Genomic DNA, 144179 nt, shown 5'->3' with positions numbered 1-144179 from the left:
GGCTCTCTTCCATGGGGTGGGTATTGGGTTGCGCCAGGCACTGGTTGGACATTCCTTCAATCTGTGTTCTATCTGCTCTATCTCTATCCCTACACATCTTGTAGGTAGAGTAATTTTGGTGTCAAAGTTTTTGCGGTGGATTGGTGTTCCCCTCCCTCCTGTAGGAGTCTTGTCTAGTTAGATGGTATGTTCTTCAGTCTCCATGCCCCCTGCTACTAGGAGACTCCGCAATCTGGCTACTTCGGCAAGGGATCATATCCAAAAGACCTAAGTCTGTGTGATTGGATGGAACATAGGCACACCTTTAGGGTACATCTTTAATCCCAACTGTGTGGGGCCAAGGAGCAATATGTCCAGCTTCGGTAGCTGGCAAGATTGAGGTCAAGACATGTCCAAACCCTGAACATCTTGTCTTGAGACTGGCAGAAGTAGGATTGTTCCCTGACTGCCCTGGGACTGCCGCATGCCCCAGTGCACACGGCCTTATATCCTCCACCTCCGCTGCCCTTGAGGTAGTTAAGTAGCCTGGCAGCCAGGTTACAGGTTAAACTTCCCCTCTTCTTATAAGGTCATGTCCAGGAAGCACCTGGAATTCTTCTTCATGTAAATAAGGCATTCCCAGTACCTTAGCCTTGACCAATGATGTACATTCATTTAGAAAGCCTCTACCCACTCCTCAAAGGATTAAATAGCCTTTGTCACCCCCAATTAAACGAGATGTCTCACTAAAGCCTGTCTCTCAAGAAGTCTGTTCCTCACAAACAATGACTTCTAACTGAGTAACAGACAAAGTTGCCACGGACCGTCTCAGTCGGGGATAGGTCCTTGGGAACAGGCATTCTTCAAGCATCGGTGGACAAAGATAAGCGAGTGACAGAGATGAACCCAGGGGAGCGTTTCAATATGAGTGCATTTTGCAGGCAAGCAAGCTAGATTTTTGTACACAACTTTTGAAACAGGGAGTGTTTTTGTATTTACATTTTTTTTTCATTCAAGGAAGTCACAGTTCAAAATACAGGATGCAAAGTAATAATGTTGTCATCAATCCTGAGTCACTATTCTTAAGTCATTAGCTTGGCATCAGTACTCATGTGCCCTCTTCATCAAAGGTTAGAGTTCTCTCATTATGCCAAATCTGTGAGTCAAGACAGGTTTTTCTTATATCTGTGCTTTATATCTGAGCATCACTATCTGGAGCTTTCTTAAACACTTAATTTGTAAGTCATAATATAAACTATGATTAATCCTTAGCCATGTTTTTATTAACAAGTGGAGCGTAACTTGGTGGTGAACTAGCCTGAATGACCCTTGGCTGCAATCCCAAGTTAGGGCGTCTCATAGCAAATGAGTTATGTTTGAAAAGTTCTGATATTTAGTAGAGAAAAAACAAAGACAGAACATTCCCAAACAAGAAGGCTGCAATCAGTTACTCCTGGCAGGAGCATCAGACCCATTCCAGGAGGCTCTCCCTGGGGAGGGGTCATCGCCTCGGGCTGTGCAGTGTCATTTGTCACACAGACTCCACTGGAGGGGTCATGACACAAAGTGAAGAATCAGAAAAACAGAATGAATGAATCAGAGGTAGGATATGTCCAACTCTTACAAGAACAGACAGGAAAGAGAAGCTACTTAAGAACAGATCAGAGAGAGAGTATGAGAGTCAGTGGGGACAGTAAAGTAAAGTTCTGGAGTGCAGTACAGGAAGGTCCAGTTTGGTGCATTTCAGTTGAGAGCGGTTCAGTTTATGCAGTTCAGTGGAGTTCAGAAGCAGTCTTCCCAAGCAGAGCAATTCAAGGAGGAGCAGACAGAGGCTAGTTTGAATCAGTCAGCTCAGAGAGGAGTTTGACCAAAAACAGCTGAGTTGAGCCAGCCAGCCAAAGTTCAGAAAAAAACCTGGAAAGGGTGAGAATATTCAGCAGTAAGTCTCAGAAGCTGAACACGTTCTAGGCCTAGGTTAGCAGATGAAGGCTGGAACCTGAAGCCTTCAGGTCCAGGTAGATGATTAGATTGTTTGGAAGCTGAAAGCTTCCAGGCCTAGGTCTAGCGATAGTTAGAAATGTGAGGGCTCAGCCCAATCCCAAGCCATGTACTTGGGTTGAGCTCCCATCTCATCTCCTCATGTGAAGAAATAAAAACATTTACATATATATATATATATTCATAAAGATACACACACACACACACAAATATATATATATACATACATATATATATATATATATATATGAATTTAGGATACTTGTTCATGATTGGTAAGCACACTGAATTATCTCATGATACAGCAATTTCTCTTCTAGAAATATACTCCCAAATTGAAAAGCAAAAAGCAAGAACACGAATGTACATAAAAGCATTACTAAAAGCAAGCACAGGTAGGAGGAAATCAAATGCTCCCCAACAGATACAATGTAGTATATACAGCTTATGTATTATTACTCAGTCTTAAAAAGCACAAAAACTATTTGCTGTAACATGTGCAAACTTATTAACACAACAGCATGTAGTTACAAATAAGCCAGGTACTAAATGATACATATTACTATACCTATAACACATACCAAAGAGATGAATTCATAAAAAATAGATAAGTAGCATCAGTGTCTGGAAGCTGACGGAATGGGCAGGCATTATTCAGTGGCTGTATAGATCAAACTTCTGCCTGTAGATAATGAAGAAAGGTTCATAGAATTGTGACTGTACCTAGTACCTCTCAATTGTATACTGGAAGCATCTAGTTGACTGAACATATATGTATATATGGGGAGGTATGTACAGACATATATATATGGGGATTGTGTGTGTATATGTGTGTGTGTGTTTGTGTGTTTGTATGTGAGTATAGATATATATATATGTATATAAAAAGTCTGCTCAGATTTTCTAAAAGGTATCTCTGGAAAGAATTGCACTAGCTATTTCCTAGATAAGCTCAATTATTTATTTAGAAATATGTTAGATTGTTACTTGGAAATGTCTCATATATTATGGTTGTTATTCCAAGGATTGTGTGCCAGTCATGTGGTTGGAGAGAGGGATAAGATGTTTATATTTTCCTAGTTCCTGGTTTATTTTTAGCTTTGCTGCATGAAATCTGTGCCTTAAGCAAATTTTCAGGCGTATCATAAAGGATTAAAGATTCACCTATCCTCAGAAAATGTGTCAGTGCTTCCGTAGTTTGTATTTAAAAATAGTCTTGGAGCCATTGGTTAAAAACATGGACAAAGAGGAGAGGCATGTGAGACAGTGAAAGGCACTGGTGCTTGCTTTCTCTTTGTTTACTATGCTAAATGCAGAGTGGCCCTGCTTATGCTCCTAGGCTTATTTAATCTGCACTTTGTAAGTCTCCTCAATAGCATTTGGAATAGGTAATGTCTCTCCCTATTCTCCTTTAGTGACAGCAAAGGAGTTACCAAAAGTCAAGGAGACAAATTGTCCCCAGTCTGAGACCATGCTCCTTTTGGTCAGGTGGGAAAGAACTTGGTAGCTGTGGTTATTTTAATCCTACCTCTCTGAACACTAAGTACAGGTTTGTATTCTTTCTCCTCCCTTCTATCGGTTCTTCATTATATGTTTGTCAAAAGTGAAACGGAAATTAAAAGAAGCCAAGTTGGGAACAGATAGCTGTGGTGGATATAGCCATGTTAAAAAAAATAAAACTTGTTTAACTGACTGTTTGGTTTTCATAAGGCATAATACACAAAGGTCACTTTAGCTTTTGTTAAGGGGATGCTTTCAAGTGCAAGGGAAAGTGTAAATTAGATTTTAGGAAGTATAGTTGTTTTTGTAAAAAGCATGGGCATAAGATTTTATTGAAAAAGCTACAAAACAGCAAATTTAATAGTTTAAATCTTAAGGTTTCAAAGCATTTGACCAGTCATCAGGAGGAGGGCACGACCTATGAACAACAAAGTGACATGACTCACCAATCTGTAATAAATATGACTCTGGTGAGCCAGAAAAAGATGGACTCAAGGTGAGATAAAGGGTAGATTTATCAACATAAACCAACGAATGACTAGGAAGCAAACCTAGGAAAACTCTGGGAAGGTGTGGAACCTGGCCTTTGATAGGAATGTTGGAATGTTCGCTTTCATGAATGCCATGATCTAAAGCAATTTGACATTTCTCAGCTTATACTCCATCACTAAGGGCAGAAACTCAAGGCAGGAACCTGGAAGCAGGAACTGAAACAGAGCTCATGAAGGAACGCTGGCTTTTGGCTCACTCCATGGAGGTTGCATAACCTTTCTATGGTGCACCCACAACCAACTTCGCAGAGATGTCAATGCCAGAAGTGATCTAGGCCGTTGTCCAAAAATCATCAATTAAGAAAGCTTCCACAGCCCTGGCCCCAGACCAATCTGTTAAGGGTATTTTCTCAATTGAGGTACCCATTTTAAAAGTTATTCCAACATGTATCAAGTTGACTTAAAACTATTCAATACAATTTTTAGTATATCTCTGTGGCTCATGTCCTGCTTTCCTACAAGATTTTTACTGTCCTGAGAACACTTTTCAAAAGAGCATCACCTACCCACATATCTCTCAGAGATTCTACCTTTGCCTGGTTTCCCCACCTTTATAATGTATACGGTGGAACACAGTAGAGACGTTATTACCCAAGTCCTTTTATTTAAATAAAGAATTAAAAATGTCACGTCTGCACACTATTTGCTTAGGAAGAGACTGTCAATAAATATTTCTTGATTGAAGAAGGGGAAGAAAGGAAAATAAGGGAGAATGGAGGATGCAAAGCATCGCACTGGCGTGCAGACTAAGGGACAAAGGATATTCTTAACTCTACTAAATTATTGAAGGGCACAGATTGTGATAGGCATTAGATGGTTTAGATCCAGTCGTTCAAGGTTTCCAACCTATAATACTGTTTAGCAAAATGGGCTTTTTGTTTGTTTGTTTTTTAGAAGATGATTTGTGTAAGAGAGGGAAGCCACCATGTCTGGAAGAAAACTGAAGCGGCATGAGCTAAGAAAAGGAATGGAAAGAAAACCCCGGGAGAGGCCTGCCTCTGCGGAGATTGCTGGGTCCTGGCTACGTAAGCCTGGCACGGGGCGGTACAGACTCTCTCAATGCCTCGTTTAGACCATTTTCAGTAGAGACCCTTTCCAGCAGTAGAAGAGAGCTATATAATGCCTACTTGAGCACTCACAATAGAATCAGTTAGGCAGGCAGAAATGAGCACATAAAGATAGTTCCTAGATACGCGACCTCGCCCGCTCGCCCCAGCGCCTTCCTGTCAGGATGATGCTACGCTCCACGTGAGGCTAAGGGAAGAGCGTAGATCTTCACAGCACATTTCACAAGTCACACATGAAAGACCTAATTTTAAGTAGCTGTGTTGGCAGTGATGTAAAAATGTCCACTTTTTCTTCAAATTTCAAATGATGTTTCTAACAAAAAGCATATATTATTGAAAATAGAATTTTATACAATATATTCTCCTTATGGTTTCACCCCCGCTAGTCCCTCCAGACCCTCTCCACATCCCCACCCACCCAAGTCAACACCTTCTATTTCTCTGTCATTAGAACATAGTCATCTAAATAATAGCAGTAATATTATAAAATTAGATAAAATAAAAACAAACAAACCATATTAGAACAAAACAAACAAAAAGAAAGGCCAAAGGAAAAAAAAATCACAAGAAAAACATACATTGACACACACAGTTGCACACACAAAACATATCATACAAACAAAATCAGAAATGATAATATGTAAGTAAAATATCTATAGGGGGGAAAGTCCAGACAATGCATTATAGGATAAAACAAAAACAACAACAAAACCCACAAAATGCCATTGAGTTAATTATGGTATTGGTACCTACATGAAATTTATCTCCTCGCCTAGATTTTTTAACTAATGTAATATGTTATTATTTCAACATATTTGTGTACAATAATGAGGTACAATGTGGTGTTTGTGTGTGCATAGTCATGTGTATGCGAGTGCCTTTTTGGGGGAGGAGAGGGATGTATTCATACGCCTGTGGAGACCAGAGGTGAACCTCAGAAGTTGTTTCTCAGAGGAGCCTCACCTGTGTTTTTTGTTTTGTTCTGTTTTAAGACAGGGTTTGATTACTCTTCAGAGTCATCTGAATTTCTCTTTTTAAAAACTATTTATATACAAGTATTATTTAATTTCAAAATAAATGATGTATATAATATATATAATATAGTCATTGGTCTTTATGTATTTTACAGTATAGTAAACACTCTTTCAGGTACAGTCTTTTGAAAAAGAGTAGGAAATATTTACCGATCAGTAGATGTTTTACCTTTGAAATGATGATCACTTGGAAATAATACATTTCACAACTTGTAGAACAAAGTGCTCTGAATAACAATCCATCAAGAACAAAATTTTGTGCATTTTTCAATAATGTAACTAATTGTTCTAGCAAGTACTGATATAAAAGTGTTAGACTCCCCAATCAAATCCGTGTGTCAATTATTCCTATTAGCTCTGCTTATTCATGATGTATGTGACTTTCCCTTTATTATTAGGTATTATTGATATGTCTTCTTGCTTAATTTAACTTTTTATCTTGAGGAAATAACAAAAATGGCCCTATTTCTTTCAAGTAGTGCTAGTTGTCTTCAGATGCATTTTGTATTATTTTAAAATAGTCACATCAGCTACCAATTCTTGTCATTTGCATAGTGTAGATTTTTTGATCCTTGCCCTCACTTTAACCTACTGACATCACTTTATTTACAATAAGCAAATTCCTTATAAACAACATATTGTTGAGACTTGCTTTTATGTATTGCAAACCAGTAGCACAACCTCTACTTTTAAATCGAAGTTTTGGGCCGATTTTCTTTAAATAGCATAATTAACACTAAGCATATAATTATTCAAATTTGCTACCATTTGGTAGATACATGAGCAATTCCAAAGGTTAATTCTGATGATATCTTACTTATACTTAGTGTTTCTACTTTACGAAAAATTAGAGCTTTGCTGATACAGGACTCTGTCACCCTCCTCCTGATTATTTTACTACAAACCTATAATTTAAGGGTTTTACATTTATGTATGTCATAATCCTCACAATCCATGTATAGTTCACATAATATCTTCCTTAATTATGGTTTTAGTTTCTACAGTTACCTGCATATGACTGATATGTAATAACAGTAAGGTAAAAATATGTCTACAGATTGAGGTTTTGAATAAGTTTTACGTGAATTCAGTTACTTGTTGACAATCCTCTGGGGGACACAGCTTTCCCAAATGACTCTTGCTTGTGTCAAGTTGATGAGAAAACTAGCCAACACAATACTATTGGATTTTCTTCCTAGTTTCTTCATCTGTTCAGAATCATTTAACTTAAATCCTTCAACACATATTTGGGAGCCGATTTAAAACCAGTATTTGATACTAACATTTGAGTCATCTTAAAACTAGTTTCTGCAGATACAGAGATCCACAGCCAAAGAATAGGCCAAGGTCAGGTAGTTCTGGGGAAGAGCTAGGAGAGTGATAGAGGGAGCTGAAAGGTCAAGGACACCACAAGAAGACCTACAGAGTCAGACAATCTGGGCCCATGGGGCCTCACAGAGACTGAGCTACCAACCAAAGAGCATGCATGGACTGGGCCTAGACCCCCTACATACATGCTCAAGATGGAGTCCCCTAACAATGGGAGTCAGGACTGTCTCTCAGTCTGTTGACTGCCACTGAATCCTTTTTCCTGAGCTGGGCTGCCCTGTCAGGCCTCAGAGGAAGAGGATGTGCTTTGAGGTGCCTAGGTGGGTTGATACCCCTTGGAGGCTTCCCCTTCTCTCAGAAGAAGCCAGGAAGTTTGGACTCGGAGCACAGGAGGGAGATGGTCAGGGTCAGGCTGTAATATGAATTGTTTTTGTTGTCTATTTTTGCTATTGACTGTGGGTCCAGTTTTCATTTATTGTTTTCATACCTATAATAACTTTGGTTAACATTCACATACTGTCATTTATATACAATAAAACTATGGGCTATTGAAGAGTTTTGCATGTTAGTGTTATGTGGCCTTCCTGGGAGGATGTAAAAAAAAAAAAAATAACATGTCTATTCACCCCAGACAGCACACTGCATAGAAACTAAACCAAAAATTCTACCCAGGTCTAGATTAGTGAATCTATGAATTTATTTTAGCAACTGCATGCACTATTGTTGGATGGTTGCTTATAGAGATGTAGGCCACTTGAAGGCAACTGCCTCACCAAGTAGCCCATCCCAGTATAGGTGATGTTCATGTCTGCATCCTTAAGTCATCTGTACAGCTTTGGGACTGCTCTGCCATTCAGACTTTCATCTCAACAACTGAGTAGCCACTTGATTCTTTCATAACACTGAGGAGGAGCCTTAAGAGTCTTGTACTTTTCAGAATTTCCTGGCCTATACAAATTTTTGTAACTTCGGAAGACCTGTGTGCCTCCTTCTCTGTCCAGGAGAAATGGCTAAAGTCCGAGCAGTACACTACAAGGTAGTGATTTGGTTTAGCAATATATATGATGTATCCTGAACTTGCGTGGTTTTCATGTTGTAATTTTCTAGACAGGGATTCACTTTGCCCTTCATCTTAGCATGAATGCTTAGTCCTGAGGATATTTTCATTATTTCCATGCCAGAGCCCTTCTGACGTTTTCAATTAAGTGTCCTCATTAGAAAGATTTAAATGTCAATTCTGTCACCATTGTGGTGTGCAGGAAATCTTTACATCTTGCCGGTTTAGCGTACAGATTGAGTTAGTGTTCTACGTTGCTTAGCCTCTCTCCTTGGGCAAACACAGTTCCAATTTATCTATGGAAGTGCAAGATATTTTATGAAGCTTTTGGGCCTTGCCTCTTTTAAAAGGACAGCCCTCTTAATTTCTATTTGCCTGGGGGTCTTGAGCATTGAATTTAAAGTTTTAAATTGTTATATTTATGGGCAGCACAAAAAATCTGCTTAAATTTTTTAATGATAGATATGTGTTAAGATCACTCATCTGACATATTTATTTTAGTTCAGGGTGCCAAAACAATGCTGAATATGTGAGCAAAAGTCATCGTCTGTGAACGATTCTTACTTAGTTCAAAATTGGCTTATTTCAGAGAGCAGAATACAGGGGGAAATCATGATTGCTAAAACGATCCTAAATAATAAAATAACTGCTGGAGGTATAGCCATTCCACATTTCAAGTATTATTGCAGAGCTATTATAATAAACAGCATGGGACTAGCACTAAAAAGAGATATGTTGATCAATGGAATCAAACCGAAGACCTTGACAGAATTCCACACACCTACTGGTACCTGATTTTTTTTTAAAGAGTCACAAATAAAAAACTGAGGAAAAGACAGCATCTTCAGCCAATGCTTCTGGTCAACCTGGGTGGCCAAGCATAGAAGAATAAAGATAGGCCTTTGCCTATCAACTTTGTACAACTCTCAACTCCAAATGCCTCAAGGCCTCCAATGTAAAACAAGATATCCCAAATATAATAGACAGGTAAGTGAGGAGTAGGCCTGCACTTATTGGCACAGGAAAGGACTTTCCGAAGAAGACACTGAAAGCACAGGCCTTAAGATATGCAAAAACTAGGACCTCATGAAGCTGAAAAGCTTATGTACAGCAAAGGACACCATCATTTGACAAAGCTGCAGCCTACCAAATTGGAAAAAATCTTTACCAATTACACATCTGATATAAGGTTGGTATATAGAATGTATAAAGAACTAAAAATAGTGAATATCAAGAAAACAACTCAATTCAAAATTGGGTACAGATTAAAATGGTGTACTTAAAAAATGAAACATAAATGGCAGAAAAAACGTTAAAGAAATGATCCACTCCTCAGTCATCAGGGAAATGCAAATTAAAATTCCTTTGAGATTTCATCTTACTTGAGTCAAAATGGCAAAGAGAAATAAAATAAATGACAAAACATGCTGGTGAAGATGTGGGGAAATGAGAAAGCTTATTCATTGCTGGTGCAAGTGTAAGCTTGTTAGACATCATGGAAATCCATATGGTTATTCCTCTGGAAGCTGAGGGTTGATGATGTATTGTTCTTGGGCATATACACAAAGACCTCAATGTTTTACTAAAGAGATAATAGTACATCTCACTCTATGTTTGGCTTGAAGGGCATCCATCCCAAAGACCGCCTCAGATTAACAAAATTTACGAGGCCTCCGTGTGTACAAGAACATAGTCACTTCTTATTTATATCTGTAAAATTACTTAACTTGCAAGGAAGATATTTTACCCTTTAAGCACCTCTGTTAAGTTTAGCCTTTTACTGTAGCCATGTTTCTTTAATCCAGAAATCGCACATTACAAGTTATCCGATTACATCATCTTTATACAGCCACCTGGTAAAACATGGACCACTAGTGACCTCTAGTGTCACAGTCTGCTGGTAACCCTCAAACTGCAAAGACTAAAGTGAAATGCTGTCAAGGCAACGCATTGTCTAACAGGAAAATATTATTGAGTCATGAACACTTTGCTAAGATAAAAAGAAATAAGTGTAATGGCCTCCTTGTGTTTCCTATAAAATTTTTCCATAAACATATCATTTACAAAAATAAGAAGTGGAAATTGTCATCTCAGGTGCAGTTCAGTAGAATTGTTTAATTTTAAGTAGTGGTGTTTATCATGCCACTTTATAGTAAAATATAATTTTCAAAAACGATACCACTTATGAGCATAATTTAAAGAATGTTGTAACTGAGTCTTTATGTTAGTATCCTTAATCAATATTCAGAACTCAATTATTTGTGTAGGTTTTCAGATTGATTTGTGAATTTAATGAGCGATCAGAGCAGTGATTATTTGCTTCCTAAGTGTTTGCATTTCAGGAGGTTTATACCTGAAAGTGGGAAGCATCCACAATGCTATCTAGTATAATTTTGCACATAAGCACAATAACTTCAGGTTTTAAACTCTTGTTGGTTTTAGAAAATAGCTGCACATTTTGCACTTATAAACCTGCAAATGTTGACTCTTCTTAGAATTCCCACTGAAATAATTTTATGATGTATACTTTCACTTTTTTATAAAAACATGGGAGACTTATTCATGGCATAAGGCTACATCAGCTTATTTGAGAAAAAGAAAAGGGAAGTCGCAGCTTTGACAGAAGCTAAATGTCTGGAATTCCTCCTGCTCAGGAGCCATGGTGACTAAAGAGCACACTTTCTAACTGGAGTGAGGGAAACACCAACACACCCACAGAAGCGTCAGTGCAAATTTTATCCTGCCAACAAGATGTGCAGGGATAAAGATAGAGCAGACAGAGAAAAGATTGAGAGAATGTGCACCAAGTGCTTGGATCAACCCAAGGTGCACCCCACGGAAGAAAGCCAACTTCTGATTCTATTACGGATACTCTCCCAAACAGGAGCCTAGCAGAGTTGTCCTCTGACAAACTGCTCTACCCAGCCAGCAGTTTGAAACAGATGCTGAGATTCACAGCCAAACATTGGGTGACGAGTATGCTGTCTTGTAGAAAAGTGGGGCCGGAGGTGGGAGGGGGGCGGGGGTGGGGGTGGTGTGTGGAGAAAGGGACCTAGAGGTGATAGGAAGTCCACAAGAAGATTAACAGAGCCAACTAACCAGGGCCAGAGTGGGCCTGTGGAGACTGAAGCACCAAACAAGGACCATGCGTGGACTGGACCTAGGCCTCCTACACAGATGTAACAGATGGGCAGCTCAGGCTTCATGTGGGTCCTCTAATAAAAGGAGCAGGGGCTTTCTCTGACGTGGACTCTGTTGCCTGCTTTTTGATCACTTCTCCTGGGGAACTGCCTTGCCAAGCTGCAGAGGAAGAGGGTGTGCTCAATCCTGATGTGACTTGACGAGCTGGGGAGGGTAGACAGGGAGCACTCCCCTCTTCGGAGGAATAGGGGAGGAGGGAAGAGGGAAGGATGGTGGGACTGGGAGGTGAGGAGGGAGGTGGCTGCAATCAGGATGTAAAGTAAATAAATACATTAATAAAAAATGCTGCTACTGATGTTTTAAGACGTAAACTAACAGTACCTTTGATATTCGCTTGCTTACTCTGCCTAGGGGAAAAGGACTCTTTGGCTGCCTTGTTATTTTGCTTTATGGGAGCAGATAAAAACTATTTCCATGAGAAGCCTGTTTACAAATTGATAGAAAACACAAATAATGAATGCACTGTGCGATTATTTTTGTTCCTGGACTTGTTTCAAACTAAATGATTTACTTATCAAGTAAACCGTCCTTTAGATGCTTAGCTTTTCTGAGATGTTAGCATAACAAAGGCCATAAGAAATGAGCAAACTGAGCTTAAATCTAAGAATGTAGCCAGAACAAATTATTGCAATATTGATGTTCTAAATTTCCCCAAAGATGTGAAATTAGCAAATCATAGAACTACCAAACTGACAAATAGAACTAGAATAAGCAAATCTGTTAGTTTTCCATTTATTTTGAGATTATAACTGTTAGAGTGTTAAAGTGATTATATTAAATACTTATCTTGGTAATATGCTAACTTTTATTCACATAGATATATATGCTTAAAAATAAGAAAAGTTCATATAAGTAACCTGGAGTCCCTTAAACATCTTGTATATGTTAATGAAAGATTGGCTACAATGGCTAGAGGGGCTTCCTTTACCTAGATAATAAATTCAGTAATATGGGGAGCAGTGACAGAAACAGCAGCAGAGGCTCAAATTTATTAAGTACTGTCACTCATCATTTTAGTGCATTTATAGTAACCGTATTGGACTAGCTCATGAGGATGTAAACAGTTGAGAAAATGTATATGCAGGCAGGTTCTGTGGTCACAGTCATACAAGCGTTAGGTCATAGAGACAATAGACTGTAATTCGTAGATAACAAATGACAAACACTGTATCTCAACATCATTGAGCTGTGGCTTCCTGTGAATTCTGGAACAGATGGAACTGATGTGGCAGCTATTGATGTCCTCCTCCACACGTACACACAACAATCCTATAGTTTACTAAAGGGAAAACTCAGGCCGCAGAGGCTATTACCAACCAACTGTGTAACCTCGGATTCATAAATCCCAGCACATAATACCACTGTGGAATTAAATTTTTAGGTTACTTCACTTTCTCCTTCTCAACCACTCACCTATCTAACTTTGATCATGCAGTTTTGATACACTATTTCTTTGTCAACTGGGTGTTTAACGTTAGATGGTGACTAGTCGCATGTGAAAGAGGTTTTTTTGTTTGAGACTCAACAAAGATAGAAGCTTGGTTAGGTGAGTAGATACGTTAGTGTAGGTGATGTAAGGCCACAGAGTGCTCCGTGGTAGACTCTTGAAGCCTAGATTACTCAGGCGGTTATTTTTGTTATTGTTTTTGTTTGTTTGTTTCTAATAAATCTCTTTTACATATATGTTTATATTATTACACATATATGAAATAAACTACCTATAGCAAGAAGAACCACAAAACGATCAGGAATTATATAAATGTTACATTCATAGTGTTTTGGCTATTTGTATTTGGCAGCTTTGAAGAAAACATCTTTCCTATCTTGGTGCATCTAAAGTTCTGGATGTCCATCAGTATCTATCATACCTTGTCATTATCAACTTAAAACATCTATCTAGACCTAAAAACATCTTAACCCCTAAACAATTAAGCTTAATTGTAAGACTAAACTATCTGGCCTTCAACCCCATCAGAGACTTGAGAAGGAATAAAATTAATTACCGGAGTGAACAGGAAGTGCAGGTGAGCAGCTTCCAGAGTGGAGCAGGTGAGGTGACAGAGACGGTTTGCTGCCTGAACAGTCACCCAACACTCTCTATAACGTTGGAGCATCATCTTCAGCCTTCTGACCCAGTGTATCTGACAGACATATTTGTGAGGCAGGAAATATTGAGGACTTGCTTACCCTGTCTTGGCAGAGTGTAGTCATCAACTATGTCTGCATCCAAGCTTGCCATTTTTTAGGCAGAATTCTGTTTGTGGTAGAAATGAGGATATTGTGCCCAGTGGCCTGTTTGCCACATTTGAAGGCATCTTCATAAGGAGGTTCTTTGATGATCATCATCTTATTTGAGGTTGGCTAGGTGTTGTCAGGAGTTAACCTGTCTTATTGTCAATGAATCTTTGAAATAATAAAAACCTCTTTAAATGCCACATTCACACAGGTGGTTATTAATAGTCTCTGCATCCTCTGCTTTCTCTTTAGTAAATTGAAGGGTTGGTATGGATACACAAGAAGGACATTGATTGTTGTCCACAATTTCATCTTTTCCAGAATGTTCAGCGAGTTATAGCTGCTATAAGTGCCTAGCAAGCACTGGTATTTTCCAGTGTCACTTGTGAACTTGTGTCACTAATAAACTGAGTTCTTATCATTGGTGTCAGCAGAAGTGAAAGCACTTCAAGTTTTGGCTGCTCAAACCTTCACACAGCCTCGTATTTTAGTTCCCTTCTCAAATTCTGGAAGAAAGAAGTATCTGAGCTTTTCAGGAAAATGAGGACAACTCTCTAAGGTATAACCCAGAAAAAAAATCCAGGTCCTAAAGCATTGCCTGAAGCATAGCTGTCTGCCAGCCCAGAAGGCTTACCTCAGACTCTCATGTGAGGAAAAATATATACTTTCATTTACTCTAAGCTGTTAAAAATTGTTGTTTCAGAACAGCAGTTTCAGTAAGTACTGTATTGCAAAATTTATACTATGAAATATTTTATATTTTCTTATTGAAAATAGTTTTATGGAACTTCTTCCAGTTTGTGCAAGAAATTTGCAAATCGTCACAGTGTTGCACATTTTACAGCAATAGAAATCCTATCTTTCCTTATTTATCACTATTCCTAGTGCCTGCCAGTGCTAGAAATCACTCACAAGGCCGCACTAGTCAAATGCTATATTGTCAAGTTATACATCCAGACCCCAGGTCCATCTTTAAGTGTGCATGTTTCTAAGCATTCTTGAAGTGCCCCTGGATAAGGAAGATTCACAAAAATATGTCCAAAATAGTTCTTGTTCCACACATATTTCCAGTCTAATTGGAGAGACAAAATAGACGTAAGGTATGTTCACAGAAAGAAATGTACAGTATTTACTGTTCTGAATTTTTAAAACATATTGAAAATAGAAATATTTTAATTTGTATTTTGATTTCCAGTAGAAAAACTATATATCTAAGGTGACAACAAACAGATATGAACAAAGGTAATAAATATTGAGACATCTCAGACCAAAAGAAGTAGGACCTGGACATAACAAAAACAAAAATTAAATTTGGAATTATCAATGTTCCCAGAATATTCAAGGCCTTAAAATGTGCCCCCAACAGTTGTCACCATTGGTATTAATAATAAGTAACATTTCCAAAATCTTCCAAATTAAAAGAAACATCACTATGCCAAGTAAGTTGGTTTCATGGGAAATTTAAGATAAAAAGATATTAATTTTGCGGAAATCTGAAATATAAATACTTCTTGATAAGTTTTAACAAGGGTTGTACTGGTTAGTTTACTTTGACTTTTGTTTGTTTGTTTGTAATCAACTTGTCCCAAGCTAGAGTCATCTGGGAGCAGGGAACTTCAACTGAGAAAATATCATGAAGGAATAAGCATCCTTGGAGTAGTATACTTGAAGATGTAGCTATTGTACATCACAAGGGCATAGCCCCTGCAAATTTAATGTTTTATATTTGGGAAAATTTTATAAAAATAAAAATTATTTCTTTATATTTAATTCATTCCATTTGTTTTTATGATGTGCCATAGGTACCATGTTGAATGGAGAAGGAAATAAAGGCATGTACACAAACTCACGCAGACGTGTAGGGAAGGCATCACTGTCGTCATGCTCTTAAATGTGAGAAGAAATAAACACGAGTTATGGTGATTATTTGCCTGAAAATATGACTAGATGACGTCATCCACAGGTGCTGTTCAAAGCAGCAGTAGCTGATCAGGCCTTTTTATTTTCCAGAAAATAAGTCTGTTCTGTTCGCACTTCAGGCAGCCTGACGAGCAGGCTCACCCATAACACAGAGCAGACATGAACTGTCAGAACTTCAGGGCTCAGTTTCATTAAGTTGTTAATTAAAACCCATCTGGTGTTTGGTAAAGGAGCGTAATCTATTAAAATTTTTATAACAAATACTGTCAGAATGTTTGAAAATTATGCCCTGACTTCCTTGCGTTGATATCTGAAGCCCAATAAGGTCCATTTTCACACCGACAAACCCACTTTCTCATTAAAAAAAAACTCACCAAGATTAAACAATGGGTGAGGATGCTATAAAAATGTAATTTATTGGTTGTGGTCTGCTATATTTAAATCAAGGAAGTTCCCTAGGAACTGGAATTTTCCATGAGTGCTCTAATGGCAAAAAAGCAGGTTGATAACAAAAAATGGAAAATATAAAAAAATGGAGAATATGTGTTTGTAGAGGTGGACTATGACTGAGGGCATGAAAAGAGAACGGCTGGACTAGATTGCTGTATGATGGAATTGAAGACCAACTAGTTGAAGTTGATAAGCATTCCTTCTTTGCTTACAATAAAATATTCATATCATCCTTTAATTTCATATGTATGTTCTATTAGATATTTACTTTCCCATCTCTGTAACAAAAGGAGGGGGCTATTTGGGCTCATTGTTTGAAAGGACTCCAATCCATCATACTAGAGAGGCATGGTGGGACAGAGCCACTGCAACAGTCCCATTCATGGCAACAAGAACATGAAGCATTGTTGATAGGCATGCATTTAATCATTGTGTTGACATATAAAATTACCAAATGTTATAAAATAAAGTGAGAACTGGAAAAAAGAGCATGTGTGAGCATCTGTCCAGGCCATGGTGTGTCCATGTCCAGGAAACAAGAGAAGTTCCACCCTGGTGACAAACTCCACAGCTAGGCCTCACCTCCTAAAGGTTCCAAATCCTTCCAAAACAGTTCCTCCAACTGGAGATCAGGTGTTCAAGTAATTTGTAACTCAATCTAATGGGCTTCCAGTTTTTAATTGGACCTAGTTTTCATTTGTGGCTCCTGTGTTCAGTGCATGTTTTCCAAGTGAAATGAAGTCTGATATTTTATTGTGGTATTCACAGCTTCCTCGGCTGTCTCTAATTTAAACCTTAACCCATGTTTCTCAATTTTAACCGAATGGTAGTCTAAGCTTCCTGAAAGCAGGGCTCTTCTTTCCCATTCTTTCATTTGTTTGTTTGTTTGTTTGTTTGTTTTTCCAGACAGGGTGTCTCTGTGTATTCTTGGCTGTCCTGGACTCACTTTGTAGACCAGGCTGGCCTCGAACAGAAATCTGCCTGCCTCTGCCTCCCAAGTGCTGGGACTAAAGACAGGTGCCACCATGCCCGGCTCTCATTCTTTCTTTAGTCACACCCTGGCAGTCTCTCTGTTCCTTCATTCTGATCTCAAATACTCAAAAATCTTATGATTTCATTCTTTCTCTAGCTTTGTATCGTATTATTGTCACTCGTTTCTGTGTGTATTCCATCTTGCCATTTGTCCTTAGCGATTTCCTCAGGAAGTATGTGTCTACTCTTTTCACCACGAAGTTTCTAGAGTGAGAAGTGAGGCATGAGATTCAGATTCACCTGGTTGGTATACTAGTCTGCACACTTCCACAGAACGTCACTTCAAGAAACAGTTCTGTGGATTAAAAAAAAAATTAAGTCTATTGTGGGATGTAGATACAAGCCTTCTCTTATGGAGGCAGGCTACAATAGGAGATAAAATTAATTATCCTTTTTGTCTGAAGAAATGGTAAAGGAATATCAGGTATGAGAAATCATACAGTAAGACAATAGGCATATATTACTGATACCATAAGAGTCACTTTCAGACTGGGCGTGGTAGTTCATGCCTTTAATCCCAGCACTTGGGAGGCAGAGGTAGGCGGATCTTTGTGAGTTTGAGGCTTACCTGGTCTACAAAGAGTCCAGAACAGCAAGTGCTGTTACACCGAGAAACCCTGTCTGAAAAAAAAAAAAAAAAAAAGGAAGGAAGGAAGGAAGGAAGGAAGGAGGGGAGGAAGGAAGGAAGGAAGGAAGGAAGGGAGGGAGAGAGGAAGGAAGGGAGGGAGGGAGGGAGGAAGGAGGGGAGGAAGGAAGGAAGGAAGGAAGGGAGGAAGGGAGGGAGGGATGAAGGAAGGAAGGAAGGAAGGAGGGGAGGAAGGAAGGAAGAAAGGAAGGGAGGGAGGGAGGGATGAAGGAAGGAAGGAAGGGAGGGAGGGAGGGAGGGAGGAGGAAGGAAGGAAGGAGGGGGAGGAGGAAGGACGGAAGGGAGGAAGGAAGGAAGGAGGGGAGGAAGGGAGGAAGGAAGGGAGGGAGGGAGGGAGGGAGGGAAGGAAGGAAGGAAGGGAGGGAGGGAGAGAGGAAGGAAGGGAGGGAGGGAGGGAGGAAGGGAGGAAGACTCACTTTTTAAAAAATATGAATCGGAAAACAAGTACTGGGAAAGAAGATCCGGGTGGCTGACAGCCTTGGCCTGAGCCACACAGTCAACAGACAGACATGGCCAGAGCTGCCTAAGTGATTACATTTGTTAGGAGAGTGCTGAGCGTGAGCAAGTGTTACAACATAGTTCACATCCAACGCCGTCATGTCGATCTAAACATACAGCACAAGTATATCTTGTGCCATCTTTGACCCTTTATCCACTGTGGTTGCCAATATTGCCCCTTCCTCAAAATGTCACATATGAATACCTATGCCTTTAAATATGCTATACTACATGAAAAATAGAGAGTTAAGGTTATAGATGTAATTAAATCTGTTAACAGAAGTTTAAATAAGGAGCTATGTTGTCTCATCCAGGTAGCTCACTATAATCAAAAGGTCCTTTAATGTGAAAGAGAAAGGCATTGAGTCATAGTAGAGGCATGTGTTGTGAGAAGAGACTCAGTGACGGGCTAAGAATGCCGGGAACTGGAGCAGATGGCAAAGACACATACATGAATTACTTTCAGCCTTCAGGAGGGAGGACAGCTGAGTAAACACCTTGACTAGAGCCCAAAGAGAAGAGCTTAGACTCTTGACACTCACAGATGTAAGACAATAAATGTTTCATATTAACCTACCAGCTTCCTGGTAATTGTGTTTTACAGTAGCAATAGGAAGTCATTGCACTCACTAAAATTAATCTAACCTTCCACAGCAACCCAGAGACTACACCATCTATCTATAACAGCAAATCATTCATTTTCAGTCATGACACTAACTCCCAAACAATATTTATGTGTAAGATAAACATTGTAATATGATATAAGGGAAGTTTTTTAAATAGATTTCTTTGTCAAAACAATTACTAAGACGGATATTATTAGAGTTAATGAATATTTAAGTCATGATTACACAGTTATTTTAATTAATTCAGTTTAGACACCAATTTAGAAGCAAAATATAATATACAATCTTCAAATAGCACATGAGATTTATACAAGATTGATTTTTCAGTGTTAACGAGACAAACCTACTATTGGCCATGAGGCAATCTCTGTTTTAAAACAGGCTATGTCAGGAAATGAGAAAATGACTCTAATAAAGGTGTGTTAATAACAGTGGGGGAAGGGAAGTTGTATCTCACTTTCAGAAGGTTCATCAAGATCGTTGAAATGCCTTGATGCAAATGCAAGGAAGGCAAACTGAATTAGGAAAGAGGTTTGTCCACATATGGGAGTCTGCTAGTAGGGAAATCCAGTCTTACTACATCTCGACACAGGGTTAGTGCAGGTCGTACTGAGTGAAACATCTCGACACAGGGTTAGTGCAGGTCGTACTGAGTGAAAGGGTCAACTAAAGATGAGCTTGAGAGATCAGCAAGGAAAGAATTATGGAGCCCTTGGAACTCTGCTCTGAAGGAAGTTTATCTTTTTCCTGCAAATTAATAGAAGTTATTGCAAGTTTTGTAAGAATAGTGTGGGCATGCTATGACTTGAAATCCATAAAAAGAAAATCTCTCTGACGCCAATAGAAAGTTGAAAAGGAAGACTTGATGTGGAAATAAATAGAGCAATCGGGCTGTTGTTTGTTTGTCTATGCAGGAAACGATGCAGTCCAGGATAAATTTATTAACAATGGAGAGTGCAAAAAGGAGGCAGACTGAATAAATATTTAGGAGATAAAACTCAATTAGCTTTAAATGTCAATAAAATTTATAATGATAACTGTAAACAAAATAAGCTGTTGTTTCCTTTCTACAGTGAATAGGGAAACTGGGGTTCTTTAGAGAAGTAAAATCTCTGTGCGGTTTTAAAGATTAATTTTATGTTTAATTACATTTATCTATGTACATGGATTTCTTTTTCCAGGCTCCAGGAAGGAGCACATCTCAGTATGTGCATAAGAGTCCCAATACCTTCTGAATCTGGAAACGTTATGGGCACAGTTTTGATCCATAACTAACATCCTGGAAATCACAAGAACTGATTTAAGTCCCAACCTATGCCTAAAGGCTCATAAGCCAGGTGGGCAGAAGCGATCCAAGCATCTCAAGACTGGAGGACTAGGAGCACTTTGTCTGTCTTTTTATTCTATCCAGATCCACAGCAGAAAAGATTGTGCCCCTATACATTTGTGAGGTTGTCTCCATTCAATGTAAGACTGAAATGCTAACCTGCTTCAGAAATGTTCTCACAGCCATACTCAGAGTGTTTACAACCTCTACTGAAGCCCATGTCCATTTTAGCTGATGTAAAATTAGCCATCATAGCACAGCTGGTATTCTTCTCCGAACATTTTGTTTCCATCTCACGAAACTGCTGTCTTCCATTGAACGTTTTTTTTTCCTCTTTAAATATTTGAAAATGTACTTTTATTCATGAATACTTTTGTGATTCTTCCTTTTATTTTTAATTTATTCCCTTTACATCGCCATCACAGACCCCTCGCTCCTCTCTTCCTGGTCCTGCCCTCCTGCCATCTTCCCCCTTTCCTCCCTCCCCTTCTCACCACCACCAACACACCCCTGCACATCAAGCCGAATCAGGACAAAGAGAATCCTCTTCTGCTGAGGCCCAACAAGGCAGCCCAGCTAGGGCAAAGTGACCCAAAAGCCGCAACTGAGTCGGTGTCAGAGACAGGGCCCACTCTAATTACTAAAGTATCCTTATGAAGATCAAGCTGCCAATCAGCTACGTATGCGTAGGGGACCCCGTTCCAGCCAGTGCACGACCTTTGTTTAGGTGGTTCAGTCTGTGTGAGCCCCCATGGTCCTCGGTTAGTTGGCTCTATTGGTCTTCTTGTAGAGTTCTTGTTCCCTGCAGGTCCTTTTGTCCTTCCTCTAACACTTCCACTCCTGGGTGGAGCCTTTCAGAAGACAGATATGCTCGTCTCCTGTCTTCAAGCATAGCAGAGTATCATTAGTAACGTCAAAGGGTGGCTTCCTCCCATGGGATGGGTCTCAAGTAGTGCCAGTCATTGCTTGGCCCTTTCCCTCAATCTCTGCTCCATATTTTATCCCTGCACACCTTGTTGGCAGGGTAAGTTTTGGTTTGAAGGTTTTGTGGGTGGGTTGGTGTCCCACTCCCTCCACTGGAAGTCCTGCCTGTGTATAGAAGGCAGCCATTTCAGTATCCGTACCCCAGATGCTGAGAGTCTCAGCTAGAGTCACCTTCATATTATTCCAGGAGCCAACCCCTTCACAGGTCTCCAGCTTGTCCCAGAGATACTCCCCACTTTGGTTTCACTGTCTCTTCCACCCGCAGCCTCCCACCTGATCCCCACCTTCGTTTCCCACCTAAACTCTTCTCCAGTCACTTCTCTCTCTTCATCCACTTCCAATATCTATTTCACTTCCCCTTCTGGGAGAGATTCAAGCATCCTCCCTCCCCTGGGCCTTCCTTCTGACTCAGCTTCTTTGGGTCTGTGGGTTGTAGAATGGTTATCCTGTACTGTATGGCTAATATCCACTTATGAGTGAGTACACACCATGTGTGTCTTTCTGGATCTGGGTTACCTCACTCAGGATGATCTTTTCTAGTTCCATCCAGTTGCCTGCAAACTTCACGATGTCCTTGTTTTCATAGCTGAGTAGCATTCTGTTGTGTAAATGAGCCACATTTTCTTTACCCATTCTTCACTTGAGGGACATCTAGGTTGTTCCCAGGTTCTGGCTATTATGAATAAAGCTGCTATGAACATAGTTGAGCAAGTGTCCTTGTGGTACAGTGGAGCATCTTTTGGGTTTATGCCCAGGAGTGGTATAGCTTGGGCTTGAGGTAGAACTATTCCCAATTTTCTGAGAAACAGATTTTTTTTCTAAAGCGCTCGTACAAGTTTGCACTCCCAACAGCAATGGAGGAGTGTTCCCATTTCTCTACATCCTTGCCAGCTTGTGCTGTCACTTGAGTTTTTTATTTTAGCCATTCATATAGGTGTAAGATGGAATCTTGGAGTCATTTTGGTTTGCATTTCCCTGATGACTAAGAGCATTGAGTATTTAAGTGTCTCTCAGCCATTTGATATTCCTCTGTTGAGAATTCTCTGTTTAACTCTGTACTCCACTTTTAATTGGCTTATTTGGTTTGGTCATGTTTAATTTCTTGACTTCTTTATGTATTTTGGACATTAACCTTTGTCAAATGTAGGGTTGATGAAGATCTCTTCCCAGACTGTAGACTGTCATTTTGTTTAGTTGACAGTGTCCTTTGCCTCAGAGAAGTTTTATGAGGTACTGTTTATTAATTGTTGGTCTTAGAGCCTGAGCTATTGGTGTTCTGTTCAGGAAGTTGTCTCCTGTGCCAATGAGTTCCAGGCTCTTCCCCACTTTTTCTTCTAGCAGATTTAGTGCGTCTAGTTTTATGTTGAGGTCTTTAATCCACTTGGATTATAGTTTTGTGCAGGGTGATAAATATGGATCTACTTGCATTTTTCTATATGTAGACATCCAGGTAGACCAGCACCATTTGTTGAAGGTACTATCATTTTTCCATTGTATGGATTTGGTTTCTTTGTCAAAAATCAAGTGCTCACAGGTGTCTGGATGGAAGATGATCTGAACTCCCAGGGAAGGAATTGCAAGGCAGAAATAAAGGTAATTTAATTGACTACAAATTTTAACTTACAATGGTCAGAAAGCAGCTATGCTTTCCTTGAATATTAAAGAGGCAGAGGAGGCACCGCCTAGGGTCTAGGATGGTCAAGAAAGCTCTTACCTTCTCCCCAAATATAAAGCTGTAGATGACACTTCTCCACATCTGTCCTTTCCTTAGTCATTGTTTGCCACTCTGTAAAGAAGGCATTTTCTGTATCAAAGTTAACTTTCCGCTACTAATTCGTTTACTATTCATCAAAATAGGAAACAGAGAATGTAGGGAATATGCTACCTAAGAAGAAGTTCAATTCCTGAGCAAAGTGATCTGAGAGAGAGGGTCAATTTACGAGGATGCTACTGTTAAAGAAATTCATCCTAGTGGGGTAGAAATGTAGCTTAGTTGATAGAATGCTGGTATCCTTGCATGCGACCCTGGTTTGGTTCCCAGAACTGCCTCAAACACTGGGGCTGGTACCTGTAATCCAACACTGAGAAGATCCTCCAGACACAGGAGAATCAGAAGTTCAAGGTCAATCTTATCTACTTAGTGAGTTCAAGGCTAGCCTGGGAGGCATGGGACCCTGTATGAAAAACAAACAAACAAAACAAACTCAAAACCACACACTTCAGGAAAGGGAAAATATCTGCATTTTATGTTTTTCTCTTCATTCCCCCGATCTAATCCTTGAAATGTTACAAATGAAAATGGATGTAACATTTTCTGCTGTAGCAAAATTTCAGGGTATTATGTTTCCTATTGTCTTTGTTGAGTGGTAGTATTCGTGTACAGAGGTTCATCCAGGGTGACCCGATGTCCATAAAAACAAAGAAAAACAAGCTGAGGGTTTTTTTCTTTTCTTAATACTTTTTTTTTTTCGAGACAGGGTCTCTCTGTGTAGCTTTGGCTGTCCTAGACTTGCTTTGTAGTACAGGCTGGCCTCAAATTCACAGTGATCCACCTGCCTCTGCCTCCCGAGTGCTGGGATTAAAGGCATGCGCCACCATGCCTGGCCCATTTTTATTTTAATTAAAATATAGTTACATCAGCCAGGCGAGGTGACACATGACTATAATCCCAGCACTCAGGGAGGGAGAGGCAGGTGGATCTCTGTGACATCCTGGTGTGCCACGGCTACACAAGCACTCAGGGAGGGAGAGGCAGGTGGGTCTCTGTGACATCCTGGTGTACCAAGAGTTTCCAGAACTGCCAAGGCTACACAGAGAGACCCTGTCTGGAAAAATAAATAAGTGAATAATCAAAATATAATTGTGTCATTTTATCTTTCCTTTTTTTCCTCATAGCTCTCCCATGCACCATCCCTCCTTACTCTCTCGCAAATTTTGTACCCTTTTCTTGGATTATGTTAGATACGTAGGTTAGGTAGGTAGATAGGTAGAGAGACGCATGTAGATATATGTGTGTGTGTGTGTGTGTGTGTGTGTGTGTGTGTGTGTGTATAACTTTTGTGTGTATATTATATATACATATTCATAAATATACGAATACAACTTGTTGAGTCTGTTTCATGCTACTTAAAAGAAAAAAGAAAAAGCTGTCAGGCCAGTCTTCTGTCTGTCTCAATCCTGCCCTCTTGTGTGGAAGTGTAGCATAGCAACTCTCATTTTAATTTGAAATACTTTGCAAACAGAGCCATTTATAATTCTGGTTTTATTCAGGGTGACAAAGAAAACATGAAAAGACCTCCTTCTCATCATGAAGATTACTTAGAACTTTCTTTACTCATTCTAAAAGTTTAAATTCAGTTTCAAAACACCTCTGTAGAAAGACCTAGGGGTTCATTTTAAAGTACAAATAGTTGCATCAGTAAAAATAAATGTCTTCAATAATTTCTTTAGTGCACAATATTCAATTATTGATTCTGTTTGCCTGCCTCCAGCTTCTCCTTAGCATCTAGTGGTAAAATATTTAGGATGCACTGACTTGGTTTTATGGACATTATTTACAAAAGTACATTCCTTGCCATAAAACCCTGTGATGTCTCATTCCAAAGCTCTTATTTAATCTTAGTTGTCACTGAGAAACTTCAGGCTATAATTTCACATTTTATAACCCCAGGAAAACTCTCCTTATTAAATTACAGACAAGAGACAGTGTTTTATTCTGTTATTAAAATTGAAATTCCCCAAATCTCATTATATATTCTTACCATCTGCATTTTTATGATTGTTGTCTAAAGACATTTTCACAAAGTCTCAGAACTGGTGTAAATTCCCCAAATTTTACTACCTGGTTTTGTGGCTTTTCTGAACAAAGTTTTTGTCTTAATTTAAAGGAACAGTGGCTTAATCATGTTGCCTGAGTATAAATGCTTATCATTTGGCCGAGAAGACAGCTTCCTGTCATGAATATGAAAACAATAAAGTGTAAGCCACAGTACGAAGATTTGGTGGAATTAGATTTTAATGAAATACTTAAATCAATAGAAACTTATTGTAGTCTTTGATTATAAAACAAATGCTGCTTCTCGACTGAAAGTTAAATCATCATATCTCTGACACGGGACATTGTTCCTTCATTTATGAGTCTGAAGACTAGTGTGTGCTTCAGTTAATCAGTGATCTGTTCCTTCTGAGTGTTAATATGGGAGGTCTTTGTTGTATTTCAGTTTTTGCCTCTCTTTCCCATTGCTATAAACATTACCTTGTGCCATGTAATGTATAAAGAGCCCACGTGTTTTGGAGAGCAAGGGCCTAAAATCAGGGGGCCCCAATTGTTAGGGCCTTACTACACATGCAATCTCAGCACAGAAGCAAATGTCAGAAGTATCACTGCAGTAAGCAGAGGGCGGGAGCCTTCGCTTTCCCTCGTACATCAATCATTCTGCTCTCAAAGATATAACTCCCCCAGGAGACCCACCCTGCCTCCTTCTGAGGGGAGTATTCTCAGTGACCTCTTTTGAATAATCCTACCTTTCCACTGTACTTAATAGAGCAAATGCTGTAGACACAAACGTTCAAGGGACACAGTCAAACTTAGCTCCAAGAAGGACTAGAGATATGGTTAAGAGAGTGCCAGAGGTGGTAACTTATGACCTCCTCCAATCTGGTTAAACTACAAATGACCCTCCAGAATCTGAAATTTGGCTTAAAATAATGAACCTTCCATACAAAAAAATCATTCATATTAGATTTTTCTCATCTCTCATTATAAACGCATGGCTGATGAAAAATAAACTCGTGGAAAATTGTGCACAGCCAGCTGATTATTTGTTGGTGTTATCATTAGGTTTTTTTTTGCTTTTTTTGTGGGGTGTCGTTGTTGTTTGGGTTTTGTTGTTGTTGTGTTTTTGCTTTTGTTTTTTAGTCTGTTTTTTATTTTTGAGCTAGTGTTTTTTTCCCTGCAACCCAGGATGGCCTGGAACTCATTATGAGATGCAAGCTGTCCTCAATTCACCCCCCTACTTCAAGCATGTTATGTTATGGGATGACTGTTGTGAACTACCATGTCTGGCCTGAGTGCTTTTAAAAAGTGAGTCATGTTGCCTGTCCCCAGCCCCTACTGGCCACTGCACTAGCAGTCTCAGGATGTGGAGGAGCTGGGGAGCAGGGTCTCCAGCGGAGGTGAGCACAGTGGGTATGAACAATTTGGGAGACTGTTTCAGAGGACAGCTCCTTTATTAACACGGCCAGGCTAAGTTACAGAGGAAAGGGCAGGAAAAAGATCTAGGTAAGAAGCCTTGCAGGGACATTCCAAGCTTAGCAGAACAGCAGACTGCCTGTCACATGATTTCTGAGAAGCCAGTCTTTTGGTGGGGAAACAGAACCTTCACTAACTTAATGATGATATGACCTTTGTTTCTGTGGTATTTACTAGGCCCAAGCCTGATTTGGGTAGGGAACTGTCACACTCCTGCTGTGCTTTCTGAGAGAAATCTGGGGCATGGGAAAACTCTACTGTCTCTCCTCTAGCTTGGGAACCCACAGGATGTGAGCATATCATAGTTTATTGTACAATGGGTTTTCTCCCATCTGACTGTTCATTCAAATATCATTTCATGTGTGTGTGTGTGTGTGTGTGTGTGTGTGTGTGTGTGTGTAAACTTATGAAATCCTTAGGAAACATATGCTGCCTGTCTTGCATATGGAGTTCACTCATGAGCTAATAATGATCCTACTTTTCAATGATGTAAAACATAACCATCCCGTTGGATATGCCAAACATCTGTGAGAACCTCATCACCATTGTTGAATTGTTAAAAGTTTGGGAAGCCATACATGAATATGTTCCTTCTCCAATACATTACAAATGATGCAGAATTGCTATAGAAGTGTTACAAAACCATTCACTGAAAAGCTCAGTTACATCAGAAAGGGAGTGAATGTCAGGAAGGAGAGAGCTGTGGGTACTTTATAGTCAGTAAACCACAAGATATCTAAAAAGAATGTATATAAAATTAATCCCTGACAATTTGGGTTTCACTGTTGCTTGTGTGACATCCTCTTAAAAAAAGAAACTACACAATAATATAAACATGCTGGACATCTTGTCTGAGCATATATAACCTCTCTTATGCCAGTCCTAACTCTTGAAGCTTTATCATATAGATCCAGAGTTCTCTAAGACCTATTTTTCTTTGTACTTTATAAATGTTTTAATGTGTTGAGATACCCACGAAATGATCATATGTATAAAATTTATGGCACGTGCATATATTAGTAGGTGGATTAAAGGTATCTATAGTAGGTTGCTCAAAAATGTGTTACTTCTTCATATTACATAATTGACGACAAATTAAAGATAGTATTATTAAGAAAGATACTTCTAATTTATATGACTTCTAAGTAGCATAGTTTTGTTTTCCCTAAAGCTATTTTGACTTGATTGCTGACTCTTTAATGGTCTTAAAATGCTTTTTATGTTTGCTATGGCTACAAGTAGTTCCTAATGACTGTTTAATGAAACTCTCAAAATTCAATAGTAGTATTTGACAGAAGACAAAAAGTTACGACAAGCAGGAAAACATTTTTTTTTAACCAATTACAGTAACATTCTTAAAATCCAGCAGAGACAGACTCACAGACTTCCTCATTTACTTGCTGACTAAAATAACTGAAAAAGAAGGGGACCAGCGAGATGGCTCAGAGTCTGAGTGCTTGATGCAAAAGTATGAGCAATGTAGTTTAAATCCCAGACTCTATGTGAAATGCCTGTCCTGGCCACATGGACACGTGAAACCTCAGCACTATGGCGGAGCAGAGATAGGAGGATCACTGGGGCCTACTGGCTGCCAGCTCAACTTAAGGCTCAGTGAAAGACCCTGTCTCAGGGGAATACAAGGAAGTACCACACCCAACAGCCCTGTCCCTCCACACACACATTCACCAAAACCACACAAACGTGCCGCACGCTCTCATATATATGTGTCAGACTAAATTTAAAAATTAAGATGGATTACAGCACATCAAATATAAGTAGTCCGAAACTAGACCATACAGAAGAGCTCCAGCCCTGTGCTGTTCTTCTGTAGTTCAGTCTCTTATGTCACAGAGTTAAGAGATATTGGAGCCTTTCAGGGAGACTAGTGTTTCCCCCCATGGGTGTGGGTTCTTATCCTCATGGGATCTCACAATCTGCTCATTGTAGGAAAAGATTGTGATAAAGCAAGCTTGATACTTCTGTCTCTCTAGCACACATTACTTCCTGGACATGCCCTCTTCTCGCTTTCATTTCTCCGCCATGATGAGGTTCATTGTAAGCTCCTTAGTGGAAGATAGGCAGGTGATAGTGCTATGGTCATTTGTTTTTATCCTACAAATTGGTAGGCTGTGAGTTTTCCCTTAGACACTGCCTAGCAGCAGCCATATTGTGAGAGAAATAGCAAGAAAGTGGAATACAATATCAACTACATGCTGTTTCTGAGAAGGAATTCAAACACATACTCATGAATAGAGTATGAGAAAAAGAACAGAAATATTTATCATGTTAACACTAATCGAGAGAAAATTGGACTGCTTAAATCAATGGCAAACAAGATCTCAAAACAATGAATATCAGTATGAACTTAAAGAAGATCCTTCTCAATCCATCAAGACAACATAATTAACAAACATTTATGTACTTGATGACAGAACATTAGAGGGCAAGAAACAAATTGAAAAAATAAATGGATGATAAATGTAAACACTGTTTTCTTAAATGATTAAAAAACTGTATTAGTCAGGGTTCTCTAGACTCACAGAACTTATGGAATGAATATATGTGTGTGTGTGTGTGTGTGTGTGTGTATGTGTGTGTGTGTGTGTGTGTGTGTGTGTGTGTGTGTAATTTATTGGAATCACTTTCAGGTTGCAGTCCAACCAATCCATCAATGGATAGCTGTGAATGGAAAGTCCAAGAATATAGAAGCAGCTCACTCCCACAAGGCTGGGTGTCTCAGCTGGTCTTCTGTATATGCTGAAATCCCAAGGAAATAGGCTCCAATGTTAATAAAGAAATAAATGTGCTAGAAAGGTGAGGGTAAGCAGGCAAAGAACAAAACTTTCCTTTTTCCACTGTACTTATATCCAGCACAAACTGTAGCCCAAATTAAAGATGATCCGGATCAGAGTTGTGTCGTCTTCTGTGCTCCACATCTGGATCACAGGTGTGCTGTAGTCTTTGAGTTTTTTAAACCTACTTTATTTAGGGTTCCTTAATGCCTCTACCTCCCTTCCAACCCACCGACCCTGGGTAGGAGGGAAAGAAGGTTAGTAGGGACAGGGGATGTAGACATTTTCAGATTCAGTTCCTTGGGGAGGTTCTACTCTTTGTCATCATGAGTCCAGCAGTCAACATAAACAGTAAACAGCAACCGTGGAACAAGTCAGCAGCAGCTTTCTTCACATGTGCTATGAAGTATTTCTCTCTAGGAGTGCCATGAAGCGAGGCCACACAGGGAGGTTTTCCAGCTGGCAAAGACCATGCCCCCATGCCTGAGGCAGTTTCCAGCTGACAAAGATCACATTACCTCCCATAGAGGCTGTTATCAGCTGTGGATAAGCTAAAGGCAGTTTTACATTCCTACACTTGGGATAAAAACAAAAACATGTTTACATAACCCAACCAAAACTTTCACTACACTGTGCCCTCCATTTCTGGATCATAGACGGCTCCAGATATAGTCAAGTTGACAACCAAAAACAGACATCACAAAAACCACTAAGGCTTTGGAAATTCATACTCCATAACACGTAAATAATATGGAAATCTAATTAGCCACCCAAAACTCACAAAAATAATATATTTTACAAAGAATCAATTATAGTCCTTTCCAAAACCTTTTTCAAAAAATAGTCCTGGAAGAGGGGAATACACTTCGTAACTAATTCTATAAAGCCAACACCACACAGACGCATAGCAAGCCAAATATAGCACAATGATTACATGTATAATTACAAAATATCCTCCATAAATACTAAACTCACCTGCATATAAAAAGACACTTAATTACCAAACAATATTTATCCCAAATATACAATCAATAAAAACTGCATTTCATACTATACAACAAAAGATCATAAAGGTGACTAAATCAACCCAGTAAAAGCCAGAACTCCTCTACAGCAGGACCATGTGAAAAACTAAGATTACTGGGCATCGTGGGATACACAGCTAACACCAAACTCATCTGTGAAAGGCTGAGAGTTTTCTTACAAGACTAGGAACCAGATAAGGATGTATTTTCTTGTCAGTATTAAATAACATTGCCATGAATGTCTTGGAACAATTGTAAAAAGTATCTTTATTCAACTGATGCAAATAACATCTCAGTGGTTTGTTGCCTCCAGCTGCTAACCTAGGCCGAGTCCTGGAAAAGTCTAGCCTCCATACAACATAAAACTAGGCCTAGAACATGTTCAGCCTCTATCAAATAACAACAGAAATATAAAGTTAAAGACACAATTCCAGGAGTAATAGTAACATTAAAGTCGAGTCAAGAGCAAATTTAACCAAGAAAGTTTAGGACGTTTACACTGAGAAGCTAAGCAAGCAGAATGAATGCCCTATGTTTGTGGTTTGTGCATGCATTAGCTATTTGTCCCACTGCCATGACCAAAGTATCTGATAGAACAAACAAAACGATAAAAGGTTTATTTTGGTTCAGGACATCTGATACCATGACGGCAAGTAGGTGTGGAAAGGCTACTCGCTTCATTGCAGACAAGAAGAAAAACAGACATGAGAAAGGGACAAGATACCCCAAAGGAAATGCCCCTAGTGACATACTTCCCCCAGTGAAATCCCACCTCAGAAGCTTCCAGAACCTCACAAGGCAGGCCCACCCGCTAGAGAGAGACAGTTCATATCTAAGCCATAAAGACAGGCAGTGAGTGCAGTGACATGGCACTGTTTTCTGTAGTGATCCACACATTCAAAGCAATTACGGCAAAATCCTTACGACATTTTTTTCCCAAGAAAGGCTTACAGCTGCTTCTGAAATCCATATGGAAATACAAGTCATTCTAAATAGTCTAGTCAAAACAATCTTCTGAAAGAAAAAAAAAAAATGGAAGACTCACATTTGCATATTTTAATCCTTACTAGAAACTATCATAAACACTATATTGTCATTCAGATGTAAAAACAGACACACAACTTAATAGAATAGAATTTTGAGTCCAAGAATCCATAAGCAAGAGATTTTCAAGCAGTGTATCAAGAACATTTAACGGCGAAGGAACCATCTTTCCACACATGTGTGCAACAGCTGAACAGATAAAAGGAGGCGGCTAGTTGTGCCCCTGCTACATATTATAGTTAGCAATTAGCTCAAAGGTAGAAAATAAAGAGCTAAAACTATCATTTTCAGAATGAAAGACAAATGTAAATCTCCTTGTCCATGAATTAGCTAATCTTCTTAGACAGGACACTAAGATAGCCAGACAAGGAGAACCATAGATACATTTTATTCCATCTAATTTTAAAGTGCTTTCTGCTGCACGGGCTAATACCACGAAGCTGAAAAGGCATACTGTAGAGTGAAACGGTACTCATATACTCAGCACCTAAGAAGGATCTAGCACTGATGATGTGTTTTTAAAGCAGACCAATCAACCAACCAAACAAACCACTTACTGGGTGTGGCTGGCACAAACTTGGACTCTCAGCACTTGGATGGCAGAAGCACCTTACCTCTGTGATGCACTTTTATAAAGGAATACATAGTGCAGACCCATCTCAACAAACAAATAAAGCCTTCTTACAACCCACAAATAAAATACTACAATTTTAAGAGTAACATGAAATTTGAGGAGATAGTTCTTCAAAGCAGATATAGGCACAGCCAATAATGACAGAAAAATATGCTCAAACACCGTGAGTCTTCAGGGAAGCTTGGATCAAAACCACCACACCATCATGACCTGTGGCTGAAGTTTCATCCTAATATTGTGTGACAAGACTTTTCCGGGGGGAGGGGCTCAAACACACATGTACTCACTCCAGATAGGAAGGCAATGGAAGACCAAAGTACAGATACCACCAAAGTACAACTTGGTGATCCAATGAGTTTGATTGTTATTACTTACAGGAATATGGGCAAGGAGCAATTATAGGAGCAGAAATTACTCAGAGACAGCTGTATTACCAAAGCTAATCCCAGCATAAATGCCAGCCCATGATAGCTGGGAAGCTGGATCACATCGCGCAACCTTCAAGAGGCTCAACAGATTGGAGAGTGTCCTTTCCAAGTGACTCTGTTGGTCATCTTCAAGGCAGCTTCACTGTCTCCTGCTTCTTCCAGGCTTCTGGTCAGTTCTCAGTCTTCTTTGCAGTCCTTTGCCTCCTCTCTGAAAGTCTTCTTTGCACCAGGCTTATCTGAGAGTGACTCTCAGCACCCTTTAATATTTATTCTTAAGAGGGAGGGGCTTAGTGAATCTGGTTAGTTTTGGGGATTTCTTGTAGCTATTTTGAGTTGTTAACTTTCTTTCTTTTAAAAAAAAATAATTTATTCAGATTACATCCTAATTGTTATCCCCTCACTTGTATCTTCCCCTTTCTCCCTCCTTCCCCTAGACCTGTGACAAAAGAGGACTTCCTCCCTAACCAGGTCTCATCTGGGTAGCCTGCTTCCCCTTCCTCTGAGTGCCACCAGGGCTCCCCATCAAGGGGAAGTGGTCAAATAGGGGGCACCAGAGGTCATGTCAGAGTCAGTTCCTGTTTTCCCCACAACCATGGAGAATGTGCTGTCCATTGGTTAGATCTGAACAGGAAGTCTAGGTTTACTGTGTGCCTTGTTCTTAGTTGGTGCAACAGTTTATGCAGGTCGCCCTGAGTCCAGGTCTGTCAGCCTTGATGGTCCTCTTGTGGGGCTCCTGGACCCTCTGGGTCCTTCTATCTCCACATTCCTCTACACCACTTTCACCAAGGACCAATAGTGAGTCCCAGCATCTGTCCCCATCCCCTGCTGAGTGAAGACACTCAGAGGACATCCATGTTGGGCTAGTATCCAATTGTTAGTATATACAATGTCTGTCTTTCTGGGTCTGCGTCAGCTCACTCAGGATGATCTTTTCTAGTTCCTCTCATTTGCCTGCAAATTTCAAGGTTTCCTTGTTTTTAATAGCTGAGTAGTATTCCATAGTGTAGATGTACCACGGTTTCTTCATCCATTCTTCGATTGAGGACATCTAGATTGTTTCCAGATTCTGGCTATTATAAATAAGGCTGCTATAAAATAGTTGAGCAAATGTCCTTGTTGTGTGGTGAGGCATCTTTTGGGTATATTCCAAAGAGTGGAATAGCGGGGTCTTGTGTAGCCTTAAAAGGACATCTCCTAAAGATTGAGCATTTCAATCTTAGAAGACTGCCATATAACCCTATAAAAGCAGGACCCTTAGATTACCTTTTAATTAACTTAACTGTTTTGGTGGTTTACTAGACTAGACATTTCTACTCTGTAAATTCTGTCAACTCTATGTACCTTCCACTAAGGTAACAGTGAATGAGTCAGTGCACCTGCTCTGAGATCCTTCTCTTTTGCTTTGACATCTGCTTAGAATGGAATAGAAACTTGTTCCCTGTGATTTGGGTTGTCATTATGTATTCCCATTGTGATCTGGGGAAGCAGCTTCCATGGGCATGACGCAGATTGACTGGAACATACTTCAGGCTCTGCCTCAAGCTGTTTGCCAAGATAACTTTACACACTGTATCATCTACTGAGAAAATATGGTCTGACGTCACCCTGGTGTGTTTTTTTTTCCAGTCACCTCCAAAGGCATCGGCACTGTACTACTCCTATGCTGCTATAAATTATGTCACTCTCTATGAATAAATATAACCTGTTAAAACTGTTCTACCAAAAACTTCTCTACCTAAAACTTGACCCTGGGAACATTTCTACTCTTCTGTCACCTTCTCAAGACTTTATTTAGAGAAAGCACATCTTGTCTGTGTATAGTTTATCCCTAAACATAAAGACATGAAAAATGAAGTATCTTCACTGGGATTACTTTACATAGCAACCAGTTGAGGAAGTGGTGGTGGTGACTTACATCTGCAGTTCTGTAAGTCCTTCTCCTTACTGGTGACAGGAACTGTGTTTGCTCTACTCCTGGCATTCAATCAGTATTTACCAACACCAATGTGCTTTTAGTCAATATCAAAGAGGCAGTAATGATTTAGCTTTCATACCCTTGTCCTTGTCCAAAACATTTTTTCCCATGTAGTATTAAAAATTTTGCCTGGAACTGCAGTAAATTCTGCAAAGAAGATTGTGGTTGGGTTGCAAGTTTGAGAAATGAGAAGATAGCATATAACATTTTGCATCAAGATAGACACATCCATCGTTGGTATTTATAACATGGGTCGAATTAGTTTTATTTTTGAATGTCCAAAACACTTAGATAAAAACAGTGAAGAAAAAAAATCTAGTGATAAATGCTATTTGTGCAATAATGCACAATAAAACTCTTTTGACAGAAGCTGACAGTACTGATAAAAGCTAACAACTTGCTTTTTAAAATTAGCTTAAATCAAAAATCATAGGAAACATTGTTCCTTGTCAAAATATTAACTGTTCTATGAGTTCTCATAAATCAGGCCAGAACATCTTAATTTGCTGGAAGGATTTACCAAGACTGATACTTGAGCCAGCCTGGAATTACAATAAGGGTACCTTACTTCAGAAGTCTGAATAAATAAACAGTACACTGAGGTTATCTTAAATGTGTCGTATCTAGGGAAACAGCAGGCTGAATCATCTTGTCACTGAGTGCAAATGTTTTGTCTTTTTGGGACTGGTGCCAACTTAATAATCCTTTTCCTTTACAAAGAACTGTGACACACATTCAAAGTTCATGCTGGCTTCCTCTACCCCTTAGAAATATTTGGTACAAGTCACAAGGTGCTATAATCTAGGGGACCTTTTCTGACACCCTCCTGGGTCTCAGTTTTCCTCTCTGCAAACCTAACTTTGTAGTATTTGATTTTCCTCTCTGTAAACCTAACTTTGATGGGGTCTTAGGATTCAAAGTAGTCTCGTGCTTAGGATTCAAAGTATGAACTAAATTCCCAGAAAAGAGCACTGCTCCTATTATAACCTTCAGAGCTGACTATAGCTCAGTCGTTGTCAGAAGATGAAATGTTGCAGGTCTAGAGACAAATTATCTCACGACGCCTCAACGCTTTATACGAACAGGTATTGCCTACCTTGTGTATGGTCTAACATCCTGTGACTAGTAGGGAACTGCTGCACTTGGAACAAATGGAAAATTCTTAGATGCTAGGTTGTCACCAGGAAGGATCTGAAATATACAGCAGAGATTTCCCATTTCGTTGTAACTTTCTATCTGATGCGTCTCCCAACGTATTTGAAAAGCATAGTGAGTTATTAGCGCACTAACCAAGGACAATACAATAGTAAACATTGAACCCCTACTCAGATCTAGCCAATGGACAGGACATTCTCCACAGTTATGTGGAGAGCGGGGACTGACTCTGAAATGAACTCTGTATTTGACCACCTCCCCTGATGTTGGCCCTGGGAACATTTCTACGTTTCTGTCACCTTCTCAAGACTTTATTTAGAGAAGGCACATCTCCCCTGGAACTGCAGTAAATTCTGCAAAGAAGATTGTGGTTGGGTTGCAAGTTTGAGAAATTAGAAGATAGCATATAACATGGTGGGGAGGAGACCTGATGGCACTCAAAGAAAGAATAAGCAGGCTACCAAGATGAGACTTGACAGCCTATGACTGTATAGTGGGGGGAGGAGGTCCCTCTCGGTCTTAGACCTAGGGGACGGGAATAGGGTGAAAGCGGGAGGGAGGGAGGAACGGGAGGACACATGAGATGGGAAAACAATTGAGATGTAATCTGAATAAATTAATAAAATAAAACTTAAAAAGCATAGTGAGTTGTGATTGTAGTTTTGTTCTGTTGCGAAGGAAGGAAGGGAGGGAGGGAGGGAGGGAGGAAGGAAGGAAGGAAGGAAGGAAGGAAGGAAGGAAGGAAGGAAGGAAGGAAGGAAGGAAGAAACTTCAGGAAATTGTTGCCTGGTTGGAACACAGCATTTATGCTGCCCAGGATCTACTTCCCTAGTCATAGCCATCCCTGTTTTGCTCCAGAGTCAACTCTTTTTCGTTCCTTCTTATGTCGAGAGCGATTTTTACAACACTGAGAAAAGTAAGCAATAACTGGGGTGAACGGACAGATCCCGTAGTCCCCGGTATCATTCCTGGGCATTGCAAGCCTACAAGGAATCTACCACAATCCAACCTCTGGAAGACGTAACGAAAAAGAGTAGTGGCAGGGCAGGTGGCCATCCCCCAAAACTTAAGGCCCCCTCACAGGCCTCCACCCTCAGGTTTGTGGTCCTACCGGAGTTGAGAGAAATCTGCTCTTCCCTGCACCTCCCTTAGCAGGGCGCACACGCATGCGCAGCGTCCTGCAGGGGGGTCCCTTCCTGTGCTTGTGTTTGCATCCGGGTCCCCAGGCTTCATCGGATCCTCACCGGCTGGAGTCGCTGGCGGGTTGCAGGGTGTGTTGGTTCTTCCGGTGTTCGGGCGTCGGAAAGAGGCTGTGGGTGAGTTTAGGGGGACACAGCTCCGATGCGAGGCTTGCGCGGGGCTCGTGGTCGCTGACCCGCCCTGGGCACCCTGAGGCCCCTGAGCCTCCGGGTGCGCTCGGCCTCAGCGCGCACGTTGCCAGGGGTTGCTTAGGGGAGGACAAGCCTTCGCCCTGAGCAGCCCCTCCCCGCGCTGAGGAGTCACCCCTACCCCAGGTCAGGGGAGGGTGCTGCCTGCGGGAGCTGGGCACACCGAGTGCACAGTTTGTTTTCGGGTCGGCCCCAATAGTTAAAAGAGCTTTGAAAGTTCCACAATGTAGAAGTTCCCACCCCATAGAGAGCTCCAAGAAAAGCGCTTTTCCTGGGGATGCCCTGCCCAAATGAATCAGCACCTGCAGGAAGCCCTTTGAGCCAAATTGGCAGTTTGTTTTTGTTTTTGTTTTGTTTTGTTTTTTAAATGCTATCAGGTCACGATGCCAGAGCCACAGAGGATCCACGCTGTAGGTTTCTAATGACTGCGAAACCTGGAAAAGGAGCGTTTTAAACATCTGAATAAATGTAGAGGAGAATTTATATTGAGCGAGGGGGATTCAGCGAGCATTTTGAAGGTGAACTCTGCTCCCCAAGAGTAAAAACCACAAACTTGCCTGAGCTTTCGGGTTGAATGATGTGCTTGGAACTTTTCTCATTTTAGCTCAAGTCTAAGACTCACCCGTGACACTTAGAGGCTCTTGGACTCCATTTGAGATATGTTGGACCTAAGGAGTGGGTCCCCAGAAGGTTTTTTTAAAAACAATTATTATTTGTGAGTCCATACAGATACAACTTTTGAAACATGGGTATGTGTGTCAGATACATTTACCTTTAAGTCTAGCTCCATCCAAAACATAGTGGCTTTGTAACTTTTTTGGAGTATTTGAATTTAAGTTTCTACATCGAAAGTTGACAATAATTGCAAATTCAGAAGGTACCCTTTGATGGGGGCGGGGGAGGGGGTGCGAGGGGGGAGAAGGTACCCTTTGACGGGGGCAGGGGTGCGGGGGGGGGGTGGGGAGAAGGTACCCTTTGGCAAGGAGGTCCTCCCTCTCATCAGCTTTGTGTCTGTGGAGCCAGCGTAGTGTTTACCATAGCGTGAACCATGACAAGTCTGGTGACCAGGGCAGTGGGAAGATCTGTGCCTCTCCTTACAGTTCTGTTTTTTTTTTTTTTTTTTTTTTGCTTGTTGCTCATTAGCCATATTAGAAGTAAATATCTATCTTCTGACGGCTGTGACAGCCAGCAGTTATTTGGGGGTTTTGGTGTAACTCAGGTTATTTTTTGATGTTAGGTTATTGAAACACCTAAGCGAAGATGACGTTCACTTTTTAGGCTTTTTTTTTTTTTTTTTAACTTTGTGATTTCTTTTCTCTAGATGCTGTTTATCCCTTATTATTGTCCCTAGTGACCATACATTTGTTTGGTTTAAAATTCTAAGTTGTTCTTAGGAATATCATTTAGTTTCTATGTATTTGTCATGAGACCTTCTGTTTTGTTAGCTTAAACATTTGATTTAATATTCTGCGTGACGTGTGTGGCTACTGAACAAGGATCCTGAAGCCTCCACATTGTTAAAGGGTTGGCGTTAGTGGTTGACACATTTAAATGAGAAGCTAGGAATTTAAATTGGAGAATTGTGGTTATTTGGTATAGAATTACGTTATAAGGTTTTTTTATATAGTAAAAATTTAAAGTTAAGAAGAAGAGTAAGCACTTCAGAACTAAATTTGAATTTTTGTGGAGAATTTCTGTCCAAGAGGCCAGCACTTTCACTCAAGTATAATCTTATTAAAACCCTTTCTCTGCATACTGTGTGTGTGTGTGTGTGTGTGTGTGTGTGTGTGCGCGCACACACATATGTGTATTAAGTGTTTCAGTGGTGTATAAGTAATGCAAATTATCTCTGGTGGAATATAAGCATTATTTAACAGAAGGGAAATTTGATCATTATGGTATTTTTAAGAACAATTCTGTATTTTGGTAAGTAATTCAAAGGTGCTAAGTCATTACAGTAGTTAACATGTAGTTTGCGAGTGCTGCCTTCTTTCTTCGGGGATGGTTGCTTTGGTCAGAGTATAAATTAATACTCGTGTAGAGAGTAGACTGGTGTCTTCGTTTGAATTTGAATCTGCTGTGTCACTTCCTGCGTGACCACAGGCAAAGTGTGTGAGTCCATGTCTCCACAGGCAAGGTGTGTGAGTCCATGTTCTCCACAGGCAAGGTGTGTGAGTCCATGTTCTCCACAGGCAAGGTGTGTGAGTCCATGTTCTCCACAGGCAAGGTGTGTGAGTCCATGTTCTCCCCAGGAAAAATGTGTGAGTCCATGTCTCCACAGGCAAGGTGTGTGAGTCCATGTTCTCCACAGGCAAAGTGTGTGTGTGAGTCCATGTTCTCCACAGGCAAAGTGTGTGAGTCCGTGTTCTCCACAGGCAAAGTGTGTGAGTCCATGTTCTCCCCAGGCAAAGTGTGTGTGTGAGTCCATGTTCTCCACAGGCAAAGTGTGTGAGTCCATGTTCTCCACAGGCAAAGTGTGTGAGTCCATGTTCTCCACAGGCAAGGTGTGTGAGTCCATGTTCTCCACAGGCAACGTGTGTGAGTCCATGTTCTCCCCAGGAAAAGTGTGTGAGTCCATGTTCTCCCCAGGAAAAGTGTATGAGTCCATGTTCTCCACAGGCAAAGTGTGGGAGTCCATGTTCTCCACAGGCAAAGTGTGTGAGTCCATGTTCTCCACAGGCAAAGTGTGTGAGTCCATGTTCTCCACAGGCAAAGTGTGTGTGTGAGTCCATGTTCTCCACAGGCAAAGTGTGTGTGTGAGTCCATGTTCTCCACAGGCAAAGTGTGTGAGTCCATGTTCTCCACAGGCAAAGTGTGTGTGTGAGTCCATGTTCTCCACAGGCAAAATGTGTGAGTCCATGTTCTCAACAGGCAAAGTGTGTGTGTGAGTCCATGTTCTCCACAGGCAAAGTGTGTGAGTCCATGTTCTCCACAGGCAAAGTGTGTGTGTGAGTCCATGTTCTCCACAGGCAAGGTGTGTGAGTCCATGTTCTCCACAGGCAAGGTGTGTGAGTCCATGTTCTCCACAGGCAAAGTGTGTGAGTCCATGTTCTCCACAGGCAAAGTGTGTGAGTCCATGTTCTCCTCTGAAACTAATTTACTTCACAAGATTGTTATATGGACCTGATATGTGCATCTAAGTGACCTAAGCAGCTGCCGAAAGCTCGGGGCCTGCTTGACAAAAGAGAATGCTAATCCTACTGTTTCATAAGTATGGGTTGTGTATTTGTATGTGCATGTCCTCATTAAGTCCTGTCCTTTAGAAATCAATGTATTATGCTCTTGGTGTCTGACACATGTCTGAAAGAACTCTGTCCTGGGGTTTTCACAGGTGTGACCCGCTTGCGGTAAGAGCTGTGCGTCGCCAATAATGAGGCTTGTAATTCTTGATAACTACGACTTGGCCAGTGAGTGGGCAGCAAAGTACATCTGCAATCGGATCATTAAGTTCAAACCTGGACAGGACAGATACTTTACACTGGGCTTACCGACAGGTATGAACCGTGCTTTCTGTTTTATAAACTCACATTCTATAAGGCTGTCCAAGAAATAGGGCTTTTCTTAGCCAACTGCTTTTTATTCTTTCCTGTAGCTCTGAACATATTAGCATATAAAGCTGGAAATATACGCAGTCTATTGCAGTATCTACATATTGATTCTAATTGTGTTAAAATTCTGTTTTATCCACTACTCCAAAAATTGAAAATTTAGAAAGTATCCCGACTTAAACGATGATCATGATATTCCCGTACCCTTGTCTGGTGCTCTGGAGTTACTGGGGCACTGCCTTCATTACTCAGACACTTTTTTTTATAGCTTAGCTCTTTATTACTAACAGGTGATGACTAAAGTGTGTGCTGCTACTTAGAGATTCCATGTTCCCTTCATTATGAGCTCTTACTTGCTAGGCTTTTAATTTCTATTCTTCTGTTACAGAAATTTTTCAAGAGAAAATTGTAAAAGCTCTTGTTCGATAACAGAAATAAATTCAAATACAAATTATATCTTCTATTGGCTTTATTTTTCCATTAAGAGTTGCCAAAACAAAACAAAAACAAAAATAGGAGGCAAAGGCAGGTAGATCTCTGAGTTTGAGGCCAGCCTGGCCTACAAAGCAAGTTCCAGGACAGCTAGAGAAACCCTGTTTAAAAACAAAAATAACAGCAACAAATATTGCTTTTTAAAAATGCTCAGGTAGTACCTCTTGATTTTTCAGCACTTTTATATTGGTAACTTGTGGTTTGTTTATTTGTTTGTTTGTTTGTTTTTCAAAGAGCATTAGACCTAGATTTAGAACTAAATTTTAGTGGTAGCAAGGTATTTATTCCACATACCTTGAGCGTTGGATTCCTTACATTCACAAAGGATAAAATAGTAATAATTATAATAGCTGTTTTAGTGTTGTTTTGAAACTCAACTAAAACAGTGTTATGTGCAAATCTTTTCAGTGCAGTAGATGCTGAATAGCTTTAGGTTCTCATGAGTATTTTATTTAAATAGACTATTTTCTCCTGGTCCTCTCCGCATACTCTAAGTATATAAAAATCTATAGTCACAATTCATTTTACTTCGGTGATTTTTTATGAATTACATTTTTCTAGATGATTTGGTTGGCTGTTTTGTTTTCTGTCTTTTTGTCTAGGACAGAAGGTCGTGGCGAGAATGACAAAGAGGTATTTTTGTGAAGTGGGCATACTGGCACTGCACGTTCAAATGAGCATCCTCCTGTAGGCTTTGATGGTTCAGCAAACCTCTGCACCTGTTGGCACACTATGACTGGCTTATTCTTGGGCCACCCATGTTAGTCATTTTGTCTTAATTATGACACAGAAATAATAATTTGAGTTGGGGACAGAGAGGCTTCAAAGTCTTGCGTGTTAGCAGTCAGTGCTACCCATGTTTCTTAAGCATTTAAATTTACACCCAGCACACCTGCCAAGGCCAATCTGAGAAACCATGCTGGCATCTGTGCATTCTCTGTGTTGAGCGTTGATGCTGTTGGTTATTTCTTTCACTTCTTCTTCTTCTGAAACTGGAACACGCATGTCTGAGGTTAAAGACAACATCCTGTACATAAGCTATTCTCTCACCAAGCATAATTTCTGTGGCATGTGTATATTTAAAAGAAAAGATCTGCATATTATGGTCCTGACCTGTGTGGGAACCTTATTTTCACTGTCCTCCTCCCCTGAATTGGGCTGGAAGTAAATTGGACTGCTCGTGGTTCAAAGGATAAGTGAACTTTCTGGCTTACTGTCTCTTAAATCATATTGCTGCCTTGTTACATCTGTGTGTGTTTTGGAACTAACCCGCCCGGTTTTGGATCCCTGGCTTCATTGCCATTTGTTATTTAGCAAAATTCATTCATCTTTTCAAACCAGTTCTTATATTTCCAGTAAGAAAGACCCTGCCAGTTTTGCTAGATTTGGGTTTTCACAGTGTAACGTGTGGAGACACCCACGTAGCCATCCGCTGGGCACATGGACATCATCCTTGGTCCTTGTTCTCCATCTCGGTCTGTCTTACAGATCACTATGTGGTTGTCAGGACTCCAGCCCTTCGTGCCTTATGTGAAATGATCTGAGGACTAAGGAATGAATCTTTTCGGAGTCTTCTTGCTTCATTGCCGTGCCCTAGAATTCTCTGGGGTTGTTTCTCTCTACGTCATAATTTTGTGGTTGGTGTGTGTGTGGTATGTTCTCCACATAAAGAAAACCCTAGCTGTCTTTGAACCACGAAGGCACTGTTAAGGCTTATGCAGTTAAGTGACCACCCCAAAGCAAATCATAAGATGGCATTTATGCAGCAGGTTCACTGTTAGCATCTCCACCCTTCCCCCCCCCCCCCTTAACTACATCGATTGAATGTCGGAAAGTGAGTGTGTTCTTTTTCATCTTCTCACTGGATCAAAAGCAGATAACCTTAAATTAGCGACTCCTGGCTTTCTAACAGTGGATGATTCCTGTGCTTCTAGAAAGGAAAAGACAAGCATAGTTATCCATCTGTTTGTTCATAACTTATAAGTTAGCATATGCTTAGCCTTAAACTCTGTTACTCACCTGCTGTCTGCACCTATGTGGTATTTCTCATTTATAGCCGCTGGTTACTCTGTCTACTCAAGTGGGGAACCGTCTATATTCCTGAAGTCTTCAGCTGCTTTGTTGCTTTGTTCAGAGACCGTTTTTTAATCTAGCAGATGTCTAACCCTGCCTAAGTCTAGCTACTGCTCCAGAAAGCATCTCTGCAGGGGTTGGGTTTGTGATGATTCCTGGATTAGAAATCCATTGCCTCCAGGACGGAAACAGTCAGGTCATGTTTTAATAAAGGAGCCTTTGTTTTGGGGTTATAATGAAAAATAGAAAACAAATTTAATAAGCAAAAGGAAGCACCCCACGATAAGCTGATAAACTTATCTTTATTGTGTCATATCATGAAGTAAACAAACAAACACCCTTTGTGCTAAGTTAAATAATTTTATAGAACACGTAAAATAAAACAATCACCATATAAAACATGGCGGGTTTGCTCTGAGGATCTCCTAGAAATTCTCTCCGTGTTAAGGATAGAATGCTTTTCTTTTTCACCTAAGCCTTTTAATTTTAAGGAAGATAAACAAGAAGCCAAAAGCGGAGGCACGGGTCACAAAGGTTTCTCTCTGTACCGTCTGTGTCACGCATGCTCCAACTTGAATTGTTGTCAACAAGTGTGGGGTATTTTTTTTTTTTTCTTTTCACCCAGTGTTTACTCAGAAAGACTTTAGTCCTGTCATTTGCAAAGGCAATTCCAAATACTGGGGACAGTTCAGAATAGCTTTACAATGTCCATTTTTGTTGAGTTTCCAGCTTCACTAACCAAATTATGGCTTAATGAAATCCCAAGGCATCATGGGAAGAAACTTACTCACCATACCATGAGCAAGAAATCTGCATTTAAGTTCTTTGACTATTTTTTTGTTTGGTTGGTTTTTGGGTTTTGTTGTTGATGTTTGGTTTGGTTTAGTTTTTTTGTTTTGTTTTTTGTTTGGTTGGTTTTTTGAGACGGAGTTTCTCTCTGTAGACTTGGCTGCCTTGAACTTGCTTTGTAGACCAGGCTGGCCTAAAATTCACAGAGATCTGCCTGTGCCTGCCTCCCTGAACGCTGGAATTACAGGCATTTACCACCACTCCCCGCTTGTTTGCTTATTTTGAAATGTTGAATTACTCATAAAAATTTAAGTATATATATTTTAATAGATTTTCAAGTTATTTCAGAAAAACGAATACTTTATCTTTTTTAGGGAGCACACCATTAGGATGTTATAAAAAACTAATAGAGTACCACAAGAGTGGAAACCTTTCATTTAAATATGTGAAGACTTTTAACATGGACGAATACGTAGGTAAGATATATTTGAATATGGCATTTGAATATGTTATATGATACATTTTGGATATCATGTATCTTTAGAATTTGCGGACCCTTTGTGCACTGCTCTGTGGTGAAACTGATCATAGCACAGTATAATAGAGTGAAAACAAGACTTGAAAACTGAAAATATACATTCATTCTGACATTTACCTATGAGGTAACTTTTAACATCCGTCCATTTACAAGCCGTTCCCATCCCTCTCCTCCTCTCTTCCCCTCTCTCCCTCTTTCTCCGTATTCCACTCTCCTTCTCATTCTCTGTCCCTCTGCCTCTCTCTCCAACACCCCAACTCCTCTCCCCTCCCTCCCCGCTGGCTCCTCTCTCCCCTTCCACTCCCCTTCTCTGCTGGCTCCTCTCTCCCATTTTCCTTTTTCCCTCTCTTTCTCGCCAACTGCTGCTGGTTCTCTCCTTCTTTCCTTAAAATATATTTAAAATCATAGAAAATTAAGTGATACATATATAAAGGTAGTTTATATAACTTTTTTCCCTTCAAACTAACTTATTTCTGTTAGCACCCACAAAACTTGTGTAATTTGTTAACTTGCTTAACTGGAAGGACCTGTGACGGTCCTTAGAAATTCTATGATAAAGCATAAATATCAGAACACATTTTCAATGTCTGTAGAAGTTATAGCCAAATAACTATTATGATTCAACAACTTTGCATAAATGCAGGATGAATACAAGAGGAACGTGGCCAACAGTTAGTTCTCTAAAAATATATAAATGATGGTGGTAGCTGATACCCATGAAGTCTCACCAGCCTGTCTGCCTAAACATGACTTGAACAAAGATGTCACAATGTGGAAAGCGGGGTCTCAAGAGGCCTCGACCCTAGAAAAAGAACTGTAGGCAATTAAGGAGTGCGGAGAATGGGAGACATAGTCTTCCACAGGGAAGAGAAGAGCATATTGATTAGCTATTCAGTACCAAATGGCCAACCTTGAAAACATATATGTACAAGTAACATTATTATATGGACAGGGCAGATTGGCACATGCGCTCACATGCATGCGTGCGTGCGTGTGTGTGTGTGTGTGTGTGTGTGTGTGTGTGTTTGTGTGTATGTGTGTACAACAATTTTTTTAAAGACCATGAATTTAAAAGAGTGAGCCAGCGGGAGGGTACATAGAAGTTGTTGGAGGGAGGAAAGGAAAAAGGCAAATGATGTAATTGTAATCTCAAAAAGAAAAAACTATTACAAATGCGAAACTCAGCATCACTGGCTGACATTTTTTTGTTCATGTTCTATTGTTTGCATTGCAAACCCCTACCAGCCATATGATTTGGGGGACAGTTCTGTGTTTGTGCACTTATCTATAAAATGAAAATGATCATAGTATTTTCATATGTGTTGACAAATTGTTAGTGTAGATATTTAAAGTGACACACACCTATATATTAAACATATACTTTATGCCAAACATTTAAAAATTTAATATATAGAAGAAGATTTTTGGAAAATAGTTATAATTTTATTCTTAACTTCATATTTAGGACTTCCAAGAAGTCACCCTGAAAGCTACCATTCTTACATGTGGAATAACTTCTTCAAGCATATCGACATAGATCCTAACAACGCCCACATCCTTGATGGGAACGCTGCAGATTTGCAGGCAGAATGCGACGCATTTGAGGAGAAAATAAAAGAAGCTGGGGGAATAGATCTTTTTGTTGGAGGTATGTAAGACAACATTGTCATCAATCATTTGTCTGCTAATATTTGAAGTAACATTAATTTTTTAAAAAAGGACAGAAATGTCACCATTGCATAATGCAAAAAAAAAAAAACAAAGACAAAAAAACAAAACCACCTGTTACCACCTGTTAATATCCAGCTATAGAAGCTCAATAGTTTTTCATTTAAAATGTGCAAATAAAGAAGTGAAAATAAACTTAAAATTGCAACAGTTGGCATATTGTTTAAATTACGCCTTGAGAAGTAGGTCCCCATCCCTGTTCACCTCTTGTGATGACCTCATGAGGTCGCCCGTACCACGCATGTCCTGAAACTGTGCTGCTTGTCATGAATGAGAACCTATGTTTTATTATTTTGCTCTAGCACAGGCGGCTTAACAGACTAGAGCTGAGTGTATGGGAAATGGGTAGGTTTGTACCAGATAAATCCAGTTATGCTAGAATCATTCAAATCAGTTAGGAGTGATGTAAGATTTTATCACTAGCTTTTGGATGAGTTTATTTCTATAAATGCCTTGACAAATTCCCAAAGGAGTGAATGTTTAAATTAAAATTATGTATTTATGTGTGTGTGTGTGCATAAATGTACCGAAAATGGGAGTTTGTTCCGTAGTAGTGGTAGTGGATCTCTATTACCAATATGAAACAGCTTGAGAATGCTGCTACCCTCAGAAAAATATAAATAAGCTGCGCTAAAGCCAAAACCGTTTCATGCCAATCTCTAGTGTTAAACTAAAAACCAGTGCTCTAAACTACCTGTATATATTCTGTATCTGATTTATGAGAAAGTGTGCAGAACTGTGTACACCAGGGTTATACTGAGGTGGGCTCATGGTTGATGTGGCTGGGCACGACTGGGGTATTTGGGTGCTGGTGGCCTTCACAGTCAGACTTAGATTTGCATCGCCCATCTGTCTGTGCCTGGTGAGTTTACTTAACTTCAGTATAAATAGATCATGTGTAAGACGGGATTAATTCTCACGTTCTCAACACTTGTGAAAATTCAATGCATTATAGCATGTATAAACTGTCTTAGAATGTTGCTTGGCACTCAGCTGACTCAGGGCCACTTCAGTGTTGTCTTTTATGAGCTGTAGAGATGAATGGAGTTGTCCCTTGGTCCACTGAATTCCCCATGGATGTAGCTAAATTATTTGTGGATGACCAAGTGAGACTGAACTCTTCACTGAGGAAATTTTTATCTATGTGTAGCAGAGCCAGCGCCGTTAATTTTCTTGTATAGACAGAACTGGTATTTGTCTGTACAAAGCTGTATGTTTACTATTTTGCATTTTAAATAGAATGTCATCCATCTTAAATAAATTTTGCTAATACCACTTTTGTAATCCTATAGAGCACTTTCATATCCTACCATTTTAAATATAGTTCTTTTTTGAAATAATTACCATTTTTACCTGCCAATATTAAGACTGAGACACTAGATGTTGATAAATGTATAAACAACTTTAGTTTTGATATTTTCCATATATTAAAATTAATTTACTGGACCATACTGTTCCTAAACAGTTTATCTTACTTTTATTTTTTCAAAGAAATATTTTCACTGATTTACTCTTATATTGAAAACACGTGCTGGTTGTTAAAAATTAATGATTAGAATGGTTATTTAAAGATATTTGTAGACATTTATTTTCCCTCTTAATCTGTTGACTGTACAGAAGGGTCCATATGACAAATCCCTCCTAGATTTCAGTGCAAGGAAAAAGAACTTACTGGGTAGGGGATACCAGATGAAGCCTCATGTTCTTGTCTACCTTCTAGAAAGAGTTCAGCGTGTAGTATGTTTTTTTAAGGCTGCAACTCTCTCACCCAGCATTTCCAGTCGAAATTCATCATTACCCATTGCTTTAGGTCATTTCTCTCTCTTGTCTCTTTTCACTTATGTTTTTTGTCTGATACTGCAAAACAAACAAACATTTTCTCTCCCTTCTAAGTAACTGGAACACTGGTTATATGTAGGCTTGTCACTGACTCCTACTGTCGCTTTGTTTTCAAGAATTATTTATTATTTATACAGTATTCTGCTGGCATGTAGGCCTGCAGGCCAGCTGCAGGAACCAGATCTCGTCATAGATGGTTGTGAGCCACCATGTGGTTTCTGGGAATTGAACTCAGGACCTTTGGAAGAGCAGCCACTGCACTTGGCCACTGAGCCATCTCTCCAGCTCTGTCATTTTGTTTTTTAACCACATTCATCTTAAGCTTCCTAAAGTTGTTTCTTTACTACCCGCCAAACAGAAAACATTTTAAAGAAAATACTTTACCCTTTCATTAACACCCTGGCTGGAGTCTGAAGCCCCAGGGCCTGATATTTTTTATGTGCCATCCAGAGAGCATGATTTCTGTGCATGGAGAGGAGTTAGCTTATGCTTTGCCTTCCATTGGGGTCCAGTTGTTGGTGAAGGAGTCTCATTTGATTCTTTGCATTTCTTCATCTAAGTTACTATCTTTGGAATTTTAAAGATGAGGCTTGGTGTCTGGGTCTTACCACCTACCCTTCTTTTGTTCCAGGGTTTGGTTAATAAAAACACTAAGAACTGTGCCAAATGGGATCAAAATATCAGCTTTATTAAAGGTAAAGTTGGAAATGAGATTGTAGGTTGGGCTTGACACCAGTGTTGTTTTCCCCTTCCACTGTGGATCGGACTAGGACTAGAAGAGCCTAAGAATAAAAATCTGCTGCTGTTCACCCCAGGGCGTTAGAGCATGGCATCCCTTCCCCTGGTAGAAAAGAGAAAGGAGGAAATGTGCTTTGAGAGCTGTCATTTGTCCTCTGATGGCAGAAATGTTGAGAAAGGTAAGCTGTATCCCGAGTTTCTAAGGAGGACCCAGCAGTAAGGTACACAACCCTGGGAGTTTGTAAATAAAACTGAACTGTGATAACTTTTAAAAAATTTTTGTATTTTGTTTATATAAAATTTTAAGAAGACAACAGGGGAAACTTCCACATTTCTTTTAATTTTTGAGGTCTTGGTTTGGCAATAACAGGATAACTAGTGGAAAGGAGCTAGCAGTGTATTAATTGGAATGATTCTGGTTTAATTCACAAAACCTGGAGGAGGGCCCAAGCTCTCATGGTTCGGAAAGAACCACAGTGCCTCCGCTCTCGTGCACTGGGCCATGGACCAGCAGCTGTCATACAGGGCGTGTGTGTGTGTCCTCTGCTTGTGGTCACCGGGTGAAGATCAGCTCTAAAGAGTAATCTCCGTTGCTTTACCTGGGGTTCCTTTTCCATTACCATGCTCACTCTGCATGAATTACCTTTGAGAACCCCCCCGACACCTCCACAGTCCCCAACTCCTGCCCCGGCAATGGGCAGTGGAGCAGAAGAGGCGCAACTGGGAGAAACTGCTGAGCCAACCAAACAGAAGTCACATGCAGTGACTCATTCAGCTGTGGTTTATTGAATGTCTCATGTGTGTAATAGTTTGTTCTGGGTAGCAGTTAGAGACCCACAAAAGAGCTACTCACAAACTGCCCTCAGGGCCATAGACCAAAGGAAAGGTGTATAGTCAGATGAGTGAGCTCTTGAGATGATGCTGATATCTTAATTTAGGTGTGAAGGCCAAAGAGTTAGCTGAACATAAAGCCAGAAATCAGCCTCTGTTGTGACAAGAAGCAAGGGCAGTGCTTGCTTTCAGTAGCCCAGGTCACCACTAGGACAGGGCTTCTTAGGATACCTCGAATTTCTTGTCTGAAGTTTTCATATTCCAAGCTCTAACCTTTGTTCTGGGTGCCTGTAACGAGAATGCATGTGCGTGGTACGAGTCCATGCATGGTACAGCTATATACCACAGTGCAAAACAATTCTTTGGAAAGCATAGGAATTCTTAAGTATAATTAAAACATACTAGAAATAGCTCTATTCTTAGGAGTGGGAACAGTCATTGGATATTAAGCATATGTAAGTCGTTGTTAAAATGTACATCTCCACTTTAATCATTGCTAGACTGCTGTGCTTTAGAACATTTTGCCTCATATTGTTTTCATTTTTCTTAATTTTAAAACCAGATTATAGTTTGCTGTATTTTATCATAGCTTGAGAAACTTACGTATCAGTGAACTACAGTTGTTGTCTCCTTAAAGTAAACATGTAAAAAGTATTTTAATTACTTGAGAGAGTTAGTGGGTTTAGTGTTTTATTGAAGTTGCTGTGTAAGTCTGACAACTAGGATAAGTATATACATTTTTATTGTTAAAGATTCTTGACTTTATGAAGGGAGTTGTCTCCAGTTGTCTTCAAATAAAGAATACCATGTTCCTTTCTATATTTTAGAAGCCATCTTAGAATATAGCAGTTGAGTATAGGCCACATGCCCATATGTCATGAAATCTGTACATCCAGTGATATCCAGCATTCCCTTCTTATAATATGAAGGAAACGGAATATAGCAGAAAAAGTCTTGCATGGCTCCCAGTAAGGCTAAATTGCTTGCTTAATTTTATTTTAGAGGTGTGTGTGTGTGTGTGTGTGTGTGTGTGTGTGTGTGTGTGTGTGTGTGTGTGTTAGATTATAGTGAAAGATCAAAGCTGGTGTCTTATGTCTGATCTTATGCAATCTATATATTATGAGGAAACAAAACTAAAGGGGCACAGCAGTTAATTGGCTCCCCTAAACTGGAATAAAGTAAAGCTAAGTGAGAGTATGAGAGACCGCAGTCAGTAATCAGAAGGCTAAGACATGAGTGTGTTTTGGTGTTTCCTTCATGGTCGTCCTGAAGGAACATTTGTTTCATTCTACATCATTGTCTTTTGTGAAAAGGGTGGCGAAGTGGAAAGTAGCCACAAAGTTACCAGATATCTGTTGTAAAACTGCTTTGTAAGTGGACTATAATTATATATAACTGTAACACCTCCCTGATAATTTTAGAGCTATATGCCATTGCTTGCTGTGTATACAGTATATAATGGAAACACTAAGTGAAACAGAGAAACAAATATTTAATCTAATATTATGAATTCAGCTGTAAAACAAGGTAAGTGTGCTTATGGTTATTTCTTTGACTTTATAACTATGTTGAAATTTGAGAAAATATGCTTACCCTCTGTTGGAAATGTCTATTTCGTGTTTATATGAGTGTGCATATCTGTTTTGAAAGGAATAGGTCCAGATGGTCATATTGCTTTCAATGAGCCAGGATCCAGTTTGGTATCAAGAACAAGATTAAAGACTCTAGCAATGGACACCATTTTGGCAAATGCTAAATATTTTGATGGTGACTTATCAAAAGTGCCAACCATGGCTCTAACTGTTGGTGTGGGCACAGTGATGGATGCTAGGGAGGTAAGAAATGTTATTTGATCGTTTTTTTTTTTTTTTTCTTTCATGCTGAGTAATTATGATACTAAATATTTTAGATTCATCTAACTTTTTGATAAAGATGTTTAATTTTCAGTGACTAAGTCTTGTCTTTCTCATTGACTTGTTAAGAATCAACAAAATGTCAGCCTTGGTTATAAACCAGGCACCAGGAGCCTCCTGTTCAACTGTTCTTTTATCTGCCGGTTCACGCTTTGCAGCTTGAGGTCTTAAAAACCTTAGTAGCTCTGTGGCTTTTTTGTCATTTGGCTAGTCTTATGAAAGAACAGGTGCAACAGTGGTTCAGAGATAATGTCCTATGTAGTTTTGGAGCATGTGGCATTGAGTAACACAAAGTGCTTGGTGACTACACCGAGGAGGACTGCCTGTAGTGGTGTGCCACAGTTTGATGCCCAGTGCCCACGTGCTGGAAGGAGAGATCTGATGGCTGTACCCACACACAAAAGTAAAAAGCTCTTTAATATTTTTTTAGAGAAGCATTATAGAGAGTCTGTTGCCTTCATGTGAGATTTTTGGCATGCTAATGACCTAAGGAACCTTCATTCATGCACCAAAGCTCCAAATGTCATGATTGATTAGAGAAGACCTAAGTCAGCCATAATGTGTGTGTCCTTGTGTATGGAGCACACATGTACACATCTCATTTTAGTTGTTACTGTAACAAATATTTCATTCTTAAGATAATACTCTGACTAATAATGTACAGCAAGGAAAGTTAATTTGTAAAAATTTTTGCTTGCCTTATATCAAACTACTTATTTATTTAATAAGGACAGATGGTTTTAACTAAGTTGATTCATTCAGTCTCACAATGAAAATCAATTTGGATTAATATTTTATAAAGAAATACAATGCCTTGATCCATTCATCTTTCATGTCCTATACTTTAGAGTAGTACCTAGTCATAAAATATGCATACATAAAAATAACATTTTTACTAAACACTCTAGGACTAAAACCATCTTAATGTTTTAATAATTGTAATGAGAAAAAATAAAGAAGCTAATCCAAACTCAGAAAGATCAATAATTCACATTTGTTTTCACAGGATCAAGGGTTACAGAAGGGAGGTTCTTTGGGAAGAGGCAGGGGATCAGTTATGGGGAGTGGATAAAGAAAGGAAGCTGAGAGTGGATATGAGCTGGACAGTGGCACACCCTTGATCCCAGCACTTGGGAGGCAGAGGCAGGCTCATCTCTAAGTTTGAGGCCAGCCTGGTCCGAAGGCTACACAAAGAAACCTTGTCTCAAAAAATCAAAAAGAAAAAAAGTGGAACTGATTAGTGATTTGAGTATGTGCGTTTATAAGAAGGTCTTAGAGATTCCCGCCATGCTTTACTGTTAGCTGCGGAGGGAATTGCTGGCTGAAAGCCTTGAACATCCCTCCGACACACGCTCGCACGTGTCTTGAGTTACTTTGCAGGTGCTTAGGCATGTAAAACAAGGAACTTGCAATATCTGTGATTTCCAAGAGTTATCTCTTGTCCGTCAAAGGGAGGGCGCCTGTTTCAGGAGAGCTGAAGCTCTGAGTTCAGTGTGTTTGGAACAGCTTTAAAGATAATGGTACCCATCAGGTGAAGCAAAGTCAGGGCTCGTTCAGTGTCTTTCGAATCACTGTTCTTGTAGAGCACTTGCTTTTCTCATGTAAGACATATATATATATATATATTTTTTTTTTTTAGCTGAACTAGAGAGACTTGGGGTATGAGCCCAGATTATATAAATTCATTGAAGAAACATAGGCATGTACTTTTTTTTTTTTTTTTTTTTTTTTTTTTTTTGACACCGGAAATCCTACACTTTACTGTCCCAGGCAAGCATTTCACCCATCAGTACTAAAGTGCTCATCTGGTCCTCACTTAGATGTCATCACAGAGCTTCCCGCTCACCGTTAACAAGTGATGCCCATGATTCTGCAGGTGATGATCCTCATAACAGGTGCACACAAGGCATTTGCGCTGTACAAAGCAATCGAAGAAGGAGTCAATCACATGTGGACTGTTTCAGCTTTCCAGCAGCATCCCCGGACGATTTTTGTATGCGATGAAGACGCTACTTTAGAGTTAAGAGTCAAGACGGTGAAATACTTTAAAGGTGAGCATTGAGGTTTAGTTTGCATGTGAGATTTTTTCTTTTTTGTAACCTTTGAGTGCGAGCTCTACCTCATCCTTCTAACTGTAACCTAATCCACGGTTAATGTGCATCACCTACTCCTCCGTCTTCGCTTCCTCATGTCCATTCAGGCGTGCTAAAGTTGGTATCGCAGTGGGCATACTTTAAAACAGTATGATATAAACAGCTTAGACTTCTGAATATTGACACTTCTTTTCTTTTTTCCTGTTATCTAGTTATTATTTTTCAAATATTATTTGTACTGAGCTTTTTATAGAAAAATGTTTGACACAATGAACGCTTTAGGAGGCTTCTTTATTATGAGCAAGCTCTGTACTCAAGCTCAAAAGCATAAACTGCTGCGTAGAGTAGCTTTGTTTTACATGGAACATTAATTAGAAGTCAGTGCTTCACAAAATGCGTAATATGTATGACAATACTGGGACATGGATAAATTTTCATTTTTACTATAGTAACATTGATTAACAAGTGTTAAAATGTGATGACAAATTGAACCTACATTTTGTAACTATCACTGCAGAAGGAAAGCTGAACAAAGTTGCTGTGTGTTATTGACTCTAAGATTTGACTGAAATTGGACTGTGATGTCTCTAAAAATGAGTGTCATCTTGCTTATCTGGTATATTTTTTTCTTAGTGTCACTTAAAATATGCTTTCAGCATACAGCATTCATTTTAAGAAATAGATAAATATTATACATCAACTTAGCGGAAATCAGTAAGTCACAGTTCATGTGAATATTTGTACATGAGAAAACTCTTAAAGGCAGCGTGCAGGTGACTGAAGTTGAGTAGCAAATGACCCTGACTGTGTGTGTGGTTTTGTAAATAATCCTGACTGTGCGTGTGGTTTTGTAAATAATCCTGAGTGTGCATGAGGTTCTGTGTTGTGTTTCTGTTTACATTTTCTCTTGCTCTTTTTACTAAATATCTATGCAAAACATTTTAATGAGGATACATAGCTAAGTGCATTTCAAAATTTACTTAAATATTTCTTGTAAATCATTTTCTCATTTAAATTCACAGTTTACACCAAGCTACAAATATATTACATTTTAGTTTTTTTATTAGATTGCTTTCATAATTTGTTTTAATGAGAATTCTAAATGCATCTTCTTTATTGAACTATTTAATTCTCACAACTGTACTAGGCAGTGAATTCTCTTTACCTTGCATTTAAGAAAAAACAAAATCACTTAGCCAGTCATAGAGAGTAAATCACATTACATACATATTTCAAATATAGTTTTACCCATTGGGCATATGGCCACTTCAGTGTTGCACCAATGCTGATGTGCTGCAGGCTACACAGGGTAATCTGTGCAGTTATCTATAGTATTTGAAATCCTGTTTATAGGAGTACCATTCTTTTGGTCCCAGAAATCTTTTTTTTTTTAATTAAAATTTTTTTTACATATACATTTATATTATTGCACATATATACAATATGTTACCTGTAGCAAGAATAACCATGACACAATCAGGAATTATATAAATGTTAACAATCTTAGTGTTTCGGCTATTTGTGTTTGATAGCCTTGAAGAAAACCTCTTTCCTATCTTGGTGCATCCAAATTTCTGAATGTAAATGTAAATCAATCACATATTGTCATTAGATCTAGGTTAATAAGGTGTCTAATAGTAACAATGTTAGTAAATGGAAACTTGCTCACTAATTACCTATCAAAAGATAAAATTGAATATGTGAAAATGTATTTAATTCGCCTAAACTGTTCTTCCCTTTAAACTGGAATTTGTGTTTTTGTACCAGTGTTCTCTCAGAGCGCTGTTGTCATTGAAGCAAGATTTGTCCCATTGCTTAACCCCAGTAAGTTCACAGAGGGGGAGGGTCAGGTAGAACCACATCATAAGGCACGCTGTCATTAGGGACTGGTATTAGAGCCTGATTCATTGTATCATCTCTACAAGAAATGTCAGGAAATTGGTGCATTTTTATCAGAAGAGTTATTTTCTTATTTTTATTACTTATATACCAATTATGTACACTTTTTAAAGTAGCTTTTACCTGGCCTTATAGTCAAATATTACTAATACTACCTAAAATATTTTGTTTGCAAGCAAGATATCTTATGTGTAAAAGCTATTTACAATGTATAATTTTAAGCAACTTTGCTGCTATGTGTATTTTAAAGCTTTAACGTTGTTAGCAAAGGATAGGACTGTCCAAGCAGAACACTGTCCATATCAGTGGTTGTCAACCTGTGGATCACTGCCCTTTGTCAAAAACCTCTATCGCCAAAAACATTTACATTACAATTCATAACAGTAGCAAAATTGCAATTATGATATAGCAATGAAAATAACTTTATGGTGAGTGATCAGCACAGCATGAAAAGCTGAGGGTCGCAGCGTTAGGAAGGTTGACAGCCACCAGAGATGACGCACCACAAACTGTTACATGTAAATCCAGGGCTTGAGAGTACCTTTGCCTTTGATGTCCCCTCTGCCACTGGCCCTGTGATGGTGGCAGAGCTGACTTGAAGCAGGCTGTGAGAGAACTCGGCCTTCTCGTTTGTAGTTGCTCCAGAGAATGGAATGCCTCTTCTCCCTTCCCTGCTTTGCAGATGCTTCTTAGGGTTTTCCCTTATTGGAGCACTTCTCTGCCCTCCCCACCCCCCAGACAAGATCTTCTTCACTGTGTGTAACCAGTGAGAAACCTCTCCAAAAGTGAGGTACAGTGAAAAGAGGAGACACTTGACATTGGCTTTGGCATCCGTACACGTACGCACAAACATGTTAACACATGCAACCCCTCCTACAAAAGCTAGGCCCACAGGGTAATATGGTGGAAGACGACAGCTCTCATATTATGACAGTCCAGGCCCCTCATTGCTGTCTGCTACAGCAACAACCATAAAATCAAAACACAAACCTCCCGACAAACGTACGAGCCAGTCATGTTTGGATTCGCCAGCCTGCCTTTCTGATGCTCAAGACAGGAGCTGAGGCTGCGCTGGGACTCCTGAAGCATCTGGAATGTTCTGCATCTGCACTGATCAGTTGAATTGCTTAGTCTCAGTACACCTTGCAATCATACAGGAATGAAATATCGTGTCTTTTAGATCTTCTAAAATAGAGCTCAAAGTTAACAAAATTATAACTAGGATTTCGGGGCTTTTTTTCCCTTTAAGGTTTAATGCATGTCCACAACCAGCTTGTGGATCCACTACACAGTATGAAAGAAGGAGACTGAAGGAGACCTCAAGCAAAAGTCTGCTTGGAAAAAGAACCTTTTCTTACTAGATGAATTTTCAGCTTATGCAATATGATAAAAAATGGGGAATTATGAAGACTCATTTATGAAGAAAACATTCCATATTTAGAATGTGCCTGTTCTGCGCTAGTGCCTAGAAGTAATTGGATCCCAAGACTGGTTGGCTGTTAGAAGTGTAGAAGCTATTTAGCTGCCTGTAAGCAGCATAGCAGTGAAATGGCTGCATTTTAAGAGATCTGCTTATCAGGTACTATCAGTGACATAATCTCTTTGACTTATTAATATATAAGACACTCCAAGCCTTTCTGATATCATACTTCTGTCATTACAAACCTTCACTTTTGGAATGTATTTTTTTGTGCATCGCACACATGCTTTTTGCCTGTAGTTGCCTTGGTGATCTTTCTACAGTAGCACTGGATGTCAGAAGTCCCGCTGTTCGTTAACAAGGAAATCGGAAGAGGTGACAATGCCCCAAAGTAGTTTACATCCTTTCAGAAAGTATGTGTAAGTGCATGCTTCTATGCACCTTCTTATGTCATACTTTTTTACAGATATGCTTATTTTTATTTAATGATATGGATTAATGCCCTTAATAAAGAAATATATTGGCAATTATGAGCTTTATACATAGCTACAAATTTAAGAAATCCTTTTGCAGAACATTTTCTGATTATTGTTGAATTTTGTAAATCATCCTTATATATGTCTAAAGGGATATTAAGTATATACTAAATTAGTGTAAACATTTAAATTGTGATAACTTGCATAATTAAGTTTAAAATAAAAATATTGTTTTCTATATTTAATTCAAATAAAGTTTACAATAAAAACAATTATCTAATTTTCTTTCTATGAGTGAAATAACATTCATTTGGGAGCAGTTAATGGAAAATATGACACTGCATTTGTTACTATCAGGGAACTGAAAACAGTACCGAAAAGGACTGGGGGTGGGGGATGGAAGCTGGAGAGAAGGCTCAGCAGTTGAAAGCACTTGGTGCTTTTGCAGAGAGCAGGGCTCAGATCCAAGCACTTCGTGGTGGCACACAAACCCATTGTAGCTCTAGTTCCAAAAAACCCTCTAATGCCATCTTGTGGCCCCCAAGGGCACCAGGCACACAAGTACTACAGACATAGATGGAGTCAAAACATATTAATAGTAATGGTGCTTTAATTCGCAGTGATGCTTTAACAGCCTTGACTCTTATGTATGAAACTAAGCCAACTTAAAGAAAAACACATTTGGAAGATATTGAACCGTGGGAATATAAAGGTGCAATACAAATCGCTGAAACCTGGGAAGCCCTGTACAAGACTTTCACATGATCCCAGCACCTAATTAATATTCTGGAGCCTCTTAGGAATCCATAGCATTGTGATCTGTCTTCTGACCTTAAAGTTCATGTTTCAAATAGCCTTCTAAAAAGCACCAGACGAGTATTATGGACTACATTAAAATTAAGGTGAGTTCTGAATCCCTCATTGGCTACTCTGCCTCCCTACTTAACATTAAAACTATAGCACCAGATAGGCACTCCAGCAAGTAGAAGTTAGTGCATAATAGTGCTCTTTCTCTCCCCTCCACACATGTGTACATGTGTATCATGCTGTCTCAGCCTACACACTGTTATGCCCAGATTGTGAGAGACCCCCTCCTCCAACAGGCCACCCAAGGGCTGAGACCAAATGCAATCTCAAGGAAGTCTTTATTGCAGGCTGGAGCCAAGGCCCCACCTATGCACTGACACAGCAGATGCAGGGAAGTGACCCTGAGGCTCAATTGAGAGGGGGATTTATAGGTTTTAGACCAGAAATGGGTTTTGCAGTATATGGTTGGATGACATTTAGGCAGAAAAGCTGCAAGCAGGGAGGTACAAGCCTTGGCGTTTCGTGGTTGGGTAATAAGTGTAGGGGCCAGTTGGCCTATAGAAAAGATTGGTTGAAGCAGTCATGAGGGTATTAGGAATTTTGGCCTGGCTTCTCCTAATTGGTTGCACACCTTGACCAGCAGAGAGTATATTTGGACTTTCCTGGGGATGAGCTGATTGCGTTGCTAGGGGAATATTTTTTCTGTTTAGACTACTTTGTGGTTTTTCCTGGAATCTGGGTTCAGCCCCTGGCTGGAGTTTGTCTGGCCCTTACACCATAATACACTTCTTAGTCACACAATATCATTACCTTCTCACTGCTTGGACAAAATCCGTGGCAGAGACTTAATTTGCTCAAAGAGATCCCTATGTCCTTAATGTACTTTAGTTAACCAGTCAAAGGCTTCCATCCTGTACTAATGATTTTGGCGAAAACATAGTTCCTCAAGACTGTACTACCTTTGGCTGTGCAGCACCATAGTGAAAAGTTACTGGTCTCTTTTGATGTACCATTCATTACTTCTATGCTCCAAAGATCATTTTTCAAAATCTTTTTTTTTTTTTAATTATATCACGGATGTTGTCTAGAACAGCCACGTCCTCAAGATCCTTAGCCTTCTCCAACCACTGTAGCTTCCTTGCTAGAAGTGAGATGCTATTAAAGCAGTCAGAAGCCACTGAAGATATTTCACATGAAGCAATAGTCTTTGCCTTTGAAGCAAGAAACCATCATTTGAATTACACCTAGGCATATAAATGGCATCTTATCCTCTACTGTTAATGTAGATTGAAGGAAGTATATAGAACTCAGCCTGGACAACCTGTACCAAATTTAATAAAGTGTCACAGACCTGAGGACAAGTCATAGAGGCTTTGCTTGACAAGGTTCCAGAGACCTCCAGCTGATCACCACTGCCCTTAAATGTTATGTATGGTCCAGGAGTAATTTCGTCTAAAAATCTGCCTTTTTCCCCTAAAACTGTCTTTTTCTTTGTCTTTTTGAGCCCTAATGAAATTTACACAGGGTAACATTTTCCCACAGAGTATGTTGAAAGAAGGCATCTGGCCAAAGGCTTGAGTCAATGATAAGAGGTTTTTTTTCTCTGACCGTGAGCACCCAAGCAGAAACTGCAAGAAAGTTCGGACCTTGACATACCAGTACCTGACTAGATACAGTTAGCTGTAGAAAAGTTTCTTAAGAATCTGCTTTGAGAACAATAGAAGGTGGGCTTGGAACACCATGTCTTACACATATTTTATAATAGAGGGCCCTTTGGCAGTTAGCCTAGGCTTGGGTAGCACACCCGTTGGTTTGGGACTGGGAGTAAGTCAACTTTTACTTTGTTTTTGATTTTTTATTAGACAACATTTAGCTCAAGCTATGTTGCTGTGACAATCATGTAAACACAATGGCTTAAGCCTGGGAAAATTTATGATTAGGCTTTCCCGAGTATTGTTTAAGAAATAATAATCAGGTTATGCTGACCATTGCTTGGAAATTGATTGTTTTTGCTGTGTGCTTTATTATAGGTTATACAGAACTGTTTGCTTTCCTTGTTAGACTGCTTTCTTGCTTTGTTGATTTTTAAATGTTCTATTGAGTGTAACAGATGAAAAAAATCATGATGTAATCTGTAATGAAAAAATTTAGCTTCGCTTTAAGTAAAGTACTGGGGCTGGCCCTACTGGGGCTGGCCAGAGAACAGCTAGCAAGTGACAGACACAGCACGGCAAGGGTAACAAGAAGAAGGAACAAAGAGCAAGAGAGACAGACATACAGACAGTAAGCATGTGAGAGAGACAGACATACAGACAGTAAGCATGTGAGACAGACATACAGACAGTAAAGATGTGAGAGACATACAGACAGTAAGCATGTGAGAGAGACAGACATACAGACAGACAGTTAGCATGTGAGAGAGACAGACATACAGACAGTAAGCATGTGAGAGAGACAGAAAGTTCTCCTGGGCTTTAAGACCTTCAGTTTTGTACCTCAGATGCCTGGGTCTCTGGTACTTCTTTTTTCCTCCATTGTTCAACCTCTGCTCAACAACTGGTTCCTCTAGCTAGTTCTTCAACCAACAGTTGGTTTCCCTTAACCAGCTCTTCACTGCGTGCTCAGTTCTCCCTACCTTGGATCCACCAACACTTTCTCTTCTCTCTTCTTAAATTAACAACTATTTTTAGTCAACTAAACACATTTTTGTGATTATTAGAACCCGAAAGAATAAACTCAAGCCATGTAACTCAGAATTAACACTGGGAAATGGCCATGGGAGAGAAGTTAAGCTTATGCTGAAAACAAAGTCAGGCAAACTTTGTCTTTTTAATTTATACACTTTACATCCTGATTGTAGCGCCTCCCTCATTTCCTCTCAGCCTCACCTTCTCTCCCTCAGCCCCTCTCCCCCCTCCCCTAGTTCTCAGAAAGGGGAGCCCTCCTCCACTGTCATCTGACCTCAGCCTAATCTGGACTTCCAGCATCCTCTTTCTTTGTGGCCTGGCAAGGCTGCCCCGCTAGAGGAAGTGTTTAACAAGTGGGCACCAGAGTCCATGTCAAAGGTAGCCATTATTGCCCATATTACGGGACCCACAAGGAGACTGTGCTGCTATTGAGGAAATGTGAACAGGGGGTGTCTAGGTCCTAACCATGCATGGTCCTTGGTTTGTGTATGTCTCTACAGCCCAATCCCCATTTGTTGTTTCCACTGGTCTCCTTGTGGAGCTCCTGTCCCTTCCAGGTCATTTTTCCCCCAACTCTTCCATGGACTCCCTGAACTCCACTCCAAAGTTTGGCTGTGAGTGTCAGCATCTGCTTCAATCCCCCAATGGGTGGAGTCTTTCAGAGAACCTCTATGGTAGCTCCCTTCCTGTTCCTTCTCTTCCACTGCTTCTGGTGTCTATTCTACTTGTCCTTCTGAACGAGAATCAAGCATCCTCCCTGGGGTCCTCCTTGTTATTTAGCTTCTTTAGGTCTGTGGATGATTGCGTGGAATCTCAGAGTTGTTTTGATTGAGGAAATGTTTTCTACTGTCAGTACAAGGCTACTTCCTAAAGAGTTCTGGATTAAAGAAGAAAAAGCCAAAATCAGAAAAGCTCAAGAGTCACACTGCAGATATTGTATATTAGCATACAGGTCAGCACTGGACTTTCCCTTACTAATAATATAAGAACAGAACATTTTTTTATAAGAACTGTATCATCTTTGTTCTCAAGATACTGCCATTTTAAAAAGTACTGTTTAGGTTTTGTGGTATGTATATGGCAGTGCCACTGGGGTTGAAGGGAGTAAAAACTAAGAAGTAATTAAAACATGATGGAGAAAGGAAGAAAGGAAATAGGAATGATCAAGGTTAATGGCATTCTGAGTCCATTTCCCATGGTTCTCCAGGTCCTCAACAATCAGTATGCTCCAGGAATGCACCAGGAAACCTTGATAAAGGAATATAACAGACTTTGCTAAAAATATCATCCCTCCCTTGTCCTCTGCCTCCAAGTATACTCCCTAGAGAGGTACAGGCAGGGAAGACCTATCTGTTGGGAAGAGTCCCTAACACTTCAAGGGTAGAATCCTGGCTAGTCCAAAAAGGGCTCTTCTGTTAAGGGTTGCTGGAAACACTGCAATTTTAATAACGGTAGCATATATTTGGAGCAAATTCAACTCTTGGAGCTGCTCCAATGACCTAAGCCAAACCTCCGAGATGAGAATTCAGACAAATGTCCACAGGGGTCACAGACTACGCGCAGCACTGCTCTATCTCATATGTGACTCATGTCCTAAGGAAGACGTTTTCTCTTAGAAGTTTTCATTTTAGTGTAACTTAAAAAAAAAAAAATCTTAGGTTACCTTGCCTCCATCTTTTGCTTGGATGAGGACTACCCAAGAATGAGGGACGTTTTGTGTCTATGTTGCTTTTCTTGATAGGCCTGGTGCAATCTTGGGAACAGGATTGATGTATTAAAGGTCTGAGAGCAGCTCTTAGCCTTGCCTATTTTAGGTAGTTATGCTGTGCATTTTTTACTGGCGCACTGCACTTTGTTCTTGCTAACTTCAATTTGAGTTTTTCCTGAGAAATGGAGCAGTAATGCAGCATCACCTTATTATATTTGAAGCCTTTAAAAAATATATTGTAGACATTTGGTATTTTATACCTGACCTAGCTGGGAACATATTTATGTAATAGGATGAGCTAAGACTACCTATTAAATAATCACAACCAGAGACAGTAAATCAGTTAGAAGAGAAAGTGGGGAAGAGCCTGGAACACATTGGCACAGGAGACAACTTCCTGAACAGAACACCAACGGCCCAGGCCTTAAGGTCAACCATTAATAAATGGGACCTCATGAGGCTGAGAAGCTTCTGTAAGGCAGGAGACACTGTCAAGGGAACAAAGCGACAGCCTACAGACTGGGAAAAAATCTTCACCAACCCTACATCTGACAAAGGTCTCATATCCAAAATATGTAAAGAACTCAAGAAATTAAACACCACCAAACCGAATAACCCAATTGAGAAATGGGGCTTGGAACTAAACAGAGAATTCTCAACAGAGGAGTATCAAATGGCTGAGAAACACTTAAAGAAATGCTCAACCTCCTTAGTCATCAGGGAAATGCAAATCAAAACAACTCTGAGATTCCATCTTACACCCATCAGAATGGCTAAGATCAAAAATTCAAGTGACACCACATGCTGGCGAGGATGTGGGGAGAGAGTAACACTCCTTCATTGCTGGTGGGAATGCAAACTAGTACAGCCACTTTGGAAATCTATCTGGCACTTTCTCAGAAAACTGGGAATAGGGCTTCCTCAAGACCTAGCTATTCCATTCCTTGGAATATACCCAGAAAATGCTCCACCACAACAGGGACATATGCTCAACCATGTTCATGGCGGCCTTATTCAGAATAGCCAGAACATGGAAACAGCCTAAGTGTCCCTCAGTAGAAGAATGGATAAAGAAAATGTGGTACATTTACACTATGGAATACTACTCAGCTATTAGAAACAAGGAATTCCCAAAACTTGTGGACAAATGAATTGAGCCAGGAATTATCATGAGTGAGTTCACCCAGAAGCAAAAAGACTCAAATGGTGTGTGTCTGTGTGTGTGTGTGTGTGTATTTACTTATATCGAGACACTAGCCCAAGGGGCATGTCCCATGAAAGTCTTCACTTACCAGGAAAGTGGGTCAGAGGGGAGGACATCCTATTGGGACTTTAGGTGAGAGAAGCATGGGAGGATGCGGAAATAGAAGGATCCAGAGGGTCCTAGAAATCTACAAGAAGAATATTATGATGCGCGGATCTCGGCCCAGGGGTTCTGCTCAAACTACAGCACCAACCAAGGACAATACATGAAGTGAACTTCGAACCCCTACCCAGATCTAGCCAATGGATAGGACATTCTCCACGGTTGAGTGGAGAGTGGGGTCTGACTTTCATGCGAACTCTGGTGCCCCATATTTGACCACATCCCCTGGAGGGGGAGGCCTGGTGGCACTCAGAGGAAGGATAGCAGGTTACCAAGAAGAGACTTGATACCCTATGAGCATATACAGGGGGAGGAGGTCCCCCTCAGTCACAGTCATAGGGGAGGGGAGTAAGGGGAAAATGGGGGAGAGAGAGGAATGGGAGGATACAAGGGTGGGCTAACAACTGAGATGTAATATGAATAAATTAATAAAATATTTTTAAAAATTCATCAAAATGCAAAGATTCATCAATAACCTTTTGTGCTACAAGATTATGTACCATGCTCAAGATAGAAAACAGAAAATAAGATTAAACATGAAGTCTGTTTCTTACAGTAATGTATTCATTTCTGTTATGAGTGAACATGAAACTAAGCCATTTATTAGCTGTGCCGCTTATGTATAACATTTAGGTCAAAATGACTCATTTATTTACAGTTGGTGCTAATAAAAAATTTGTTTTTGCATCTATGCACTTTGAATGTCAGAAACAAGACAGGTCCTATCCCTAAACTTAACTTAGATGTGTAATAAACCAGTTTTAGAAATGCTTGATTAAATGTATAAGCATGAAAAACCAGAACAAATGTTTGGTAGCATGGTTTTTTAGCCTATTTCTTAACAACAGACTTATATATACTGGTGTTTGAGCTAAACACTGTGATACAAAGTGACTTTTGAAAGCTATTAACTAGATGTAATTAAGGGTCCTTTTAGTATCTGTAAGAAAAACCATGCACGAGCTGAACATGGTAGCACATGCCTATAATCCCAACATGGGAAGGCTAAGGTGGGAGGATGGTCAGGAGTTTGAAGTTAACCTGACTACATAATGAGTGCTGGATGTGGTGACTTGAATAGAAATGGCCCCTAGGTTCATGTGTGTAAATGCTGGGCCCATAGCGAGTGGCACTACTAGGAGGTGTGGCTTGGTTGGAGGAAATGTTACTGTGGACCTGGGCACTGAGGTGACATATGGTCAATGTAGGCAGTCAAGTGAGGCAGTCCCTTGCTGCGACTTGCAGGCTGCCATGCTTCTCTCCATGACAGCAATGGACTAAACCTCTGAAACTCTAAGCCAGACCCAACTGAATGTTTTCTGTTATAAGAGGTCATGGTGTCTTCACAGCAATAAAAGCCTAACTAAGAAACTGGGCTAGCCAGGGCCACATGGTAACACTCTGTCTCAAAATACTTAAAAGTAATAAATGAAATAAAATTTACAGTGACTAAATGGCTAACATGCCCTCTTTAATATTTAAAATGTATTAACCCCTCTTAAGTTTTCAAAACTACCTGTGGGGAGTGTAGTAACATAATCCCTATTTTATAGTAAAGATAAGTCAAAAAATTTTGTCAAGATTACTAGTAAGTAGTGAGCATAAAACAGGCAATGTAGCAAATATATAACCTTTTCTCTACCAGTGTGCCAGCAGTTCTCACCTGGGGAGTCCAATGACCCTTTCACACGGGCCGCAGATCAGATAGCCTGCATTTCAAATATTTACTTTATGACTCATAGAAGTAACAACAAAAATAATTGTATGGCTAGGGATCACCACAACATGAGGAAGTGAATTAGAGGGTGGCAGAATTAGGAAAGTTGAGAACTACTCTAGTAGGTTAAAGTTGAAGATCCTGAAATAATAGGCATTTCATAGTTTTCATTCTGTTGTCAACGTAAGTAGAAAGAAAAAGATAGAGACCCTGCTTTCCATGAATTATTTATTAGGCTGGGCTTGCAGAACTTTTATAAAAGCGTCTTTTGGAATTTCAATGTTGCCAACCTTCCTCAGCTTTTTCTTCCCTTCTGCTTGTCTCTTCAAAAGTTTCATTTTTCGGGTAATGTCACCACCATACTAAAAAATAAGGAATCTTTATTGGTTCAGAGGAAATGGCTTTATAGTTACACCAAGAAAACACCAAAGCCACAACCATAGCATTATGACCCATAGGCCCTCATTTGACCCCCTCCTCATAAATCAATGTTTTTATTTATTTAGGACAAACACACTGCATAGCTACACCCTAATACAGAGACTTTCAGAGGCAGACTTGTACCAGAAATTGTTCCAGGCACTTGAAAAGGTGTACTACTTTTACAATAATGGATGAAAAAAAAACATCAATGTAGCAAGGTAGACTTCAATCCCCACTCTCTTCCAACTGTAAGAAACAGTCAGTATAAGTCTTTCATTATGTATAAAATTATGGTATTCTCTCTTAGATGGTATTACATAAAAGAGAAAATGAAAAAGTTTTAAATGTAGTTAAAAAGAAGAGTCTAAAATGCAGTTAAAATATGGTTAAGCAGAAATTTACCCATTTATAATTAAATTTGGGATGATATATATGGTTCATGAAACTGAAAGTAGAAATCAATTTTCTTATCATGACTTTGATTTTAAAGTCATTAAGCATAGTAAAGTAGAAAAAAAAATACAGCTAGATACATACACATTTTGCCAAAACATTTTTTCTATAGGCTTTCACACTGTAAAAGAAGAAATTTTGTTTAGGTTCAAAATTTCATTACATAGTTTAAAGGTATGATTTCTATACACAGACAAAAAATATCATTTTAATGTCACCATATACTTTAGTAAGAAAGGTCAGTGCTTATGATATTCATGAATAGGAATATGAGTATTTATGACTTTAATAAAAGAATGACATTATTCTAAGTTCAACCTTACAATACTTCGTGTAGCACTTTAAAAAAAATTAAATCATCACATTCTGGCCTGACTGCAAATGGAGTGTGATTAATATTTATTACTACACTTAGGATTTTATAATACTATTCTCAAGACAAACAAACTGTTCATATATGCAACCATCAGTTATATTTCTATCTTACTATGACATTTCCAGATCATCTCTAATTTCAAAAGGTATCTCGTTTTAAGGGATTCTTTTAATGTTTTTTTAAAAATCTACTTTTCTTTTTAATGTATTTTCAATATAATTTATGTGAAAATGGCCATGTGCTAACTGTGCTACTTTCTGGGAGGTTCTCTGGTATTCATACAAATGTCTGGATTTTCTGGGACACCAAATAACTGAAACAAAACAGTGTTCAAAATAAAATTATTCCCGTAATGCGAAGTATTCCCACTTAATATAATCTATATAAAAATGGTATTTAACCAGTATTGGTGAATTAGGTTTAGGTTAAGCTATAACTAAGCAGCAATTCTCAATTTATCCTTACTGAGGAGGTATTTCTAACATCCAGGGTCTTAAGATCCCCAAAAGCTGGGCAAGGAGAAATGCCACCGGAGATGACACCTGCTGCAACCGAAATCCGACTTTATCAAGAAAGCTCGCTTCCTTCAGACACTAACTAACTATCCATATCCACTATAGGCCACATGAGGGACCTAATGTGCATGATATTTATAATCGTTTCTGATTTAGTGCTTTAGAGAAAACATTTTATTACTACATTTAGGTTCTGTTCCTATCACAATCTACCTGAACAAATTATCAATTATAATCCATTGAATGGAACCTTACAGAAATCCCTTAGTCTGGAAATTCAATGCAAATACGCAGAAATTCCTAAACCTTCATAAATTATATCAACTATAAGCAGCACCACGCAATACATGTAGGCCAAAGTGTATGCCATCAGTGGAAGAGTCAGAGCTCTCTATAAGAAGGAAGCATAGGCCAAGGGTAAGCTAAGAGTTTGGTCTTTTTCTGGGTATGCTGTTTCTAAAGCCAGCCTCAAACAGAAATGAATTTCAACTCACGTTTCTCTTGCGATTACTTTGCTTCCAATAGCAGCTTGAATTGCTATTTCAAATAGCTGTCTGGGAAGAGAATCCTTTAGACGTTCACATATGTTTTTGCCAACAGTGTATGCTTTCTCTCTGAGACAGGAAAAATAAAGATATCCTAAATATAAATATTTAAATTATGTTTATAGTCCACGTGCAGTATTAACAGTAAGGTTGATTTTAAGAGATTCAAATAGTATTCAACACATTTTACTTAATAGGCATTTTTCTGTAGCTATATATAATCTGTATTATGACTTAAAATAGCATGGATATGGCATATTATCAGCCTGCCAGTTTGTATACTTGACTTTTCATTATCATAATCATAAATGATTTCCTGTTCTCAATCCTAAAACTATCATTATACAAAGTTAAAAAACATTTTCGTGTAGTTCAACACAGTAAAGGAAAAATTATTTCCTTGATACTACTCCTTTGACTACGATAATTCTATAGTTAGTAATAAGGAAAGAATGAAATAAACGCAGAAGAAAAAATTAGTAGACTAAAATCTATTTTAATTATCTTTCAAAGTTTAAAAAAGTGTATCTGTTCCAGTAAACGTGGGGACATTAACTCCAGAAGAACACCCACAGTGACTGTCCCCAGCTGATCTCCTCCGGTCTCCTTACACATGGACCACAGTAACCAGCTCTTCCACCACGTTTCCATTCAGTAGAATGTCCATTTTTATTAGGTCTGCAGTCTGGTAACCTGCATCTTCATAATCAAAACTAACAAGGGCAACAGAACATTGATAAGCATGATATAATTAGATTACACTCAACAAATTCCTTTTTCCTAAACCTTCATTACCTGCCCTCCCATGAAAAAAAGGTGATTAAATTAGTACCACACACAAAGTTTCATTTAATGGATGCATATGTTCATAGTAAAACAAACCCAAAAACCAAAACCCAAAAGCATAAACCATCATTTATGAAATAAGGGCCCTAAGTATAGGAACTACAAATCCATAGAAAGAAGGAGAAGGAACTGGTTAAGTACATTAGGAAACTCAGTCAGTAAAACAATCAACGTTTATCTACTATCGCCAGCAGCCGGTGGTCTTTGCCTAATACTATTTTAATGGGTCATTATGAGTTTTCTATTACTAATGACAACACATTTAGATAATGCACTGATAAACTACCATTAAGAAAGGACACTTGGAGTTTTTGTCAGGACTGAATGAGCAAATACATGTAACACAGGTGGACCTAGCACATATCTAGTAGCTCCAGCAAAGCTTAGCCAGCCACAAACAAGAGCTTCCATTAACTGTTACCATCAGTGTGGTCCAAACTAACAGTGCTAGTCAAATGTTTAACTCATAAGCCACTGCAATAAACAGGCTGCTGGAGGCGGGATGAAAGGTTTCTTGATATGTAATACTCAACTCATGTACTTTATTTGGCTGGACTTCATGCACACTCTTAAGACACACAGATTTTTATTAGATGGACCACATATTCCTGGGAGGACTCAGTTCTGACTGCAGCATTGGTAAATGCAGGGCACAGTTAGCATTTCTCATACTCAGTATTTACATCCATTCTTCAAATATAAGCAACAGATGCTCCAGGGATCAAGTAACATAACACATAGATTTGTCAGACTGTTAATCACGAAAAAGGAAGCTCCCTCTTCATTAAGAGTTGAATACCCAGCCAGGCGTGGTGGCGCACGGCTTTAATCCCAGCACTCAGGAGGCAGAGGCAGGTGGATCACTGTGAGTTCAAGGCCAGGCTGCTCTACAAAGCGAGTCCACGACAGCCAGGGCTACACAGAGAAACCCTGCCTCAAAAAACAAACAAAGAAAAAAAAAAAAAAAAAAAAAAAGAGTTACATACTCCTTGTGTGTTGAGTTGGACATAATTTCAAAAGGCGTCTGACTGACTGACACTTAGACAAGAAATTTCTTCCTGTAAGTAAAGGTCATGTACTGTAAATAATACTGTAATCGTCCAAGCTTCCTAACCTTATATGATTTCAATGATCTTCAAGAGCTGAAATTACTAAAAGAGCAGAAGAGTAAATCCTTACTATCAGCATTTTCAAAGCTGAGATATTTGTGATGACAACCCTCTCACCTTGCATACCCAGAAGACAGAGACTTCAGAGAGTCATAAAAATCCACCACAATTTCATTCAAAGGGAGGAGGTATTTAAGCATGACTCTATTTTCATCAATAAAAACCATATCTTTCTGAATTGCTCTTCGTGCCTAAAGAAACAAAAAATTTGATGATAATCCATGCAAATAAAGTTGTAATTTTCAAATTATAATTCCTATATGCAAAAGTAAACAGGAAGAAGGAATACTATTTAATGATCTACCAAAAATTTACAAGCAAATTTTTTTAAGACTGGAAGAAATAATACTTTATATTATAGTTATATTAGTTTTAACTAAAGCTTTTAATCTCTGTCAGCAGTTTTATTTTTTAAGTCACATTATATTCACTTACATTCACTTTGAGTACACAAATAGGCCAACTCATACTGAAGTCCCTTTGGGATAAGTATGCAACTTTTTTTCATTCCTTTGACTAAACTACTCAGCTAACCCTGATAATCAGACTTAAAGCGGGTGTGTAAAATCAGCATAGTATACAAAGTGAACTTCTCAGTAGAAGGAACCCCATGGGATATATAAGCACACAGTCATTGCTCCAAAGGACTGAGAGCCACTCTGTGTTTGTACCTGGCAAAGCGTCATTATTTTGCTGGTGTACTCAGTCGGTGTAATAACAGTGCCCAAAACAACTGGTTCCAAATATTCTGTTACTTTTGACTTATCAGGAAATTGTGCAGGGTTGATGATTGTGATTTCTTTTTCTTTATATTCCTAAAAATGAGAAAGGGAACAGTATCTTAAACACTAATACAATTGTTTCTTAAAGATTTGATTTTTAACATATAGTACATTTTAAAAAATGGTGATTGAACTTACTACAAATAACAAAATACAATACTAAGAAAAAAACACCTTTTAGGTTAGACTGTTTAGGCTAGACTACTTACTAGATTAGACTACTACCTAATACAACCTATAAGAAACAACAACAACAAAAATCTTCCAATTACCACCTTTTAACAAATTTAGTAATGTTAATACTAAATATGTTAATGCATTTTCATTAATAAAATTTACAAACACACTATGAACTATCTAGAAAAATATGACAAAGTGCTACATTTAATTTGCCCTCTTAGGGTATTATAATTAGTGTATAAAATCAGTTTATTTATGCTCAATGTACCACTGGTTTATAGGGAAAAACTGCCACTTAAATGAAATACAGTACTGCTTCTATCACTAACTTAAAACTTTCCAATAAGAATTAATGTTTTACTTTTCATAACATCAACTATTTATGACCAAAATTATCTTTCAAATTCTGTGCTGAACTTACATTGGTCCTCTCATTTCCTAATTTTTTTTTTTATTGTCAGCACCAGACTCATTTTGATAACGAAGATCAAGCTAAGAAAATTGATACATGAATTTGTTTGAAAAATGTAGTTAGCTAATACAATTTGTATTGCTACTAATCAATAATAAATTACTCTTAATAGTGATTCCCTTACAAATAAATAAAACTTTTCTCTTGTACTTAGTATATACATCCACACATCTTTATTAAATTTTCCCTTTCAGGCTGATACAAAATAGAAGTAAATATGATACCTTTATTAATTTTGCAGATGAAAGAACAGCTCTGTATGGAACAGTAGGGGTCGTCAAAATAACAGAAGCGTTATATTCTTGCTCTAGTCTCTGGTTGAAAACTTCCATGTGCAAAAGTCCAAGAAATCCCAACCTGGGAAAGGAGGAAAAACACCAAAACCTGTCCAAATGTCTGTCTCATTGGGATGCTTTCTGTTGTGACCACATGGCTACTTTCTAGAAAAAGGTGGAAAATCAAGAATCATTCCAGAAATTTTATAAAATGACGCAAATATTCTGCGAATCTATTTTAAATTACATACAAACATGAACACATTTGAGAAATAAGCAGCCATCAAGAGGTTTACTCATATAGACTGATCTTCAGGGCCTGGGAAGGTGGCTGGCCGAGTGTCGTGCTCACTGGGTACGTGTAAAGACCCATATTTGGACCCCCAACACCCCATGAAAAAGCTAGGAGCTGCGGAATGCAACTGTGACCCTCAAGCTGGGAGGAGACAGCCAGGTGCCAGGGTCAGTGACAGACACTGCCTAAAAAAATAAAGTGGAGACTCAGCTTGATCTCAGGACCCTGAATATGCATATACTGGAGTGCGTACATGTGTACACACACAGAAAGAGTCTTTACAGAGGCAGGTGGATCTCCATGAGTTTGAGGCCAGCCTGCTCTACAGAGCTAGTTCCAGAGCAGCCAGGGCTATTCAGTGAGACCTTATCTCAAATCTCCACCCTCTAAAAAAAATGAATATTAAAAAAGCTGATCTTCAGACATTTTCATGAGCAATGCATCCCATTAGGACTTATTTTCCTATAAAAATGTAACTGCATAGTGTGTACCTACCTCCAGCCAGCACCCAGGGCCAGACTGCTGTCCCGATGTACTGTCACACTGGAGTCATTTAAGGTCAGTTTTTCTATAGCACTCTTTAGGTTATTATATTCAGACTGGTCTATAGGGTACACTCCTGGAAAATACAAGCATAATATGAAGTGCTGTCAAGTTCAAAATTAACCATTTGGCATTTATATTACTTTTCTTTAATTGATTGCAAAGTATCTTGGAACCCCTTAGCTTTAATGAATATACAATTATGTCCACACTCCAAACTGGTTTTATGCTTTTGGAGAAACAGAAGAAGAAGGGAATAAAAAGAGTAAACAATCAAGGGACTTATGTCTATTTATAATTAGGCAAATTATGTTTAATTCAAAGAACAAACGCACAAAGTTTTAGTAGGAGGGAAATACCACCAGAAATGAAATCTAGACCAATTACTAAACTAAACATAAATTTGGCTTTTAAAAATTTAGTACAAGGACCCAGAGGGTCCTAGAAATCTACAAGTAGAACAATATGATAGGCAGATTTGGGCCCAGGGGTCCCGTTCAAACTAAGGCACCAGCCAAGGACAATACAGGAGGTAAACTTTAAACCCCTTCCCAGATCTAGCCAATGGTCAGAATATTCTCCACAGTTGAGTGGAGAGTGTGATATGACTTTCTCACGTACTCTGGTGCCTCACATTTGACCATGTCCCCTGGAGGGGGAGACCTGGTGGCACTCAGAGGAAGGACAGCAAGTAGCCAAGAAGAGACTTGATACCCTATGAGCATATACAGGGGGACGTAATCCCCCTCAGAAACAGTCATAGGGGAGGGTAATAAGGGGAAAATGGGAAGGAGGGAAGAATGGGAGGATACAAGGGATGGGATAAACATTGAGATGTAACAAGAATAAATTAATAAAAAAAAAAGAAAAAAAATTTGCTGCTTAAAACTGTGGAGCTACTACTGGTCCCTCAGATTCTCCTCCTCTCCTGCTTATGAAGCTTACACTTCACAGGCCTTCTGAGATCCAACTGACAAGCATGTAAGCACAGCAGTCATCAGTTCATCATCTCTGATGAGAGGGGGCCCTGAGGAGACACGTCGGGCTACATGCCCAGGCTAGAGTAACCAGCCGACCCTCAACCAGGCCTTCACTACTTAAATGCCTGGAATACTCATAGCCAGTAATACATGTTCTGATGTCACACATACTACAGACTACATGGCTGTAACCGCATCCACAAGAGCACAGTGTAATGAAAACTCAACGAAGAGGAGGGAATAAATTCTACTGAAAACAGTAATTAAAACATCCTAATTAATAATAATTGAAATACCTTCAACTACCTTCTCAGAGAAATAAGAAGAAAACTTATGTTACTAAAATCTACATATTGGCTTACTTCTTAAGGAATCCTAAATGATCTCAATTATAAAAGGCCACCATGTACATGAAGCTGTAAATTGATCCATAGAAATAGCACATATATATACACAGGCTAATATATATATTATATATGTATATATGTTATATTTCAATCAGCTATTTAAGAATGTACATTATCTTCTAGGACATTTTCTTTCACCACAGAAACAAACTTTTAATTAGAAGTATTTTGGCCCTGGTCTAGAATTTGTGAGCTCCTCACCTGCAAATACCATTGGTTTCGCTGATTTAAACCCAGGCAAGGGCTCCACTGGATGGTTATGTAAAAATAATGTATCTCCTATTTGTGCTTCAGTGACATCTTTCATCCCAGCAATCAGAAAGCCCACCTGTCCCGCATATCTAAATAAAATCAGCATATGCAAATATTTACTGCTGTTCTGTTGTACGTGCACACTCACAGAGTTCCCAAATAAGTGAGTGCCACTTACCAACCTTTAGCCTCTACAGCCCAGCAGGAAAACAGTACCACATGTCATCCACTGCCCGCAGTTTCTACACAGACCTACACCTGTCTGATCCTGTCACCTTTTGCAAATTAAACACCACCTTCTGACATACATTGTAAAACTCACTGGAGACAAATTCAGGAGACTGTCATGTCTGTTATGTTATAAAGGTCCATTACCAAGCGGGGAAAAAGTTAAATTTTAAACCAAATAGAGAAACATAAATATATAACAATTCTATTACATATCTTTCCCATGGAAAGAGCAGATTCCACGAATTCAGTTTTAGCTTAGTTTTACAAATACAAAAATAAAAGAACCTAAATAGTAACAAACTAATTTACATGTATGTTGCAGCAGAGGAGCCTTCAATGAAGAGGCAGTAATGTTCAATATTCTATTACTATATACATATTATATACACACATACACAACACATAACACATGAACTTACTTCAGAAAGACTACACTAAAATTAAAATGAACAGACTCAAAACATGTGATGCCTCACATGAGACTTTTTAGATACTGCATCAAACTATACAGTCTGACCCACGTATCATAACATTGGACACCTTAACTGCAGAGACAACTGAGCGGCCGACTGAGTGCCTGATGTCCTGTCAGGCCAGAGCAGACGCCCAGCAGCTCTTCACCCTGTCTCAGGTGTGCTTTTCTTAACTCCACTCCCCCGTACATTTTAATTAATCTAGGTTTAGTCCTAAATTCCACAGTAAACAATGGTTTCTTTACTGTTTTTGTAATACCTTATATTAAAAAATTTAGTTGTTATGAGATTAAGTATAAAAGAAAAAAAAATCCATTGAATAATAGTTGGGGAGCCCTAATACTTAATTGCTCCACCCCATACATTAAATAGGTGAGTCTCTTCATACACAAGCAAGTATCTGGATGTACAGTTACACTGTATCATCAGTTTTCTTAATTCTACATTATGATCATTCTGAGCACATTGGGAGAAACACATAAATTTATTGTAAATGTTGTAAAACATTACTTACAGTTTATGAGTTGGCTGTTCATTAGGATTCAAAATGCCTACTTCATTAACTTCGTATGTTTTTTTAGTGTGTGCAGATACAATTTTATCTCCCTTGGAAACCACTCCACCAAACAATGCTACGTTGGCTATCACACCTCTATACTGGTCGAAGGTGGAATCAAATACCAATGCTCTCAGTGGGTTTTCACGATGGACTTTTGGACTATTACAAAAGAAAAAATTAGATATATATATGAACATGTCTATTTTCAAATTAGGAAGTATGCCTCATTCATTTTAATTTTGCAAAAGATAATTAATTATAGAAAGGCTAAAGGAAAATGACCTTTCTATAACTGTATTAAATTCAACCATGTTTTAAATTTTGAAATTTATGGGTGTATGTCCATTTTAAAGCAAAGAGCAATTGCCAATGTACTTATGTCCCTATACTACAGTTATCAAAACCGGCCACCACCCTTGCTTTTTTTCTACTATACTATATTGAACTTGACTTCTTTACATTATTAAAAGCAAAAATGTATTCCAACCTACTGCAAGATCATTGCCATGTTCATTAGCTTAAAATGAGAGATCAAGTGGATGGCCTATTAATCTAAGCTACTTAATTTTAAGTGGCTATAAATTATTAACATATTAAACTCTAAATTATAATTTATAAAAATATAATTTATAAAAAATTTATAAACTCCAAACCTAATTTAAACTACTAAACATGAGGGAATAGTATAACAAAGTACTTACGGAGGAATTCTTTCAATTACTGCCTGAAGCACACTTTCAACGTTTGTCCCAAGTTTTGCAGAAATCTGAAAGCACGCAGAAACAAACGCACTGAGAGCTAAGGTTACAGTCCCTCCGTGGGCATCGTCATTTATGATCAGGGGAAAGAATTCTCCTATTCATTTGCTTGAACACAGAAAATGGAAAGGGATAAGGATTTCTTCCCATCATTAGGTACTAGTGGTGATATGGTTCCAGGATTAAAGTGTAAGACTACTAGTGTGTTCAGAAAGCAATGGAATAAGAATTAAAACAAAATTTTAGATTAGTAAAAATGCCTTTTAATGGAATGTATCATTCTAACCAATATATATCAAGTCCAAAATAGCTGCTCTGCAAAGACAACATTTCTACGCAGACAAAGTACTTGTGAGAAGTAATAGTGAAGGCTGGAGAGACAGTTCCGAGGGTGAGAGCACCGGCTGCCTCTTAGCATGCACCAGAGTCCAGCCCAGGACCACAGCGGGACCTCACAATGCCTGGACCTCCAGTTACAGGGGACCCAACGTGCACATCTGGCCTCTTGGACACCTTTACCACATGGTGCCTGGTCTTGGGCTAAAATTAAGTAAATAGAGCCTAAAAAATTAATGCTACATTGAATTTCAAAAGGCTTTTAGTCCTGACAGAGGCTAAATCTGTGATCTTAGGCATGTGATAAAATATTTAAGATTTAGTTCATTAAAAAGTAATACAGCAAAATCTACATATTCTCCCAATATAAAGGAAGTTTTATCATCCAAATCTAATGAAATGATTATAAAAGAGCCCTCTAAAACAAAACAAAACAAAAGAAAACAAAAAAGTGTTAAGAGTTCAAGGTAGTCACCCAGCATGAAATTTCAGTTAGGCCAATCACCTGAGATTTTCTACAGAGTAATGAATAGTTGTGCTGGCTAGTTTTACATCAACTTGACACAGACTAGAGTCATTTGAGAGATGAGAGCCTGAGAAAGTGCCTCCATAGCACCAGCCTGTGGACACGGGCACAGCGCAGCACTGTCCTAACCAGTGCCTATGTGGGAAGCTCAGCCCACTGTGGGCGGTGTCACCCCTAGGATGGTCCCAGGTTCAGCCAGTAAACAAGACCCCTCCATGGCCTCTGCGTGAGCTCCGGCCTCCAGGTTCCTGCTCTGATTTCCTTCAGTGATGGCTTACAATGTGGAGTATAGCCACATAAACTGCTTTCTCCGCATGTTGCTTTTCTCGTGGCCTTTCATCACATATAGCGATTAAGATGTTAAGAAGGGTTTTTACCTTGATGCATTCATCTCTAGGAATGTCAAACACTTTTTCAATCTGCTTTTCAACCCTTTCAGGGTCAGCGTTCTTCAGATCTATCTTTAAACAAAATTACTGAGTGAGCACAGCAAAATAAAATTAGTCCATAGCCATAATATTTGGAGATCAATAGTTTTTTATGATTTAATCTACCTGCTCTCTTCATTTCTTTTTCAAAATAATATTTAAACTAAACTGTATGTCATTAACATGATTTTTTTTTTTTTTTGGTATTCCGAGACAGGGTTTCTCTGTGTAGCCTTGGCCATCCTGGACTCTCTTTGTAGACCAGGCTGGCCTCGAACTCACAGCGATCCGCCTGCCTCTGCCTCCTGAGTGCTGGGATTAAAGGCGTGCGCCACCACGCCCGGCCCATTAACATGATTTTAACAAGCATTACTACTGAAAAAAATTTCAAGAAACAACAACAACAAAAAATATAAGCAGGACAGAGTATAACAATTAACACCACGAAAACAGATATTGAAGTAAAGTCAGACATCAAGTTGTTGTCTATGGGCAGCCTTATCATTATTATTATTATTATTTTGGTTTTCCAAGACAGGGTTTCTCTGTGTAGCCTTGACTGTCCTGGACTCGCTTTGTAGTCCAGGCTGGCCTCGAACTCACAGTGATCCGTCTGCCTCTGCCTCCCAAGTGCTCGGATTAAAGGCGTGCGCCACCACGCCCGACTTATTATTTTTTTTTTATATTACACTTAGTACCGATATCAAGAAATATAACAATGTAGTCTAAAATTGTTAGTTAGGATTTTTAACTTTATATTATCAGACCTAGACGGACTCATATGGGTTGTTTGCTTCAACATGTTCGACGGACTGCAGTGACTTAGCTTTAAGCTCTCTTCTCCAGATCAGTGTGACTGGCAGCTCTCTGTCTGCCTTGCACCTCTTTCCTACAGAAACGGCACATGCAGTTCAGACAAATCTTTTATACTCTCTGCAAGGAGTATCTGACCTGCAGTTCTATCAAATGAAATTCAGAGTTAAATCCCACTGGTAATCTGAATGAACAGTAACTAAAGATCCCACATACTAAACAAAACAAAAAACTATACTTCACAATTAAACACTAGATATATTTAGAAGTTAAGATAATTAATGGTGTTGGTGTCTCTTACCTTGTTTATAACTGGAATTACTGACAACTGTGCTTCAAAGGCAAGAAAGAAGTTTGCTACAGTTTGAGCTTGAATACCCTTGAAACAATCAAGACAAGAGAGACCAAGGTGACTGTTTTGACACTGAATGTACCACAAAGTTACTAACTCAATACATTCCCTTTAACATCATCAAACTGATAGTTTAGACTCCGCTAATGACATCACACAATGTGCCATCTACCTGCCAGAGTCAGGCCTTGCTGGGACTGGAAGACCTCGGCCCTCTGTTGCTTCCTTGTGCTTCCTGTGTAATATATAGTTTTGCCCTCCAGCCCCACCTGCAAGCGTTACTACTATGCTGTGCTGCCTTGCTACAAGCCACAAGAGATGAGAACAACGGGTCATCGTCTACAACCTTCAAAACTGAGAGCCAAAATAAACGCGCTTACAGTTATTTCACGTTTTTTTTTCTATATAGTGATAGAAATCTAAATTAGGGTTCAAAATCAAGATTAACCCAGGTAAAGAAATAGTCAAAACTAAGCAGGGTTAATCAACAACTCAATTTAACAACGTTAAAGCATATGATTTAGAGTCAGTAATGTAAAAAATCTATTACTCAAATGCAAAAATCCTATTTTGAAAATGCATTTTAAGGAGAACTTTATGAAAAACAGTCTATTGGCCATGTCACATCATTTGTAAGGAGGTATCTTACCTCATTTGCATCAACCACCAATAAAACACCTTGGCAAGCAGAAAGTGACCTGGATACTTCATAGCTAAAATCAACATGGCCCTAAAAAGCAAAATATTGGTACCTTTAAGTATTAGCTATATTTTTTAAAGGAACAAACATTATACCCAATCTATTGATATGATTTAAAAAAAACTGTAAAATGTGTGTGGGGGGGTGGTGTGTGTGAAAACATTTGAGACAAGTATTACTAGTATAAAAACAATGAGAAAACAAAAAAAAATCAGATATTTGTGCAAAATTCAGCCCCCCAAATGAACGGATTTCCTTTGCAATATTAACAAGACTAACTTCGGCAATCCTTGCAGAATCATTATGAAGCTTACTGGTGTGTCGATGAGATTTAAAAGGTACTGCTTCCCTGCAAAGCTGTAGAACAGAGATGCTGTCTGCGCCTTCACGGTGATTCCTCTTTCTCGCTCCACTTGTAATTTATCAAGAACCTGCTTATTTTTCTTCGTCTTATCAATTGTTCCTAAAAAGAGAAGCACTTACTCATTTCTCTGATCTTTACATCAAAAACGAATATAAAATTAACAGAAAACATTAACAATGTAATAACAAAATGTAAAGTATCATGGTAAAACTAAATTCCCTATAACTCTAGGCAATTGTAAGCATATGACAGGAGATGACAATACCTGTTAGCTCCAGGAGCCTGTCAGCTAAAGTACTTTTGCCATGATCCACATGTGCAATGATACTGAAATTTCTAATATCTTCAACAGGGAATCTAGACATGTCAGGTTTCTCCTAAGAAGGGAAGGGAATATCAGTTAGGGGTATAAAAGCTGCATAAAACAAATGACAATTTCAAAGAAAACTCTTTTAACCTATGGACGATTTCACTTAATGCCCCTTTTTATTCCCCCCCCCCAACAATGAAGATAAATAACAATAAGGCCTAACTACAAAGAACAAATCACAAGAGACTAAGCAAAGATAAATAAAACCTTTTTACTTAATACTTCCAACACATATTGAGCCAATCGCAAATTTACTTTCATGGATGGAGAACGCTAGACAGAACTCTTAACAAGTCTGAGAATGCCTTATCAAGAAAAAAAATCTTAGAAAATCTTTAAAGTAGTGAGACACACCACAAACTGCTGAGAACTTGTATTCAAGCAAACAGAGGTTAACTGTGTGTTTGCTAGGCATTTTCCCCCCAGCTTATGTTTATCGTTGGGAAACAAGATGAAAAGGTAAATAACATTTGTTTTCGGTTTCTAATAGTTATTCAGTATAAGGCAGATAAAGATAGAGGAATTCTTCAAACAAAACTGTAAATTTACATTATAGACTCCCCATCCCTGCATTCAGGTCAGAGTTAGGCAGAACTGCAGGACTTTGAAAAACCCTCAATGGTGATGGGTACAAATCCCTTTTTCTAACCACAAGACATCTATGTGCCAGAGCCATGCCCTTGCAATGGGCTAGGAAGTTCCCATGCCTTTGCATCCCACAAACCTTGAAGTTTGATAATGATCTCACTCAACAACGAAGCTGCAGAATAGGTTTTTAAGTCAAGCAACTTCCCCAAGAAACATTAACTAAAATCCCCAGGAAAACCGATGCTATATAAAGGAGCAGCTCCTGGGAGCTTTTCCAGGATCCACACGTGTGCTCACGACCAACACGAGCCCAAAGCCGAGGAACAAGCGGGCACGACAGCCCACGCCACACCGACCAGCAGCGAGGGTGGGAGGACCCTCCCCCAGGGTGAGCCGGTCACCTTGAGCTCGGCCGCGCGGAAGGGCCTGCACGTGATGATCCGGGGCTCCAAGGCAGCCGCGTGCCGGGCGCAGGGAGGCCGCAGGCGCGCGGCCCCGACGGCCCACGGCGGGAGAGCTCGTCCTGCGAGCGCCCACATGCCTCGGCGGCTCAGGGTCCGACCCGCAACGGAGACCCCATCGCCAGGGCCGCCTTCAGGACACAGCCCATAGCGCCAGCCAGGCCTGACGCAGGTAAGCCGCGACACCTGCAGGTCGCGCCGCTTATGACGTCAGCGCGCCTCCGCAGGGGTCGAAAGGTCAGCGCCAGTCTTAAGCCTTCTGCGGCTTCCCCTGTCTAGGTGAGTGCCGCCCGGTGTCCCAGCAGTCCCCGCGCTCGCTCTGGCGGGTACAGTAGGCCAGAGATGCGCTCGGCCCACTCCCAGCATGCAGCGCGCGGCTCCCCACACGGAGCCCCCCACGCAGAGTTCAGGTCTGTGTTCTGCCGGGTGGGGACACAGCATGACAACCCCCTCCCACTCCCGTCCCCCCACGCTCACTCTGAGGCCCTCACAGGCTGGGGAGTTCTTTTAAGAGACTTCAAGGAAAAACTGGAGCTTGTGGCTTCTACAAAGGAAATGAATAAACATCCAGTATGAAGCATAGATTTATTAAGAAAAAAAAAAAGATAACAGGAAAGAATCACATCGGAGGGCAAGGATGTGGGCTTCTCTGTGTCGATGCAAAAACAATTCTCACCTCGAAAAAGGTAAGAGAATTTATTCAGGAACGAAACTGGAGACCATTGCCCCGCCCTCCAACACAGGGTTACAGTAAACTCATAATTCTGTGTTCCAATTAGCGATTTTATGAGTGTTTTAAAGTGACAGAGCTAAGAAATTCATAAGTAAAAGCATTTTTCAAGTATATTGATAAAACATCCTTACGGCACAGCTTAGAGATCTCAGCTCTGGGCCTTGGATGCTAAGAGCTTTCTTAGCCCCTGTGATTGGTAGAACTGGACTTAGCTAATAGTTTTCAATAGGTTTTAATCTGTGATTCAGCATGTCAAGTCTAGCTTTATCTGCTAGTCATGGGATGAATACCTTCCAATTCTTCAACTGTGTAGCCCTTAGTTTTTAATCCCAGTTTACTCAAGTTTTTTTTTTTTTTCCTCAAGGACCTGATTTCAGGTACCTCTTGCTGTGACCTGCACAGCTTCAGGCAATGGGCAATGAAGAAACAACAGACACTTGTACAAAAAAGCACGGATTGGGTAGGCCATGTATTCTGATGACACACCAGTAGCCTGGAAATTCAGAATTAAATACAGCAGAAGGAGGAGGCAGGTTAGCTAATCTTCCTAGAGGTGTGGGCCGTAGCCGTTCAAGAGGAAAAAGTTGCAGTTGATAACATTTTGCACACTGTCACCGTCCACTGTTGGACCCAGGCAGAGGCCGTGGCGTGGGCCTGAGGCATTGGCTGGAGGAACGTGCCTGTGCTCTTCTTTACGGTACACACTCACTGAGGACTGCTTCCCACAGTCTGGGACTACCTGCCCAGGGAATAGTTTGCCCACAGTGACCTGTGTCCTACATCAATTAACAGTCAGGACAAACTCTACAGACATAGCCACAGGCCAATCTGACCTGGTCTATCACTCCACCGAGACTCCCTCTCCAGATGACACTAGCCTTTGTCACGTTAAGAGTAAAAGCTAATTGCCGGACTAGAACCCCTTCAGGGGAATTCGTAGTTTAGGGTCTCTCCCGTGAAAAGAACTTCATTTTCATAAGCTGGAGGTTTTGGTGAGTACAGTGTTGCCCTCTGGCTACCTTTCCTTTGTCCCACTGGAGAGTGAGAAGTTTCACTTTAATGGAACTGATCTCTTAACAAGCACAACTATGTTCTTTCCTCATTTTCCTCACCAAGCTCCATTTGTCACATATTTCTACTTTCTCATTATAAATCAGACTAAGCACAGTAACAACCATTTGAGCTGGACAGTTGTGTGTCCGTTTGACACAAGATAGCTTGAGGCATCTGAGGAGGGATCCTAAGTTGAGAAAATGTCCGCATTAGATCTGGCAGTAGGTAGTCTGTAGGGAATTTTCTCAATTAATGATTGATGGGGGAAGGCCCAGCCTATTGTGGGTGATGCGACCCCTGGGCTGGCAGAGCAAGCCAGTAAGTATCACTCCTCAATGGCCTCCACATCAGCTCCTTCCTCCAGCGTCCTGCCCTGTTTGCACTCCTGGCGTTGCCTTCCTCAAGGATGAACTGCAGTGTGACAGTTAACCCAGTAAGCCCATTCCTCCCCAACTTGCTTTGACTCACCGTGTTTAATCACAGCAGTAACGCCCTAACTAGGACACCGTGCTGCAGCTGCGCATTACGCTGTCTTCAAATTTCCTCAGCCACACAATTTAATCCACTGCATTTAGATTCAGCCTATAGCCCAAGAGCCTTGTACTCCTCAGAAACTTTGTGGGCCCAGTCTTTATCATCTTTTTATCTGTCAGAATTCTAGCTTTCCACACCAACGTCAGAATGGCCTGTTAGGGTCTGATTCCAGGGCTTCTCTTGTTTTGGGGACAGTATTTTTCTACATGCCATTGCAAATTAGTTTTAAAAGATTAAGATCTATGTGGTTAAGTTATGAGAACAGCAACCCATTTTGGGGCACAAAATTTCTGTATTACGTTCAATTCTGTGGTTTAAAGAGTACACAGTATGGAAGGTGGCATCAAGAATCGGAGACAAGGGCTGCACTGCTGAGTGGTTAAGAGCACTGGTTGCTTTTCCATTGGAAACAAGTTCAATTCCCAGCACCCACATGGCAGCTTATAACTGCCTGTACTCCAACTCCAAGTGATTTGACACCTCACACAGACATACTACAGGCAAAACACTGGTGCAGGTAAAATAAAAATAAATCATTAAAAAAAAAAAAAGAACTGGAGACTATTGGTCACGTTTTCTCAAAGCCAGGAAATAGAAGATGAATCCTGATATTCAGTTTTTTTTTCTTTTTTCTTTTTTTTTTTTTTTTGTGCCTTTTATTTTATTCTGGGACTCCACCCCTGGGGATGCAGAGTTTGTCTTCCATTCTCATTCAAATAGTTTTGTAAGCATCCCCATAGACATGCCCAGGTAGGTGTTTTCAAGGTGATTTCTAAACAAACCAACTTGACAATAAATATTAACAGTCAGATACGCACACACACACACACACACACACACACACACACACACACACACACCGTCCTGAGGTACATTCACAATTGAGTCTAATGGGTGGAGCAATGAGGCCATTGTATCATCTTTACTATGTCTGGATAAGGTATAGGATTCTTGGCATTATGAGAAGTCTTTAGGTCTAGCAATGCATGCGACTGTCTTTGCAGTGGTCACGCACAACTTTGTGCGCAGTTTTATAGAACATCCATGCAGTGTTGAAAGTATTTGACATTGCTAAGATGCAGCCAAAAGGTTGCCATCGTGTGTCTGTAGTGAAAACTACAGCTTGGAAGTTACTGTCAGCCTGATTTTCAAATTCTGCTATAATTATTTTTAAACATTTTTTTCAAAATTTGAACATTAGTCGAGGGCTTATAAGTACTTTTATGTCATAAAATAGACCGTGCTTTGAAAAGGGAAACAGAAAATTACAGCTGACCTCCGTCCTTTTAATGTGCGCATATCAGTATGCAAGCCCTTACACACACACACACACACACACACACAGATAGAGAGAGAGAGACAGAGACAAACAGAGAGAGACAGAAAGAGGGGAGGAGGGAAATAAAGTGACTTAAGGGATCTTGAAGTTGTCTCAAATCAGAGGCCAGGGAATATTAGAAAAGAATGTGACAAACAATTCTCAGATGAGGCCAGTTGTGATTCCAGAGAAAGGTTCACTCTATCTCAGGTTAATCAGCCCAGTGACTACACAGATTTCTTTACACAGCACAACAGTGACAGGATTGTGTTAGCTCAAGTGTATGTCAAAGAAGGGTTAAAGTCTAGAGTTTACATAAAATGGGTATAAGAAATTTGGTCAAGGTAGTAATCAGTTTCTATTACTGCTTTAGAAAGCAACTTAGTTAGCATCTGGTCTGGGAGTGTTCAATAGGAAAGGAGGCGGCTGGTGTGGTCAGAGGGTGATCAATGTGCCCCATGGCTCTTCTTCAGGGTCAAAAAGTTGTGAGAGGACCTGGCATACTGTATCATGTGATCTCTCTCTAATAAGCCCTTCTTGGCCCTACCTCCACACTTTGGTTTAATCCTGTGTTGAAGCCTATTCAAATGAATATTGGGATGAGGTAAAACATTTTTCCCTCTAATTCAGGAAAAGAATCAGTATTCGTAGCCATGGAATGATACTGTTGGAGGCTGGTCTGATGCTGCTAATCTACTTAATTGTTAATTACTGCCCCCCACCCCCCAGATCTGGTTATGCCACCCGATGAACACATCCCACACCAAATGATGCTGTGAAATTACTCTCTAATTATCCCTGATTGGCTAATAAAGTTGCTGACAGCGTGAGTAGGCAGGGCTTAAGTTCTGGGGCTTGGAATCTGAGGTGGGAGGAGAGAGGAGGCAGAAGATGAAGCAGGAGGAGAGGAAGCCAGAGAGAAGGAAGCCGCCATGGAGCAGAATAAACAATGAGGACAGACTGACGGAACAGCAGCATTCCAGACAGGATGGCGTGCTGGCAAGTAATTTGGGATGTGTAGCTGGGAGATAGCAAAATAGCTTAGAAGGTTGATATCTGCCCAGCTCCAGTGCTTCAAGCTTATGAAAATAAACTAGTCTCTTTGTGTCAATTATTTGTGACGAGAAGCCTTCAAGTGTCTAATATCCTCCGTCAACAACATAATACCTTTTTTGGGATGAAGATCTGAACCTCCAAAAAAGCTGCAAGCTCTCCCACAGTCTTTTGCTAGGGTTTCTGTTTGCTGTGCTGGAACACCTGAGGACCAAAGGGTTTATTTGACTTCCACTTCCACATCCTAGTCCATCACCGAAGGAAGTCAAGGCAGGAACATGGCAGCAGGAACTAATCCAGAAGCCGTGGAGGGGTGCTGTTTACTGCCTTGCTTTCATGGTTTGCTCTACCTGCTCACCCTACCCTCAGCCCCCAGATAGGGTTTCTCTGTGTAACCGTGGTTGGTCTGGACTCTCTTTGTAGACCAGGCTGGCCTAGGACTCACAGAGATCCTCCTACCTCTGTCTCTCCAGTGCTGGGACTAAAGGCGTGTGCCACCATGTCAGGCTCAGTCACAGAGTGGCACCATCCACAGTGCGCTGGGCCCTCCTATATATTTCATCAAGAAAACATGCCACAGGCTTTCCCACAGGTCTGTCTGGCAGGAGCATCTTCTCAACTAAGGGTCCCTTTTCTTAAATAACTCTAGCATGTGTTAAGGTGACGTAGAACTGACCAACACACACTGGGTCAGCAGGAAGTTGTCTAGGAGTGACCTGGATGCTGACAGGACATTAGGAGGGTTGGGTATGGGGCATCTACAGTATCCATTTCAAGACATGAAGAATTAAATAGGATCCAGACAATCTAGAAAATCAAATTTAAATGCACATATGTCAAGGAATATTACCCTTTCTCTCTTAAAGGAAGGAATTTTCTTGAAATTTCTCTTTAAAAAACCATTTTGAATGTTGGAGTTGTAACCCTTGCATAGAATGAGGGGACTCTGAGTTTGATGCCCTAAATGCGACAGAACTCGAGGCCAGTAAAATAACCCATAGTGCTTGGTTCTTCATACTTCGTTGTTTTTATTTCTCTCACTTATTTTATTCTTTCATGTGTATAATTATTTATATAACATTGGCTAGTTTACCTCTTTTGATTCCTCTAATGTTGTTAAACACTGCACATTAATATTCATTTATTTGAAAGCAAGTTACCTCAGGGACAGTCTTCTCACAATTTGTTTATTTCTCTGTGGCAGTTGTAAAATTTTTATTTATTTTTGCTCTTAAGGAAGAGAATTGTCACATCTTGAGTAAAGAACATGAGAAATAAACACTGAATTTTAAATTTGTACTAGGAACGTGAGAAAAGTAACTGTCAAAAATGCATAAAACTTTCTTGCAAAGAGACTCTTCAGACAACAGAAAAGATAAGTTTTCAAAAAAAAAGTTAGCAATTTTTTTTTAGCACATCAGGTAGTCATCAAATAGCCTTCCATTATAAATCTCCTTCAGAATTTCTGCTGTGACCATATTAATGATACAGCACTTTTTAGGGTTATTGTTTGCAGTATTTCAGTAGATTTAGAAGGTGTGTTTTAAGGTCATGTGGTCCAAAAATTATCAGTGTTTTGAAGAGAAAACTATGTCACAAAAGGGCTAAGTAATTTCCTGAGGTCACATAGAATCAGTAACAACATATCCAAGTACTGCAAAGGAAAAATGTGAGCTCACATGTTTGTAGAAAACAACGATTTGGGAGCCTCTGGGGCAAAACATTGTCACTATAGAGATAACGGTCTCCACTTTAGGAAGAGGAAAGCCAGAGGAGCCTCTTTGTTACCTAAGTAATGGATGGGTTCATGAATAGAATCTTTTCCATCTTTCTTCTGAGAACAGATGATTTGGAGAGAAAATACAAGATCATAATACATCAAGAGAAGGGTTTTAATGGCTACTGATTTGGTTTCCAGGAAAACTATCTGGCTTTCCTAGAAGTTAAGACTTACATAATTTTAGCCAGATGTGGAGGCACTCACCTTTAATCCCAGCACTCGGGAGGCAGAGGCAGGCAGATCTCGAGGTCAGCATAGTCTACAAAGTGAGTCCAGGACAGGCAGCCAAGGCTACGTAGAGAAACCCTGTCTCGAAAAACCAATATATATGTATGTATATGAATGATTTAACAAGATATTTGTGAGTGTTCTTGCACATTTAACTACTAAAATTAAGTTGATTAATAAACTCATAATGATATTAAATGTCGCTGCCTATTAGGATCGTTATATTGCGTATGCATTGCTTCAGAACAACGTACACTCATTTATTAGTTTCTGTGTGTCAAGAAAAGGCAGAGAACAGCTGAACTCCCCTGTTCATATGCATTATTTTGAGGGCCTTTGGGACCAACAATTCATCGGAAGGTATCCCACCCACTAATCAATCGAGAGATTTTTTTTTTTAAAAACTGCCCTTTCGTTGATTGGCAGCTAAGAAATAGTCTGGGGATATAAATAAATAGCACTTAGGATTTTCAAATAGGTACATTCACATCACCAGAATTCAGTGTTAGCTATTTAATGTTAACTACTGTAGTAGTTTTAGAGACATTGAGTAATGAATAGGAACAGGGACCTGAATCTTAGGCTACAAAAATCTCTAGAAATAAGCACTGTGCAATTTGAGGTCGATTAAATCTTGTTCCTTCCTTTGCGAGTATTTTAACAAGTAGACAACAATACGTTTGCACTAAATATGTACTATCCTTAGTGACTTGGATAACAATAAAGTGCAATGGAAGTAATACATTCATACCTTTAAGGAACACTATGAAGTCATTTAGTGGTTGCCTGGGTTACTTGGAACATTTGTCTTTGGAGCCCACTGCCATGTAATAATTACCAACTTGAGGTTGAGATGATGGAAGAGCTCATATGGACAGTCTGCCAAGGAGAGAAGTGCTGACAGCAAAAAGATAGAGAAAGAAATTCTATTTTTTTTATTCGCTAGTTTATATTTGTTGAGCCCATAGAGATTGTGGAACAGAAAAATATCATCTCTGCTTCCTCTTGTCCAAACTGCTGATGTGTGCTAGAAAGGAATATTTTCTATTTTATGCCACTAAAATGTCCTCTTTTATTTTAAACGGGTTCTTATTATATAATATATCATAATTACAGCTTCCTGTCCCTCTGCTCCTCCCACTTCCTCTCCATTCCCCTCCCATCCAAATCCACTACTTTTCTGTATCTCATTAGAAAAGAGTAGGATTCTATGAGATAACAAAACAAAATATAATAAGGTAAAACAAAGACTGCCACATCGAATTTGGACAAGGCAAACCAACAGGAAGAATGGAGCCCCAGAACAGGCACAAGAACCAGAGACCTACTCATTCACACACTCAAGCAGAATACCATGAGACCACTAAACTGAAAGCCCTAATACATACACAGAGGACCTGATAAAGACCCATGTGAGCCCTGTTCTTGTTGCCTCAGTCTCTGTCAGATCATATGAGCAGAGATGATTGTTCAGTTGATTTAGAGGGTCTTGTTTTCCTGGTGTCCTCCAGCCCCTCTAGTTCTTACACTCTTTCTGTCTCCTCTTCTGCGGGTTTCCTGAGCTCTGAGTGGAGGGATTTGATTGAGATAGTACATTCAGATCTCAGTGTTCCAAGGTCTCTCTGTGCCTCTCTGTGTCTCTTTTTCTCTCTCTGTGTTTCTGTCTCTGTTCTCTCTCTCTCTCTCTCTCTCTCTCTCTGTTCTCTCTCTCTCTCTCTCTCTCTCTCTCTCTCTCTCTCTCTCTCTCTCCTCTCTCTCTCTCTCTCTCTCTCTCTCTCTCTCTCTCTCTCTCTCTCTTTCTCTCTCTCTCTCTCTCTCCTTTCTCTACATAATGTCTGGTAGTGGGTCTCTATATTTCCCATCTGCTGCAAGAGAAATCTCAGATGATCAAGATACTAAATTTTTAAGTCGTTTGTAACAAAGAAAATATAAGTTAGCATGACGTTTCATCAACTTACATATTGGGTTCTGGGTATTTAGAATTCCTTTACAAGTCAACCATTTAATTAAATATGATATGTATACATAATTGTCAGGTATAAAATGAGTTGTTGCAGATATAGCTGTAGCACCACTAACAGTCTCTTCAGCATTTGACAGTTCCCATGAAAGACGCTAAAGAATTGGCATAACCGTGATTGGATTGTCAATTTCTGGTTTACTTTTATCACAAGAATATACATCTTAGGCGCAGCAGATAGATATGAGTCTATAGAAAGATAAGGTAGAATAGTTAGATATGGTCTTCAGAAACCTCAGAGACATGCAGAATATGGCATTTAACAATGTTTTTATTATTTTAAAGATTCACTGACAATTGGACAGGTTAACGTCTGGCAACACCCAGCCTATCTTAAAAGGATGATGAGCATCAAAGAACCTTCTTATGGAGATTTCTTCAAACGTGGCAAACAAGCCACTGGGCACAATTTCCTCATTTCTACCACACACAGAATTTTGCCTTAAAAAAGGGCAATCTTGAATGCAGCAGAGTCAATGGCCGAACGCTGCCAAGACAGGGTAGCCTCAACAGTTCCTGCCTCACAAATATGTCTGTCAGATATACTGGGCCAGAAGGCTGAAGAAGATGCTCCAACATTACAGGGAGTATTGAGTGACTCTTCAGGTAGCAAACTGTCTCTGTCATCTTCTCATTTGGAAAGCTACTAACCTGCACTCCCGGCATACTCAGGTAATCAAGTTTATTCCTTCTCAAGTCTCTGATGGAGTTGAAGACAAGTAGCTTAGTTTTACAATCAAGCTTAGTTTTTAGGGGTTAAGATGTTTTAAGGTCTAGCTAATGTTTTAAGTTGATAATGACAATATGTGATGGAGATTGTTTTACATTCAGAAAGTTAGATGCACCAAGATAGGAAAGAGGTTTTCTTCAAGGCTGTCAAATACAAACAGCCAAAACACTAAGAATGTAACATTTATATAATTCCTGATTGTGTCATGGTTCTTCTTGCTATAGGTAGTGTATTGTATATATGTGTCATAATATAAATGTATATGTAAAAAATAAAAATTAAAACAAAAAACAAAACAAAAAGATGCTATTGAATTACAAATGTCCCCTCACAATGTCCCCTCACAATTCATGCGCTTTCTTCCTCTTCTTTTTCTCCTCCTCCTCTTCCTTTCCCTCCCTCCTCCTTCTTCTTATACTGAGTCTTTTAGTACAGCCCATACGCACATGGGTATAGGGCAATCCACTGGAGTAGGAGCAGCCTACCATGGGCCACATTCCTGAAAAAAAAATCTTCCTTTCCATAATGACAAAGATATGCTCTAAATGCTTCATATACATATATAAAATTAGCAAAGAATACTAAATCACATTAAAAATGATATTTGAAAAATAGTATAATTAAAATAAAGACAAGAAAAACAATGTTTTTAACCTTAAATATTGAGCTCTTTGTAATAAATATTTGTAATATATATTTGTAATAATATATAATAAAATTGAAACCAGAAAAAATTATAGAAAGGGACTGTGAGTGTTGTTTTCACTGCAGTTATCAACCACAGAGGGGTCATTTCTGGTTTTACTGAGTGATTGTAGCAGTAAGATGCTTTTAGCTTCCCTGTGTAGGCTATATTACTTCCCAACATTCTGCAGCTTATTGTTAATTATTGTTGAAGAATTAGAGTAGAAAAAATAGAATTGTAACAGGAGGTAATGTCTTCAATCAGGAAGACAGCAATAGAAGCAAAGGGAACTGGTGGGAGATACAACTGAGAATCAGCATTTATAGAGCTTACTAAGAAGTTAGATGGTTTTTACATTTCTATGAATGGCTGTGTTTTGGAATTATTTCTTGAGACGGAGAAGACAATGAGGAGGAGAGAGAAAACAAAGCATTTTGGGTTATCTTGTGCTTGAAATGTGTATCAGGTAGGTTGCCTGGAGCTGAGAAGAAAGGCCCAGGGCTCTGAAAGTTGTCCATATGTACATCTTTTACACACCCATGAGAGCGAATGAGACAAACAAAAGAAACAAGCGAAAGAAGGGAGTAAAAGAAATGGCTTGTGAAGTGGGGAAACGGTTCATGAGATCATCATGGTCATTTTATCCCATGAGATCTTTGATCATATTCACTTTGGGGTATTTATAACTAAGAAACAATTACTTAAATAGATAAACTTGGAAGATCAGTGATTATTACTGTAACTGTCTTTTTGATTGATCTAAACTCTGTCCTTTAAGTCACACTAGAGCAGTCAGATGATTTGTTAATGGAGAAAACATTTAAAACCATTTTGTACTTGTAAAACATTGCATTTATAAGCATAGCTTTAAAGGATTCTAGTATCTGTATTAGTGATCTGTTAATGCACTTCTCAGGAAATTGAAGTCATTTGGTCTTCAGTGTTTCATGGCCTACAGTACTCTTGAGGCTTAGATTAATTTCATTTTTATATACCATTTTTGGTTGATGTATGTTTGCAATTCATTTAATCAAACCAGGCTTTCATGAAGGAAATTGCATTTAAAAATGAGTAGTCTTAAAAGTTTCAAATTTATCTAAATGGAATAAAATTTTAAATGTCTTTTGTAAACATTCCAGTAAATTTTGCTGTAAGGAAAAATGTTCCTTGATTTTTGTGTTGTTAAGAGGAAAGACCTATAGTCTTTCAGAAGGAACTTGGATACCAGTTTCCCTGGTTTGATCACATTATATGGGTTTGTTTACAGACTAGACACCATTGATGAATAAAATTGATACATGTCATTAAAAATGAAATAATGGAGACCTGGTGGCACTCAGAGGAAGGACAGCAAGTAGCCAAGAAGAGACTTGATACCCTATGAGAATATATAGGGGGACGTAATCCCCCTCAGGAACAGTCGTAGGGGAGGGGAATAATGGGAAAATGGGGGGGGGAGGAATGGGAGGATACAAGGGATGGGATAAACATTGAGATGTAACAAGAATAAATTAATAAAAAAAAATTAAAAAAAAAATAAAATAAAATGTTTACTCTTATACAAAAAAAAGAGAATTTTGAAAAGAAAAAGAGAAAATATGATCTAATTGTGGCTCTTGTGCATAAATTGGATGTTTTCTCACCACTATACCATCAAGACAGTACAGTTCTCCAAATTCTAGAAATCATCCTCAAAGTCTGTCCTTCATATCTAACAGAAACCAAAGCCCATCATATGGTCAGAAAAATTATACATATTTATGAGAGCTCCATCATGAAAGTTAGTATTTTGTACCGTGTGCTTGTTCAGTGCTCTCTGCCTCATGGGCCTCCCCTCAGTGCTCCCTCATCTGATCTTCTCGTTGACATTCATGGTCCAGCTATTCATTCCTTCAGCTGTCATGGCTTTTGTAGCACCTCAAGCTGTGTCACTGCAATGGTCTTCACTAAATTAGAGTCTCTTTCCCATTTTTGCATAAAACTGACCACAGCTTTCTATTTCTTAAAACCCTGTATAGCATCTTATTTCAGTTACACAATCTATAGATCACTTGCCATGACCTACAAGTCCCTTGTGATCTGGTCTACATCTCAGTATCATCTCCTTATACTTTCCTGTAGCTCAGAGTTACTTCTCAGATTGGTTTATGCTTAACCACAAAATGGCCAAGCTCCTTGTCATCTTATAGCCTTTGCTTGAAATGTTCTTCACACAGCCTCCCATGAGCCTTCTTTCTCATCAGTCAGCTCTCTAGTTAGATGAGCCTTTTCATGGATCATCACCAAGATCCTCTTCCCTCGTTACTCTTCATGTTCCACATGGTTAATTTCTAACATCATCTTGGGTAATCATTGTGCGGCTAGTTTTATGTAAACTTGATACAAGCTAAAGTCATAGGACAGGGAACCTTAGTTGAGAACAAGCCTCCATACGATTAGGCTACAGGCAGGTAGGTGGTAGGGCATTTCCTTAGTTAGTGATTGAAGAGGGAGGGTCCAGTCCATTGCTGATGGTGCCATCCCAGGGCTGGAGATCCTGGCTTCTATAAGAAAGCAGGCTGAGCAAGCTGTGGGGAGCAAGTCAGTAAGCAGTGTTCCTCCATATCCTCTGAAACAGCTCCTGACTCCAGGTCCCTGCACTGTTTGAATTCTTGTCATGACTTCCTTCAGTGATTAACAGTGTTGTTGAAGTGTAAGCCAAATCTACCCTTTCCTCTCTACGTTGCAGAGACTGTTTTGATGCAGCAATAGAAATCCTAACTAAGTCAACCATGCAAGCTTTGAATTCTGCTGTACTTTAAATAATGACTCTTCTAGTGTCTGATGCCTTTGGGCAAATTATTCATCTTTATTCCTTTTTCTATAAAATGGCAAAGTAAAAACTCAGAAAAGTGCTGCAGAAGATAAATTGCCTATACCTAAACTTTGTAGATAATGCTGAGATATTCATTATTAATTACAAATATAGTATAATATGTGCTAAAATATGTAACTTTGAATTCAGCTTCAAAGTTTTGTAGTCATGCTTCAAGACTGGAGTCTGTCTGGGCATGGTGACTTAAACCTTTGATCTCATTCCTCCAGAGGCAGAGGCCAGTAGACCTCTGTTAGTTCAAGGCCAGCCAGGTCTACCTAACACTAGACCATCCAAGACCCCTATCTCCAAAATAAGAAGAGAAAACTCTGGTATTCAGTAGGTGGTCCTCAATAAATGTGTGGATGTATGTTACTTTACTAGTGATATAGAAATAGAAATTATTAAGCAAATACATCTTTAAAATTTTTTGAACACCAGGATTTGGATATATAAGGAATCTAAGATTGAACAAAGGAGACTCAGCAGAAAGCAAACTGTGAGGGGAATGGCCCTCCAAGTTACCTGATCCAGGAGCAATGGACAGTGCTGTCTATAATGGCTTACCTGGGTCGGAGCCACAGCAAAGTTTCTTGGTAGTAACTTGGTGATATAATACAGGGAGACAGCCATGTACCATTCCAGGACTGGGGTAAATTAGAAATCCTCCAGTGGCTGGATTTGGCTTGAAAGCAGAACAGAATGTGTTCTCTATATGGAAACACTAGGTCAGGGTGAGAAGATGGCACATGGTTAAGTGCTCGCTGTTCAAGGACAAGGACATGGGTTTGGATATCTAATACCTACATAAAAATCCAGGTGCCAAGGGATGGAGACAGCATGATCCAGCCAGCCTAGACAGCCGGTTAGCCAGGTTCAGTAAAATTCTGTCTCAGAAAACAGCATGGAGAATGATGGGTGAAGACACTGATGTCAACTACTTTGGCTGCACGCAAAGCTCCAAATGTTCCTCCCCATACACCAAAACAAACATACAAAAAAACTAGATCCTAGTAATATATCTTAACCTCAGCTGCAGAAATTAAATGCATGTAAAGTCAAGGTCAGGCCACAATTCATTTTCCTAAAAATGGTCAGATTTGGCACAAATGATATAATTTTATTTAGGTGCTGAGATCTTCATGTTAAGTTCAAGTAATATATATCACTGATTATTAGTAAATCCTATTAGGCTGAAAACCAGAGTAGGAGAAAGCACATCAAGCCTTTGCTTTCCCCGGCTTACGTCCAATAAATAATCTTGTTCCAAAGTTTAAGGGACATGCACACAAGGATATTGGATTTATTTCTCCACAATATCATATTTACGTCTGTATGTTGCTCGTTGTGTTTATAAACCATGAAAGTGTTATAAGATACTGCATTTGGTTGTGGCCAGCCTTGCTTTCTTGGCTGTGTCATCTGTCCACTGTGTCAGAGTACAAATTTAGAAACTTTTAAATATAGCCAGTGTGTCATCTTTGCACCCACTGATTTGTTTAAATTTCCCAAGTACAGCTACGTTTTTTGGAGGCTCTTTTCTCACGCATACATAGAGGCAGGTATGTGTCTGTTCTATCTGATGCTTACAAAACACTTAGCAGTTAAATAAAATGCAAAACAGGATTATGTAATAAGTGAAGTAGCTTGGCATGTTACCTAAAGTTAGATATTCTCAAGAGAAATAACTCTATGCTTCATAGTAACATTTCTTTTTAATGGACTAAGATACACTATTAAGTTTTAAGTTCTTTATATTATATAACTTGTTAAAAGATTATTACCATGTCTTGATTTTAATATTCATAACTCATAGCTACTTCATGTACATCCCTAATAAAAAGTCCTTATTTATAAAAATCAGCTATATGAATTGCTAGATCCACCTTTAACAAGCATTTCTGTATTTTGCTGAATTGAATAACTTCATGAGCTTTTGGTTGTAAGATGAATATTTCTGATTAAGGGAGCTCTTAGAGTTAAAGCTGTCTTATGTAGTTTAGCTTGAAATTTTTATTTGAAGTATCCCACAGATGACTATAATTAAGTGGATTATTCCAAGTGGCTTCCAAATTCACTCTTTTAAAATAAAAATGGCTGCCGAAAACCATGGGATTAACAATTCAGCAGTCTTTGCCTTCTTGTAGAATTTTTATCCCAGTAGCCATCCCTGCCTTTCCAGTACCTCTCCTGTCACATGGTGTTCCGGGCTCTAGTCTAAGCCAAGGTTATGCACTCAGAATTACCAGAAGTGACTGTTAGCTAATTAGTGAGTGGACATAGGTAAAAGACGTGTGTCCCTAGCCTAGTATATGGAGTCTTTCCCCCTCTGACTCATCTAGCATTCATGGGCAATATCCTGGGCAAAGAGAAGAAATTGTTGCAGATACGTAACAGGTATTCCCAAGGAGAATTAGAAAATATTTTATAGTTTGCTTTTTGTTTAGAGGAGTAAGAGGACATTTAGAAAAATGTATGTCTCTTGGAAAATAAAAATGAAAAACATTATTATTATTAGCTGTTACTTTCTGCCTTCTTTGTGTCGTGTGTGTGTGTGTGTGTGTGTGTGTGTGTGTATGTGCCTGTGTACCTGTACATCTTTTTAAAGTGAGAAACTTGCAGTGCTTAGGATAATTTAGTATATATGTACCGCACTACATTTAAGCATTTCTCTAAACTGTTAAGAATGAGGTATGTGTGTGTGAGAGAATATTGGTGGTTTCATTTAGAAAAATTGAAGTCACAGTAAGAAAACATGAAAACTTAGTAAAGTAGTTGAGGTGACTTTCCCACACATTTCCTGCTATTCCCTTATTCACTGGCTTAGTCTTTGATAGAAAGCTAGATAGTACTACACCTCAGTTAATCCTAGTGTATATTTCCAGTATATATTTCAAAAAGTTTAACTGGCTAATAAACTAAGTAAAAAACAAACAAACTCTTAATTTTTTCAGGATGTCAAACCTGGGACAGTGTGACATGGACTTTTACCAATCTAATTATATCATTGATAACCAGGAGCAGAGTTACAATGATTCTAATGCTTATGGAAATCCTTATGGATCCAGACAGTAAGTATTGAGTAAGAATGCTCCCAATTTTAGAAGTATCAATGTTCTGTCAGTTAGTTCCTGGTAGATAGGTTTTCTTGAGGGAAGACAAAGTTAGCAGAACAGTGTCAATGAAGTATCCCTACTAAATGAAAAAAAAAAAAAAAAAAAGGACAGACAGAGAAATTACCCAGTTTCTGTGACTTGGAGCTCATGCCAAGTTAATGCCTTCTTTATTATTTTAAAAATAAAACGTAAGATCCTGATAGTTATCAGGATGCTGAAAATAGATTTAATTTATTTTAAAAACATTTATTTTATCTAATTTGTCTTAGAAATTAAGACCACTATAAAACCAAGATAAGGATGAAATTCAAGATCCTTATAATTTTCATATTAAAAAAATAAGAATTTTCTACATGTGTACTGTAGTCACATCATCTCCCAGCACTTAGGAGGCACAGCCAGGTGGATCTCTGTGAGTTCCAGGTCAGCCTTGTCTACAAAGCAAGCCTAGGACAGCCAGAGCTCTTGCTACACAGTGAAACCCTGTCTTGAAAAACCAAAAATAAAATTTAAGAAAGATGTATTACAGATTTGAGATAAATTTAACTTGGAGGTCTGGGGAGACGCCTCAGTTGGTAAAATCGTGAAGGCTTGAGTTAACATCTTCAGAATTCCTGTAGAAAAGTTGGATGAAGTGTGATGCATCTGTAACACAACATGGAGGACGTGGCGATTGGAAATTCTCTGTGGTTTGGCGCCATTTTAGAGAGATCAGCCAGCTCCAGCCAGTGAGAGATTCTTCATTGTGAAAACCTAAGGCAGAGACCTATTGAGGAAGACACTCTACATTGACCCCTGCTTCCACATGTGCACGCGTGTTCACACACACACACACACACACACACACACACACACTCACACACACACACTCTCACACACACACTCACACATACACGAGAGGGGGGAAGGAATCTTAATTTGAAGTTTGAAGAGAAATAATGAAATATTTAGTAATTGCTTTTATTGGTGACAAAAAGAAGCAAACAAACAAACAAAACTCTGCTCACTAAGGAATTTTGTCCTACCTGCCATTGACGATCTCTTTGACATTAAGAAGACAACTTCTTTTCTTCAGTTGAAACAGAGGTACATGTAGTTTGTGGAATTTCCTAAGAAACAATTGTAGTGATGTTTAATAAAGTATACATTAAAGTAAAACCCCGATGTAAGTGCTGGGTAAGCATGACTGTGCACTCTGCTCTCCCATTGCTGTTGGTTCTCGTTGGCTTTTCTGCATGCTGTATTGTGGATTTAGGTTACTGAACTGGAATAAGGATCGTGTTTTTCAACATTTATGATAATTAACATTTGCTTTGCTCTTTTTGTGTGCTTAGAACTGCCTTGAGACTTTTTAAATATGTCCCTGGTGCCCTGAGCAAGCTTATGAGGTAGCTACTAATTTTGAGAAACCAGCCACACAGATAAATTTGACTTATTTTCAAAATTACTAATCAGTTATTTATTTATTTATTTATTTTGATGCTGTATGTCACAAAAAAATCACAAAAGCAACTTAAGGCATAAAGTTTTGTTTTTGTTTGTTTGTTTGTTTTTGACTTATGGTTTGAGGCTACCATGAATCCATCATGGAGGATGATGGGGAGTCTTTGAGGACATAGTGTGAGATTTCTGCTCGTATTATGCCCATAGGCAGGAAACAGAAGGAGAGAGATGAATGTTGGTGCTCATGTCACTTCCTCCGTTTGTTCAGATTACTGTACCCCATCCCACAGAGTGCTGAGGCACTAAATATGCCTGTGTGTTTCCATCTCAGTCTCTTCATCTAGAATTCCCCTCCCTCACACATGGGCCCAGATGTTTGTCTCTTAGTTGATTCTAAACCCATTCAAATTAACAATGAATATTAACCATCACAGTCAGTTAGTAAGTAACAGCTTAAGCTTCGGGGTCTAAAGTTCTTTGTATATAAAGGTGAACATATGGTTTATTATAAAGCAAAAAACATAAAACAGATTCTATTAATACTAATGTTTATATAATAGCAGAGAACTGGACCTTTGTAGGCACACTAAGATATATGTTGACTGTATCATCCCAACAGATTTAGGCCAAATAACCACTTAACCAAATCTTTCAGATATATGCATCATTGAGAGTTTGTTTTACATGTAGATAAATTACCTTAAAGCTACAGAAGTGAAGATGAAATGGAATGAACATGTGCAAGTGGAATAGAGAGTGGTCAGTTTCCTCTCTGTCTGGAGAAATTTGGACCCTGTTCTTAACTAACTGGTTATTGTACACGTGTGAGCAACAGGTACTGCATTCCTAAATGGTAGGGAAAGGTACAACTTTAAATGGCGAGTTTATGAAACTATCTCCCACTGTGCCAGCCATTATTTATACTCTGAGAGATAAAGAAATAGCAAAAGTGTGCTTGAGGTTGAACAAGTACAATAAAAATTAGGCTATTTCAGGATGGTCAGTATAAGAATCCAAAATGAGGAAATGGATAAGCTTTGTGTCGCAGGTGCCTCGTGACATCCCATCCTTTTTACCCATTCTCATTTCCAAATGGCATTTCTACTTGAGTATTACCTGTGTTTTTGACTAAAATGAAGTCTAGTGAGAGGACACTAAAGCTTTGTTTTTAAGCCAGGACCCATGGGTAGATTACAGCTTTCTCTCCCATTCTGTCCAAACCCTCCTTCTTTTCACTGTGTGATTATTCATGTACAAACAGTTATGAGAAATCAAGATGACAAAGAGATAGACATTAACTAAATGAGGAAAGCCATGATTACAATGCACCAGTGTGGCTCAGCTTGGCCCAAATATCAGCCCTGGTTCCAGCCCACACTGAAAAATAAGTAATCTCTCTCATGACTGAGGTAGCGTCAGTAATCAGTACATATGCTGTGGGGGCTCAAAGGTATTAGAGCATATCCTCTCTTTAATAAGTCAGTATTGGTGTAATCAATGATAACATGGTTCTCTCTTCCCTTGTCTTTATAGTTCTGTTAGCCAAGGTAGGTAATTTTGTTGGTAAAGGTTAAGTACATAAAAAGAATATAATTTTGTTGACATTTCTATAAAGATTAATCATAAAAGAACATTATCAAAATTCACTTTGTAAAAAAGTTTTAGTATAAAGAGATCTCAAGAATTAAAAAATTCAAAGTCTTGAACTCTATATTTATCTTAGGCTAATAGCCTTTTGTAAAAACAAAGTAAAACAAAAGGTGAAAAAAAACCTTAAATGTGAGATAGACCATTGTTGATTTTTCTTTCCCTTACTGAAAGTAAGACAAACAAACAAAATCTATGGGAAATTAACTAATGTCACGGACTGTTTCTTTCTCTGCTATCCTCTAGCTCTACTGCAAGTTATTTACAAGGATCAAATGTTTTTCAAGTTTCTCATGCATATGATAAAAAACACATTCATGGATATGTAAAAACGTCATGTTTTGGCGAAAGCAAATTGCTCATGGTAAAAGGAGTTTAAGAACTTAGCTGCTCACATCCTGTGCAAGGCGCTGTAGGTATCCACAGATAACTTGACAGGCAGTAATTTCCTGGGAATCGTCAGTAGTAGAGAGTACATTTTCTATAAACAAAACAGATTTTGATTTCATTTGGGTTGATACCATTAAGTTATAATTTTCACTAGCTTATTAGTTTTTAGAAACTTTATTATTGATAACTTCCTCGTGCGGAGCAGAAAGGACACTTTCCTATGTAGAGAGCAGAGCACTGCTCATAAAACTTGAGTCTAGAAACCAACTGTGATGCTGTGTGGGTCATCTACTTTCCAAACTCTGTTTACCTGGTATTTAAAGTGCAGTTTTGACCATTCACAGTTTTAAATGAGAAAAGGAGACAGTGCCCAGCATACTGCATATGATCAATTAATACTGTTACTGTGGATCACTATTACAGAAGCTTTTTATGACCCCTTCAAAACTTTGAGTTAAGTTTTTCTTTTAAGCAGGATCATTGGTTAAATTGATTCTGAGGAAAATTGTACTTTCGTTCCTTGATTTGACAGGGTAGTCCTTTTATGAATGTAAAAGTACAGATACTCTTATTTTTTCCAGAACACAGGCCACAGTGCATCCCCAGTCTTCCACTCCAGCTCCACCTGAGATGTTCTTCCCATCGGGGTATGTGGGGCAGCTTTTTCAGCCAGCATCCAACTCAGATTATTACTCACAATCTCCCCCAGTTGACAGTTTTGATGAAGAGCCTCCTTTGCTGGAAGGTAAGTTAAGGCAAAGTTCTTAATGAGAGAACTACAGCCATAATCAGCACTTAGCCTATTCTGCCAGAATTCTGCATGCGATGCTTTGTATACAGTTAATGCACAGTTAGGAAGAGTCTGCCAGACCAAGACACATAAACATAAACCGTTGTAACTTGGTTGAATTTGGGGGAGAAATTTCCAAGCATGTTTGTTCTGTTGCTGTGAAATTGTTGCTATTATTCAATATTTCTTCACTGTTAGATTGTGACTCTGGCCATGCATAAACAGGAAAAAGATGTTATGGAGAGGGGTTTACATCAGAGTAACTACATGTCTCAGCCACCTAACGATGAGCTTCATAACAGGCAGATCTCTGTGAGTTCGAGGCCAGCCTGGTCTACAGAGCGAGTCCAGGACAGCCAAGGCTACACAGAGAGACCCTGTCTGGAAAACAAACAACAACAACAACAACAACAAAACCCAAAATAACAGGATTATTTTATTCATTGCTGTTTTCCTGGGAGCCAAGGGGATAGTTTCCCAATTTAATATTTCTTTGTGGCTCACATGGAAGCAAGGCAATCCTTTCTCTCTTCTCTCTTCTCTCTTCTCTCTCTCTCTCTCTCTCTCTCTCTCTCTCTCTCTCTCTCTCTCTCTCTCTCTCTCTCTCGTGAACGTGGCAAGGCTAGGTGCAGGAGATTACAGTTCCAGTTCATAACGATGTTCTTAGGCAGGAAACACAGGACTCCTGGAGGGAAGGTCCAGATAGATTCCTGTTCTTTCTTTCCTTCCATTTCTGTTCACACACAGGCATGCTGTGTCTGCATTAAGAGTTCTTGGTGGAAGTAACAACTGTAAGGAAGTACTTGAAACTCTACTGCAGTTACTTTACAGAGCTAAGCAGAGATAGCAGAAATGTCCGTTCTATTAATTAAATTGCCTTTTTCTTATTTTAAGATAAATTTAGAAAATAATACAGTAATAATTTTCTAGAAGATGCATTTGAAGAAACTATTTTTGTTTATTTACAATATAGTTTTCCTTTTTTTTTATTTACATACAAGTTTAAAGGGTTGCTAACAGGTCCCCATTACACTGAAATTAACTAAGAATTATTAGAAAATACAGCAAAAGGTAAAAGAATCAATGTTTGAAGGCACCTGCACAAAGCAGAAACAGATAAAGACAATGATTTGGTTTGTCCGTATTCAAACAAAGACAATGGAAGTCACCATTCATGAGTTTACTGGTCTCAGTTCATGATGGTTCTAATGTTGCCAGGCCTACCCTCCTCTTGACTTCTTAGCAACACTTGCTGGTCAGTAAAGGAAGTTCTCAATCAATGTCATCATTCAAGATTTCAATTTCCCACATGATGACCAAGCTGCATATATGCTACATATGTGTACAAATATCAAAAGATAGTGCCTCTGTTTGAATGTATCTTTACCTAAGATCGCAATGGAAATATCACTTAGCCAATATATACAATTTCCTCACTCATTTTAACTCACTAGAGCATATATAGTTGATGCTCAGTACATGGCTTCCAGATCATCAGACAAGAAAATTCACATGGGATGATTTTGCATGTGCATACTGTGTATACAAAGGCGTGTCATAATATGTGTCCATTTACCTAAAACAAAAACAAAAACAAAAAACCCTTTCCTTGCTTTATCATCAATGATGACCTGTCATTACATTTTGGTAGTACTGACAAGTGCACTTGGATCTCAGGTCTTGATTTTTAACATATTCTCCAATAAAATGAACTAGATCTATTTAAATAAATGGATGATTCTAGGCATTTAGTGTGAAATATAAAGGTGACCCAAGAGCATCTTGTACTGCCAAAAATAAGGTAAGAACTAAGAAGTATTTAGTTTGGGCCTGAAGAAGTTGATCAGTAGTTAAGAACACTGGGTGCTCTTCCAGATGACCTGTGTTCAATTCCCTGCACTTATATGATGACTCACAACTATTTATAACTCCAGTTCCAGGGGATACAACAGGCAGAATCATGGTGTATGTACACGCTTGTAGGCAAAACATTGATACACACAAAATAAAAATAAATTGAAATATTTTTAAAAAGAAGTATTTTATTTGAAGAATTAATAGATAAATCCACAAGTATGTGTTGTGTCAAAGAAAAAAATTGAAAAAGTACCCAGTAGTCAAAGCTGAAAGCACTTAGGAAGCATCACACTAGCTCTACATCTACTTATGAAAACAGTCATTGACGGAAAATATTGAAAATCTTGCAACTATTTCAAATATGACACAATTTTTATCATTATTACCTAAGTAGCATAGCTTTACAACTGTTTGGATAACATTTACTGTTTTGAGGCCTTTTGGCTAAAAGCAGCATACAACATTTATATTGAATTAAACATTATGGGCAATATTGTAGTTGTAAACATAAAATATTATGGGTATAGATTATATGCAACTGCCATGAAATTTTACGTAAAGAACTTTTTTTTATTAATTTATTCATATTACATCTCAATTGTTAGCCCTTCCCCTGTTTCCTCCCATTCTTCTCTCCCTCCCATTTCTCTCCTTCTCCCCTCCCCTATGTCTGTGACTGAAGGAGACCTCCTCCCCCTATATATGCTCTTAGAATATCAAGTCTCTTCTTGGTAACTCGCTATCCTTCCTCTGAGTGCCACCAGGTCTCCCCATCCAGGGGACATGGTCAGAAAAGGGGCACCAGAGTTCATGTGAGAGACAGATCTCACTCTCCACTCAACGGTGGAGAATATTATGTTCGTCGGCTAGGTCTTGGTAGGGGTTCGAAGCTTACTGCCTATATTCTCCTTGGCTGGTGCCTTAGTTTGAGGAGGACCTCAGGACCCAGATCTGCCTGTCATAAAGTTCTTCTTGTAGGTTTCCAGGACCCTGTGGGTCCTACTATTTCCCCATTCTTCCATGCTACTCTCGCCTAAAGTCTCAATCGGATGTCCTCTCCTCTGACCCACTTTCTTGGTAAGTAAAGATTTTCATGGTACGTATCCCTTGGACTAGTGTTTTGATATAAGTGAGTATATACCGTTTGTCTCTTTTTGCTTCTGGGCGAACTCACTCATTATGATAATTTCTAGATGAATCCATTTGTCCACAGGAATTCCTCGTTTTTAATAGCTGAGTAGTATTCCATCGTGTAAATATACCACAGTTTCTTAGTCCATTCTTCTACTGAGGGACACTTAGGCTGTTTCCATGTTCTGGCTATTATGTATAAAGCAGCTATGAACATGGTTGAACATATGTCCCTGTTATGTGGTAGGGCATTTTCTGGGTATATTCCAAGGAGTGGGATAGCTGGGTCTTGAGGAAGCCCTATTACCATTTTTCTGAGAAAGCGCCAGATAGCTTTCCAAAGTGGTTGTACTAGTTTGCATTCCCACCAGCAATGAAGGAGTGTTCCTCTCTCTTCACATCCTTGCCAACATGTGGTGTCATTTGAGTTTTTGATCTTAGCCATTCTGATGGGTGTAAGATGGAATCTCAGTGTCGTTTTGATTTGCATTTCTCTGATGACTAACGAGGACTAGCATTTCTTTTAAGTGTTTCTTGGCCATTTGATATTCCTCTGTTAAGAATTCTCTGTTAAGTTCCAAGCCCCATTTTGCAATTGGGTTGTTTGGTTTTGTGGTATTTAATTTCTTGAGTTCTTTATATATTTTGGATATTAAACCTTTGTCAGATGAAGGGTTGGTGAAGATCTTTTCCCATTCTGTAGGCTGTCGCTTTGTTCTCTTGACAGTGTCTCCTGCCTTACAGAAGCTTCTCAGCCTCATGAGGCCCCATTTATTAATTGTTGACATTAAGGCCTAGGCTGTTGGTGTACTGTTCAGGAAGTTGTTTCCTGTGCCTATGTGTCCCAGGCTCTTCCCCACTTTTTCCTCTAACTGAATTAATGTCTCTGGTTTTAGGTTGAGGTCTTTAATCCACTTGGACTTGAGTTTTGTGCATGGTGACAAATAAGGGTCTAATTGCATTTTTCTACATGTAGACATCCAGTTAGACCAGCACCATTTGTTGAAGATGCTACCCTTTTTCCATTGAATAGATTTGGCTTCTTTGCCAAAAATCAAGTGAGCAAATGTGTGTGGATTCATCTCTGGGTCTTCAATTCTATTCCATTGATCCACCAGTCTATTGCTTTGCCAGTACCATGCTGTTTTAATTACTGTTGCTATGTAATACAGCTTGAGATCAGGTATGGAGATTCCTCCAGAGGATCTTTTGTTGTATAGGATTGTTTTTGCTATTTTGGGTTTTTTATTTCTCCATATGAATTTGAGAATTGATTTTTCAATATCTTCAAAATATTTTTTAGGTATTTTGATAGGGATTGCGTTGAATCTGTAAATTGCTTTTGGTAGGATGGCCATTTTTACTATGTTGATTCTCCCGATCCACGAACAAGGTAAATCCCTCCATCTTCTCATGTCATCTTCAATCTCTTTCTTCAGAGGTTTGAAGTTTTTTTTTGAATAAGTCCTTCACTTGCTTGGTCAGAGTTACACCTAGATATTTTATATTGTTTGTGGCTATCGTGAAGGGAGTAGTTTTCCTAATTTCTTCCTCTGCCTGTTTGTCATTTGTATACAGGAAAGCTACTGACTTTTTTGAGTTTATTTTGTATCCTGCCAATTTGCTGAAGGTGTTTATCAGCTGTAGGAGTTCTCTGGTGGAATTTTTCAGGTCCAATATTGTTTTCTTATAGGTCTTTGGGGACACATGGAATTTTAATATTTATATTTTAAAATTAAGAATGATATTTCTTGGGGACTTTTTAAAGAATTGCAGTTTTGCCTAGAACCAGTTCCTCTAGATCAACATAGCGTTTATATCAATTTCCTTTAAAATTCTCAGATTTTAAAATAATATTTTTGTCTTACATTTTCATAAATTAAAAATATAACATAAAAATTTATTATAGGATAATTGTAATTATGGGATAATTAGGGTATCAAATACTAATTATAGGATAATTACACTGTCAAGCTAGAAAAGTTACTGGTATTTGTTGTTTTCTACTTGTAGCAAGGCTTGATATTTGAAATGATATGAAAGGTCAGTGCCATGATTTTTGTCATATAAAGATCTTAATTCACGTTCATATCATACACTTTACTACCACTAGATGACAGCAAAACAATGCACTTCACATTCAAGTTTTATAGGGGTTATGTCTTGTTTAATATAATAAGGTGTTATGTTGAGACATCTTTGATGAATATTTTGTAATAAATTTGAAAGCAAAATATTATAGACATATATATTCAGTCAAAAACATAAAATGTTTTTCTCATAAAAATATTTAGCACATCCTCTATCCACAGTTTTATGACTCAGTATTGAAATGTGTTCAGGCCTTAATTATGCTATTAAATAAATTGTAGAAATCAGTAATAATATTTCATGAAGCATTTCCCCAAGTTTTTTTCACAAATAACTACTCATTTTTTGAAGAAAAAATTATTTTGTACCAAAGGTACTTGTGATGTAAACTAAAAATGAATTTGAAAGTTATATAAGTCTGCATGAAATTAATTTAAACTGTGATATTTCTTAATTTTTATGACCTTTTGCTATTTAAAAATTACATTAAATTCTTAACCCATTTTAAGCTTGGTGAGCCATCCATCTCCTTCAGTGTGCATGGTCATAAGACACAACACACTTAAAGTAAAGGGAAAACATGGAAACAGGCATTTACACAACTTAATCATTCTCTTTCTTTCTTTCTTTTTATCATAGTTTACTCAGATTACATTCCGACTGTTATCCCCTTGCTCACTCTTTTTAAAAATTACTTCTTTTTATTTTTTGAGGTTATAATATAATTACATAATTTCCACCTTTCCTCCCTCCAATTTCTCACATGTACCCCTCTTTGCTGCTCTCTTTAAGATTTATGGCCTACTTTTTCATTAATTGCTATTGTGTGTGTGTGTGTGTGTGTATTGTGTGTGTGTGTGTGTGTGTGTGTGTGTGTGTGTGTGTGTGTGTGTGTGTGTGAGAGAGAGTGTGTGTGTGTGAGTGTGTGTGTGTGTGTGTGTGTGTGTGTGTGTGTGTGTGTGTGTGAGTGTGTGTGTGTGTGAGTGTGTGTGTGTGTGTGTGTGTGTGTGTGTGTGTGTGTTCCTAACTACAACCTGCTCAGTCTGTATACTATTACTTGTATTATGCTTTCAGGTGCTCACTGTTTCCTAATTGCTGGGAGCAGTTGCACACTGGATTGGCAAAAGCAAACATGTGAGCTTCCTGGAGGCAGCTCGCTTGGCTTTACCCAGCTGACGAATGGCTGCACCCCTGCTTTAGGCAGAACCCCAAGGAGTTTGCTTCAAGGCTGCTTATTGTTGCTGTACTGCCTTTCCATGCTCGTCTCGTGTACCTGACATGGAATAGAGAATCTCACTGTTTGCTGCTCTATAGCTGCTACTCTCTCTGTTGGGCAGATTTCCTGTAGACTCTCATGAAGATGATTTTATAACTCCTCATGATAATTCCTGAATCTATTCAAGTCATCCCTACCCTTCTGCAAATTAGCTAAAGCCCCATGAAGCACTTAGTTTATAACAGGAAGGAAAACAGGATTGAAACAAATTAATAATCAAGGAAATACATTCATTCTAGGTTTAGCCCAAGGATAAGACTCAGGTTACAGGACCATAAGAAAGACCACATGAATACAGAAACAAAGAATAAATGGTTAGTGACACAAGACAAGACAGACACCCATGTCTTAGAAATCCCTTGACTAAAAAGTATCCTTTGAACACATAATGTACATATGAAATAAGAACAAGGTAAAACTTGCGCTTTGAAGGCATAATGAGCATATAGCTAAAACCACTGCCTTAAACTTATAATGAGCAAAAGTTTCTAGTGGATATAATTCTGTAACTCCCTTTTTATGTAGCAATTATCCATTTTTGAATGAGGGGATTATTTCGTACATAGAGAACCTTTGTCCTAGATGGTAAGAAAACAGAACAAAACAAAATAAAAAACCAAACGCAAGACAGAAATAAATACTTGTTGATGTTGCCTGCTTCATTCAAAAACTTGTCCATCTGTCTGTCTGTCTATATATGGCTTTCTGAACAATCTGTGGGAGCTCCCTATGTTTGTGTGAAGGTATGGTTTGCCTTCCTCCTCTTCCCTTCCCTCCCCTCTCTTACCCTTTCCTTCCCCTCCATTGCCTCCTTTCTCTCTCTCTCTCTCTCTCTCTCTCTCTCTCTCTCTCTCTCTCTCTCTCTCTCTCTCTCTCTCTCTCTCTCTCTCTCCTCACCATGACCAGTGGCTCCAAATAGCAAGGCTAGTAGTCTAAAAGATTAAGAATTAAAGTGCAATAGACAGAGCCAACAGCCTGATAGTTACAAGTTAAGAAAGTTCAGAATTTCATGCTGTTACCAGTGACCCCAAATTGCAAGGCTACCAGCCTGAAAACTTGAGAGTATGTAGCGAGATGCCAAAGAGCCACCAGCTCCTTTTGGCCCCCATCACTGATGCTCCTGTCCCCCCCTCAGCCGCTCCTAGAACCCATGATGTAAAACCTGTTTTGTTGTTGTTGTTGTTTCTTTTTTTTAACGCCTGATGTTTATTTTCATCTCTTTATCTTTTTTTCCTAACTCATTGCTGGGGCACAAATCTGGGCTCTCTCACATGTGAAACCACTGCTCTAACTCTAACCTGTGGCCGCAGTAGGTTTAAGTAATACCTTCTGCCATGCTTAGGATGACAAATTTTCACCTGGGGACTGTATATGCAAAAGTTTACCTCTCTATTGTAGCATACCCGTGTGTCCTATTGAGCCTCTGACAGTTTCTAAATTGTTAAAAGAAGGGCTTTCTATGACATGAGGATCATTGGAAACCAATCTTGTGCAAAATGTCAACTTTGAAAAATATTTAAGTTGTACTTGATACCATTAAAAAAATAGGCAGATAGGGACATGGCTCAGCGGGAGATAGTTGCCTAGCATCTAGTATCTCTAAATGAATAAAAAGCTGAACTGTTCTCATTATCTGACCAGAGATATTTGTGTGTACTTGCAAGTGTAGTTGGATTTAGGAATAGTAGCCTTTCCCATAGGAAAGATAGAATAAATTAGGAATATAATTGACTGATAGATAAATGATAGATAGATGTTTCTTAGATAAATATAGATAGATAGATAGTTAAATAGATCATATAGTTGAATTTAGGAAGACAGCCTTTCTTGTAGGAACAATGGAATAAGTAGATAGATACATAAATACATATAGATGGTAAGTAGCTAGATGGCAGATGATAGATTAGATGAATACATTAGTGATCGATGACATAGATATAGCTGATAGATAGATATGATAGACAGATAATATATGGATAGATAGTTGACAGACGGACACACAGATGCATAGATAGATAGGTAGGTGAATAGATGACAGAAAGATACATAACAAACAGATATACAGGAGATAGATGGGTGAATAGATAGATAGAGATATATAGGTGATTGACAGACAGACAGACAGATAGGTAATACATTAGATTAGCTGCACATGGACCTAACTTCTCAATGGTTTACAGGAGTGATATTGCCAATGTGGAAATGTATGTTTTCTATAACTCATTTTTAGACTTTGAAAGTTACTTAACCTCTCAAAATCCCAGAGATATAATGAATCGACCGATGAATGAGACCAATATTTGTAGATCTTGAGAGGCCAGTAAGCCCTGAGCAGTCAATCAGAGCTTGCTGTAGTGGAATGATTTTATTCTGATACTCTCACTTATAAAAGGAAAAGATTAATTTGTCTTTTGTATTTAATCTCTGAGTATATTGATTCAATCTCGTGGTGCATTGACTTATGTACGCCCGCATGCACATCTTGGCTACTGCTCTCTGCAGGAAGTGCACTACTCTTCCTTCCTTGTGGAAGTTTATAAATTCAGAGCAAGATTATTGTTCCTACTAGGCACAATGAAGGAAAATTCTAGACCTACGCTGAATGTCATTGCATGAGTGATATGGCATGATTCCTGTAGTGAAAATGTGAGTGGAGGAAAATATCCAACAGGGCAATTGAGACAATTTTAGTCTGTTAGCTACAATGATATGTTTTACTATATGTCAATTCCTACTGCATGAACCGGTTAACAATTTCCTTTTCCTTAACAGAGATTTTTTTCTCTAAAATATTTATTTGAGTATATTGTTTACTCATTGTAGATTACCTCAAACCTTACATTGTGATAAAATAGAGCAATAATTTTAAGATCTAATACAAAAGAATAAATATACTAACCTTGAATGAATATATTTTTGTTTCCTATATGTACCTTAGACTATTTATTTTCTTTTTGCAGAACTTGGAATTAATTTTGATCACATATGGCAGAAAACCTTGACCGTGCTAAACCCAATGAAGCCAGCAGATGGCAGCATCATGAACGAAACAGACCTTGCTGGGCCCATCCTTTTTTGTGTGGCTCTGGGAGCCACATTGCTTATGGTAGCTTCCAACAGCTAAACTGACATTTCTTGGCTTGTCTTTGCCAGGGCTAGCTTTGAAGCAATTAATTAAAAAAAAAAAAAAAAAAAGAGAGGGAGAAGAAATTTTCTTTCTAATCATCCTGAGGAGCTGAGTTTGGATCCCATCACATTAAACTCAGCGTATGCACAGCATGACAATAACTGCAGTCCTGGGACTGATGGTGCTCACGAGTGAGCAGTGCAGCCCGTCCGTGAGCACCCGGCCCAGCAGGACAGACAGACAGACAGATAGATAATAGATCAGATTAGCTGCACATGAACCTAACTTCTCGATGCTTTACAGGAGTGAGATTGCCAATGTGGAAATGTATGTTTGTTTTCTATAACTCACTATACATATGAGCATGAACACACACATGTGAGTGACACCACCACCCCCACACACACATGCAAAAGCAGTTTCCTCTAATGCAGTTATAAATTTCAAATGTGGTTAAAAAAGTATGTGTGACTACATACATGCTTTTTGCAATGTTAAATTTATAATGCTAGCCAGCCAAGATACTGAATAAAATCTAGCTTCTGAGTGGCCAATGGTCATAATCTTTTCACTCAATATAACAGTACAGTGATAAAAGGCTCCTTCCTTGTAATATATAAAATGTGAATACACTGTTAAACAGAGTTCCCACTTACTTCTTAGAGCTTCCTTCTCCTCCTTTTCATAATAATGTGATAGTCTTGATTAAACTACTATGCAAGGGTGTGCCAATTAATCAAATAGTCAGAAACAATCATTTTAGTATATGAGCTCATCTTTCTCTTGCAAGTCATTTGTAATATAACAGCTGTTTGTTTTTCTGTGAAGTACATTATGATCTCTTAAAAGACAATATTAATTTCATCATCAAGATCACTCTTGGATCATGATGCTGGTAGGAGTTATTTAAATATCTTTTCTTGTCCTTTAAATACAAACCATTACAAATGAAGAAATCTCAACAAGAGGTGACACAAACCAATCCTCCCTCTAACGCTGAATAACTAAGGTGACACAAACCAATCCTCCCTCTAACCCTGAATAGCTAGCTATGACCTTGAAAGACGCGCGTTTATACCTTCATTTCTTCACTTCAACACAAAGGGGTTACATTTTTACAGGAAACTCAAGTGTCTTGTAATTCTAAAATTACACAGAATATATGAAAGCATTTACCATGCATAGTTTATAGAAGTATCTCATAGATTTTTATCATTAGCCGTGCTAACGTCAGAATTACTGTTAATAGAAACAGACTAACAATGACACTCCAAAACCTCAAACAAGATAATAGCTGAAGTCAGATTTTAGTCTGAATTTATTTGCTGCCAAATCTCCTCTGATCTCCCACTCCTCTGTAATTAAAAGTTCATTTCATAGACCATTACATCCATTATATTAGTAAAAGTAAAACTAAATTCAGAATCAAAATTCAAATTAATTTAATATTTCTGGATATGTAAGATCGTGATTACCTTTTGCAGCCAGAAAGTAAAAGCAAGAAATAAGAAGGATCCAGGGCCCCAGTGTCCCCCACAGAAACATGCCTCTGGTGATGTCCCTGCTCCATGCTCGACCCACCCCTGCGCAGAGCAGTGCAGTCATCTCAGTTCGTAACTCGCAGGCATTAGTGAGACACCCAGACCACAGCAACCCCAGTGGTTCCTACTATCCAGCATCAACAGACGATGTTCTAGTGGGGCTAACAATGTGGTCCAAAAAGCAGTGGTCATGAGCAATGCCAAGCTGTAGTTAGGCCTGGCTATTGTGCCGCATGTCTGCCATTACAACACCCAGGGTATGGATACATGAACTTGACAAGCCTGGACTACTTAACAAGATCCTACCCCATAAAAGAAGGCTCGGGGACAGCTCAGGGCAGAGCACTGACCCAAAGGCTGCAAGGGCTGGGACTTGATCCTCTGAACTACAAGAAGCTTTTCTTTTTTTTAAGTGTTTGATTAGAAGAACACTAAGTACTTTAGATCAAGATGTAAATTGTCTAGGGAGGGTGCTAGACATGTGAGACAAAAGCCCAGATAATTTATATTCTATTTCAACATTAAACTTTTGTTAGCATTTGAAACAAAATCTTAAAATAGCTGGGCGTGGTGGTGCACACCTGTAATCCCAGCACTCGGGAGGCAGAGGCAGGCGGATCTTTGTAAGTTCGAGGCCAGCCTGGTCTACAGAGCGAGTCCAGTACAGCCAGTACTACACGGAGTAACCCTGTCTTGAAAAAGAAAAACAAACAAAAGTAGCAGTATTGCTGATGCTACTTATACATTTCTAAGGCTACGTTAGGTGCTTTATCCTTCTGCTCAGTCAGTCGGCTATTCAGTAAACACGGGCAACAAGATCTGTTTTACTCCTGTCACTCTCTATAGGCAAAGTATGGTTTTAAAAAGAAATCACCAGCTGGGTGGAGGTGCTGCATACCTTTAATCCCAGCACTCAAGAGGTAGGGGAAGTTGGATCTCTGTGAGTTCAAGGCCAGCCTGGTCTACAGAGTGAGTTCCAGAATATCCAGAGCTAAAATAGAGAAACCCTATCTCAAAAAGCAAACAAACAAAAGAATCATCCTGGTAATATTTTATATCTTCTGTAGCATTCATATATATGTGTGTGTATATGTATATTCATATATATAGGTATTACTTATTTTGGAGAAAGTATATTAAACAAAGAATTCTCAGTGCCCTGGTGATGGTACTTACCCGATATTGAATAGCATTGAATAGACGCTCAAACAATCTCAGTGATATTGTTATTCTGATCCCTCCATGTTTGTTGTGATTTCTAATTGCTTTCTTTGCATTGTTTCAGGCAGGAAAAGCCCAATTTGGCTATGTATATGGCATGAGTGCCATCGGCTGCCTTGGGATTCACGCCTTGCTGAACTTGATGAGCTCCTCTGGGGTGTCCTATGGCTGCGTGGCCAGTGTGCTGGGATACTGCTTGCTCCCCATGGTCATCTTGTCCAGCTGTGCAGTCTTTTTCTCATTGCAGTAAGTGTCTGTACTAATTGACTAATTGACCGCCCCACACACAATCTTTGTCCATGCCCACCAGTCCAGGACAATCATGAGGATTTCTTAACATTTTGTCAGTGGAATTGAGGAATTCATGCCTATTAACAGCTACCCATGGATCCAGGGGGGAAAAGTAGGTTAGTTCGGCTGGGGTGCTGTTTCTGTATAACTGGTTTAAAGACTAAATTCAACCATGTAATATTTAAAACTTGTACTTTTAAGGTGTCACATTCTTCAATCTAAACTACCGGCATGGGTAATATAACAACTGCAGAAATTTTACTTATTTGATTTTGGAAGAGTAAATGCCTGCTGAATTCTGATAAATTACTTCAGTGCCCAGGCATCTGCCTTCTAGGCTAGAAGCAACTGTTATTTCTCAGCTGGACTCCTCACAGTAGAGAATTCCCTGAAACCTCTATGAGGATATTAATTCTGGAGAACTTAACAGAGTACATGCTCAGTCAATACAATTTTCACTTTTTCTTTCTTCACTTAGGAAGCTGGCATTTGCAATTCTAAACTATTCATAAGGATACCATAATGTGTTTCCCACAGCACTTTCCCAAAGCTCATGCATAGCACTAGCACTCAGTGGCAGCAAGCAAGCAACTGCACAGTTACCCACCATGTCAACAAAACACTTGGAAACAAACACTTACCCTTGTGCTAGTTCCTTCATGTACAAAGGGGATGTGACTTGCATTTTCTTCCTGGATGATGCAGCTTTTAGTTTATTAATGCTACATTGGAAGGAATATTGTCATATAGAGAGTTTATTAGTACAAATATAATAAGGTTAAGAAGACAAAGACTTTTGATAGTTTTGCTTTTACAAATATTTATTCTTATGAAACTATTTTTAAAATGTTTTATTTAATTAATGTATTCAGATTACAACTCAATTGTTATCCCATCACTTGTATCCTCCTGTTCCTCCCTCCCTCCTGCTTTCATCCTATTCCTCTCCTCTAGGTCTAAGACCAAGGGGGACCTCCTCCCCCACTATATGGTCACAGGCTATCAAGTCTCATCTTGGTAGCCTGATTATTCTTTCTTTGTGTGCCACCAGGCCTCCCCACCAAGAGAAGGTGGTCAAATATGGGGCACCAGAGTTCATGTCAGTGCCAGTCCCTGCTCTCCACATAACTGTGGAGAATATGCTGTCCGTTGGGCAGATCAGGGTAGGGGTTCAGTGTTTACTACTTGTATTGTCCTTGGTTAGTGCAATTGAGAATGATTTAAACATGCTTATTCTGTTTGAGTATGGTCTTATAATTTATTATAACATTCTTGAGAATTACTGGAAAGAAATATTGCTTTATTAGTGAATACTCAGATTTAACAAACCAGTATGCAAGGAAATAGATACTGTGAGAGTATAAGCGGAACAAGTTATATTTACTGAGTTTTAGCCATAGAAAAACACTACTGTTTGTATAGCTGTTTGTGTTAGCAAGTCATTCTGTTTACAGGGCTGTGCTATTCAGAAGTTTGACATATTAATGTAGTTTGTTTTCTACAACTTTTTCTGATGGGTTTTGCAAAATAATAATACTGTGGTGTACCATCTTAAAATTCCAAGTGCCAAAGGATGTTTTCAGTGACTTTGGTATGCAGAGCATCTTAAATGACTTGAGTACTAGGGACAAAGAGAATACTATTCATATAAGTTAGATTTGAAAAATAGCTAGACCTCAGATTTTTTTCATCCTAAAATTATCAGGGAAACATGTGTTAGTGTCTCCCCACTGTGACAAAATACCTGAGAAAATTATATTATCAAGTAGAGATATTTATTATGCTCTCAGTTCCAGGCCATAGTAGTTATCCTTCTTCTGTGAAGAGGTAGAAATGATGACAAGGAAGCTGGTGTAGAGGAGAGCGGCTCATCTGGGTGCCATGGAGGAAGCAGAATGCCAGGCATAGGCTGGTTGGCCACACTTCCTCCCCATAGGTTCTGTCCCTCAAAGTTAGCTCTGCCACTTCCACCTGTAGCTAGCAACCACACTAAATGGTGTGTTTAAATGGTTTGTTAAAATCTAAAACCATAACATAATTTAGAAATGCATTACACAAAGTGACAATAAAATGGCAATGCTGATAAATGGGATTTATTTTAACAATGGCTTCTGCTCCTGCTTGTTCTAGATTTACTAAAATATAGAAGTATTTGTTCTAAACAGTGGATTTAATGAAATACTTTGTGGCTGGCTGAGGCCTTGTGAGCTCATTCTCCTTTGAAATGGAGACTGATTCTATGTACAGCTGTACCTCCTGCATTTCAGAGGCAGCTCTGACTCCCCCCTTTCCTCCAGGCGTAAGGCAGCTGTTGTCTTTGTCTCTGCTGCAGGGGCACCCTGGGAACTGTGTCAGCCCTGGTCATCATCACGTGGTGCAGCCTCTCAGCCTCTAAGATCTTCATCTCGGCCTTGGCTATGGAAGGACAGCAGCTTCTTGTCGCTTACCCTTGTGCCTTACTCTATGGGCTTTTTGCCCTTCTGACAGTTTTCTAAAGACTGCTTAATGTGGCTTTGCAAGAAGAGCCTACTTGTTTGCCGTTCAGATTTTCCTGGAAGTGCATTAGCACTCAAATTCAGTGAGATAACTTCCATTTTATTGCTGTTGAGAGAATATTAAGCAGAAAGGCAAAACAGCACTCAAGGGTGGTGCTCTAATAGCCTCCTTGGTGGGGAGGATGTTTTGATTTTTCAGCTTGGAGCATTAAAACACTTAAAATATTTTGAAATATTAAGAGATGTAGTCTCAGTGCTGATGTTTTTTTTTTTCTTAATAGGCATGTTTCTGAGAAATTATAAGTAAAATGGCATCCTATGTTTAACATTTATTAACTCTATAATAAATATTTTTTAAACTTTCATGACTCTGTATATGGAGAAAAGTTACATAGTTGAACACTTTTGGGGAGTTTGGGGGTTTTATCTACACAGAGTCAAAGAACCACCTCCCTTTACCATAACTACTGTTATTCAGTCTCATTGAGATAATGTGTTGACTCTGCACATTTTTAGGTTCTCATTTCCCTCTCATCTGGTCTAAATGCCATGGGCTCTTACTACGGCTCCCCCTTGCATATATCCTAAGTAATTTTGCTATATCTTCTCTAAAGAGATAGATGTGCCTACAAGAACTTCCACCTGTTCTGCATTAGTGCCACTGAAGTCTGTGAAATGGTCCCTCAGCACTGCCCTCTAATCCTGTACTACATTTTTGTTTGAAATTTGTTTTCATACTAAGATGGTGAGTGCGTTACTGCCCAGCTCTCGGCTCTTTTGCTCTCTGATTTCTGTCACTGCGATCCTGCTTTATGTAGAGCTGTGATCACCTAGACAATTGTTTCATCTTCCCACCACACCCATCTGCATATAAGAGATTGAGCTTGTGTCGGCTGTGCTTGCCTTTCACCGCGCTGTCCTCTCCACACCGCTCTTCTCCCCATCACCAGTATTTTCTCCCTGTCTTCATTCCTAGAGGCACAGGAACATGATTCTGGCTCAAAATAAACATTTCAAGTGTGACCCATTTCTCTAGCCGTCTTTATAGAGAAGAACCTTGCAGGGTGGTCTGTCTACCTTATTACTTCCTCTGCACTCTTCCTGCCAGGGATGCAGAAACCATCATCCTGTTAACATGGCCACCTTTGTCAGATGGGTGGCAGCACATCATGCTGTATCCAACCAACCATCTGTCTTCAGTTTCATCTCATTTGATGAGTGGTATTGGCTTAGTTGTTTTAGAGAGATTCTGGTCTGGTTGCTTTGTCTCATATAGCATTCTTCACATGGATTCAGTTGCCAGTTTTCTTAGCCTTCTCCCCTTGGGGAGGGTCTTTCTTCTGTTAAGCCATAAATCTAATATTAAGTTATTGGCTGTGATTATTCAGTTAAGTAGCTGAATATAGTGACTCCAAAATTCCATCTGCACTGGTTGTTCTCTTCCCTGAACTATTGTTATATATCCAGTTTATACTTACTCTCTCCATTTGATTTTTCATATAAGCTCATACATATTAACTCATATGATAAGCTCACAATCCCTTGATCTCTGTCCTGTCATCCTCATTCCTCTATAAAATCTTTTCATTTTTGTGCTAAGTGGAATCCTGATCACTTTTTTTTTTTTTTTTACAATATTTAATTGAGCCCGCCCTGAAAATGCTTTTCAAATGTGACCCTGTCTCCTGAACACTGCTTTGGTTTGGATAAGAGCTGTTTCTCCAAACTTCTTTGATGCAGCAGGATTGTGTCTCAACAAGAGCTCTCAGTGACTGAGCCACGAGCAGATCATGAGGTAGAGACTGATCAGTGGACTAAGGTGTTTGTGGATGCTGAATTTGATGATTTCTCTGGGAGAAAATTAAAAACCAGGAGATTGAGCCACCTTGGAGGAAGTAGACCACAGAGGGCTTGCCTTTAAATGGCATACCTAGTCTGTGCCCCATTTCTGTCCTGCTCTGAGGTGAGCCTCTCCGCCTTGCCACATGCTCCTCACTAGGAGTCTGTGTCTCACCACACACAGGCAGAGACCAATGGTGAAAAAATAACCACAGCCTGCAGCTTTGGAAACTCTGAGCCCCAAACAAATCTTTCTTCAGTTGTTTGTTCAGATATCTGGCCAAAGTGACAAAAAGTGACTGACACAGCTCTTTCACCACACAGGCCACTTTAACTGCTGGCTCAGGAAAATCTACGCATAGACTTCTTTCTCCCATGCATTCTCTGCAGCAGGCTTATTTCTGCACACAGTATGTGAGAGCCTTTGAATATGTATATTTATTTATGGTCATACCAACCCAAGGTCCTTTTATGGCTTTCATTTGTATTTACAAAAGAAAGTCCTCAGCCTCCTTTTCACAGCTCAGATGCTTTCTAGTCAAAGACTGGCCGTTGGAAAATAGATGGCATGCCCTGGAATGCGTTACAGCTGTAAATCTTTGGCCCAGCCCCAGAACTTCTGAATTGGTGTTTGCATTTTAACAAGATCCCAGATGAATTAGATGCACAATAAATTTGTAAAGTGCTTGCCTGTGTGACCTGGCTTTGTGACATGCTTTGCCGTTCCAACTTCACACCTCAAATCCAGTCCCCCTTCTGCACCGCGCTCACTGTTGCCCTCGCACTACAGGATGTGTCACCTCTGTGCCTACTCTGTCTACCTGCAGTGTGCTTCCTTCCGGATTTTGTGTTATTCAGCGCTCTGTTCAGCACTTCCCCGTCTGAGGCCTTCTTGTGTTGTTTTTTCTATTATTTTCCCCCAGCTTTGCTGCGTTTGTTCTCCTCTGTTATACACTAGGGTAATTAAAGTTGTCTCATCTCAATATACCTTAATTCTTCACTTCTCTGCTTTCTCTCTCCTCACCCAGAAGATAAACACTTTGAAGCCCAAATCTCTGTCCATAAGCAGCATTTCTGATATATAACTTCTGCTTCTGTTTGTAAAGAATATTTCTATTTGCTCTTGAAATGTTCTATTTCTGTTCATGGGGTGAATGAGTAAATAAGTAAGTAAATAATTGACACAGTGATTGAAAAATTAATGCCTGTAAAGAATAAGACAGTTGAAGCTGACCCATAAGTATGAGAGAAAAATAATACAAAAGAGCAATTAAACAGTAAACAAACAGGGTAATTATAAAAGTGTGAGACTATGGATATGCGGGCAGGAATTGAGGACTGCAGATATGATGTACTTCTGCAGGTTAGCCGTCTACTAACAGACAATTAAGTGTAGAGTTTTCTCAGGCCTTTCTGTATGGGATGAGATAGCTCTGCTGCTATGCTTTATGCGAAGCAGTGAAACGAACACACCATTCACCGCATACTTTTTACATAAAAATATACTGTTACTTAAAGAAATCCTTAAATTCAGGACTAAAAGTTGTATTCTTTGGAGAAGATATTTGGTTAAAATATTTATAGATAATTTTTAAAATTCACAATGTAGCTCGACATGTTTTCTCTAAAACTTAAGCATACAGAAAATGTTTTATTTTTTACTGTAAAATTTTTTGGCATCTCTATGAAAAAACAAATGCTATATATTTTCATTTAGTAAGAAATAAGGTTAGAATTTTTTTGTTGTGATAAGGGTATGTTTTATTTAATAATAAAAGATAGAATTGTGAGTTAGCTAAGAAACTAATATAATAGAAAATATAGATTCTCTATAGGAATATAAAATTTATAAAGTATTAAGGACATATTTTAAGAAAATTTGGTTATATAGACAGATATACTATGAATCTATATGTAAATTGAATTTTATGAAGAATTTTCTGGGTAAGTGGGTATATTTAATATAATTTTACAAAAAATTATAAGAATTTGGGAGTTAAGGTAATTCTAAAGTTGATATATGTGTAAAAAGCGTGAAGCAAACAGTCTATAAGTTTGTTTTGAGACTGAGTTAAATAAATTATTCACTTCTATGACTGAATGCTAAGTAAAGTAAAATATTTTTGGAGAGTAATAACATGAGGCAATGCATGCAAATAAGTTTTTACTTTTTATATGTTTGTGTTTTGTTTTTTGTTATTGTTGTTTTGTTTTGTTTTGTTTTCTAGATAGAATCTCACTATGTAGTCTAGACTGGCCTTGAATTTACTGTCATTCAAGTAGCTGAACATTTTTACTCCTCTGCCTTCCATTTCCTGAGTGCAGGATTACTTGACCTGCACAGCAAGCTAGGGTTTTACATGTTGCTGTTGGAGGAGGAGTCAGGAGAGGCTGGCCTAAATGCCTCCCACATGTGTCAGCACATCTGACTGCCACGATAACTATGAAGTGCTACTGTCATTGCCTCCATGTCACAGCTAGAGGTGCCAGTGCAGAGGTGCTCAGTCACTTGCCCGAGTTACTCAGCCGGGACTAGAACTTGGAAGCAAGAGGCTCAATTTCACAGCCCCTGATCACAGTGCAGCAATTCCTGTTCTCAAGGAGTGACATGTCTTCCATTTGCTCTATTTAGATTTGAATTTACCCTTGACCTTGGGGCATCCTGACAGGGACCATTGTCTTGAGCTGCTGGGGAGAATGGCTGAGTGGAAGGCAGAAGGCCGGTGCCTGACAGGGGTAGAGTGGCCTGAGAGACTCTGGACTCCCCTGCTGAACTTGAGTTGAAATCAAAGAGGCCAATTCAGATCTAGCTGGCATTTGAATACACACTTCACAAAGCACAGTTCTTTTCCACACTCCAGGAAAGGGCTGCATCACAGAATTTGAGTGTTCTCTTTACTAATTCACAAAATCTGGATTTCAGCTGTGGCCACACATATTTATAAAGTCACAAATAATGCAGTGAATGAGAGCACACTTGGACACGTGATAGAAACAGATCCTTTCACTTTAATGCTTCCCATTAGTTTTTCCCTTTCCCTTCTCGTCAAAAGTGTTCAGTCTTTTTTAATCTGGAAATGTAACTTTCTCTCTCTCTGTCTGTCTTTTTTTCACTTTCTGTTTTACTGGCTGTATGAAAGTTACAGATTATTTTCAAAAGATAAATGACACATTCGGAGTCAAGAGATAGCCTCCATTTTGACAAGAATGATTGGGGACATGTGCTGAAAATAAGAAGCCTGAATTACTCAGACTCGAGTGCCCCGTTCACACAGCTTCACTAGGGCAGTGGCCTTTCTCAGTGCTTATGACAGATGCCCTGCTACTTTCTCTGTCCCTGGGTGAGTAATGCCACCTGCAAAGCCCCTTTAGCAAGACCCTGCTTCTCTTTTCGTGAGCAGGCTGCAGGCTTTACTCTGCTTATATTCAGTCATGTCTTCAGCCTCCTAAACCAATTTCTGTCCTTGAATGGAAGTCTGGAATGATGTTTTTCTTTTTCTCTTTTTAAGTTTCAAAACCAACTAGGTTATCACAGAGAATCCACAATGGTGGAGACCAGTTTGTGCGTGCATGTGTGTGTGTGTAAAAGAGTTTCTTTCATGTCGGCAAAAATGCATGAAATTTTACATTGTTACAAGCTAAGCGGTAGATGCAATGTTATGCACAAGGAGTTAGTCATAGATGGAAACAGAGAGAGAGAGAGAAAGCCGAGAAGAAAAGGAATATCAGTGGGAATAGAGGTTATGTCTTGATATTGTGAGGTGGAAACAGCTTATATAATCTTTTCTTCACACACACACACGCACGCGCACGCACACGCACATGCACCACTGAATGAATGATGCAAAAATTGCCAGGTTCTCTTTAGGAGTGAATAAGACACTGCATGTGAATGACTTACCTCAGAGCCTACGACATAATAATTACTCAGTAAATGAAACTCTGCCAGAGTTTTGATTCTCTGGGGTGTGAATTTTAGGAAAGGCTAGTTTCTTTCCTTACAAAATTATGATACACATGTTTCCTAAAAAGCAATTATTTTGACATTTATGTACAATTGATGAGTCATATTATGTCAAGATCAGATATACATCTTTTAGCTTATGAGCTGAAAGAAGGGATTTTGCTGCCAATTCATTGCTTGTCTATAAAGTAACTGAACGTCATTCTGATAGTGAATATTTTCCATATATTCTAATTTTTTCAGGACAGAGTTTCTCTGTTTAGCCTTGGCTGTCTTAGACTCACTCTGTAGACCAGGCTAGCCTTGAACTCACAGCGATCCACCTACCCCTGCCACCCCAAGTGCTGGGATTACAGGAATGCACAACTGTGCCCCGATTTCCATATACTGTAAAGAGAGAGGTGCAGCCTCTTTCTCATCTCTAGGAGCTAGATGTCTATGAGTTCAGATCATCCAGCCAGATCTCTTTGCTCAGTACTGCAAGATAAATGATAAAATAAAACAAATGAAATAACAATTAGAAATGAAAAGAAGCAAAGTTTAGCTACATCTCTCTCTCTCTCTCTCTCTCTCTCTATATATATATATATATATATGTATATATGTATATATATGTATATATGTATTTGTCTATCTACATCTAATTATATCTATTGTCTGTCTAATCTATCATCAATCTATATATTTGTCTATGTATCTATCTATGTATCTATCTATCTATCTATCTATCTCTTACCATCATAATTGACTCACTGTCCATACCTGATCTTTGTTGTCTTCTTGTCATTTTGAATTATGACCCATACCAATGCTGTGCTTTCTTAATTTTAAATTTATTCTATGACATCTTCAATATTTTAAAAATATTATTTATCATTATATTAACTACAATCAACTAGTGTGGGTTGTTTATAATAACTCTTGCATTATTGGTAAAACACTGAATGTCCAATAGTTTTTGTAATAATGAAAACTTTGGACAACAAGTTGTGATATCAAGATAGACTTAGGATGTTGAAGTAATTTTTCTGAGGGTACTAATATCACATATTATGTAGCATTCACAGACAGAGCGTTTAGACCTGGAAATGTCATAGCAGAGGAAATGTTACCACACAAGGCAGTACAGAAAACTGGTACTGGAACCTGAATTCAATTAAGGTAGAGATTTTGGGTAGCTACAGTATAATTTCCAGGCTCTGTGGATAGATTATGAACCCAGGTATTATCTGTCCCCAAAGCAAATCTTTCCAGATTTTGAATATTGCCTGTTGTATACACAGAGATGAGTAGTGCAAGATAGAAGAAAGGAAGCATGCAAGAAGAACACTCTAAGTACTTCACAGAAGAAGAATCAAGGTCAAGAACAGGTGTGGCAAAATACCTGTGAAAGCTGCAAGAGTCGGAGGGTTCTTACTAACAGGCACAGAGATCTCAATTTCATTAAAAACGGCTCATGCTTATTTAATAAAAAGTGTGCAGCTTTCAGATAAGTAGCCAGTCTAAGCTTCTTTCACTGGAGTTGTTTATTGAGCAGGCATGCATGAGTGAGAGAAGCTAGTCTGGGTCAGAAGCTTGCTGGACAAAGTTAACACAAAGTACTTTTTATTTCTGAGATTTGCTTAGAGTGTAGCTATTTATAGAAGGTCCAGATTTGATCATTATTTTTATCCCAGAGAATTTGATGGAGCAAGTTGTAGAAAAGACCTACAAAGTGAGGAAAAAAAAAAAAAACAATTCTAATTCCCAGGATTGTTTTGTAAATAATGATTACAAAACTGTTCCTTTTATTTATATTTGTATGTGACTTTTGGCCTGCCTCTCTAAGGAATCAGTCTGGGGAGCTGCTGTCCTCTTATCTGTACTGGGTCCTGACAGCGGTTAAGAAACACTCCTTAAGGAACACAGTAATTCAGAAACATGAATAACTTGTACTTTAGGAATGAAATGCATTAATACCAACTCAATCTTGTTAGAAATCCAATTCTATCAAGAGTTCCCAGTTAAATTTCCTTTGGCATGAATTTGTTTCAATAAGCCTCTTACCATCTATATATTTAGATGAAATAGACCCTTTAAGTACTCATTTGTATTTGCTTAAACAGTGTATTTTCACAGATGATTATATAAAAATAAGGAGAAATTCTATTTACTAACATTTTCTTTCAATCGTAGGTTGAGCCAATCTTGAAGAAATTTCTCTTGCTTTGAGTAGAATGAACTCAGTAGAATAATATTGAATGCCCATTAGAGCCCTACTTAATTGCTCCCACATGGTCCCAGCTTTTCCAAATTAGCAGGCATTTACTTGAGACACTAAGTGACCGAGCACTGCTAACAAGAGGCCTCTCCTTCACACCTGGATGTGCTAGACTTTTTTAAGCATGCGTTTCTTTTCATACCTTTCTACTCTGACTATCTAGTTTTATTTCTACCCATGAGTACAAGGAGGAAAAATAAACATTGTGTGTGCTCCAAAGACATAGGAAGGAACTGAGTGATTAGCTCATAGTGTAGGTGCATATTATAGTGTTTTTAAATATAATTTATTAATTTATTCATATTACATCTAAATTGTTATCCCATCCCTTGTATCCTCCCATTCTTCCCTCCCTCCCATTTCCCCCTACTCCCCTCCCCTATGACTGTGACTGAGGGGGACCTCATCTTCCTGTATATGCTTATAAAGTATCAAGTCTCTTCTTGGTAGCGTGCTATCTGAGTGCCTTCCTCTGAGTGCCATCAGGCCTTCCCGTTCAGGGGACGTGGTAAAATATGAGGCACCAGAGTTCGTGTGAAAGTCAGACCCCACTTTCTACTCAACTGTGGAGAATGTCTGGTCCATTGGCTAGATCTGGGTAGGGGTTTGAAGTTTACTGCATATATCGTCCTTGTCTGGTGCCATAGTTTGAACAGGACCCAGATCTGGACCCAGATCTACCCATCATAATTTTCTTCTTGTAGGTTTCTATGACCCTCTGGATCCTTCTATTTCCCTATTCTCCCATGCTTCTTTCATATAGGGTCCCAATAGAATGTCCTCCCCTCTGTCCCACTTTCCTGGTAAGTGAAGACTTTCAAGGGACATGGCCCTTGGGCTAGTGTCCAGATATAAGGGAGTATATACCATTTGACTCTTTCTGCTTCTGGGTTAACTCACTCATTATGATCATTTCTAGTTCAATCCATTTGTCCACAAATTTTGGGAATTCCTTGTTTTTAATAGCTGAGTAGTATTCCATAGTGTAAACGTACCACAGTTTCTTTCTCTGTTTTCTACTGAGGGATGCTCCAGCACACAATAGGAACATTTGCTCAACCATGTTCATAGCAGCTTTATTCATAATAGCTAGAACATGGAAACAGCTTAAGTGTCCCTCTGTAGAAGAATGGATAAAGAAACAGTGGTACGTTTACACTATGGAACAGTATAGTGTTTTATGTAGTCTCATATCTCCATTGGAAAAGCAAATGTTTTAGAAGTCTAGGTCAGGAGACTACAGTGATTCTTTTTTTTTTTTTTTAGATTTATTTATTATGTATGTTTAGAATGTTCTGTCTGCATGTACACCTGTGGGCCAGAAGAAGGCTGTCAGATCATATTACAGATGGTTGTGAGCCACTATGTGGGTGCTGGGAATTGAACACAGGACCTCTGGAAGAGCAGACAGTGCTCTTAACCTCTGAGCCGTCTCTCCAGCCCCCAACAGTGATTCTTTTATGTATTTCCTTTGAGTCTTGTGTCTTACCCTGTTGCACATGCCTAGCAATTTGGATACATCTTCAATGAAGCTTAATACTGATTATATCAATTAGCTAAGGTTTCCTTGAAAAATACTGCAGACTGGGAAGTTTAACAAATAGAAATGTATTGGCATATAAAATTTAAGGCTGAAACTTCATTATCAAAGAACCTCCAAGTTTGTTCTCTCCCATGACCTTGGATTTCAGGTGGCCTCCTCAACCCCTTCCTTCTTCTTCTTTGACAACTATTTGTTTATTTGTTTGTTTGTTTGTTTAAAGTTCTGGGACTGAACTGAGGGCTTCACACATGCTAGACATATCTTATATACCTGAACTATCTCCCCAGCCCTCCATTTACTCCTTCAAACAGATTTCACCTAATTGTGTAGACTGCCCCTGAACTCACGCTGTAGCATGACTTACTTTGAGTTTCTGATCCTCCGGCCCCCAGAGTACCTGGAATTATGGGCCTGAGCCACCAGGACCAGCTCTGTAGTTGACAGTAACAGTGAAAATAGTAAGTCCTACTGAGCTGCTGAGCCTTCAGTGTTACAAATTTGTCACATGTCTGTGTGTGTGTGCTCATGTTACTTTGAAAAGTTTTTGTTTTGAAAATTTCATACCAGGTATTTTAATCATAGACTGCCAAGTACATAAGTGAATACATACAACATTTTAAGACCACAGACTGTTTTCTCTCTCTCTGCACAGGGCAGGGCTGTTTGTGGAAGTAGTTGCCTCTATTGCTTGCTGAAGGGTTTGCATTTGGGTAGAATCTTGCTGGAGGCTCCACTTGTTCACTGCAGTCTCTTTGTGCTCGTGCTTTAGGGTGCAAATTGGTGCATCTTATTTCTGTCTTCTTGTTTTCTTTCCTTTGCTTGTAAGCAGTCCCATGCATCAAGGACGCAATATGACTGCATCTGTTATCATTTCCTTCTGAGTTACAGGAACTTAGGACTTAACATACAAATTTATGAATAAGGAAAATATGTTAGAATTTTTTTGTTAGAATATTTTTATAAAACTGTATTTGTATCTCTTTGCTTATTTCTTAACCCAACTATCATATAAATAACTCAAACTCCTTTATATTTTATAAAGCTTTTTATTTTATATCTTTATAGAGCTATATGATACAATCTTGAGCAGTTTCAGTCTGTTCTTAACCATCTGTTATTTTGTCTCACTCCCAGCAAACATCCCCACGACACTTGCACTTTGTAGTTTTTCTCAGCTCCAGCTCCTTCTTCCTGACCTCTCTTGACCCTCTGCCCAAAGCTGCCTCCCCTGGATGAGTCCCCTACTTCCTCCTCTTACTCCTCCTCCCCTGGCTGGCAGGAAGTCCCGCCCTATTCTCTCCCCTGCTCAGTGATTCTCTGTAAGCTGCTTTATTGGCATACCAGGGAACAATTGGGGAGCAGTGTTTACACAACGCTGAGACAGAAATCAGAATTTAAACTGCACAATAACCTTATGCTCACAAAAGTATACAATTCAGCCTATAATACTGTTCATGCCTGGAATTTGATGACTGTCATTCAGTGAAATAATAATGATGCTAGTTAATGCAGGGATATGTCCTGTTTACCAAGTAAATTTCTATACATTTCAAAATAGTCTCAAAGTAACTTTTATGAAGCCCCATTGAGTAAATCCCTGTAGATTCTCATAGCAAAGATTAGCACGTCTACCAGTTCCATTCTCCATGGTATGCAAGTGCAGCTCCCCTTCTGTAAGCAGAGTTCTGGTGGTTGGTTTTCCTTATAGAGCAGCCAAGTGACACTACACAGGTTCTCCGACCAAGCCTTGATAGAGCTGGCTGTTTCTGCGTCATGGTTTATGAAACACTGGCTACTGCTTGGGAAATTTAAGCTATCTTCTAGAATAAGATGCCACATAGAAATCCCTGGGGTACTACAAATATTACTGAAAAAGACAAATCTATCTTTATAAAAATTTGTTCCTGTATAGTAAGAAGAAACAAACTGAAGCCATTTTGAATAGGGGTCAAATAAAGTTTAACTTCCCAAGACCTCCCTGAGTAACTGACGTCCTATTTGGTAAACTGAGACATGAATTTAGGCAAGTTGCCCTATCACAGTTAAACAAATCAGTGAAAACAGGGTAAATGTACTACATAAGGGAACGTTCCTAGGAAAGTCTCCTGTCTCTGAATCCTGATTGATGGCACAAATGTTTATGGTTTTCAGTCTTTAAAGCTCTATACCATTCTGGCTGGTGTTACAGTTCAGCTCCTGAGTCTGTTCTGAGTCTCTGATTGATCCATAGAAGGTTGATTACAATATACTTTTGTTATTTGTATTAATCTTGTATTTGAGTTGTATTGGCTCTATGTGGACCCCATATGTATGTACACACATGTGCATACATACATATGTATATTTATATATGATGGTTTTATTTTTGTGATTATAATATAATTACATCGTTTCCCTTTCCTTATTCCAACCATCCCTGTGTACTTTCCCTTACTAGCTCTCACATTCACAGTTTCTTTTTCCTTAATTGTTGTTATACAGATGTATGTGTACCCACTGTTTTAGTCATTGTTTTATTGAAGTGTAGAGACACCATGACAATGGCAGCTCTTATAAAAATAAAGCATTTACGGAGATTTAGTCCATTTCCATCATGGAGAGGAACATGGAAGTGTGAAGGTAGACAAGATGCTGGAATCAGTGAGAGCTCTACATATGCATCCACAGATAGCCGGGGAGACGGAGAGACGCACGGAGAGAGTGCCACTGTGCCTGGCTTGGGCTTCTGAAACCTCAGGCAGGGCCTTCCCCACATGACATATTTCCTCTAACAAAGCCACACCTACCACAACAAGACCACACCTCCTAATACTTCTAAGTGATGTTACTCCCAAAAGACTAGTTACTCAAACATATGGACATATGGTGGCCATTATTATTCAAAACGCACACACATTCACATAGACATAATACGCACACAGCGTTCTCAGTTTGCATCCTGTTACTTGAATGTACATGTCTTCAGAGCTGACCTTTCCGTACTGGACTATTAATTAGTGTGATCTTCCCGGCATTCCTGAGCTGCCTGGAGTTGTTTGTCTAGGGACTAGAGCTCCCGAGCGCCCTCTTCCATGTTAGCGTGTCTGCTGGTGTGGTTCTTGTTCACATCATGTTCAGAAAGCCATGTTGGTGAGAAGTCATGGATGTGGCTTCTGACATTCCTAGGAGACACAGTCTCACAGAAAAATGCTGTTCCTCTGGCTCTTCTAATACTTTAATTAAAATATATAAGTTTCCCTCTTTCATTTTCTCTCTTCAGCCCCTCTCAAATCTGGCACACTCCAACTACTTATGTTCCCCTTTTTAATAGCACCTTTTGTTTTTTGTTTATTGTTTTATATATATATATATATATATATATATATATATGCATATTTTTGCACAAATACATAAACGTAAAACACTGATTTCTTATTTGTGTGTGTGTGTGTATGTGTATGTGTGTGCACGTACACACGCACATTTTAGGCTGGCCACTTGGTATTGTATAGCCAATTAGGTGGCTCATCCTTGGGAGAGGGTGCTTCTTCCTAGCAGTCATTATTGGCCTGTTGTTCTTTGTCTATGGATGGGACTCCGTGAGATTACCTGGCTTCCACATTAGAATGTCTATCGATACTGCAATTGTTCTGGTCCTGTTTATACAGATATTCCTAGGATAAACAGTTTCACAGCAGACTTTCTGTTCCTCTGATTCTTAAAATCCTTTTAATCCTTTATCCATAATTTTCCCTGAGCCATAGATGCAGAAGCTGTCATATAGATGTATTTTGGGGGGCTGGGTTCCACATGATGTATTGATCTCTGCACCTTGTCCAGCTGTGGTTCTCTGTGGTTGTGCTTATTGCTGTGAGAAGAAGAAGCCGCCGCCTTGATGAGGGCGCCAGCTACGGCTATATGTGAATGTATGAGCAAGACTTAAACATGTGCGTAGGAATCAGCGCGTCTAGCAACCTGGCAGCACTGCGTTCTCATCTAAGCCTATGATGGCACTGGCTTCGTGAAGTGCCAGGCATGATGTCCCCTCAACTGAGCGATCCATAAGTCCAAAGAGACATAAATTGGGTACCACAACATGTGAGTGCCCGTCAGTGCACCTTTGCTGACATCGCTCCATGCTGATCTTTGTTATGGTTCACAGGTGTCACAATTGAGCAGGACTCTCAATTGATTCTCTCCCTTGGCAACTACAACAGTATTTTCTAGCATCATGGAAGCTAGGCTTCAGGAGGGAGGCTTTCAAGCTATGTCCAGATTGAGTATATTTGTCTTGCCTCCCATGTGTGAAATGTCTTCAACAGCAGAGACTTACCCTCCGCTCCTGTGTGACAGCCAACAGCAAGAGCAATGGTATATACTGCTTTGGATACCTTGACCAACCTTTGGAAAGGAGGCTTTTTGTGCCCATACTAGGGTTTGTGTTAGTCTATGGTTCCTTTGGGGCATAGGCAAAGCTAGCTTGATCACATGACTTCTACCTTGAGCATTGTTGGGTACTCTAACTACAGAAGACGTATATTTCCTGGCACCTCTCCCTTGGCATCACAAAAACTTCTATATTTATTGTGTTACACTAAATCCCTTCTGGCATTTTATGGCTCAAGGATATACCACTGAGTTGCATAGCCCAAGAGTATAGTTTTTCAGTAGCTTAGAACACAGAATAAACAAGATAGTACCCTTATCTTTTGTTCTTCTCCGAGATGTTCTGGTTTAGTCCAGAGGAAATTCCACTCCTCTAACAATTTAATAAGTTGTGTGTGTGAAAAACTTGTACTTTTACTGTAAAGTTTATTTCATGCAATTTAAAATCAATTCACTGGGGCAAATATACATAAAATGGTTCTTAAATATTCTTGAGCCCAAAAGCTTGTTAAGGTACAGTTGATACTGTCAACATTTCTTGTATGATTTTAATGAGAAAAAATTAAAAGTAAACTTCTCTGTATGGCCAGTCATTAATCATTGTAAAGATAGCTAGGAAGCAAATTAACTGACACTACACACAATTTGCCTCCAGAAGAGCTAAGTAACCATAAAAGTGCTGTAGGAAAATTTGTTACATATGAACACATTTTAAAGAAGTGATGATAATGGAAAATGTTTGAAATAAAAGGTAAGTTTTGTTGTTATTGTTGTTGTTGTTTGAAATTGGAGCAATATAAGAATTCAAGTTTGGATGCAAACCCGCAATTCTCTTCCCTTTGTGACTCTTCCACGAATGTTTCTCAGACCATGTTGTTAGATTTTTCTGCTGCGCCCAACTCTGGCTAAGTTCTCTGTGTTCATAGAGGGCTTATAACTTTTATTGTACCCTGCCTTGCCCTTCTTTCTCTCTTTTTTTTTAGATTTTTGGGAAGAAACTTTTTATTGGTTCTTTGTGAATTAAACAGCATACACCCAAAGTCCCACTTATTTCTCCTCCCCTCAAACCAACACTTTACACTTGCAACCTCCTCCCAAAACAGAGAGAAAAAATCTCATGGATGCTGTAGTGTGCCATACTTTTTTGCTTGCAAATGTTCACTGCATTGAGTTGCTGGTCTGGTTCAAGGCCTCTGGCTACTGTCAATATTGGATCCTCACATGGACTCCTCTGTATCCTGTTTTTGCCCTGTGTCATGGAGATCCTGCAGCTTTGGATCTGCTGGAACCATCCTTTCCTGTACTTCAATGGATCATCAATGGGGTGGATGTTGGGGTGGGCCAATTCAAAGCTCTGGGTCTAGGCTTGGGAGGTAGCTGATTTGTTCAGCCCACCAGCCCTCCTGAACCCACACCACCAAAGTGAGCCCTTCTGCCATGACCTGGCTGGCCTATCCAATGCCACAGCCAGCAAGAAGGAGAGCCAGCTCTCCTCCTCTCATGCTCTTGGGGCTGGCTCATCCAAGTCTATGACATCTGGGCCAGCTCTTCTGTTCTGCCCAGGTGAGGTACAGGGCTCGCTCTCCCAAATGCTGAAGCAGGTGACAGGCTGTGATGGCTTTCCCACACTCATGACTCCTGAGCCATAGGTGATGAGAGATAAGCGAAAGGGCCATCCATATCTTCCATTCTCACATCCTCAGGGTAGCTTACTCCCACCCCTTAAGTCCAGTGCTAGCTCTACTGTGCTTCCCAGGGTAGGTGCAGGGCCCACTCTCTGGAGTGTTGCAGCAGGTAAGGGACAGGGACAGCTTTCCTGCTCTCATGATCTCAGGACCAGCTCTCCACACCCTCAGGTGGCAAGGGCAAAATGAAGGGGAGGGCATCTCCCGTATCCCTTCCACTGCACAGCCGAGAAGAGACAGGGCCAGCTCTCCCATGCTCACCTGCAACCTTAACAGCTCAGTCAGTAGAGCATCAGACTTTTAATCTGAGGGTCCAGGTTGAAGTCCCTGTTCTGGTGTCAGCTGTGGGTCTCCCCTCCCTTCCCCCAGGTATCATCAGCTGATTTCAGTCCAAGAGGAGCAAAGGGAGCAGAGGCTATGGATGGGGGCGGGTTAGGATGGCCCGCAAGTACTACAGAATAATTTTCTAGGGCCAGCTTCTGGGAGACTGCTCAATTCCTTTTAAGGCGAACAGGGCCATATATTGTTATTGGGGCGTGGGTAACAGACTCCCAGGTTGTCTGGGGCTTGAGGTACTGGGAACATTTTACATTCCAGGAATTCCAGATAATTATCAGGAGAGAGGAATTTGAACCTGCATTTTGGCCATGGATTGTGTGACTTCTCCTAGCAGAGAGAAAGAAGTCCTCTTCTGAGAAGGGAGAGCTGTCCAGACATGGTGGACTGTGGTCTTGAATAGCAGGGTCTTGTAACACAGGCCAGCTCTACTATGCTGTCCTGCTGCCCTGCTGAAGTACAAGGCTTGCTTTTCTGAATGCTGCAGCTGGTGAGGAGCAGGGCCAGTTCTCTTGCTTTCATGATCCCAGGGCCATGACTTCTGCCTGTTGCATGTGGCAAGGAATGAAGAGGCAGGAGGGATGAAGGGGGAGGAAGGTTGAAGGGGGAGGAGGGATGAATGGGGTGGAAGGATGAAGAGGGAAGAAGAATGAAGGGGGAGGAGAGATGAAGAGGCAGGAGGGAGGAAGGCAGAGGGGGGATGAAGGGGGAGGAGAGATGAAAGGGGAGGAAGGATGAAGGGGGAGGGATGAAGGGAGAGGAGGGATGAAGAAAGAGGATAGATGAAGGGGAAGAGCAATGAAAGAGGAGGAGGGATGAAGGGACAGGAGGGATGAAGGGGGAGGAGGGATGAAGAGGGAGGAGGGATGAAGAGGGAGGAGGGATGGAGAGGGAGGAGGGATGGAGAGGGAGGAGGGATGAAAAGGGAGGAGGGTATCACTTGTCCACATCACAGCATGGTACATAAGTGGCACAGCTCCCACACTCATACCCTCAGGATCTGCTCACCTGAAACTCTCACAACCAGGGACAGCTCTTCAGTGCTATGTGGGGCCCAGCTTACCCAGTTAGTGCGTCTGGCTAGGGGCAGGGGCAGCTCTCTTGCTCTCATGCTGCAGGGGCCTGCTCTTGCAGGATGCCCAGTTGAGGGTTGGGGTCAGTTCTGCACAGTCTTCCGTCATCAACATATCCTGATCTGGTAGCCCAGATCATGGACACTTGCCTGGTGGTAACAGACCTCTGCTACTATAGGGCCATGGGCAGAAACTTGTCTCCCAGTGGCCAGGACCCCAACATAGTGGGGTTCTGCCTCTCTGCACCGTGCCCACATCCTTCTGTTTCTCTTTCTCTTCCATTTCTTCACCTCTTACTTGCTACTCTTAGTGATGGCCAGGGTCTCTGAGTATCTGGGGTCATCTCAGAAGTGTTCTCAGGAGTGTTGTGTCTTTCCTATGCATTATGGCACTGGGCAGTGATCATGTTGGGCATGGTCTACCCGCCCCCCTGCCCAAGTCATGCTAGAATTATACTAGTGGTCATTTCAAATTAGTTCCCTGTCCCTTCCCTATGGCCTTGGACTGGTGCTGGTCTCTGATTCATTCCTGCCTGGGACTGGGATCCCCCAAACAGGGTTCTTTTAGTCTCTAGCTCACTCCCTCCTCCTCCCAAGGCCCCAGGCTGGATTCCTCTGTCTCTGGCTTGATCCCCACCCTGGTAACCAGTCTGGGCCTGCATGGTGCCAGACTCACGGTCTTCTCAGGCTGACTCCCTGTCTGGTCATCCCGGCCCCAGGCTGGTGGTCATCTCAGGCTTGCTCTTCACATGTTCACAAGGCAGAATAGTAAGCCAGCCTTTCTCCTCTCTGCCACCTGCTGAGGAACATGACACGGTAGCCATACTTGCAGCACCTCTAGGGGCATACCTTCTTTCAAATGTGAAAACCATTACAAGGAATCGTATGGCCCTGTGGGTGGCATGTCCAGTACCTTGTCAACTTGGATGTGATACCTAACATTTTATTGTCACCGATTTAGCACCTGAAAACCATAGTTACACTCTTGACTTTGTTCTTCTTTTTTCTTCAGTATTTTCCCACTTTGTACTGGTGTCGGGACACTGACACCTCAGATTCTTTCTTCTCCCACGCTAACACAGTGACTTTTGTTTCTCCACAGGCCACATGCCACCCTCACATCACCTACTTCTGTCGCCCTCTTGCTTTACTAAGCTGCACACAGATTCAGATTAATATTGGCACCTGGCTTCGTTGCTCTTTGTTTGGTTTGATGAAATCTGCTAGAAAACTAGAGAATCATTTAGTTAGGCAGAGAACTAGGACTGGAACTGCAATCTAGAAACTAGAGCAATGAATGTATTCCCTACATTTCTTATGAAAATAAAATTTACTGACCACAGAACTTTCTGAAAAACAAAAATAAACACATAGAAAGTTTTTAAAAAGGAAAATATGGTGAGAATAGGTGTCTAGTAACCTTTGCATAGAGAAGTGGTTCATCACCGTCTGGGGGCTTGCTGTTCTCATTGTATTTTTGTAGAAGCATAAGTGATGGGCATGTTATTTAACACAACATTCTCACCACTATAAAACACATTTTGAATAAAAGTTTCCTTCTGATGTCTCGTTTTGATGATTCCCATATCAGCCCTGCTTTCAGACACGTCTGATTCATGTTTAACTTCTCCTTAGTGATGGTGTTTAGAGTGTTGCTGATAACAGCTGTGCCCTTTTGTGAAGACTGAATTCCTAAGGGCAGAACTGAGAAGCTAAAAACAATAACAGTTTAAAGTTTCTTGCTGGAATTTAGCAAGTAGACATTTAAAAAGTGGGGATAATGCACTAATAAACAGAATACCAGCTACCTTGTCCCCTTCTGGGCACATGTTTAGCTCATACGGTAGTTCTGACATGTGAGCAAGAAGAACAGGGTGTGTGGGGTGGGGAGGAGGGAGCGAGAGAAGGACAGAGAGGGGAAGAAAACATTACCCTGGGAGTAATATTTACCAAATCCTACTAAAGGGTTCCAATTAAGATTCTAGTAAGATTACATGGAAGAGCCATCAGGCTTAGAAGAAGCAGAAATCAGCATGTGGCTTTTTTTTCCTGAGAAGACATAGCCAAACCAAATGGCTTGACACAAACAACCATGAGCATTTTTCATTGTTGGAGCCTTCAATTCAGTTTTTCAGGCATCTGAGACTGTTACTTATTCCCTTTTCCACATGAGTAGTTGAATAGTTGGTGCCTTGAATCCTAGAGGATCCCTTATGAGGAATCCAACCCCACTTCCGAATGAACTCTGGCGATCTCTGAGAGTCATAAGAGCAGAGAAGGTTTCCCAGAGGGAGGCTACGCTCATCCCAGACCAGGCTTGTGCCAAGCCTATGCAATATGATTTTCTGAAAATAATTAGAGCTCCTTAGACTGGTACCTGTACTATGTCTTCACAGTGCTGTGCCTGTCAAGACCCTGTTTATTTGGCCAGAGAACCTCAGCACATCCCAGGAAGCACATCAAAGACCTCAGCTATAGGCCATGCCTAAGGTACTTTCCTCTGTTTTGATTCAGTACCTTTCTGTTTATAGTTCTTTCCCAGCCAACCGTTCAGTTGGCAGGCACACAGGGCTGAGAGTCTTTCCTCTGGGATGCCTAGACGCGTGACTGGGTCTTTGGCATCCACATTGCATCCTCCTGACCCTGCTAGGCCCTTTCTCCATTGTTTGCTCTGCGGTATGCAATAAAATCATCAGCTGTCACATTTAGCTTGGGTTGCTTTACTGAACCATCTTATGAACTGAATGCTGGACCACCCCACCCTTGTTCCCCTGGAACCTATGTCCCTGCATTATGTCTTCTCTGCAATGACTGCTTGGAGACACTTTGTTTTTCTGTCATGGCCCTTACTCGCCCACATTCTTTTTTTCTTTTTCTCTTTTTCTTTCTGCTTCATCGGGAGAGACATGTCCTTTTTCTGGTCGAGACTAATCACTATCTCATTCATTTACTCTTTTTTGCATTAAATGACATTGTTTATACGCACGAAACCGCATTATCACTGACCCCATGTTATTACAAAAAATAACGAATGAATAAGACTTGGTTTCTGCTATCAAAGAATTCATTGTCTTAATCAGAAAGAAGGAATGGGGAGGTAACTGTAAGTCTTGTAAGTCTGGAGTAATCTCAGGAACCTGCGAGAATGTAGAGGGTAGTCACTCAAACCAGTCGGTAGTCCAGCCTTGTCCAGGAACATGTAGTGTTAATATTTTCACAATTGTAAAAACACTTGGCAGAACAATTTAAATAGTGAAAGGCTTAGCTTAGTATAGCTTTAGAGAGCTTTTGTTCCACCACAGCAGGGAAGGTGTGCAACAGGAAGCCATTCAATCCTTGGCGAAGGGATGAGTGTTTAGAGCTAGTCTGGCATGACAGACCAGAAGTAGACTGGACCAGAGCCAGAGACAAGTATAACTTTCAAAGGTTGGTCCCTCGTGACCCACCTCTGCTAGCCAAACCCCAAGTCCTGAAAATTCTATGTCTCAGGACAAACAAACAGCTGTCACCAACAAGGTAACAAGCATTAGAAGCAAGAGTCTGTGAGAAGAGGGCCTTTCAGATTCAAACAGAAGGTGGTAATCATGGCTCAGAGAAATCAGACAGTGAGGGTATACTGTTTAAGGCTGAATAGGAGTGGAAGCGTGCCAGACTTGCCAGATATGGAGAATGCAGAGCTGGGAGGAAGAGAAAGTGGGGGACGGCTTAGATAAAAGCATGGGGAGAGTTATTCAAGGCAGAGACTTAGGAAACATTGTGTGTGTGCAGAACAGTGGCCAGGTACATGTGCTTTGCTTGTAGTAGATGGCGTGGGGAGAGGGAGGGAGAGGATGCTGGGGAGACGGCAGTAGCCAGCCAATTCAGTGACATAGATGGAGTAACAAGGATTGGCCTTGGTTTTGAAGAGTGTCCAGAGTGATTCTTGTTTGTCTTGTTTTGATTTTTTTTTTTTTTTTTTTTTTTATGTAGAGAGACTGTTCACAACATGAAGAATTTCTTGAGGAATTTGAAGACACACATTGCAGTTAACATTTTTTTTAAATGTAAAATAAAATAATTTTAATTGTAAAAAATCAGAGATAAAATAGAAAATACTACAGCAGATACAAAAGAATTTCAGAAAAGTGTAAGATCATACTTTAAAAATGTATATTCCATTAAACTGAAAAAGTGCATAGGGTTTGTTTGTTTTCCAAAATTTATAATTTTTACAAACAGTATATCACAGTTTTTTAAAATTAATTTATTCATATTACATATAGATTGTTAGCCCTTCCCTTGTTTCTCTCCTATTATTCCTCCCTCCCTCCCACTTCCCCCCTTCTCCCCTCCCCTATGTCTGTGATTGAGGGAGACCTCCTCCCCCTATATATGCTCTTAGAATATCGAGTCTCTTCTTGGTAACTTGCTATCCTTCCTCTGAGTGCTGCCAGGCCTCCCCCTGGCGCTTTCTCAGAAAAATGGAAATAGGGCTTCCTCAAGACCCAGCTATCCCACTCCTTGGAATATACCCAGAAAATGCCCTACCACACAACAGGGACATAGGCTCAACCATATTCATAGCAGCTTTATACATAATAGCCAGAACATGGAAACAGCCTATGTGTCCCTCAGTAGACGAATGGACTAAGAAACTGTGGTACATTTACACGATGGAATACTACTCAGCTATTAAAAACAAGGAATTCCCAAAATTTGTGGACAAATGGATTGATCTAGAAATTAGCGTAATGAGTGAGTTCACCCAGAAGCAAAAAGAGACAAGCAGTTAACTTTCTTTAATACTGTCAATGAAATCTTGAACATACTTTGGTGACTTCTTCTAGTAGCCAGTAAAATTAATAGGTTAAAATAGCAATTATATTAGATAGATAGACAAATAGATGATAGAGAGATAAAAGGATTGATTGATAGATGGTAGGGAGGTAGAAATACTATAATAGTTAATAAACCAGTCTTTAGAGAGTAACAATAGTTAAATCACATATGAGAAGCAGAGAACCAGAAAGTTATTCCCTGAGGCTGGGTGCCTCAACAATGGGGAAATCCCTGAACACCTCTTTCCCTCACTGAGAAGCAACAATTGATAGTTACTCAGTGCACAAGGCTGGGTGCCCCAGTAGGTCAGTGAGGCAACAGAAGCCTCTAAGTGTTCTGCAGAGCTGCTGGTCTGGTCCACAATCCAACAGGGAAGTGTGAGACTCGGTTTCTCTGCTGTCAGCAATGAAATGCAGCAGCAGTGGCAGCAAGAGAAGGAAAACAAGGTGAGCAAAAGTCATAGTGACCTTCTTTATGACTTACCCTTGTGTCTGGACTTCCATGAGAAGGGGCTGCCCACATTTGGGGTGAGTCTTTCCGCATTAATCAAGGCAATTGGGACAGTTCTTCTGGTGAGGCTCCCTCATAAGGAGATTATAATTTGTGACAAAATAACATTAAAACCAATCATAGTATGTATGCATGTGTAAACATACAACATATACAGACATATGCAGACACACACACACACACACACACACACACACACACACACACACACACACACACACACCCAACAGCATTGTGAAGGAAAGGTCAGATTCAGAGATGCAGGTGCCCAGAAGCCCTTTACTCATCTTTTGGACTTTAAGTGAAGACCTTGCTATATCCTAAACTGTGCTACTTCCAAATTAATATGATAATGTCCTAACTTCCAGTGTGTTTGAATTTAAAGATAGAGGCTTTAAGATGGAAGTAAATTTAGATGAGATCATAAGAGGAGATGGGAACCCTGACAGAACAGGCAGGCATGATGTTTTTAAAGAGAAGAGGCCAAAACATTTCCCCCTTTTCCTCCCTCCTCTTTCTCTTTTCTTCTTATAATCCTTCTGAATTAGTCTAGATTATGCAGAAAAACCAAACTAATTAGATTTACTCCATTGGCTTACCATCCATAAGGGCTCCATAGTCCAACAATGCCCATTTTCATGTTGGAGAGGCTGTGGAAATTCCATAGCTACACAGTCCATGAAGCTGGGTTTAACAGCAGTTTCAATCCAGTGCTGAAGGCCTGGAATATTCTCTAGAGTTACTGCCTTCAGTTCATGTCAGAAGTCCAAGGAGTTGGAATCTGAGGTCAGGAACCATGGCAATGGCAGTTGCAGCAAACACATATAAGTAAAATAACATAAATGTAGAAAGTGGGATAAACACACTGACCAGCAAGAGGAGAAGGCAGCCAACCAGAAGGCCCTGGTTTCTCCTGGCATCTCTTTGTATCTAGGCGGCCCACAGAAGGGAACTTCCTGGGGAAGACTCATCTTCCCACAGGCAATCCTTCCTAGGAATACCCAGAGACCTGCCCCTCAGTTGATTTCAGATGCTGTCTCCTTGATAATCAAGTTGCCCCCCCCCACTGTCTGTCTCTATGTCTGTCTTTGCCCCTCCCTTCTTCCCTCCCTCCTGGTCACAGTGTGAAGAACATGTGAAAACACAAAGCAGTCTTCAACCAGGGTTTCCCATATCATGCACCCAGGCTCTACCACTGGGTGACAGCTTCAATTCTTACACTTTATTTTAACTCACACCATAGTCGACGATACCTTACCTTCTCTGAAAAGTGATTGGTTCCTGAATTCATTCCTTCAATGTCATTACGCACATTTTTGGCTGTGTGGATGCCAACTGAGTTACACGCAGAGTACCTGTCGGAGCGTTTCTCCTCCAGCAGAAGCCCTGCCCACATGCCTGAGGTTATACACTGAGTGTTGTGGAACATTCTGAGGCCAAAATGAGCACTGAATGCTATTCTCTGATAAGTCCACCCTTTAGATAGTCCATTTCTTATCTATGCCTGTGAATTATGAAGTGTCTTACATAGAAGCTGCTCCCATAGTTGTTAGCACACTTCAACGGCAAACACCCCTTTAGTGACAATAACAACATTTACATTTGGTTTGTTCAAATTTGGAATTTCTCAAGTTGGAATCAGTGTCAATGGTTCTTCTCTATCAAAAGGCTCCATGTCCCCAGAAAACTGTTAATAGAATATGATACATTCATTACATTTCACCCCTCAATGAAGAGGATGGCAGTGAGGCCAGCGTGGCAGTGTGTGAACCTAATTATTAGGAATCTTATATTCTCTTTCTGTTCAGCGATTGTTTCTGATTTAAGATGGACTGGAAGGCCCCTAGCATACTGATTAGGAGACAGGCCAGTTGATTTCAACCCTTTCAATCTGCTCCAAGGCTGCTGTCTGAAAAGCAGACTCTGCTCACCTTCCAGAGTGCAGATGGCTCTACAGTGTCTCTTTCTTTCTAATGTGATCTTGTCTTTTTAGTAAAACAGTGATTTTATTATTTTCAGAGGTTGAAAGACATCATGGGATATTATGGGATTTGAAATAACGGTTCACATGACAACCAATGCAAAGTAAATGCCAGTGGGGTGAATTTAGAACAAAAGCATTTCCAGTAACCTCTGGGAAAGATTGTTTTGATGTTAGTTGTCAGTGGAACTGACAAGACCAGAACCCTGGTGATTTTCGAAGGAGAATGAGTTCAGCAGTCACTGCCACCAAACAATTCATTATGTATTTTTACCCATATGCACGCATGTGCTTATGACATATATATGCTCATGTATGCGTGTGAGTGTGCACATGTGCATGTGATAGCGGTCAGAAGACGCCTTCAAGTGTTGGCTCATGCCTTCCTCCTTTTTTGACCCAGGGCTATCTTGTTGTCAGACTCTTAGAGCAGATTAGCTGCCTCATGAGGTTTCTGGGATTCTCTGTTTTCTACCTCCCCACTTGTAGTAGGAACACTGGGATTGCAACTGTGCTACCAAGTCAGCTTCTAAGGGATGCTAGGGATTGCGTCGGGTGCTGGGATTGCATTGGGTGCTCAAGATTGTACTCCAGGTGCATTACCTACTGAGCCATCTCTCCATCCCTCAAATGATTTTTTAAACAGGAACAAAACTAAATTTGGAAAAAAAAAGACAAATTCTTGGGCCTGGACTGTCTGAAGATACCTTGAAAGTGATGCTTACAGGAACATTCATTAACAAACACTGAAATGCAGGCCAGCTTTTGAGGAAGGTCCCAGCTTCATGGGCGTATTCTTTGCCATAGTTAGATACTAAGAATCTGACGGAAGTAAATAAGCCACGAAAGTATACCAAGACATACATGCATAATGTGATATAATGGTATATAATCACTTTACATGTAACATAAATATTTACTAAACATGCATGCATTTTAAGCTTAATGAAATGTATACATATTGAAAAAATTTTTCTACTGACCATGATCAGAACCAAGTTTTCTTTAACTTTATCATAAGCAAAAAAAAGAAAAAAAGAAAAAAGGAATATGATCATTAATTTAAAAGTGGCATTTTTAAAGACAAAAGCACAAATTTTGTATTACAGTTTGAATATTTATATTTTACTGACTATAGATGTTGTAAATCAAGAGGGAACAAAAAGAGATTACACGAAATTTTACTTTCACATGCAACTTCTCTCCTTACTTGATCCATCTCTAATCAACCAGTGACCCTAAATGTCTGGTTTATGCCAATTATAATAACTCCATTGTTTAGGAAGGCAGAGGGATTCCAAATAATTAAAATGTGAGGATGAACGGTGTAATTGACGTAAAATCTTAGAGGAAAAACTTCCCCTTGGTTGAACAAGAGCAACAGGAAAAAATAGTGTCCAACCAGCCTTACCAGCATTACATTTGCTGCTTGTTTATGACACCTGTGCCCTGGATAGGTAAGGGAGAGAGAGGGAACCTGGGACCTGCATGACGTCCTCCAGCCTGACAGAACCAGTCACTTCCATTTTCTGCTAACTGTATTTTCCATTGATTGAACACAGCTACACAAGTGATGACTGAGACATTATGCTCTCTTTTGCTTCTCCCTTTATGGTCCCTCTTTAACGCAATAGCTCTCCATTGCTTTCTATCTATATTTTCTCAGTTTCTCCTTAGCATGAAACTACTTAACGTACTACGATACTAAATTCTATGCCTCGTTTATTATCTGTCACCCATCATAGAATTTGAAAGCCATGAGGAGCTATTTTTCTTTTTATGTAATTTTCTACTCTATGCCCTGCATCTACATAACATCTGAAACATAGTAGGTGGTCAGCCAGTGTCTGTTTATTGAATGACTGAATGACTTGTATTCACTTATTGAATGATGTAATGTCTACTACATTTATATGGATAAACAAGAAGACCCACCTCTACCTCTATTTGCTTACTCATTTTTCATACATTATTTACAAAATGATCTCCAAATTGATTCGTGCTACGTTCCACTCACTACCAGATGTAATAGGGATTATTTTCCCACATTTTAGTCATTTAAGTAAGACTTAATACAGACATAATTGATAAGAAAATGAGCATATTTTCTATAAAGTGTAATTTTGTATCAACTTGTATTTTGTTGGCTATTTCTAAGTGAGACATGCTTCTGTGCTAGGCATATAGAATACATGAATGGATTGCTTGTCAGATCCTTCAGCCTTACCGATAGGATGCTGATTTTCCTTCCTTATATTGATTCTGAAGTTGAGCTTAAATTTTGATTGAAAATTTGTTATGAGTTTACTATTTGCTTTTTAGTCCTGATAAAATTATATGATGTATTTCAGCTTTAAATTTATACTTGTCAAATTCATCTCTCCTTTTCTGCTAAATTTGCTTTTAGTAAGAAAATCAAAGGACCTTTTCTTTCTAGCACTAGGTGACTGGTGAACATCATAATTATTTTGAGAATGAAGCACTATGGAGCAGTCCTGGTAGAATCAAGTAGCTTACTCAAAAATGTAGATACTCAATGCTCTCCCCCACATTCAGTCATTTTAGGTTTGATTTATAATCTGACTGAAATTGTGTATGTTTTTACATAAAAAGTTTACTATTTTATAGATAATAATTTGATACAGTTGATATCTTCTAGTGGTTCATTAACACTATAAAGTACTTTTACAAAAAACGTAAAATACCGAAAAATTTCATAAAAATATGGTAAATGTGGAAGGAATTGTGTTTGAATTCCCCAGGTTACTTTTCTATCTTAGTAAAATTTGAACAAATTGGAAATATCGAACCTTCTAAATATATATTTTCCATGTAGATTTGGTTATTATTTAACAGCAAAATCTAAAGTATTGAAATAGGAGATCTTTTGTAATTTTAAAGATTGTACTTTAAAATATTTTCTAAAACTAATAGAAAGGATATTTAGATATATTTTATTGTTTAAAACTTTTGATGTAAGATATATATCATTTTAAAATTCCAAATGAAATGTTCTAAATTATTCAGTATAACAGGAGCTGAACATAGTCTTAAAGCTATTCATATTTCATTGTCTGTCAGGCTAAGTTCTTTACAAATTATGGTATGGCACAAATTTCCTTTAAAAGTCTGGTCTTGTGCA

General features: G+C 39.4%; 3 protein-coding genes and 1 pseudogene across 5 annotated transcripts; 2 read left to right on the top strand and 2 right to left on the bottom strand.

The window, feature by feature from the left end:
* The first annotated feature begins 40465 nt into the window (after positions 1-40465).
* Positions 40466-57729, top strand: Gnpda2 (glucosamine-6-phosphate deaminase 2). The gene is made up of 6 exons (XM_051164942.1): positions 40466-40620; positions 44403-44504; positions 46032-46214; positions 51353-51537; positions 53492-53666; positions 56857-57729. The coding sequence occupies exons 1-6, from the start codon at positions 40497-40499 to the stop codon at positions 56916-56918; spliced, it is 831 nt and encodes a 276-aa protein (XP_051020899.1). The 5' UTR covers positions 40466-40496; the 3' UTR covers positions 56919-57729.
* An 8205-nt stretch (positions 57730-65934) lies between these two features.
* Guf1 (GTP binding elongation factor GUF1) lies at positions 65935-81364 on the bottom strand. The gene is made up of 17 exons (XM_051164850.1): positions 81201-81364; positions 80107-80218; positions 79792-79940; positions 79427-79507; positions 78727-78804; positions 77562-77645; positions 76266-76330; positions 75520-75723; positions 74251-74390; positions 72615-72738; positions 71774-71906; positions 70787-70930; positions 70173-70306; positions 68712-68813; positions 68050-68169; positions 66749-66785; positions 65935-66150 (listed from the first exon to the last, which is right to left on the bottom strand). The coding sequence occupies exons 1-17, from the start codon at positions 81336-81338 to the stop codon at positions 66013-66015; spliced, it is 1983 nt and encodes a 660-aa protein (XP_051020807.1). The 5' UTR covers positions 81339-81364; the 3' UTR covers positions 65935-66012.
* Positions 81365-81838: 474 nt separating this feature from the next.
* Yipf7 (Yip1 domain family member 7) lies at positions 81839-117451 on the top strand. Of its 3 annotated transcripts, none has more exons than XM_051165067.1 (6): positions 81839-81946; positions 97203-97319; positions 101426-101589; positions 110950-111095; positions 113943-114124; positions 116467-117451. In XM_051165067.1, the coding sequence occupies exons 1-6, from the start codon at positions 81918-81920 to the stop codon at positions 116651-116653; spliced, it is 825 nt and encodes a 274-aa protein (XP_051021024.1). In that variant the 5' UTR covers positions 81839-81917; the 3' UTR covers positions 116654-117451. The 3 variants fall into 3 exon arrangements, with proteins under 3 accessions (XP_051021024.1, XP_051021025.1, XP_051021026.1); XM_051165068.1 differs by having other exon boundaries at positions 116502-117446; XM_051165069.1 differs by lacking the exon at positions 81839-81946 and adding an exon at positions 95682-95810 and having other exon boundaries at positions 116467-117450.
* A 17005-nt stretch (positions 117452-134456) lies between these two features.
* LOC127206045 (uncharacterized) lies at positions 134457-134576 on the bottom strand (annotated as a pseudogene).
* Between the last annotated feature and the right edge of the window lie 9603 nt (positions 134577-144179).

Source organism: Acomys russatus, chromosome 22, assembly GCF_903995435.1.
Source record: "Acomys russatus chromosome 22, mAcoRus1.1, whole genome shotgun sequence".
Lineage (NCBI taxonomy): Eukaryota > Metazoa > Chordata > Mammalia > Rodentia > Muridae > Acomys > Acomys russatus.
The sequence above is the reverse complement of the archived record's forward strand: the minus strand, read 5'-3'. Positions and strand labels throughout refer to the sequence as shown.

Coding starts and splice junctions, on each gene's coding strand:
- Yipf7 (XM_051165067.1), top strand. CDS start 81,918: ATGCAAAAACAATTCTCACCTCGAAAAAG. Junction 101,590..110,949: donor AGAGCCTCCTTTGCTGGAAG/GTAAGTTAAGGC, acceptor TTCTTTTTGCAG/AACTTGGAATTAATTTTGAT. Junction 111,096..113,942: donor TGGGAGCCACATTGCTTATG/GTAGCTTCCAAC, acceptor GCATTGTTTCAG/GCAGGAAAAGCCCAATTTGG.
- Guf1 (XM_051164850.1), bottom strand. CDS start 81,338: ATGTGGGCGCTCGCAGGACGAGCTCTCCCGCCGTGGGCCGTCGGGGCC. Junction 80,219..81,200: donor TCCGCGCGGCCGAGCTCAAG/GTGACCGGCTCA, acceptor TTCCCTTCTTAG/GAGAAACCTGACATGTCTAG. Junction 76,331..77,561: donor CTAGAGATGAATGCATCAAG/GTAAAAACCCTT, acceptor GCGTGCTTTCAG/ATTTCTGCAAAACTTGGGAC.
- Gnpda2 (XM_051164942.1), top strand. CDS start 40,497: ATGAGGCTTGTAATTCTTGATAACTACGACTTGGCCAGTGAGTGGGCA. Junction 46,215..51,352: donor AATAGATCTTTTTGTTGGAG/GTATGTAAGACA, acceptor CTGTTTTGAAAG/GAATAGGTCCAGATGGTCAT. Junction 53,667..56,856: donor GACGGTGAAATACTTTAAAG/GTGAGCATTGAG, acceptor TTTCCCTTTAAG/GTTTAATGCATGTCCACAAC.